This window comes from Pipistrellus kuhlii, unplaced genomic scaffold (assembly GCF_014108245.1).
Source record: "Pipistrellus kuhlii isolate mPipKuh1 unplaced genomic scaffold, mPipKuh1.p scaffold_m20_p_22, whole genome shotgun sequence".
Classification (NCBI taxonomy): Eukaryota; Metazoa; Chordata; class Mammalia; order Chiroptera; family Vespertilionidae; genus Pipistrellus; species Pipistrellus kuhlii.
In genome coordinates this window covers 8,328,786-8,441,632 of record NW_023425521.1, presented here as the reverse complement: position 1 = coordinate 8,441,632, position 112,847 = coordinate 8,328,786, and the positions used below count along the sequence as shown (strand labels likewise).

The 112,847-nt window shown below is 55.0% G+C and overlaps 7 protein-coding genes across 7 annotated transcripts; 3 read left to right on the top strand and 4 right to left on the bottom strand.

Moving 5' to 3' along the window:
* Nucleotides 1-4,743: 4,743 nt before the first annotated feature.
* LYZL6 (lysozyme like 6) lies at nucleotides 4,744-10,294 on the top strand. The gene is made up of 4 exons (XM_036451625.2): nucleotides 4,744-5,872; nucleotides 7,001-7,159; nucleotides 8,248-8,326; nucleotides 9,888-10,294. The coding sequence occupies exons 1-4, from the start codon at nucleotides 5,629-5,631 to the stop codon at nucleotides 9,955-9,957; spliced, it is 552 nt and encodes a 183-aa protein (XP_036307518.1). The 5' UTR covers nucleotides 4,744-5,628; the 3' UTR covers nucleotides 9,958-10,294.
* A 5,192-nt stretch (nucleotides 10,295-15,486) lies between these two features.
* LOC118726468 (intercellular adhesion molecule 5) lies at nucleotides 15,487-20,166 on the top strand (the record flags this gene model as incomplete). Its single annotated transcript, XM_036451303.2, has 6 exons — nucleotides 15,487-15,760; nucleotides 16,570-16,890; nucleotides 17,143-17,421; nucleotides 18,094-18,363; nucleotides 18,994-19,236; nucleotides 19,391-20,166. Coding segments are annotated over 6 exons (1,599 nt in total), but the record flags the coding sequence as incomplete, so codon positions are not given.
* Nucleotides 20,167-23,926: 3,760 nt separating this feature from the next.
* On the bottom strand, nucleotides 23,927-25,625 carry LOC118726382 (somatotropin). Its single transcript, XM_036451098.2, has 5 exons — nucleotides 25,530-25,625; nucleotides 25,082-25,242; nucleotides 24,771-24,887; nucleotides 24,444-24,605; nucleotides 23,927-24,159 (listed from the first exon to the last, which is right to left on the bottom strand). The coding sequence occupies exons 1-5, from the start codon at nucleotides 25,537-25,539 to the stop codon at nucleotides 23,959-23,961; spliced, it is 651 nt and encodes a 216-aa protein (XP_036306991.1). The 5' UTR covers nucleotides 25,540-25,625; the 3' UTR covers nucleotides 23,927-23,958.
* Nucleotides 25,626-33,341: 7,716 nt separating this feature from the next.
* CD79B (CD79b molecule) lies at nucleotides 33,342-36,945 on the bottom strand. The gene is made up of 6 exons (XM_036451045.2): nucleotides 36,771-36,945; nucleotides 36,091-36,138; nucleotides 34,613-34,918; nucleotides 34,301-34,419; nucleotides 34,018-34,059; nucleotides 33,342-33,934 (listed from the first exon to the last, which is right to left on the bottom strand). Exons 1-6 carry the CDS (start codon nucleotides 36,835-36,837, stop codon nucleotides 33,836-33,838), a joined length of 681 nt encoding a protein of 226 aa, XP_036306938.1. The 5' UTR covers nucleotides 36,838-36,945; the 3' UTR covers nucleotides 33,342-33,835.
* A 3,871-nt stretch (nucleotides 36,946-40,816) lies between these two features.
* On the bottom strand, nucleotides 40,817-86,459 carry SCN4A (sodium voltage-gated channel alpha subunit 4). The gene is made up of 25 exons (XM_036451067.2): nucleotides 86,386-86,459; nucleotides 71,089-71,718; nucleotides 70,880-70,998; nucleotides 70,636-70,725; nucleotides 70,216-70,344; nucleotides 69,661-69,752; nucleotides 67,002-67,316; nucleotides 66,155-66,218; nucleotides 65,783-65,924; nucleotides 64,544-64,753; nucleotides 63,832-63,985; nucleotides 61,754-61,992; nucleotides 59,895-60,068; nucleotides 58,614-58,970; nucleotides 52,186-52,689; nucleotides 50,178-50,310; nucleotides 49,290-49,444; nucleotides 48,844-49,017; nucleotides 48,162-48,284; nucleotides 46,544-46,822; nucleotides 46,226-46,279; nucleotides 45,876-46,013; nucleotides 45,287-45,391; nucleotides 44,398-44,668; nucleotides 40,817-43,893 (listed from the first exon to the last, which is right to left on the bottom strand). The coding sequence occupies exons 2-25, from the start codon at nucleotides 71,359-71,361 to the stop codon at nucleotides 42,668-42,670; spliced, it is 5,520 nt and encodes a 1,839-aa protein (XP_036306960.1). The 5' UTR covers nucleotides 71,362-71,718; nucleotides 86,386-86,459; the 3' UTR covers nucleotides 40,817-42,667.
* A 6,177-nt stretch (nucleotides 86,460-92,636) lies between these two features.
* PRR29 (proline rich 29) lies at nucleotides 92,637-95,108 on the top strand. Its single transcript, XM_045586315.1, has 5 exons — nucleotides 92,637-92,938; nucleotides 93,310-93,416; nucleotides 94,226-94,434; nucleotides 94,579-94,649; nucleotides 94,833-95,108. The coding sequence occupies exons 1-5, from the start codon at nucleotides 92,794-92,796 to the stop codon at nucleotides 94,859-94,861; spliced, it is 561 nt and encodes a 186-aa protein (XP_045442271.1). The 5' UTR covers nucleotides 92,637-92,793; the 3' UTR covers nucleotides 94,862-95,108.
* Nucleotides 95,109-95,250: 142 nt separating this feature from the next.
* On the bottom strand, nucleotides 95,251-106,583 carry ICAM2 (intercellular adhesion molecule 2). The gene is made up of 5 exons (XM_036451084.2): nucleotides 106,395-106,583; nucleotides 101,516-101,612; nucleotides 99,009-99,275; nucleotides 97,118-97,438; nucleotides 95,251-95,987 (listed from the first exon to the last, which is right to left on the bottom strand). The coding sequence occupies exons 2-5, from the start codon at nucleotides 101,574-101,576 to the stop codon at nucleotides 95,809-95,811; spliced, it is 828 nt and encodes a 275-aa protein (XP_036306977.1). The 5' UTR covers nucleotides 101,577-101,612; nucleotides 106,395-106,583; the 3' UTR covers nucleotides 95,251-95,808.
* Between the last annotated feature and the right edge of the window lie 6,264 nt (nucleotides 106,584-112,847).

Here is a 112,847-nt window from a genome sequence, read left to right as displayed (position 1 = left end):
AGATAGTTTTGTCAAGGCTCTACGTTTTCAGCAATAGAGATTAAACTTAGAGCTGTGCTCAGGGGCAGAACTGCCACCAATTTAGCTTTCTTTAAAAGTCCACATTGGGCCGAAACCGGTTAGGGTCGGTGGTAGAGCGTCGGCCTGCGGACTGAAAGGTCCCAGGTTCGATTCCGGTCAGGGGCATGTACCTTGGTTGCGGGCACATCCCCAGTAGCGGGTGTGCAAGAGGCAGCTGATCGATGATTCTCTCTCATCGATGTTTCTAACTCTCTATCCCTCTCTCTTCCTCTCTGTAGTAAAAAAAAAAAAAAATTAAATAAAAATTAAATTCCACATTGGAGAAAAATATAATAAAAAAATAAATAAGAAAATAAATAAAAGTCCACATTGGTTCCGACCTGCCAAGGGACCTGAGCTACCTCGAATCCAATCCAGCTGTGTTAAGGGTTGACCTGGCCAGGCGCCGAGTTCTTGCCGCATTTTTTAACGTGGCTCCGCTTCAGTTTAAGGAAGACTGGTACTTACTCCACAGGAAATGTTTCTAGGCGAAGGAATTTTATTATGACAAAACTCCCTGCAGTTAAGTGAGGTCTTTCTCTAGGATTTATAGCACCTAATTTTCAAAAGTTAAATACCTTTTCAGAAACCACAGCCCTGCCTCAGAAGGTATTCAAAATAAAAGTGCGTCAGCTATGGCGGAGAGCCCACCCTCTTGGCTGGTGATAGGGGTTTTTCTTCCCATGATACAGGCCAGTGCTTCTAAAGCTTAATGAATATAAGAAACAGCTGGGACTCTTGTCAGAATACAGATTATGACTCAGTGGTGTCTGGAGTAGGGCTCAAGTTTCTGCGTTTCTAACAAGCTCCCATTGCTCTCAGGTTGAAAGTCCCAGTCCCGCCCATGAAGAAGGTCCTGAAGGGACTGGCTCCTGCTTACCTCCTCGGGCTCATTTTAAATCTCTGCCTTTGGCTCTCTGAGAGTCAGTCTAGAGGTTCTTGTGACAATTTCCCAAACTGCTAACCCCCTTCCCACCACCAAAACCTTTCTGCCTGCAGCTCTTCCTTTTCTCCTCTCCCTTTATTACTTCTTCCAAGTGATTATCCCAATATATAATTTCTTGTTTAAATATTTTTTTATTGATTTCAGAGAGAAAGGGAGAGAGAGAGAGGGATAGAAACAGCAACAATGAGAGAGAATCATTGATTGGCTGCCTCTTGCATGCCCCCTACTTGGGATCAAGCCCTGAAACACAGGCATGTGCCCTTGACCGGAATTGAACCTGGGACCTTCCAGTCCACAGGCCGGTGCTCTATTTACTGAGCAAAACAGGCTAGGGTAAGAACTATCTATTTTATTTTTTTGAAGTGAGATATACAATACCTAATATTAACCCTTTTAAAGTAAACGATTCAATAGCATTTAGTACATTCAGTGTTGTGCAACCACCACCTATATCTAGTTTCAAACCATTTTCATCACCCTGAGAAAATTCCATACCCATTAAATAGCTGCTTATAAAGCCACATACTTTCATTTTGGTAAAATGTATATAAATTAGCACCTAATAAAACAAGAGGTCGCCAGGCCATGACTACACACCACAGCCTAACAGGTGCTATCACTATTGTCCAGCAATGAGGCAGGCCTGAACCTCATGGAGATATCAGGGCTCTGTGACATAGGCAGGTCCTGGTGGCCCTTAAATCTCAAGCTCCACAAGTGTTAAATGGGATGAGTGTGCCCACCTCATAGGATCACAGGCATGAGTGAATGCTCAGTGTCTGCCCCAATTGGGGCCAGCCCGGCTGGACCCCACCAGTACATAAATTTGTGCACAGAGCCTCTTGTCTTTAATAAAAATGATAGTATACATCAAACCTATATCAAAATATATCAACCCTACTTGTGCCTGGGCTTACACCATCTATCTCTCTGCCTCATCTCTGCAGGGTGAGGCTCAGAGAGGTGGAGGAACTCAGTCAAAGTCACAGGGCCAATAAGTGGCAGCCTATCTGGCTCCCAAGTTTCTCTACTGTACTACACTTCCTGAGCTGTCTCCATTCCATCTTCTGCCCTAAAGGTGGAGGTTCCACAGTTGGTTCTCACCTTTGAATGTGGCATCCAAATTTGATAAGCATTGTTATAAAACAGTGATTGACCTTTGACTCCCCTGGAATGAATTTTTAAATGCCAAAGTTGTGGGTTTGATCCCTGATCAGGGCACATACAAGAATCAACCAATTACCGTATTTTTCGGACCATAAGACGCTCCGGACCAAAAGACGCACCAGTTTTTAGAGAAGGGAAATGAAGAAAAAAAGATTCTGAAACAAATAGTGTCCTAAAATATTTTATGTGCATTAAAACCCAACATCACAGTCATAAACACATGTAATCAACCCTGTAAAGTAAACAGCAGCATTTAGAACCATTTTAGAGCCGGGCAAGCACACAGAAACCACACAGAGACCACACAGAGCCGGGCAAGTAAAAAAACTTCTTTTTTAAAGTATATGTGTAGGCTATATTTGGACCATAAGACGCAGGGACTTTTCCCCCCCACTTCTGGGGGGGAAAAAGTGCGTCTTATGGTCCGAAAAATACGGTAATGCAAAAATAAGTGAAACAACAAATAGCTCTCTCTCATTCCTCTCACTCTAAAAACAAAATCAATAAATAAAAAAATTTAGGTATATGGTAGCACAGGTAAGTCTCTTGGTGTTGAGGGACCAACAAGGTGGAATAAGAAACTAAAGAGACCTCATTCCAAATCTCAGCTCTACTACTGTATAAAATGGAGATATTGTCCCTCTCCTTACCCTACCCCCATACACTACCTGGGCATGGGCCACTGCTGGCCTCTAGTGGCCACTGGATAAATTGCAGAGAGTTGGCCTGAAAATGGGGATGTGTGAGAAGCTTTTTTACCTGATGCTGGAGTTCTCAAGCTTGACAGATCCATAACTCCCTCTTCCATAAACTGTTATCAACACTCTGATTTAATAAACTTGATATGTTAATGTAATTTTCATGGTTTTAGAAACGTGTTATTCCAAATTTTAATTTGCCTTTGACCCAATAAACAGGAGGGATAAAAAGCACGTGTGTGTGTGTGTGTGTGTGTGTGTGTGTGTGTGTCTTTGTTTTGTTTTAGTTGTAGCCAGAGTATGGAGCTTATATAATTCCTCCTTTGGAAGGGGAAGCTGAGTATTGTTTGTAGTCTATTTTATAAATGATTTGTAAAGTATTTGAAAAGGGATCTATTCTGTGGGGTGAAGTTTAAAACTGAGCATAAAGACACTCAGAGTCTTATATGATTTCAGTATGCCTAAGTGATGACATAAGCTACCCGTAGATCTGCACCCGCACCTTTTTCTACGCTGGTGTCTTTGGCCCAGCATAAGTCCCTATTCTTCGTCATCCATATCCATCCTCTTTGACTCATTGTTCCCCCGTGTCTTTCTGCTCTGTATTTGGTTAACTTCTCAAATGTGCGACTTCACCTTGGTTGAGTTTTCTGCAGTGTGGATCCACTCCTCTGCCTTCAGTGCAGATTCCATCTCTGCCACTGATTTTGGTTCTTTGTGTTCTACATTTCAGCAGGCTGTATCATTTGAGGTTTTTCTTGTATCTTTTTAAAAAATATATTGTTTATTGATTTCAGAGAGAAAGGGAGAGGGAGAGAGATAGAAACATCAACAGTGAGAGAGAATCATGGACTGGCTGCCTCCTGCATGCCCACACCGGCATGTGCCCTTGACTGGAATCAAACCTGGGAGCCCTCAGTCCGCAGGTTGATGCTCTATTCACTGAACCAAACCAGCTAGGGCTTTTCTTATATCTTATTGAAAACTTAAAACAGACATTTCCTCATATTTTCCATAGCAATTGATTTCACTATTACCTTTAGAACTGGCAAGAGGAGCTCCTACCTGGGCCCTGTACTTTCCAGTCCCCGTCATACAAAATAATTAACTGTATCAAGGACCTCAGACACCTCTGTCACTCAGGATCTGGCCTGCTGCCCGGCACAGCATGACCCACTACACACCCACTCTCTTGGCTGGGCGGTGCTTCTTCACATCTTACCTAGGTCTATGGGAGCAAAAAAACAACTGCCTCTGCAGGTTTAAGGAAAGCTTAATGGGGCCCATGCTAGGTACTATTTGAAAGTGCAGAGAGGCTTTGAGTAGAAAAGTACTTAAGTAAGAGAAAAGACAAATTAATGAGCTTGTCAGAGCTTTCCTCTCAAATAAACAACAGAAATGAGGGCAATGAAATAGCATTTTCTAGTAATGCTGAGTGTATAATTTCTTCTTGTTCTTGTGTTTTTGTTAGTGGTTCTGGGAGTACCTGTGAATTAGTACAGTATTTGCCTCAGTTGTAAGTGGAAGCTGAGGACATTTTTGCAATATTACATAAATCACTTTATGCACCACTCTTAAATTTGTCTGTATGTCTGCACTTTAGACATAACATGATACTAATTATTTACAGTGGTAACTAGATGGACATTGAATGCTAGAATTATACATTTTAATATTTTTGCATAAAAAATTACTTATAAGTTAATATTTTAATTAAAATTATAATTTACATTTAAAATTTAGAGTTACTTAAAATTGAATTAAGCTTTCAAAGACACAGTCAGTTTGCATGGTTAAGACCACAGTATTTCCAAGAGAGTGATGATGTCACAGAACTGGGGTTCCAGGAGGCAGGGGGTGGGGGATGGGGGTTGCCCAGCATTCCCACCTTGTTTAGAACAGGCAGAGCTGTGAGCTGGGTGGGGCTAGAGTATATAGTTCATGAGGAAGAGGAGGCTTCTACCCAAACAGCTTTGTTCTACAGATTCTCTCAGAGTTTCCTGGGCCAGCTGGGGCTGGAGTGAGAGAGGGGGAGGAGAGAGGTCAGCTTCAGAAGGGGAGGTAAGAATGCAACTGCCAGAACCAATGTGTTCCCCAAGGGGACCTCAAGAGCGGACTTCACTGCTTTCCACGGCTTAGTGACACGTGACTCTGAAGGAACCTGCTCAGTCAGGACAGGGTAGGGTTGCATGAGACATACTTATACTAAAAAACTATTCGTAGTTTTGTCTGAAATTCTAGTATAACTGGACATCCTGTGATTTTATTTGCTAAGTCTGGCACCTCTAGGGTGGGAGACAGAAACAAAAGAATGGTTGCAAGCTCAGGATGGCATGGAGTGAGTCTTAGAAGACAGAACAAAAGGCCTGTGAGGAGACAGGCCATCCGGGTAGCCACCTTGTTCAAGCAGAAAATGCTTTATGTCTGGTGGTGGAGAGAGAAACTAAGGCCTTAGCTCTCAGGAACATATACCTAGTGTAAAGGGAAAGATACACACACACACACACACGCACGCATGCACGCACGCACACGCACACACACAAACACCACATGTGTAAAAATAGCCCGTTCTTTGTCTTCATGGCATTGACTGTTTTGAAGAATATAAGCCAGTTATTTTCTAGACGTTCCCTCTGTTTGGCTTGTCTGATGTTTCCTTGGGATTAGATACAGGTTATGCATCCCCCGTCAGTCAGAATAGTACATAATGATTAAGAAGAGACTGGAAACAGCCAGGAGGGGGGGCCGTGAGTGAGGATGTTTGGCTTCTCTTTGCAGATTTCTCAGACTCTCAGAGAAAACCAGCAGGAAGTCTGTGAGACCAAAAGAACTGCAGGCCCCCAGCTGACCTCCCCTCTGAGGATGACAAGGGCGTTATTCATCTCCTTGTTCAGCTGCCTCGCTGCCATAAACCAGGCCAGCCTCATCAACCGCTGCGACCTGGCCAAGGTGCTGCACCAGGAGGATTTGGATGGGTTTGAGGGCTACTCCGTGAGTGACTGTGAGTGCCCTCGGCCTCCCACCCCCCTCATCTCTCTTGTCTTGGTCATCTCCTACTTGGCCATCTTTCTTTCTCGCTCTTGTCTTTGAAAGCCAAGTTCAAAACGCAGCCCTCTCCAAGACACCTTTCCCAACATCCCATATTCATTCAGCAATTATTGACCGAGTATTTATTATGTACAGGAACTATTTTAGGTGCTAGGGGTATACTGTAAAGAAAGCTACTTCTCTCAGAGTGTTCACATTCTGGGGAAGAGACAAGCAATGAACAAACACAAAACATATAAAGTACTTCCTGGTGTTGACAAGTGCTATACAGAAGAATAAAGCAGGGGGACAGGTGATAGGTAACACTGTGCTGGAAAGGAAGTCAAGGAAGGGGGCAGTTTCTAATTATTTACAGTGGTATCTAGATGGATGTTGAATGCTAGAATTATATATTTTAATATTTTTGCATAAAAAGTTACTTGTTTTAACATTTTAATTAAAATTATAATTTACATTTAAAATTTAAAGTTACTTAAAATTGAATTAAGCTTTCAAAGACACAGTCAATTTGCATGGTTAAGACCAGAGTATTTCCAAGAGTATTTCCTGAGGAGGTGACATTGAATGGTGCTGAATAAAGTAAAGGGCATGTCACCCAAATGTCTAGGGGAAGAGCATTCCAGCCAGAGGGAACAGTCAATGCAAAGGCTTCATACTATCGCATGCTGGCGATATCTCCACTTTGCCCAGAATTTGTGCACACCTGTCCTACAACACGTTCATCTTTTATTTGTGGTATTTGTAGGTCCATATCTTCATTCTTGTCGTATAGGCCATTTGAAGGTAGCATCTGTATTTGGCCCAGCTAAACGTCCCTCGCTGGGCTTTGCACAGTTCCTGGCACACAACAGGTGATTGTTAAGTGCCGGAAGCATGGACGGAAAGATGAATCGTTAAACTGATGGGTGGGTTGATGGACCAAAGGATGGGAGGAGGAGCTAAGAGGTGTTTCTAGCCCACCAGTCCCATCTAGTCTCTTAGGCCTTTTTCCTTTCTTTTGAGTCCTCATATCCCTTTCTCCTTCATCTCCCTTCTCTCTCAGCTTGGCCTCCTCTAGCACCCTTTTCTCTTTTTTCCCAAGGGCTGTGCCTAGCTTTTGTGGAAAGCCATTTCAATATATCAAAGGTAAATGAATATGCAGATGGCAGCTCTGACTATGGCATCTTCCAGATCAACAGCCACTACTGGTGCAACGATTACCAGAGTCACTCGGAAAACACTTGCCACGTGGCATGTAAAGGTCTGGCCAGGGCCCCAGGGGGGTCGGGGGAGCGCGGGGGGAGGGCAGTGATGACCAAGTTTTACTCACAACACTTCTCTTTCCACTCGCAGTCTGAAAGTGTCCCCAGAGGGATGGCTCAAGGAATCGGGGGCTTTCTTTACTGAGTAGGTTTGACTGGTGACCCTAATGCTCATCAGTTAGAGGAGATTCTTCTGTGCCCTCGAGCAGGGTCCAGAAAGGCTCTGCACAGCCTGCAGCAGCCAACAGTGCTTATGTACTAAGCACTTTACATGCATAGCTGATGTCATCCAACTTTCATTCTGTGAAAACTAGTATTCCCACTTTACAGAAGAGCAAACTGAGGCTTATCGGATTAGTGGTGGCCAGACTGATGAACCTGTCTGGAGGCTAATCAATAAGTTGTCCTTCTATTTTTTTATTATTTTATTAATGATGTTTTACAGAGAGGAAGGGAGAGGAATAGAGAGTTAGAGACATCGATGAGAGAAATATTGATCAGCTGCCTCCTACACACCTCCTACTGGGGATGTACCTGCAACCAAGGTACATGCCTTTGACTGGAACTGAACCTGGGACCCTTCAGTCCGCAGGCTGATGCTCTATCCAGAGCCAAACTGGTCACGGCAAAAGTGTCCTTCTAAAGCAATAAGTGTCTCTGGCTAACGATCTGACCAAAAGCAAAGGGCAAACTCCCCATTTCAGAGCTGATCCAATAGACTCCACAGTTGCATGACTGCCCCTCACCTCATCTTTTGTATTCTGATTAACATCCCTGGATATTTACCTAAAGATTTACCTAGGATTTCACTGTGCTCTCTGTGCTGCCTATTTTGGCATTTTCTTTCCCTAAAAACTTCCAAAGTTTGGGTGAACCACCATCTACTCTGGCTAAAAACTACCATCGTAAACAGACCCACCCTGACCTCCAGCAGGCGCTGTAGGGATGTCTAAAGGGGCCTGTAGGAGGGAGGCCTTGCAGCTCTGGAAGTACTCAGCCCCCAGGAAAAAGGCGGGGAGAGCAGGAGTCTGCCTCAGCCTTCGGGACTGTCCTGTGCTCTCACAGGTATTCTCTCTCTCCTTTTCAGAACTGCTGAGCCCCAATCTTCTCTCAACCATCAAGTGTGCAAAAAAGATTGTGTCCAAAGCAGGGGGGATGAAGAACTGGTGAGGAGGATGCTGTAGGACTAAGTTAGCGGGCAGAGCCCCAAGAAGGGGAGAAAGGGACAGTAGGCAGGGCCCAGACCTTTTCTGCAGTCTAGACAAGTGTAGGGTAGTGACAGGGCTTGGAACTCTGATGTGAAGGCCTGGGATCTAGCTCTTTCTCTGATATTAAAGAAAAGTCTTTTGGCTGCAGTGACAAAACAATTTGACTAGCTGAGAGAGAGTTGATCTGAGAAGACTCGGTGACTTGCTGAGCCCACCCCTTCTGTGGGCCTCAGGAACACAGTGGAAGTTGGGCTGGAAATTGGCAGGTCTCTGCTTCTCTTGGTGCATTTGCTTTACTACTCCCTCTGCAGACCAGCTTTCCCTGCTCCCGGTCTATAAGATAGACTATGCCGCCTAAATTTATGATCTAATATCCCAAGCAACCACTGAGACTGGCTAAGTCCAGTCCCAGTCTAAGTGCCTGGGTTAGAGAATCCAATTGGCTCAGCTTCAACCCCATGTGCCCACTTGGTTCAATCAGCTGTAGAGATGGGAACAATTAAAGTAACGCAATCATGGCCGCCACAGGGTTTCTCTCTCCAAAACTGGCAGCAACATCTATATATATATATATATATAAGTGACCATTGCATCCAAAACAAACAGGCTGTGTGGGGAGACCAGGTCAGCAGGGGGGTTAGAGAGGGGTGACCAAATGACTGAGCAGCAGGCTGCATGGGGCAACCAGGCCAAAAAGGGGGGGGGGGGACATTTGGGGCAACTAGACTGGCAGAGGGAAGCAGTGAGGGGCAACTGGGCCAGCAGAGGGGGGCAGTGAGCAGTGGCCAGGCTGGTGGGAGGGGGGCAGTTGGGGGCAACCACACTGGCAGGGGGTGCAGTAAGAGGTGACCAGGCTGAGAGGGGTGACAGGCCAGTGGGGAGGTAGTTAGGGGTGACTATGCCAGCAGGGGGTCGGTTAGGGGCAATCAGGCAGGCAGGCAGGCAGGCAGGCAGGCAGGTGAGCAGTTAGGAGCCAGGGGTCCCGGATTGTAAGGGGGATGTCTGACTGCCGGTTTAGGACAGTCATACGGATCGGTCCTAAACCGGCAGTCGGACATCCCCAGAGGGGCCCTGGATTGGGGAGGGTGCAGGCTAGGCTGAGGTGACAGCCTCTCTCCCCCCATGCACGAATTTCATGCACTGGTTCTCTAGTTTTCTATAAAAATGTGTTTTCTATAAAACTATAATGACCGTTAGGGCTGAGCCTTTCTGGAGGGAGAGCCAATGGTTGAACCTGGAATATTTATATATTAGTAAATCTCAGCTGTACAACAGTATTCTCCCCCTTCAGGAGGAGATAAGGATTTTAAAATGTCAAAGCATACTGACCGGGGGGTGGGGGTGAGGTGGGGGTGGGGAGAGGACAAATACCATGGACAAGGGAAACTTAAAGGGAAAATTAGAAGGACTGCAGAAAGATAGATGAGAGAGCGAGGAATGAAGTTGCTCTGTGTGGAAGACTGACTAAGAGCTGGGCCACGTGTGTGGGAAGCAAGAACCACTCTTTTTCTCTCCACAGGGCAGCATGGTCAATACACTGTGCCGGCCGGCCACTCTCCTACTGGGTAACAGGATGTCACATGGGATGAGGCAGGGTGCAGGCCTGCTGTGGAGTCATTCTAAAACTCCTCTCCTCCCATGGGGATTCTTCTTCTTGCCTCCACTTCATGTTATTTTCTTCCCTTCCCATTTACAAATAAAACTGACCAGAGCCCCAGGAATAAATGGTTTTCTAGGGCTTACTCCTTGTTCCCATCCAGGCCCAGGCCCCTGGTTCCTGATTGTCATTTGTAAACTAAGAGGACTGCAATGAAGATGTTTCTGAATTTTGGGAATTATTAAAAGTCTTTGTGCAAAGAATGTGTTCATTATTCATTATTAATTCCATGTATCTGAGAGTACCTAATGTATAGTAGGAGTATTGTTAGGTACTAGAAGAAGGAGGGCGACACTTAACCATTGTTCTTTTTTTTTTAAAATGTGGATTCTTTTTTTTTTTCTTTTTTTTTAAAAATATATTTTACTTATTTTCACAGAGAAAAAGGGAGAGGGATAGAGAGCTAGAAACGTCGATGAGAGAGAAACATTGACCAGCTGCCTCCTGCACACCCCCCACCAGGGATGTGCCCGCAACCAATGTACATGCCCTTGACCGGAATTGAACCTGGGACCCTTCAGTCCACAGACTGACGTTCTATTCACTGAGCCAAACTGGTTTTGGCATAACCATTGTTCTTGAGGTGTTCATAATGTAGGTGGAGAAGCAGACACACATGGGAATGGTGGGTGCACAAATGAATGGATACACACCTTCCAGCCCCTTCCCCCAAAGCACCCCCACATCAATGGCACCGAGCACCACTGCACTACTTTCTTCACCTTAGTATAGCTGACTCTTAACCCTACCCATTACCTACTTCTGAGCCTTCTTTCAAAAATACTTGGCTGTAGAGGAAATACTGTGGTCCTGATAATGTTTCAAACCAGTAATTATAGATTTTATTACCCATTTCGTTATCCAGTGTATCCTCCATTCTCTCCTACTGATAAGAGGACGACAGAGGTGAGATGATGAATCAAGCTTGTTGGTTGGGCAGATCCAAATTCTCATCACCACCTTTGGGACAAGGGGTGGTAACCAGATAAATAGATATATACAGTGGTATTCTAACAAATGTTCAACGACCAGTACTCAAAAAGAACTCACAAACACAAATCCTAATTTGTAGCCTTTGACAATCTTAGTGATGTAAAAACACCATAAATGTTTTCAAGCTACCAAACTGATATCACTAAATACAAAGTTTATGGTATCAACATGCCATAAAGAAAAGAAAGCCCAATACTTTTTAGTCAGGAAACGCCCTTCTGAGGTAAAAGACTACCATTTATTGCACACCTGTAGGTGGAAGCTACACTCACTTCCTCCTAGCGCCAAAGGGATTTACATCTTATATAGATCAACCAACCTGAACAGCCAACTGAAGCCTAGCTGAACAGAAATATTATTACCAATGATTTACAGAAGAAGCTACATAGGAACTGAATAATATGGAATGTAAACTGTAATTGAAAAAAATAAGTATATATATATATATATATATATATATATATATATATATATATATATATTATGTCATTCTTTTTTTGACAGATTAGAGACTAGGAAAAATGTTCTGAGAACCAACCTGGGAAGACATTTGACATGGAGACTTAGGAGAGGGGTAGGGTGGAGAGACGAAACAGGTGGATTTACTCTCTCCCACTCTCATTGCTCCCTCCTGGTTGTGGAAGCAAGAACACAGGCACGTTTGGTAGGAAATGAGAAAAGTCTAGTTTGCTCAAGCCTGTGACTTGTATGTGAAGGTGGCACACTAAAGTGACTTTTCGGATCCTGGCACAGAGTCTTGCCAAATCCATCTCTCGGCTCACCCAGAACGGCCCGGAGAGGTCCGGGTAGGATCCTGAGCCGGCGAGGAATCAGGTCCAACGCCGAACACGCCCCTCGGCCCCAGGCGGGAAGGCGGCTGCGCGCGCAGCCCACTCCCGCGCCAAACGGCTCGCGTCTTCAGGCCGTACCACGAGATGAAAAAGCACGGGGGAAGACAACCCCATGTTTTACTGATGGAGCCATTATTTTCTGCAATAAACCCTTTCCCTTTGTTTTAATTTCTATTTATCACCGATTAATAAATGGGCTTTCTCTGCCTAGCAGGACACAGCAGGACCCTAACTTACCTACCTTGATCTTCCTCGCGCACCCCTCCTCTCATTTAGCTTCCTGCTCCCCTCACTTGCTTCAGCCAATTCTTGCTAAGATTCCGCGTTACGTCACGAGTTTCTAGGCAGATCAGGAGCGTCCTCGCGCGCCCCCGCCTGGTGGTGCCTCCTCGAGCGGCCAAACGGTCTGAGCGCGTGGCGGTAGCAGAGCGCTGCCGGCGAGGCGTGCGAGGCCGGTGAGCTGACCGAGTTGACGGAACGACCCGACGAGCGGCGGGAGCGACGAGGAGCGGCCCTCAGTGAGGATTTAGGCTTGGTTTTGTCTGCTCGGGGTTATGCCGGTGTCTCCTCGTGGATCTATAGCGATCTCGCCTCATGGCCAGCTTCGCCTCCTCACACTTGAGTGAGCTGTAAACCCCAAGGAGCACTTGTCTTTTTTCCCACGTTTTTTTTTTTTTTTTTTTTTTTTTGTTTTTGTTTTTTTTTTTTTTTGTTTATGTTTTAAATACCATTCCCTTTAAAAGCCTTAACGGTCTGCGGGGCTAAGAGCGTGAGAGCCACCCCTGCGAGGAAACTCCTTTGGAGCAAGAGCTGGAAATGGTGGGCGCAGGCCCTCCCACAAGTATTTGTAAATATCCTGACTGGCTGGCTGGTTCATTGATAGTTGTTTAATTAGATCCATCACACACACACACACACACACACACACACACAGGGCCCTGCCCTCCTAGGCCTGCAGTCAGGGAGCTCTTAGATGAGCCTCTATTCAAAATTGTTCATAGAACATAGAGAAACAGTGAAGCACTCAGAACATTGCCTGGGTTTGAATTCTGGCTTAACCTCTTAAGTAGTTGTGTGATTTGGAATAAGTTATTTTACTTCTCTTAGCCTCCATCTCACCTGTAAAAGTGGGGGTGATTAAAGTAAAGCAGGCCAGTGTCTGGAGCACAGTATGTGTTTTCTAAATGTCAGCAATTACTGGATAAGCTGTGACTGAGAACGTGTCTGTTAGGTCAGCAGTGAATGCCTAGCTTGGAGTATGTGTTATGAGGGGAGCACTTTATGTCAAGGAATTAAAAAGTTCATCAGGATTCTAATAGTGCCACAAAAAAACACACAACACATTAATTGGCATTCTGCAATGTACGAGTTAATGTGACTGACATTAAAAGAATTATACAGCTAACTAATGTGATGTGTGCCCTTGAAACAGTGGGAAGGCCATTTTCCTGTGTCCTTCAATATGAACAATTGATATTTTCTAAATCTTATGTAAGATGTGAAAAATACTTAAAACACTGCTATTTTGATTGATCTGTAACATACACTTTTAAATAAAACCAATATGCAAGCATAACCTCTAACCCCCACTTCCAGTGAAAACCATACTCCCTAAACATCTTCTATCTGGAATGTTAAATATCCATAGCTTTAAGGACTCATGCTTTGCATAAAGTGAGGCACAGATAATACGAATAAGTGAGGGATTGTGAAGTTCGACAGGGTCAGTCAAGAAACCTTTCTCAGAAGAAAAGAGCTTGAATGAGGTTTTGAAAGGAAAGCTTAGTATGGTTTGGTGGAGAAAAGAGAAGTGGACACTTTACATTTAACTTAGCCCAAGTAGTAACCCATTGGTGAACATGGAAGCAGATCAGGGAAAGACGGATTATCTTGAGGGATGTTTCAGAGAGATCATGAAGAGGCCTGAGGAAACATTTCTTCCTTACATCAGAGGATGGGGCTCCGGGGACCACTTTCCAGCTTCAGGGTCACTGTCTGCAGGACAGTGCTAGATAGACACCATCAAGTTTTGTCCCTCTAAGCCTTGTTTTTCATGTTTCCATGCTAATAGCCTCCTGTTGATTCAAATAAAAGCACACGTGTAAACAGACAAGTTCAATACAAGCTTATACAGGACTTGCACTTAATCTAATAGTCCCTATTATTTTCCTGCGTCTTTTGGCTATATGTAAATATCAATATGTATAAAGCAACCCAAAATACAGCAAGATGTTCTTTCAATATCACCCACACCACTGATACTCTTGCTGCAGTTTCTCCAAACTATGTAAGGTTTCAGGAAAGGAGCTGGCTTTCAAAAATACCAAAGAATCATTTTCGGGTTTTTTTTTTTTTTTTTTTTTGTACTTGCTCCAGCATTGCTCTTCTCATTCTCTCCAGCTGTTGGCCTTCCTCATAAGGATGGAAATGCTACTGTTTGGTGTCTGGACCCTGCTGGCTTTGACAGGTGAGGCTCTGTGGGAAAGTTTCTTTAGCCAGAAAAGGATAGGAAGTCCTGAGCAGGGCAGCACTCATGCCCCCTGGACTCAGGAGAAATTCCTACTCCTTGGTGCCTTTGGCTATATTGGGATAAGCCAGCGCTGTCCTACTTTTCTGCTCTTGAAAATATTTTTACTTCTTTGTTGTCACCCTTTGTGTCATGAAGAGCCACAATAGGACTTGGATAGGATAGGGCCCATAGCTCAGTTATGAGGAGTGAGTTCTCTGAATGTTTAGAAAGGAACTGAGCCTTAGTGGGTAACATTGCCACAAGAGTGCCAATTCCCAGAGGGGACTGGTGCCTGGGAGATGAAGTAGGTGGGCTTGGAGTAGCTAAAGGGGACTGTGGGAAAGCTTTCATCAGACATTTAAAATTTACCTGAGCGAGACCTTTCTCATTGTACCTGAGATTTCTCTAGCAGATAACCTCTTACGCATTCAAAAATACCTGTTGCTTTAGCACCAGAGCAAAATGGAACAGCCTTTTTTGAGGTGAAAAGTTCCATGGAAAATGAGTGCCCCTGGGAGTCACATTTAGAAACTGGTGGTTCTCATAATCCACTGTGCATAAGGGTCACCAGGAGTGCTTGTTTTGTTCACCTGCATTTTTCCAGGTCCCACCTTCACACGTTTTTAACCATTCAGTCTGAGGTGGAGCTAGAATTTGTAGTTTTACAAGCATTCCAGGTGATTCTGGTGATGGTCATTTTTAGGCCATATGATTTGAGAGAAACACTTCTGTGAGATATAACAAAGCTCTTTTTTAGGGGTCTAATAATCCCAGCAGCCAATTGGGTCTTCAGCAGCCAAACCTGAGAGCTTCAAAGATTTCTGAAAATTTAGGAAGAGAATGGCTCCTTGGGCATAGTTTTTTTTTTTTTTTAGCAATCCCATAGTTTTCACAGTGACACTAATGGGGAAATCACATCCCAAGAAAGATGGTGAGTGGAGAGAATGATGGTGGAATCAGAGTCCTAACTTGTTTATTAGGGTCTTTTTGTCCAGTCCCCGTTTCCATTCAGGTTAGGTTTCCTATTCTCTGCTACTAGATAACTAGGCTCTGTAGTTTGTGAGGGTCTTGTGGTCTTCACCAAAGTCCTTGGCATATATGATTGATCGTTTCAGGGGCCACAGAGGGGCCATTTGAGGTCTCTGTTTGGCCAGATCAGGCCCTGGTAAAGTGTGGAGAATCCCTAGTGGTCAACTGCAGCACTAACTGTCCGGACCCAGGACCCAGTGGAATTGAGACCTTCTTAAAGAAAACCCAGGTGGGCAGAGGGCCTCAGTGGAAGGAGTTTCTCCTGGAGGATGTCACCAAGAATTCCATTCTGCAGTGCTTCTTCTCTTGCGCAGGGATCCAAAAGGACAGAAGCCTGGGCATCACCGTGTATCGTGAGTGGGGCTGAAGGCTGGGCAGGAAGAGAATGGGGGAATGTGACTGCCTTCTTTAGGGAAATATTAGACAGAAATTTCTTTTAGGGGAGAGAGTTAGGGTTCTTTAAAGATTTCCATCATACTCTAGGGATTGTAAGAGCCAATTACTTCTCTTTACCTTTGGTGTAGGCTTTTAAATTAGAAGCATACCATAGAGTGCATCCAGACCTCTGTGCTGGAGAATACATTCAAATACAGGGGGAATATGCTAATAATGCTCACTTATAAATGATCAAAAAGTATAAATGAGTGCTGAATTATTTGCCACAAATCCTCCCAGTAAATTGGGGCTGGAGAAGTGTTCACGGGAGAGGAGACTCGAGCGTCACTCCTGCGGACTGGTTAGGACTGGGAGTGATGGAGGTGGTGAGAAGGGTCTCTCAGGTGGGCAGATCGTATTGGCAAAGATGCGGCTTTAAGAATAAGTGTGATCACTGTGGGGTAAGAGCATGGTTACCTCAGGTGTAGACTTTGTGTGATGTTAAGGAGCTCCTCATTAGCTGCTCACACTTCTGAAGTAAGAGATAAAAGCTCTCCAAATGGCAGCATCCAGCAAAGCAAGGCGCCCCTCTGTATCCAGTTCTTGGTTATAGCTGTAGCCCCCTTTCATGGGCAAGAGAGCCAAAGGCTGACGTGTCCCGTCTGACGCTTTGATCAGATGGTCTAATGGCAGCAGTCACCTTCTATCGAGGCTCCCTGTCCTATACCATTTCTTTCTGGAGAGGTGAGTACCCTTCTCTCAGCAAGCCTGCATTTCTGTCTTCAAGAGCCCCCAGAGCAGGTGATCCTGGAGTTGCTGCCTGCATGGGTGGCCTTGGACGAAGTCTTTACAGTGAAGTGCCATGTGCCCAGGGTAGCACCCCTGGAGAACCTCACCCTCACCCTTCTCCAGGGTAACCACGAACTACATAGAAAGACCTTTATGAGTTTGGCTGTGGCCTCCCAGAGAGCGGAGGTCACCATCATTGCCAAAGCCCAAAGGGAGGACCACAGGTGCAATTTCTCCTGCCACGCGGAACTGGACCTCAGGTCGCATGGCGGTGGGCTCTTTCACTCCAGCTCCGCCAGCAAGCTGCTCCAGACTTTTGGTGAGTTGGGAGCTCAGGGGTGGAAGGAATCCTGAGGCTCATTGTCCTTATCTTACTTTGGCCTTTGGGACTGAGTTCCCACAGGTTTAGGATGAGGGTGTGAGGGTGTGAGCTTCACCTCATCTTGGGCTTTAAACTCACCGTGGGGGACAGAGAGCTTGTTGCTCTCCTCCCTTCCCACATCGTGGGTCCTATGTGACGTGATTTACCACGGCTTTCCTCCTTTCTTTCCTTGTCCTCATTTGTTGGCAGAATTTTCTCAGCATCCCAAAATCTGGGTCTCCCCAGTTATGGAGGCTGAGACAGCAGAGACTGTGAGCTGTGGGATGGCTAGAGTGTTCCCGGCCAGAGAGTTAATGTTCCAGATATTCTTGGGAGACCAGGAGCTGAGCCCCTTCCTCTCCTGGGAGGGAGACACTGCATGGGCCAATGCCACTGTTCGGGCCATGGAGACTGGTGACCACGAGCTGTCCTGCCGCGTATCTCTGGGTCCGATGGAACAGAAGACCAGAGAGCTAGTGCACGTCTATAGTAAGTTACCGGCTTCTTCCCTTCCCTTCTCAGCCCTTAAAAACGCCTGCAGTAAAGCCTTGAGGATTTCCTGATCAGTGCAGGCAGATTGGAAATATGAATAGAGGCAGGAGCTCTTTCCAGCCTTTATCCTGTTTGCTTAGGCCCGTGGTCAGCAAACTGCGGCTCTCGAGCCACATACAGCTCTTTGGCCTCTTGAATGTGGCTCTTCCACAAAATACCATGCCCTGGGTGAGTCTATTTTGAAGAAGTGGCATTAGAATAAGTTAAAGTTTAAAATTTTTTGGCTCTCAAAAGAAATTTCAGTCATTGTACTGTTGATATTGCGCTCTGTTAACTAATGAGTTTGCCGACCACTGGCTTAGGCCATTCTACTCAAATGCTTGCACTCTTCTAGGAACAATCATTTGAGGGGAGGAGGAAATCTGTAGGATGAAAAGACATCTTGCTAGCCTTGCCAAGGGGCGTGGCCAAATGCGGGCACGCCACATTTGTTGTAGGAAAAGCTCTCGAATTCCCAAAGCGCCTTGCTGCTCCTGTCATTCAGCCCAGAGCAGTAACAGTCTCCACAGTCTTCCCTTGTCTGTCTACCCGGGGGACGCCTGCAGCAGCAAGAGTGCCCACGTGGCTGCCAGTCTGGAGACAGATGTGTGGTGGTCTTTTTCCTCGTAGGCTTCCCTCCACCCGTCCTGGAGATAGAAGAATTACACCCACTGGCAGGGACAGATATCAACGTGACCTGTGCAGGGCATGTGCTAACGTCACCCAGCCCTACTCTCCGACTGCAGGGAGCCCCGGACCTCCCTGCCCCGGGGGAGCCTGTCTGGCTTTCCCTCACCACCAGGGAGGAAGATGACGGCCGGAATTTCTCCTGTGAGGCCTCTTTGGAGGTTCAGGGTCAACGGCTGATCAAAACCACCACAGCCCAGCTCCATGTCCTATGTGAGTACCGGCCCTAGCTTCCTTTTCAAAGAAAGGGATATTACTGTCCCATTTCCGGAGATCTTGGCCAGCAGCTTCATTATTAGAGTTCCCACATTTTTTTTTCTAATTAAAAAACCAAAAGAATAAATTAAGTCAGAGCTCTCCATGCGGACCTTACATCCGGCAAAGTGGTGGGGAGATTGTGAGGGAACTGGGACAGAAGAGAGAGTGCAGTGATAGTAATCAGGTGGGGCCGATCACTGAGAACCAGGAAGTAATAGTTAAGAATTTATGCTGAGAAAGGAAATTTCCACCTGAAAAATCTGTGCTTTGAAAAATAGAACATGCTCACCTCTGGTTCACCACTACCCACGTTCTCACTCACCGAGAAGCAGGGCCCCCAGAGCCACCACTAATGAAGCAGTCAGATCGTTTAGTCATAGTCCGTGAAAATGCCTGGTGCTGCACCTCGGACTCCTTGCCGGTAGGCACGGAAGGAAAGGAGAGAGGCTCAAAGCAGGGAGCTGACAGTCCTCCCCTTGGGGGGAGGGGACACAGCATTTGGATTAGAGGGAGAGGTGAGCATGGCCAGTGAGGAGGGAAGGGACACACTGAACTCTCTTCCTTCCGGGACTCTTTTCCCCCCAGACAAGCCAAGGTTGGAGGAATCTGGTTGCCCTGGCAACCAAACATGGATGGAAGGCATGGAACAGAAGCTTGCCTGTGTCCCAAAAGGAAACCCGACTCCATCGTTGGTATGTACCTGGAATGGAGTGATCTTCGACCTTCAAATGCCACAGAAGGCAACCCAGAACCACACTGGAACCTACTCCTGCACGGCCACTAACCAGCTGGGCTCCGCCAGCAAAGACATTGCTCTCACTGTTGAAGGTGACTGTGGCTCCCCTGCTGCTAGGCCCAGGATGGGAGTCCCCCAGGGGGGTGAGCTGGGGAGGAAGAGACTGGGAACTGGGCTTGGTGGGCTGGGGCAGGTGATCCTCCTTGCCCTTGACCCTTCCCAATTCAGTCTTCTGTGTTTGGACAGAACTGAATGAAGACATCCTCTCCATCGTCGTCATTCTCATCGCCGCCCTCGGAATAGGCATATTCACCCTTGCTCTGTATTTTAACTATCTGCCCTGCAAGATAGAGAGGAGGAAATCGCCCTACCGGCAGACGGAGGAGAACCAAGAAGAGGGAAGCCAGTTTGCTGTCCAAGCAGAGACATGCAACACACATGACATGACTGTTATATAGAACATGTTTGGGTGAAGTGACTTTATCACTGAGTTTTCTAAGGGAGGACAGTAGGGAGGAGAAAGGACGAGACCTGTGTCAGGCTGTCCCATAAAGCCTCTATGGGCCCATGCCTTGTTTCCGATCCAGCGTCACTGTGTCACTAGGATTGTCAGTCTGTGTTCACAGAGAGGACCCTCGATCCTTGCTGTGCGCCTCACCAGCCCCCGGATTAAATAAAGATGATGATGCTGTCTGTGTCTCACCTTTCCATTACCACTGCCCTTTGCTCCCAAATATCAGACTGAAGAGAGAAATGTCTCAGAAATGCACCTCATTTATCATGTTTCCTCCTAACTAAGTGGAGACCAACATGCCATCACCCAGCCTCCCGGCTCTCAACAAGCCAGCAAGTTCCAAACCACCTCTGTCCCCTCCGGCCTCCGCGGGAACGTTCTTCCTGGAGCCCCGCAGGAAGCGCCCTGACCCGGCTTGCCCGGCAGAGGGAGCCCGGGAACCGGCGGCGAGGACGGACCTGGACCGGAGGCCCCCCGCCCCCTCGCAGCCAGTGCCGGGGGGAACCCATGGTCCCTGCGGGGAGACGAAGGCCCTGGGCTTACCGGGCAGGGCGCGGCCGAGGCGGACCACGGGACCCAGAAATGCGCCGGGAGCCCCGGGAGGAAGCAGCGGCGGGCGCTTCGGTTTCCGCGCCCCCAACGGCGCCCGCCGTCCGCGTCCCCGCGCCCAGCACCGCACCCAGCACCGCGTTTAAAGGGGCCGCGCGCCTGGGCTGCAGGGCGGGTCCTAGGCTGCAGGGTGGGCTCCACGGTCTCCGCTCCGGCCTTTGCCAGGCCAGGCTGCCTACGGACTGCGCCGCCCAAGGCCTCTGTCCACCGTCGCTAATCCTCTGAGAATTTTCAAAAGTTACCATTTTATTTATATTAAAAAATATGTCTTTATTGATTTCAGAGAGGAAGGGAGAGGGAGAGAGATAAAAACAGCAATGGTGTCCTAGCTAGTTTGGCTCAGTAGATAGAGCGTTGGCTTGCGGACTGAAGGGTCCCGGGTTCGATTCGGAGGTCAAAGGCACTTACCTGGGCAGTGGGGGGTGCATGAAGGAGGCAGCCAGTCAATCTGTCTCTCTCACATCAAGCCCCCCTCCTTCCCCTTCACTCTCTTGGAAAAGCAATAGGGAAAAAACCCTCCACATGGCTGAGCATCGACCTACGAACCAGGAGGTCACGATTGGATTCCCCGCCAGGGCACAGGCCTGCATCCCAGGTGTGGGGCTTGCAGTAGGCAGCTGGTCAATGATTCTCGATCATCATTGATGTTTCTATCTCTCTCCCTCTCCCTCTCTAAATCAATAAAAATATATTTAGAAAAAAAAAAAAAACTTAAAAAAAAAAAAAAACCTCCACACATCCACAGGGGAGGATTAACGAAACAAACAAAAATCAACCAAAACAACAGACTCTTGCCTGGATCCCTCACCAGACCAATCAAATCAGAATCGCAGGGAGTGGAGGCTTCCACCAAAGTTGTTTAGGAAACATCCCAGGCGTTTATAACTCGCAGTGGAGGTTGCCATTCACTGCCCCATTGAAGAGCTGAATGGAAGAAGAACATTGGTTTTTTTATTTTATTTTATTTTTTATCAGAGTCTAGAATAGAGATGGCCTATAAGGTCTTTTTAAATTCTAAATTTTTTACAAAATCAGTTAGCATCTTTAAAATTCTCAGCCGTCAGGGGTAGAGTTGGTTCAGCTATACCCGGAAGGAACTGAGCAGATAGATGCTCCTCGCAGTGTGGGGCCCCTGCAGCTGATTGCTATCATGACATTTTAGAATCGTCTTACTCGTAGTGTCCTCTCCTGCCACAGTCACTCTTTAACACCGTGAAACCTCAATATCACGGACTAATTCGGGGCAGGGGGTGTCTGTTAAAGCCAAAAGTCGTTATATAATAAAGAAGGTTGTCTGAATGCGTACGTAAAAAAACTGACAAATTAGTTTACCCACTTTTACTTATTCAGACACCTTTATGTAATTAAAATGAAAAATTTAAATTAGCAGAAAAGTCTATACTTATTACTATAATTTTAAATTTATGCTAAATAGGTCTAGTGCAGTGTGCAGGAGATAGCCAATCAATGATTCTCTCTCATCCTTGATGTTTCTCTCTCTCTCTCTCTTCTTCTTCTTCTCTGAAATCAATAAAAGTATATTTTTAAATGCTTACATTCTGCTTTAAAAAATAAATAAGTCTAGTACAGTGGTTGGCAAACCGCTGCTCTCGAGTTTGAGTTTGCCGACCTCTGGTCTAGTAAATGCATGCATGTTCACCAGTCACCTTGAGTGAACAAATGCACACAGCTGAGGCGGGGCCTCATGCTTCTCAGAACACCTGCCAGCACGTCCAGGTGACAACAGAATCAAGTTCGGCAGGAGACGCAGCGTGATCACGTGCTAATCGTTGGTCAAACATTGCTTATGAGTGACTTGGGTTTCAATATGTAGACTAGTTGTAGTTCTGTAAAACATTTACTTCTGTTGGCGAAATTACTACAGTGTTTTTTCCCAACATAGGGCCTATTCGCTAAAATTGGTTAAAGATAAGTGACTTCATGCTGGGACCGGTTTGGCTCAATGGATAGAGCGTCGGCTTGGGGACTGAAGGGCCCCGGGTTCAATTCCGGTCAAGGGCATGTACCTTGGTTGCGGGCATATCCCCAGTAGGGGGTGTGCAAGAGGCAGCTGATCGATGACTCTCTCTCATCGATGTTTCTAACTCTCTATCTCTCTCCTTTCCTCTCTGTACAAAAATCAATAAAATATATTAAAAAAAAAAAGATAAGTGACTTCATAACAAAAAGATAACCTGTTAACTAAAGTTTTAGCAAATCTTGGTTAAAAGCATTTTATAATGAAAAGGGTGTTAATCTTCACGTAAGACATACAGACTGGAAATTTTGTCCATTAAATTCGAAGTCTGTTAAATCAAGACCCACAAAATTGAGGCTTTACTGTACTTCTTAAGATGGCTCACATTTTCTTTCTTTTTAAAAAAAAAATATATATATATTTTATTGATTTTTTACAGAGAGGAAGGGAGAGGGATAGAGAGCTAGAAACATCAATGAGAGAGAAACATCGATCAGCTGCCTCCTGCACACTCCCCACTGGGGATGTGCTTGCAACCAAGGTACATGCCCTTGACTGGAATTGGACCCCTCAGTCCGCAGACCGACGCTCTATCCACTGAGCCAGATCGGTTTCGGTCCAAAGCCATTTTTGCCTGGTTCCCATTTCCTAAGGGTAGTGGAGCCTAATGTGTATTTCCCTTCAGATTTCTGCTCAAATGTAATTCTATGATTTCTCTCATTGTTTTCTCACATGCCAGGGTGTTTTGCTTCTGTGCTTAACAGCTGTCACGCTTTTTTTTTTTTTAATAAATCTTTATTGTTCACATTATTACAAATGTTCCTCGTTTCCCCCCCCCCCCTCCATTGCTCCCTTCCACCAGGTTCCCACCACACCCTCTGCCCTTTCCCCACCCCTCATTGTCCTCATCCATAGGTGCACAGTTTATGCTCAGTCTCTTCCTATATCTCTCTCTCCCCTTTCCCCGGAGAATCATCAGTTCACTCCCCTTCCATACCTCTGATTCTATTATATTCACCAGTTAATATTGTTCATCAGATTTTTTAAAGATTCACTTGTTTTTGGTTTTTAGATTCACTTGTTGATAGTTACTGCTGTCATGCTTTTGTTTCTTCCCACTCTTGGGGGCTAGGTTTTGGGTTGGGGTGCTGGGTGGGTGGTACTTTCTAAGGGTGGCTTTGACCTATGACTGCTCAGTAAGCAGGGACCACGGACCTGGGGAGTGGACTGGCGTCCAACAGAGAGGGGTGAAGGGTCAGCTTCTAACTCAGGAAGAACCTGGTCAGGTATGCAGCGGCCCATTTTGTGTGTGTGTGTGTGTGTGTCTGTGTTTTGTAAATATGTTTTTATTGATTTCAGAGACAGGAATGGAGAGAGCATTAGGAACATCAACAAGAGAGAAACATTTATCCGCTCTCTCCTTCACGCCCTCTACCGGGAATCGAGCTTGCAACCAGGGCATGTGCCCTGACCAGGATTAGAACCAGCAACCTCCGGGTGCAATGGATGACAGCTGGGTGTGGCCTGGTTCTCAACAGACCCCACAGGATTCCCGCAGGTTGTCCTCCCAACCTGCCCCTTGCCCTGTTCGGATCCCCCACCCCTTTCACCACAGAACGACTCCTCCTCAGACAGTCTGATGCAGATGTGTTTTATTGGGAAAGGGTGGCGGGCGCGGGAGGGACCCTCTCCGGGGTCGGGGGGGCCCTGGGGCTAGAAGGCACAGCCGCTCTCCATGAAGCGGCGGCACTTGGTGAACCGCAGGTACGTCTCCACCTTGTGCAGGTCCTTCTTGAAGCAGGAGAGCAGCCCGTAGTTCTTGAGCACGGTGTCGCCACCCCGCAAGCTGGTGTCAAACCGGTCGTAGGTCTGCGTGAGGATCAGCCCCGAGTACGAGCTGCCATCTTCCAGCTCCTGCGAAAGGGAAGGAGAGCAGGAACTCAGCCCTGGCCAGCTGCGCCTCCCTCTCCCTCCATATCCCTCCCCCCGCCCCAGGGCTCAGAGGAGGCTGGGGAGGGCCCCCAGGGGAAACGAGGAGGAGGGTTTCTCCTGGGCCAAGGCTGGGCTGCTGCACAGAGCAGCAGCGTCTCTCTTCTCCAGCCTGTTCGTCCCCGTGCCCTCAGCTGAGCCAGCCGGGGCTCCGGGCCCAGGGACAGGAGAGCAGGCCCCGGCGTGGGGACCCACAACGCCGTCCCCACCCGCATCAGGGCTTGGATGCCCTCCTCCAGGTCCTTCAGCTTCTCGTAGATGCCGCTGGAGATGCCCAGCAGCAGGCCGCTGGCGAAGGCCCTGCTGAGGGACTGCATGGGCCCGAGCCAGGACTGGATGAGCAGCAGCGAGAAGCGGAGCAGCTCCGAGTCCTGCGGGGAGAGGGCGGACGGTGGGCACCGGGCAGCCCCGCCAACGGCCGGCCTCAGCAGGCCTCCCCCCATCCCTGCGCCCTCCGCCACCCCCGCCACCGAGGAGAAGGCGCCCGGCCCGGTGGGGGCGGCCCTGCTCCTGGGCGGGGCGTCGGGGCCGCTCACGGATCTCTGCCGGGCCTCCTCCTTGCCCGTGGGGGCCGGGATGGTCTCGGAGAAGCAGAAGGCAGCCTGGGCGTTCTGGATGGAGTATCTCTGTCCCTCCGGGATGTAGGAGCGCTCCTGCGAGAGGGAATGATCGCCCCGGCTGAGCCGGGCACGTGCTCCCCATCGCTTCATTCGGAACCCCCCTCAGGCCATGGCGAAACCGCCCTGAACTCACCCACTTTCTCCGCTTATGTTGGGCGGGGTGGGGGGAGCGGGGAGTTCAGCCCTTCCTGCCACCACCCCCCCACCCGGCCTCCCGGGTTGCTTACAAAGTCTTTGTAGGTGTCTGCAGCCAGCTGGTGCAGGTGCTGGGCCCGGAGCACGGCGTTGGCAAACATGCTTGACAGGGACATGCTGGGGAAGGCACCCACCTCCTGCGGCCAGGGCAGGCAGAGGAGGGCAAAAGCCAGGAGCAGGGAGGTCCGGGGGCCTAGAGAGACAAGGAGGCCGAGGGTGAGGCCCAGGGAGCAGGGAGCCTAAGTCTCCAGCCAGGCCTCTCCCTGCCCGGGGCCCTTCCTTTCTCCTCAACCGCCCCCCTCCCACCCCCCAGGGGCTGAGGACATTTTAAACTTGGCCTAATGTCTGGGCATGGATGTCTCATGCTCTCTTTTAGAAACCCCCAAGCCCAGGGTTAGGGCCCCATCCACCTACAGGGCTCCCTTATTGCCCCCTAGTACCCAGCAAGCCCCGGGGAGAGAGGGGGCTGGAAGTGCCTACCTGCAGCCATTACAGCTGGGAGAGTTGTCCACGGGTCCCTGAGCTGGGTCCTAGGATCCTGGAATGGGTCCCTCGGGGACCCTTTTTATACCCTGGCCCCATCTCTCTCCCCCTCTGCCCCCCCCCCCCCTGTGTTTTCTATGCATTTATGTACAGGCCCACTGACGGGCTCTGCTGATGGATAATTTAGAGCCTCCGCCCACGCAGGCTGTTCCCGCTCCTCTCCTGGGGTCATGTCCCCGGCTTCCCCCCTCTCCACCGTCACCAGCCGCGTGAGGGTTGCTCACACCGGGTCTCACCTCGGGAGATTACCCAACCTGTCCTCTCTTTGGGGGGGCGTGGCAGAAGGGAGCAATCCGAGTCCACGGAGGGTTTTGCTGTGAAGCTGCCCACCAGGTGTCCAGAGGGGGTCTATGTCATGATGGCTGTGCCTGCAGAGCTGTGTCAGCTCTTCCTCGCTGTAGTCCTGTTCTCTTCCTCCCACAGTTCCCTCCAACACGCCGCGGAGAATGTATGTGTTGGAAAATGGATCAAGACAGCAATAGATTCTGGGGTTTGGGGGCGCAGTTCATCCCAGATTCTATCTTGGCCTCTATCACCATCCTCAAGACCATCTCACCTCCTGGTCTTGCTGGTAGCAAGATGCAGTGCTAGTATTGACCACTAGAGGGCATTGGCCCCACACACTGCCTTCCCTTGTCCCTGGGTGTTGGGGCTCCCCCAGGTGGCTGGGCAAAGGACGGAAACTTTAGGTATGGGTGCTGCTTCGAACCTACACGGAGATACAAACTAAGAAGCGGAAACCCAGGGAGGAGACCGGTACCACAAGTACTTCCTCCCGCAGCCCTGTCACCCTCAGAGAATCTCAAAGTTGGAAGAGAACTTGAGAGTTTGAGGCTTGGCCCCCATGCTGGAACTCGGGGTACAGCACCCTGAAAGATGCTCTCTCCACTCATGGCAGTCTCCTCCCATTCTCTCTTCGTTTGATATTGGTATAAACCTCATCAGATTGTGAAGAGCATGTCTATGGCTTCTCACATTTGACCCTCACGACTGACTTGTGAAAGAAGCATTACTATCAGCCCATTTCACAGAGGAAGAGACCGAGGTTCAGAGAGCACCCATGCCTACAGTTTGACTTGCACGAGCTACCTTGGCCAAGGCAGCAGGTATCCAATATGGCATCATCCCAAGCCCCTTCTCCCAAGCAGACTGGGTGGGCACCACTGTTATTTTAACTTCACATCCCTCTGAACACGGGGATCCTGCCCCGAATGACTAGGGTCCCTTAGCCTCATTCTGCTCTCTCCCAAAGGGCAGATTGCTGTCCCTTATTTCCCGGCTGAGGATGGCCCAGAGACACAGGGCGCATGTTGGAGACCACACAGCAGGCTAGGCTAGGGCCGGGCAGGCGAGGGCTGCTGCCTTCAGCCTCCTGCTGCCCAGGGTCCTGGCTCTCTTAGCATCTGGAGGTGACCAGCATTAAATCTCCCGCCAGGAATAAGAGCAGGAGAGAACGCCTTCTCCTTCCTTTAAACCTTTTGCCCCTGAGCCTGAGGACATTTAGCCCTTGAGTGTGGGAAAGCAAGCAAGCAAACCCTTCTAGAGGTGGCTGGTTATAATGTTGACAAACAACCTCAAAAAGTCACAGCCACCAGGTGAATGCTTGCACTTTTCCACCTCCCTTTCTCAGGACCAGAAAGTAGAGCTCCCTTTTCTCCCGTCCTTCCTGAACTGGGCCCTGGGTTTATTATCCGCTAGGGAGGACTGGGGGGGGGGGGGGGGGAGGAGGGGGGGGCTGGGGGGCTGTGGGAGCTGTCCCCACACAGGATCAGCCTGAGTGGGCAGCAAAGCCAGAGGCTCTGAGGAAGGGGGAGGAGCCAGGTGGGAAGTGGAGGAGGGTCTCTGAGCTCTTCACGGCCTTCTGCCTCCGCTGCTCCTTCCTCCGTTACCTGGGGGAGGGGCACTGATGTGGAACCCCTCACCACAGGCTTCTGGCTCATGCTGGGGAAGTTGTATGTGAGCTGAGCACCATGGGAGAAAAGCCCCAGCCCCTCCAGGTGTGAGGCTGGGGAGTGCGCGGAGCCGCACGCGCAGGGCACAACAGGGAGCGGCTGGGGCTCCGCCAGGCAGGTCACTGCCAGGCACAGAGGGGACTGGCCAGGACACAGAGCGTCTCCTCTCGCCAAACCCGCTCCTGTTGACCCCAGGACTAGGCTGGCCCAGGGGACTCTGCGGACCTCCAGGGATACACTTTACAGAAAGGCTACCGTGGAAGAACGGAAGGGTGTGGGGTGGACGCTGGCGATCCTCTCCTCTGCTTAGCGATGGGGCCCACAGGCGTGATTCATCGCCAGTGGAAGATAAACCCTGAATTAGACAGGATTTTCCCTTCAGTGGGGGAGTCACCTACCCTTTCTTGGGGCACCACCTGGGGCCAGAGCCCTAGCTGCCCCGGGTTCGAAGACTGCCCAGCAACGGCCCCCGCATGGTGGCCAGTGGGGACCTGGGCCCAGCACCTCCGAGGTCTACGGTGAACGGCTCAGAGCAACCCCTCCCTTATCTTGGAAACCGTGAATTTCAGGATGTTTTCCTTCGTGTTTCCAGATTTGACCATCTCTGGGGATCTCTGTACCTACTGTGGAAGCTCTCGTCTCTGTTCTTTCTTTCTTTCTTTTTTTCTTTCTTTCTTTCTTTCTTTCTTTCTTTCTAAAATATATTTTATTGATTTTTTACAGAGAGGAGGGAGAGAGATAGAGACTTAGAAACATCGATGAGAGAGAAACTTCGATCAGCTGCCTCCTGCTGGGGATGTGCCTGCAACCAAGGTACATGTCCTTGACCAGAATCGAACTGGGACCCTTGAGTCCACAGGCCGACGCTCTATCCACTGAGCCAAACCAGTCAGGGCTCTCCTGTCTGTCCTTGATCTAAAAGTGGCCTCTTTCAGGCTGCAGGAGCCACTCCGAGGTTCAAGTCTGTGGGGCTTACAGCCATCTCCTTGTTCACAGTCACACTCATCCCGGGCTTAGGCACAGTCTCGGAGGGGCTGGTGGCAGCTCTCTCTGCTCCCCCTCCGTCACTGGAGACCCACACTCGCCCCTGGCACTCTCTCCTGCCTTCCTCGAGGCCAGAGTCTGGGATGATGCCCGGGACCACTTGATCCTCCCTGCTTCGAGCCTGGTGCTGAACGCTTGCTCAGGGCACTGAGCCAGAGTCCTTAGAGAATATCATGCGGGGACTCCCGGGGGCTCGTCCAGGAGATGAGGAAGGAGATCAACCTTTCTGAGCGCCCACCATGTGCCTGGCGCTGTGCTGGCTGGAGGAGGGGGGAGGCGCGTTTCACAGCGGACACTCGGGTGCAGAGAGAGACAGCGGTGTGCCCGGAGCCTCCGCTCCCGGGTGACGGCTGCCCAGGGCCCGGGGTTCCCTCTGCGCCAGCTCCTCAGAAGCTCATCTGGGAAAGATGGTGGCGCTGCCAGGCCCAGGCAGAGCTAGCAGGGCGGCGTCTCGTCTCCGCGCAGATGGTCAAGGCAGGTGGGGGCAAAGGAACCACAGGACCTGCAGCCCAGCACGAGGTCCAGAGGCGACAAGAAAAGTGGCAGAAAAACAACCCGCCGGAGCGGGATTTAACGAGCCGCGCCACCTCATCCCTCACATGTGCGTTGCACGTTTCAGTGTGCATCGGGCTTTCACTTCCCTTATCTCAGCGGGCCTGTGGCCCGCCAGAGGCCTCGGGCGCGGAGGTCGGGCCGTGGAGGGTGTTGTTTACAACTGGCCCAGGATCTCGGGACAACCTGGACACGCACAGCAAGCTGCGGGCCTGGGCTTCTGAGTCGTGTCCCCTGGATGGATTGTTCCCGGGGAGACAGGCTGGTAGAAGAAGAAGGGATGAGAGCCAAGGTGTGTCCAGCAGCTGTGGGAAGCCCGGGTGCTTTCCTGATCGGCCATCTCAGCTGGAAATAACTCTGCTCCTTTCCCCTTATTTGTGGCTATGTGTGGATGTCGTATTCCCCTTAGGGGACTGTAGGTGCTTTGAGGTGGATTCATGCCTTCCATTCACTCACTCATTCATTCATTCTCTTATTCATGTACAAACTGATTCAACAAGCAGTTGTTGCTCCTTCCATATGCCAGACACTGTACCAGGCAGATGGACATGCAGGCATGCCTAGAGAACAGCAGGCATGATCCTTTTTCCGCTGGAATGCACTGTCTAACCAGGGGTCCTCAAACTTTTTAAAGTGGGGGCCAGATCACGGTCCCTCAGAGAGCTGGAGGGCCGGACTATATGAACTACTAATTCCTACTGTAACACCTCGGCTGCGCTCACTGCCCAAAAAACCTGGCGGGCCGGATCAGACTCCTCTGCAGGCCGCATGTGGCCCGCGGGCCGTAGTTTGAAGACGCCTGGTACGCTATGGGAAGAGAGACAATAGCAAATGAATACATACAGAACGGTAAAACCCATATAGACATTTCCCATAGGGAAAACTGCCATGAAGGAAATGGCTAAGATAGAGGGGTGAGAGAACAGTCTGGGGGAGTGGGGGCGGGGGGGGGGAGGGAGGACTGCAGCTGGCATGGTCCCAGGCTCAGGAACTCGGCCAGCACCCACTGCGTGGACTGAATGGTTAGAAGGAAAGAGCTCAGCTACCCACCCGGCCAGGAAGGACAAGGCAGGCCACGCTGTGTCTCGATGTCCTTCACATAGTGCAGTGATTTAAAATGACAAGTAAAAACAAACAAACAAAAGAAAAACCAAGAGCAGGATCTTGCAATGTACGGCAATCCTCATGCGAAACGTTTAAATGGAAAAACCAGACACCAGGCGGGCGTGCGGATGCTGATCCCAGTGCACGCACAGTCCACCCGGACCCACAACGCTCAGGATGAGAGCCCTAAGCAGGACCTCGCGAGGGGCCAGCCCTCCCACTCGGGCCACGTGAGAAAGGGGTGTTAGTGTCTCTCTTTCTCTTCCTTTGAAATTTGCATTAGGATCCACTGAAACGTGTTTTCCCAGACTACTCTGACCCTGGGGTTTGATGTTTGTTGCGTTTCCCGGTGGGAGGTCTGTGGTGCTGGTGGTGGTGGTTGTGTGTGTTTACAGCCGAGTCCCCGGCGGGTCCCTGAGGGCCATCGCCAGGTGCGGCGCGGGCAGCAGGGGCCCAGGCGGGCAGGTCATCGCCGTGAGCCTGGATCTGAGGTTGCCCGAGGAGAGCCGGGCACGCGGGGCAGGATCCTGCGCCCGCGCCCCGGGTGCGGAGACGGCGTGGAGGCCCTTCACAGAGGACCCCGCGGGCCCCACACCTGCCCGGGACCCACCCTCCCTGCCAGTGACACCCTGATAGGGGCGGCTCTTCGCGTCTTGTTTTGTTTTTCTCTCACCTCCAATCTGCTGGAAAAACACCCAAACCCCCGGTCCGAGGGGCCCAGGCCTCGCAGCACCTGCAGCGAGAGGGCCGGAAGCCGAGTGCGCGAAGGAGGAAGCAGCCTGCGCTTGCCCCAGGGCCCCAGGGCCCCAGGGACCCTGCTGGATTCCCCCAGCGGGCAGTGGGGCAGGTGCCCACCCTCAGGGCTGCATTCTGGGAGGGCGAGGGCCAAGCAGCGGCCCGGCCAACACTGGGCTCCTGGAGGACACCAGCTGGGCCCTCGGCCCGCCAGGGGGGAGCGGGGCCTGGGAGCTCTGGGGCCTGTGAGCGAAGGCAAACTGACGCCGAGGACAGCCCTCCCAGGGAACACTGAGCAAGATCATGTAAAGGGCCGAAACCGGTTTGGCTCAGTGGATAGAGCGTCGGCCTGCGGACTACAAGGTCCTGGGTTCGATTCCGGTCAAGGGCATGTACCTGGGTGTGCAAGAGGCAGCTGACGGATGATTCTCTCTCATTGATGCTTCTAACTCTCTATCCCGCTCCCTTCCTCTCTGTAAAAAATCAATAAAATATATTTTAAAAAGAAAAGAAAAAGAAAAAGCCCCCCCCCTTTTTTTTTAAAGACCATGTTAAGGGGCTTGGAGGTGCTCAATGAAATCGAATTGGCGTTAAGCGGTGCTCAATTTGTCAATATTGGGGGAGGGGGGCGGGCAGTAAAAGACTTTGGTTCACGCTCTGAATCTTGGTGGTGGTGGTGGTGGTGGTGAGACAAACCTGCCTGCGTGCTACAAACCGCACACCCACGGAAAGGAGAAAAACAAAGCCACTTTTGCTGTCGGATAGTTTGAAAACACAAACAGCACCTGCTCAATTCCCTGCCCTCAGCCAAGATTCCTTCCCACCTTTGTTTCCGCCGCCCAAGTCAGACGTGACGGCACCTCAAAACAGAAAAACAGACCAGGGATGGCTGCTCATCGCCACCGGAAGGCAGAAGCCCTGGAGGGGGGCGTGTCTGGCGGAGCCGGCAGGCCTCGCTGCTCAAGTGACTCTCCGCCAACAACACTTCAAAGCGCTAGGGAAGCTCAGTGACTCAAAGAAAGCTATGAAGCTGCTTTTCGGCAAAGCCAAGGCCCGGTTCACTCAGGTCGCCCCTGCCCCGAGCAGGGGGAGACCCCGCGGCGGGGAGAAGTGAAGGCTGCCCCCGCCCCCAGCCCGGCTGGGCTGCCCGGGGTCCCTGGTGGAGGCAGGAGGACAGAATTAGTGCCACTATGCAAAGCAGCTGCAGAGGAAGGGCTCCAGCTCAGTGGAGGCAGATGCCAAAACAAGCCAGTTCCCTGTGGCAGCCCAGAGAGCGGGAGGGAGCAGGCCCGGCCCGGCACGGCCCGCACGGCGCAGGCTGGCTCCACGCGGCATCGCTGAGCCATGGAGAGCTGCACCTGGAGCCCCAGGGCGGGGCCTTCGCCACAGGGGGAAGCTGCTCTCCCGGGCCCCACACGCTGGCCTTGGCTCTCCGGCTCCCTGAGGGCAGGGCTGGCTCCCGCCTGAATCCAGAGCGTGAATGGCAAAGCCGTGTGTGAGGGGCTCCCCAAGGGCAGCCGGAAGTGGCGCGGCCCGGCTGTGCACGCTGCCATGGCCTGGTTAATTGCACTTTGCGAGCTGCTCCCACGCACCCCGGCAGCTGGCGGCTCTAATTGGCAGGACCCTGGGGACCGTGTTGTGGGGACCTTGCAGGCCTCAGGGGCTTCGGAGGTGATGATTGGAAAATGAAGGGGTCACCTGACTAAGGCACCCCCAGAATGTGCCACCACAAAGCCTCCCTCTCTGGGAGCCTCTCTCACGTGGCTCTGGGTCAAACAACAAAAAATAAATAAAGTAAATGTGCAGGCTTAGTGGGGGCCAGCGGGGTGGGGGTGGGGGTAGAGGCAGGGGAATCCCTGCCCTCAGGCAGCTTCCAGCCTAACTGGAAAACAAAGCTGGTGTGGGCAGCAGGGGGGCTGTAGCTCAGCCACAGCTGCAGAGGCTGGGGCCTGGCCAGGGAGGGGCAGGGACTGGGCACACTGGGAGGGCTTCCGGTAGGTGGAGGACTTGAAGGACAGTACGATTGGGATGGGGAGGGGAGGGAATGCTCCTTCAGGGCTGAGATCCCTGCCCCCCAGAGCAGGACTCAAGCACTGCTGGTTGGCTGCCGGGAATCTCAGGAGAAGGGCCAGCCCAGTCCATCTTTCTCCAGCTTCGCTGGGCCCTGCTGGGGTCAGAGCTGGGGGCTGAAGGAGGACATGTCCCAGCTGACCTTCCGAGAGAAGTAGCCAGTGAGCCCAGGAGAGGTCCCTCAGCCCCATGGGAACTGTCCCCGCCCACCCACAGGTGCAAGTGCCAGACATTTGTGATCCACCAGACACTCTCATCCACCCCGCACTCAGAGATGTCACAGGCCGGGGTGTGGTTTCGTAAGACACGCTGTTTATTCCGTGGGAGAACAGGCTCGAGGCTGGGAGCCCCGGGGTGGGAGGGGCGGCAGAGAGCAGGAGAGGGATGAAGCCTCGGTGGCCCATCCGTGGCCAAGTCGGGGTGGGCCAGGGCCCTTCCCAGGCTTCCTAGGAAGCTCTCTGCTCTGAGTCCATGTGCAGGGTCCGGACCAGTCCACGCCTTCCCTGTCCTCAGCGCAGGTGGGTCCCCGCATAGCACCCCGAGGAAGCTGGGCCCAGTCTGTCACCAGAGAACTCCCTGCTGCAAGTCACTGACCTGTGGCCCTTCCACTCCAGTCCCTTTGGCGAGAGCCGGGGGCCGGGGGCCGGAGGGGCAGGCAGATCTGGTGGGCCGGCTCGGGAGGCCAACAGGGGGTCCAAGGGAAAGGGGATGGACTGGGAGCCGGGCGGCTCTGAGGCAGTCAGTGAGGCCAAGGGGCTGTGCCCAGGGGCCTGGGGAGGGCTGGCCTCACTCCTGGCCTGGGTGCTCACCCACCGACCACTTCACCTCCCCCGTCCGCAGAGTCACTATGTCCTCGTAGGTGGCCGTCTGGTCAATGTTCAGGCCCTGGAGACAGGGAAGGGAGCTTAGGCCTTGGCCACTCCCCAGCCACGCCAACAGAGGGTGCTGCGGCCCACCCTGCTCCTTACCTCGTAGGTGTGGTCTTCCTCCATCCCGGCCTTACTGTCATCCTGGAGGGGGAGGGAGGGGCGAGAGATGGAGAGCAGAGTGTTGGCTCTGGCTGGGCCAGGATGGGGAGGGCCAGGGAGATTGGCCTGGGGTCAGGGGTCAGGGGTCAGGGGACAGGAGGTGAGGAACTCTCTGCACGAACAACTGAAGGCGGGAAGGAATGATGGCAGACTCTGGGGCTGGGAGGGGGAGACCCTGTCCTTGTCTGGCCTGCCCGCGGTGGCCTTCCCGCCCCTGGGTCACCTTGTCCAGCAGCAGGAAGATGGGCACGGTGATGAAGAGGATGATGAGCAGGGTCTGGATCATGATGATGCCGTCTTTCAGTGTGTTCCGCCGCTTCAGCTGGTTCAAGGAGCTGAACCCTGGGGGGCGAAGGGGGGCGGGGACAGTGAAGCTGGAGCCACACGGGGGCCTGCACCCCTCGCGGCTGTCCTGGGCGCTCCAGAGCCACAGCCTCCTCCTCAGTGTGGCCCCTCCCTGTGGATGGCTCCTGAGCACCCGCGGCCCCGTCCGCTCCCACTCCCCTCCCTGCTGGCGGGCGGGCCCCGCACCCACCCATGACTCGGAGCTCGCTGCCGCCGCCATCCTCCTGGACCCCGTCCGCACGTGTGTGCCGACAGAAGTAGATGCCGTTGAACTCGGACCCGATGTTTTTAATGGTGAGGGTGGCGTTGGACGGGCCCTGGGTCTGATTGAAGTGTTCCGGCTTCGCGGGCAGATTCTTAGGCTCCGAGTCCATATCCTGTTTCCAGAGCCAGCTCACGTTGCCCGTGACCTCCAGGAAGCAGACGATGTTCACGTTGCTGTTCCGTTTCCTGGCCATGAAACGGGGGGACTGCCAGATCGAGGAGCAAATGCCTCCTGTGGGCGACAAGGCCAGGATCAAAATCCACCTTTCCCAGCCTCTGGCTGGCGGTCAGCCCTACTATGGACGCCCCCTCCCCCTGCCCCCGTGGGTAGCACCTGCCCCTGGTCCAGCCCCCTGGTCTGCCCTTGCTTCCCAGAGTGCGGGACCATCAGGAGGCATTGGCGTCGGGGAGCGGAGCCACGTGAGAGGCCACAGGCCAAACCACCAGGCCCACCCCTTCCCGACATCGGATGCTCCTTTATTATTCATTTATCCTCACCTGAGACTATGTTATATTTTCCCATTAATCTTTAGAGAGAGTGGAAGGGAGGGGGAGAGACACAGAGAGAAACATTGATGGGAGAGAGACACATCGACTGGTTGCCTCCCACGTGTGTGGTGCCCTGACTGGGGCCAGGGATGGAGCCTGCAACCGAGGTACATGTCCTCGACTAGAATCAAACCCGAGGCCCTTCAGTCCTTGGACCGACGCTCTATCCTCTGCACCAAACCCGCTAGGGCTTGATGTTCCTTTAGAAGCGCCCTGGAACCTTCGGTTCCTTCCCATGCCCATTCCAGCAGCCTGAACCAGGCCTCACCCCCAACCCCCACCCCCAGCCTCCCACCTGGCCCGTACACCCACCGCCCCCTGGCCTGGGCTGCCCCACTCCGTCTGAAACCCTCAGGGACGTCCCACGGCAATGAGGGCCCCACATTGATCCCAGGACCCCCTTTCGTCCGTTACCTCCCTCTGTCCCGCTGCGTGGACCTGCTCTGCTTTTTATTCCCAAACCTTCTTTCTCCGCTTGGCATGCTCTCCCCACCCACCCGCCTCCCTGGTCCCAGCGAGAGGCCCCCCTCGGAATCCGAGAGCCCCTAAGGTTAGGGGTTCCGTCTGGGGCTGAATCTGACCCCCCGGCTTGACCAGCCCAGTCCCTCAGGCGCGGGCCTGGGACACTGAGTCTCGCGGAGATGACAGCTGGCAGGGAGGGGGGTGGGGGGCCTTGGAGCCAGGCTTTGGAGGGGAGAAGAGCAGGCTAGGGCTGGGCGTTCCGGGTAGCGAGGCCCAGGGGACAAGGGCACAGGGTCAGGCAGAGGACAGTGAGTGGCACAGGGTCAGGCAGAGGACAGTGAGGAGCCCTGGACAGGCATCCTGCCCTCGGAAGGGCCGGGGGAGGTTGCTGACCTTGGGAATTCCGAGGCGCGTCCTTAGGTCCTGCGAACACAGGCTCACCTGCGGGTGGGGAGGAAGTGGGCGGGCCAGGTCAGGACCTCTCCCCGGAGCTGGCCACCCTCCACCCTCAGCATTCTCAGAGGCACTTCCTCCTCCCCACACAGCGGCTGTAAGACCCCTCAGCCCTCCCCGGCCCCCGCTCTGAAGACCGGAGTGGGGTGGGGTCCCCAGAAGGCCTGCCTCCCAGCCCAGGCACCTGGATGAGGCCGGAGAGAGGTCAAAATCACAGAGCTCTCCGGCCCTCCGGGGAGGTCATCTCTGGGACAGGTACGGCCCAGGGTCTGGCCAGGGCAGCCTCTCCCCGCCTCCCCCCACAGTGTCCTCAGGGGTGAACCACACTCCTCTCCTCTCTTCCTCCCGGGCCTGGCTCTTGTGTGGTTAGAACCACCAACCCTGCAGGCCTGGCTCAGCCGGGCAATGCAGACCGGAGCGGGGCGGGGTGGGGCGCAGATCCCTGCGTTCGCCGCAGACCCCGGAGCCCGTCCCCACGCACTCAGGCCCCCGGGCAGCAGAGGGAGACCGACCGAGGCGAGGCAGAGAGTGTGAGGAGGAGGGCGGCGAGAGCAGAGACAGCCCCGGTGGAAGGAGAGTGACGGAGAGTGAAAGCGGCAGGCCCGGTGGAGGGGCTGTACCTGACAGAAGCACCAGCAGCATCAGCAGCCCGTTGCTGGGCACAGGACGCAGCGCCAGCCTGGCCATGGCCGCCCCTCGGTCTCGGATCCCAAGCCCGCGATGAGGACAGAGGCTCCTGGAGGGAAAGCGTGTAACTGCCTGGGCTGCAGCCTGTCCCCTCCCCGCCTCTTCCCCACCCGGCCCCTTCCTGCCATGCAAATCGGGACCCTGGGGAGGCACCCACTCCCTCTGGGGACCCTGCGGAAGGGCGGGCTCTCTCGTCAGCTGTGCTGCTAAGGCTCAAGACTCACCCCAGCTTGGCAGCACAGCTCAAGTCTGCAGTGGGCACCCTGGGGGGCCGGGACCTCCGAGTCTCCCGAGAGCGGCTGTCCTCGGTGCCTCCACCCTGCTGGTGCCCGGGGACCTGCAGCCTGGTTCCCGGGCTCTGAGCTGAGTACACATGGGACCCGTAGATGAATGTGAGCGTGACCCCCCCCCCCCCCCCCGGCCCTGGACCAGCCTGCACCCTTACGGAACAGGAGCACCAAGAAAGGACGGTGTGGGCCCCAGCTGGTTTGGCTCAGTGGGTAGAGCCTCGGCCTTTGGACGGAAGGTCCTGGGTTCGATTCTGACCAAGGGCACATGCCCGGGTTGCGGGCTTGATCCCCAGTTGTGCAGGAGGCAGCCAATCAGTGATTCTCTCTCATCATTGATGTTTCTATCTCTCTCTCCCTCTCCCTTCCTCTCTGAAATGAATAAAAATATATTAAAAAGAAAGAAAGGGAGGAGGGAGGGAGGGAGGGAGGGAAAGAAGGAAGGAAGGAAGGAAGGAAGGAAGGAAGGAAGGAAGGAAGGAAGGAAAGATGATGTGAGTGATGGGGAACAGCCACGGGCCCAGGCCAGGCACTGGGAGGGCCCAGAACACAGCGGCTGGGCTGGCGTGAGGCAGCCATGTCAGAGGTGACCCTGTGGAGACGTGACCCTGTGGAGTAAGGGAGCCACAGCGGCTCTAGGGCGAGAGCAGGCCGAGTGCGGCAGCCCCTGGGGAGGAGCTTTGGTCCAGGCCGGGTGTGAGGCCTCTTCCCTCACTCACTTGGTGGGGGTTTGCGGGGAGCTGCTGAAGGGGTGGACTTAGGCGCAGGCGGCTTAGAGAACACCCACCACGCAGCCTTCGGGGACCCCCGGGCAGGAGTGTGTTCGTCGTTCCGGGTGTCCTTGGGAGGGGGACAGACAGGGGGTGACCGCTGGGAAGCCTCAGGATCGGAAACAACAAGGCTCTCCGGCTTTATGTCACCAGCCAGCAGAGGGGTGGATGGGCGACCGTGGTCAGGAACATGTCTGACTTGGTAAGCGTGGTGCCCGAGGGCCCGCACAGCCTGCGCCCCTGAGCGGCGGAGGCAGGGGGCACACTGTGTGGCAGGCTTGCACCCCCGCCTGCAGCCCAGCCCATCCGGGCTTTGTGTTTCCCGGCAGCCTCTTCTCTCTCCCGTCCCCTCTCTCTATCCTCCTGACCTCCAGGAGGGAAGACAGGTGCCTCGCACCCTCTGCCTGCGTCTCATTCTCCCCCCCACCCTCCATCCCCCAGCAGCCTGTTTGGGCTCCGGGAGCTGTGGCCCCGCCTCTCACGCCAGGCTTGGCAGTGAGGAAGGCAGGGGTCTGCGGGCTGCCCGCTCAGCCCCAGGCCCGGCCTCGCCTGGTGCAGCAGGGGGCTGCCCCCGAGGAGCCGGGGCCAGCACCCACGCCACGGAAAGTGGGGACAGGAGGGTTTAGGTTTCATCCCAGGGGCGGCTTGTTCCCGGCAGCCCCAGATGTTCTCGCCGTTTCCAGATGTTGCAAGTGAAAAACATTTCCCTGAAAAGGTGCCAGATGTTCCGTCCACAGAACAAACAGCCCAGGATTATAAATATCAGCTGAGGTCAGCGTGGGGGCCACCGTCCTCGGGTGCTGGTGGGGGTGTTTGGAGACCCCCCTGGCGGAAAGGGGGGTAATCCAGGGGTCTTTTCCTTTAGCAAAGCACCTCCTGGTGATTTAGGCCTTGGTTAGCGTTGGGGCTTGTGTCCCCCAAAGTTGGGAGGATAATTGGGGAAGGCTTGGTGTGTGTCTGTGTGTGTGTACATGGGGGTGTTGCCCAGGCTGTGTGGCTGTGGGTCTGCCCAGGAGCTGGTCCTGGGGCTCAGGGTGACTACAGGGGCACAAAGACTACACCAGAGGCAGCTGGCATCCTCCACACACACCCATATCCCCTGGAGGGGCACAGATGCAGATGTGTCCTTTGGACTCATTCCTATTCATGCCAGGCAGGGATCGGCTTTCGGGGGGTGGGGGGGCGCGCGGGGCCGCTGCCGGCAGGTTATTTGTCACAGTTGGGACCGTGCTGTTCCCTCCTGGGTGACAACAGCACCCAGCTCTGTCCGGTTCGTGATGCCTTTTCTTTCCTGGAACTTGGGGCCTGGGCATCCCGACATCTGGCGGCCTCCACCCCGCTTTTCCAGGAAGGCAGCTTCGAAACAGGAGATGGGCCCCCGGCTGGGTGGCTCAGTGGGTTGGAGGGTCCGATTCCCAGTCAGGGCACATACCTAGGTTGCAGGCTCGATTCTGCATCCGGATGCATACAGGAGGCAACTGATGGATGTTTCTCTCTCTCACTCCCTTCTTCTCTAAAATCAATAAGAACATATCCTCAGGTGAGGTTTGTATTCCTGGGCTGTTTGTTTGGTTCCTGGGAGGAGGCTGCTGGCTAACAAGGATGCAAGTCTGAATCCTGGCCCTGCTGTGTACCAACCAGAAAAGCTCTTCAGATTACTGAGTGGTTCTCAAAGAGGGTGGTCCCCGTCACCCACGGAGCATTTCAGTGGTCGCCAGGGCCAGGGGGCACTACTGGCCCCTTGGGCCAAGGGCACCAGAGGCCAGTGGGCGGGTCAGTGTCTCACAAAGCAGAATTCCTCTGCCTCACAGGCCCAGGTAAGCGTCACCTACTCTTAACCTTTCAGAAACCCACTTTCCTCACTTGCGTAAAACAGAAATCACTGTAATAATAGTTCTTCATGGGGAAGTGGGGAGCTTGGAGGGAAACCCTGTATCTGCTCAGGGAGGTACCCTCCAGGCGGTGACAAGTAGCATCGCTCCCTGGGGGTGGGGCCGATTTGGAAACATGAGCCTGCGATATCTGTGTCCTCAGAATCTGCCTCTTTTTCTGTCATTCAAAGCTCAGGGGAAAGGTGCGATGGGGCGCCCTGCAAGTTCTCCTGTCCTTCCTGATAAAGTGAGGAACCAGGACCCCAGGGAGGCCAGCACCCTGAGGGGCTCAGCGAGCCCTGAGGGATGCTGGGCCCCTCCCCCACGAGAGGAGAGCTGAGGTGTGGACACCTGGGGGACATGGCTGCGGGACGCGGTTGAGGGACATCAGGGTGGTCTGTGTGTGCCGCTCCCCAGCCCCCATGGGGGGGTCATGTAACCTCTGGGCCCAGGAAAAGGGGTGCAGATTCCTGAGAAAGACTCCATGTTCACTAGTTTGGAGGAATAGAGCCCCGGGAGCCAGGCATCAAGTTGTAGAAAACAAATTATATACAAAAGTCTATTCTACCCACTGGGATTATAGACTGAGCTCCCTACACATTTCTGTCACAGGCCCGTGGGACTCTGGGATTGCTGGGGTCGGGGGTCAGAGGCAGGGTCCTGGGAGGGATGGCACCTCTGAGGAGAGGGAGGGGCACCTTGGAGCCCCTGAGGGGGGAGGGGGGACAAGTGAAGGGGTTTCCTGAGTGGAGCCACTGGGGATGCTGGATCAGACATCTCTTTGCTCGGTGCTGTAATGGGTGGGAGGGGAGGGATGTGACTCCGGACCTTGTCCGGCCTCCAAGCCTTCTTTTAGGCAGAGGAGAGAACCTGACGGGACCAGAGGAGGAAGTTGGGAGCATCCTGCTCTCCCTGCCCCATGCCCCATGCCCCAGGCTCCACAGGTCTCCCTTACTCGGCTGCAGTCCCACCAGGCCCTCTTGCCACTTGCTGCCCTCAGCCCCCGGTCTGCACTCGGAGCTGCTGAAGGAAGAAGCCCACACGTTAGGGGCTCGAGGGGGAGGTTTATTGTAAGAACTGTACAAAGGGGCCCGTCAGCTGGCCTGGCTTGGGCCTGTGCGTATCCGGGCAGGGCACGGACAGCTGTGGGTCAGCCGGTGCGGAGCGGAGGGGGCACAGGCAGGGGGAGGCTCTGCGGTCTGTACACAGTCTGTATGCAGTCTATTCAGTCCAGCAGGCGCGGAGGTTCTTGGGGCCACGCCAGTCCGGGCCTGAGGAGGGACAGGCAGTGGGCAGGGTGCTGGCCAGGGAGCAGGCTGCCCCCGGAGGATGAACCTTCTGAAGGAAGAGCCGGGCGGAGTGGCGCCCCTTCCACAGAGGACTCAGGCAGGAGGCGGAGCAGGGCCGGGCAATGGTGAGACGAAGACAATCAACAGAAGGGAAGATCATGGAGTCCCAGGGAGCGAGACAGGGACGCCCCGGCTGGGCGATGAGGAGGCAGAGGGCGGGACAGACAGAACAGAGGGCTCTGGCCTGTGGGCCACATACACACACACACACACACACACACACACACACACTTTGTTTTGGAGGTTTGGCTGCTTCCTGAGTTTTAATCAAACTGTTCACAAGAAACAAGAAAAAGAAGAGGAACTAAGGCCATCAGGGACTTGAACTTAGCACACATGTTCACACTCTACACACCCTCACGGCACAGGCACACTCACATGGCCAGGCCTCTACAGAAGAGACAGACACCACAGGGGCATACTGACACACATTTACACAAACATACCCAGACACACATGCACATGGAGGCATTGTGGGACACAGTGGTGTACACATTTGAACACACACACAAGTGGATCAATCCAGTGACCCCTCCTCCAAGCTCAGCCTCTAGCTGCTCTCCGGGAGCCAGTGGAGGCCTGGCACTGCCGTGCCCAGATCAGCTGTGCCAGCCAAAGGGCCCCCGGCATTCCAGGCAGCAGGAGGGTGGAAGGTTGGTCCTGAGCCGGGTGGGCTGGGCATGGCCCAGTGTGAAGTCTCTAACATGGGCTCATCTGTAACATTCTTAGGACCACTTTTGGGGGTGGGGAGGGAAGGCGGAGGAGTGAGGAGGGGAGGGAGGGAACAGGATGTTTGCTCCTGAGCGCCGGGGTTCCCACCCCGCCCCAGGTCTGGGAGCTCCGGGGCCAGGAGACTCTGGTGGACACGACCTAGAAAAGGCAGGTCCCGGGGGGTCCTGCTGTGCTCCTCACCCAGGGGCCAGCCAGGGGCTGGAGGTCTGGACAACAGACACACCAGGAAACGGTTTCAGGGGCCACAACCCCAGCCCGATGCACCAGGATCCAGTGGCCAATGAGGCTGGTGGAGCAATTGCAGACCAGTGACGTGTCCCTATTCCAGGGAATTCCTGGGCCGCCCGGGGACACGGTATCCCAGTGATGGGGCTGCAGGCAGGCCCTGGGGCCAGGTGTCTGCTCCGGCGTCTTTAGAGAGGCCAGCAGCCCATACGTCTCTGGTGGCAAGAGGGCAGCCAATCCCTCCATCGTAGGCCAGCTCCTCCCCCAGCGGGGGACAGAGATTCTCATGTTCTAACCGCCCTCCAGGCCAAGCAGAGAGGCAGCAGGGTCCCTGAGGAGGTGAGAGCAATAGGAAGGCGAAATCATAGAGGCAGGGGTCCCGGGCCTGGCGTGGAGCCTCGGATTGCAATTCCCATTTTCCATGGCCGGGAGCCAGGGGCTCTGGCCTGGGAGTTAGCCCCATGGTGGCCATGTCCTGTCCCCAACGGGGAGCTGGATCAGTCTTCGACTCAACGTCCCGCTCCCTCAGCCTGCGGGCAGCGTTGGGGAAGCTTCGGGACTCCACCAGCCTCAGCTGGCCACCTCACTGGCACCTGCTAGACCAGGGACTCTTTGACCCCTGGGCGTACTGTGTGCCCTGGGGGCGGGGAGGGAGGGAGGGCAGCGTCGGAGGGGCTGATGGGCGTGAGCCCCATGGCAGGTCCAGGGTCCCCCGTGGAGCCCGTCTCCTCACCCCTGCCCTGCTCATTGCTGTCCCCGTCCTCGCGGCCGTACAACTTGCTCATGGCGCTGACGATCAGTCCCTCCTTCTCGGGGGCCCCGTCCCCGCTACCGTCCTGGCTGTGGCGATACATGTAGGACGCCTGCTTCACGGAGCGCTGAAGCAGGTGCCGGCGGTAGGCCCTCTGGATCTTGATGGCACATACCTCCTCGTGCTTCCTCCTGAGGGTGGTGGTGATGGGCTCGTAGGAGACCTTGGAGGGGTTGGCCGCCATGAACTTCTCCTCCATGGTCTCCTTGAGGGCGTCCATCTCCCCCGAGTCTCCCAGGACCTCTTTGGTGAGGGCGAAGAGGATGTCCAGGCAGTGGATTTTGTCGCCTGGCACCATGGGCAGGTCCAGCGTGATGAGCTTGATCTTGTTGGGCTTGGCGATCCTCAGCGGCTCCTGCAAGGTGTCCACGAAGTCGGAGAGGCGGCTATACTCGATGAACTGCGTGGCGTCGGGGTCGAACTTCTCCCAGGTCTCGTAGAACATCTCAAAGTCGTCCTCGCAGAGGGGCTCGCTGCTCTCCTCGGTGGCCACGTTGAAGTTCTCCAGGATGATGGCGATGTACATGTTGACCACGATGAGGAAGGAGATGATGATGTAGCTGCAGAAGAAGCAGATGCCGACGGAGGGGTTGCCGCAGTCACCCTTGACGCTGCTGCCCGGGTTCTCCAGGTTGGGGTCACAGTCGGGGGGCCCGCTGTTGAGGATAGGGTTGAGGAGCCCGTCCCAGCCAGCCGACGTGGTGATCTCAAAGAGGCAGATGATGCTGTTGCCAAAGGTCTCGAAGTTGAACATGTCATCGATGCCCGACTCCTTCTTGACGTAGGCGAAGTTGGACATGCCGAAGATGGAGTAGATAAACATGACCAGGAAGAGGAGGAGGCCGATGTTGAAGAGGGCAGGCAGCGACATCATGAGGGCAAAGAGCAGCGTCCGGATGCCCTTGGCCCCACGGATCAGTCGTAGGACACGCCCAATCCGGGCCAGGCGGATCACACGGAACAGTGTGGGGGACACGAAGTATTTCTGGATCAGCTCAGAGAGTGCGAGACCTGCAGGGAGGAGGCGGTGAGCCCTGCCGTCCGAAGGCGGGGGGCTGGGTTAGGGGGTGAGGGGGCATGTGGGGCTCAAGGGGGCCTGGCCTGATACACTCAACTTCTGGAGCACAGCCCAGCTGGTCTCACCCGTTAGGCCAGGCCCTCCCAGGGTCTTTGGGCAACGGGTTACATCTTTGCCCCAACACAGCTGGATGGAGGTGAGGTATGCTAAAGTTGATGGGGCGAGGGTAAGGCCCATTCCCAAGGCTGTCTGCAGATGCCATAGATGAGCTACTATCATAAGCGCATAACATGTCCATCCACTTCTCCAGTGTGTATGGATATTGGAACCCGAGTGTGCAACTGCTTGTCAGGTAAATGCTCCTTGAGGTGTCTACAATGTGCCTTTGGGCATGAGGTGTGAATGGCAGGAGCACACGCATGTGTGCAGGTGTGATGATTTGTGTAGCAGGCCGGGTGCCTGTGTCCATGAGGACAGCCTGGCCTGGCCCTGCTCACCTGCAATGGACAGGATGACAACCACAAAGTCGAAGATGTTCCAGCCGACGGTGAAGTAGTAATGGCGCAACGCGAACATCTTGAGCACGCACTCCCCCGTGAAGATGATGATGAAGATCATGTTGATGTTGTACAGGATGTCTATCTTCAGCTGGCTCTGGTCGTCCGTCTCCACCATCATGGTGACCATGTTGAGGCAGATGAGGATCATGATTGCGATGTCGAAGACCTGCTTCGTCACAAAGTCGTACACCATGCCCTGGATCTTGTTCTGCAGCACAGACGGGAGTGCAGGGACGCACATGGGTGCACAGTCGTGGGGAGTGGCCAGGGCCCACAGAGGCAGGAGACACAGGAGGACACAAACATGAAAGAGAGAGGTGTGTCAGGGCTTATGGTGGTGTTGGTCAGGAAATGGAGGGCAGACCCATCAGGCCAGGCCATTCTGTGGGGTCCCTGGGCATCCTTCCTTGCTCTGAAACCCTTCTCCCTGTTAAGGTCCTCAAGCAGCCCCCCACTGTTCCTCCAAGCCATCGCTCACTGGGAAGGGTGTCTGGCCATCATCTTCCTCCCCTTTCTAGGGACCCCTGCCCCAGAATCTACCAACTGAGGATGTGAATGGACATTGAGGGGCTGTGTAGGGCCGGGTAAGGGGTGAATCAGGGACTGGAGTTTAGCAGGCAAATGCTGCTTGTACATATTGCGCCTCAATACAGTTACAAAGAGGCACCCCTCCTGGCCAGTGGACCCAGCCTCTCTGCAGGTGGACTCGGCCTCACGCCAGGGACACAGCCTACAGGGCAGAGCGTAGGCTCCATTTTGGCCCTGTGAGCCCCTCAGGCGGGAACCTCACACAAGCTGTGCGGAGAGAGGCCCAGTGGGCAGGTACCTGGGGCCTTGGAATTGGCTTCTGAGGTTTCTTGGAGCCAAGCTTCTTCATGGCATTATAGTATTTCTTCTGTTCCTCCGTCATGAAGATGTCTTTCCCTCCAAAGTATAGAGGAATGGAGCCCGTAAGGTTGGGAGGTCCCCCTTCTCTGCCTCCAGGACCTCCCTACCTCAGGCACCACCCTTAAAGCAACCCTCATCCCAGCAGGTGCCCCTGGTGGAAAGAGGGAGAGGAACATGGAGGGGCCAGAGATGGGGGTTGAGGAGGAGGAGGGGATGGCAGAGGGAAGGGAACCTGGGCTGCCTCACAGTCTGTTTTGGGCCACTTTCCACCAATATCTCATTGGGTCCCCAGAATCACCCAGAGAGGCAGGTAGCATCCCCTCATTTGATGGATAAGAACACTGAGGTTTGGGGAGGCCAAGGCCCTGGTTCCAGGTTGCCTGGTGGGATCTGAACCCAGATTCGCTGCCTCAGCTGTGTTCCCAGCGACAGCACAGGGGTGCTGGGCAGCGTTGGTGAACTCTAAGGGCTGAATGGACCAAGGGCGGGAGGAGGGAGGCCCAGGGAAGGCGGGGCTGGATACTCATCTTCTTCTTCTGCTGGTTGAAGTTGTCAATGATGACGCCGATGAAGAGGTTGAGGGTGAAGAAGGATCCGAAGATGATGAAGATGACGAAATAGAGGTACATGTAGAGGTTCACCTCGTACTGCGGCTGCTCCCCTTGCTGCAGGGGCCATAGGATGGTCCAGGGCGTGCCGGGTGGGCTTGGGGCCACACGTGCTCCCTGTCCCACAGTGGGCAGGAGAGGCCTGGGGCCCAGAGGTGGACCCAGGGTCTCCCGAGGAGGCAGCATGGGGGTGGGGATGCCACTATGTCTTTGGTCGAGTCCTCCCCTGTGGCTCACTCATGAGCCATATCTCGGTGACCCCCACTCACCTCCCGGGAGTCCACGGCTGCATACATGATGTCCATCCAGCCTTTGAAGGTGGCCTGAGAGAGTGCGGTTGGATGTGAGGGGCGGGGCTGCTTGTTGCCTCTATCATCCAGCCTGGTCCTCCCCCTGGGCCACCTGCCCACAGCCCCACTGGGCAGGGATCAGATAGAGACCAGAGAGGCCTGGGCACCACCTCAGGGTCCGATAGCCCTGGAAGCAGGGTGGGCAGTCCCCGAACAAGGAGTGGCAGTGGTCTTAGGTACAACAAAAGACGGGGGCACCTTGATCCACGTCCCTGCAGGGCCAGGGCTCACACTCACCACCTGCAGGAGGGAGAGGTAGCCCAGACCCACGTTGTCGTAGTTGACCTTGACGTTGAGCCAGCGGACCTGTCCCGTGTACATCAGGCTCTCGCACTCAGACTTGTTGTTGACCTCGGAGATGTCGAACCTCTCGGAGGTGGTGGTGTTCATGCAGTAGTAGAACTTGCCGGCAAACAGGTTGACGCCCATGATGCTGAAGATGAGCCAGAAGATGAGGCAGACGAGCAGCACGTTCATGATGGAGGGGATGGCTCCCAGGAGGGCGTTCACCACCACCTGGGGTGAGGAGGGGAGGGAATCACTGTCAGGTCTTCTCCCAGGCAGGGGATCCCGTCTCCTCTGGCAGACAGCTCCCCACCTACACTAACCAGGAGACCAGGAAGGGATGGGCGGGGCTACTCAGGAAGACACTCTGAGGCAGGCCTGCGGAGAAGTCTGCTGGGCTGTGTGGTTGGGTCCAGGAGGGCAAAAAGTAGGGTTGGGGACTCCCAGGGTGGTGGCTGGAGAGGACTCTCTGCTTGGCTGCAGCTCTCAGCCCAGAGCTGGGGCCCTGGGCTTCTCTGGAAGCAGCCTGGCCATGGGTCACCAGGCAAGAGACAAACACTCTTTCCTCGGCCCCCATAGGAAACTCAGCCCCCGTGACCAGCCGCTGCTCACCTGTTCACAGTATTAGAGACACAGGCGCCGAAAAGAAGCCCCCGGGCTCGTTAAAGCAGCTGACCCTGGGGCCAGAGTCCTGCACCCCACCAGCCCTGGCCACACAGGCCACTCACTGCTGCAGGCTGAGCCCAATCTGAGAACTGTTCCTTTTCAAGCAGAAGCCATGGCATGACTCCAGACAGAGTGGGTGGCACAGGCCTGTGATGACCAGGGCTCCCTTCCTGGCTGGGGTACTAAGCAGCTGTGTGGCTCTGGGCAGGTCATGTCCCCTCAGAGGGGAGGGGTCTGTCACTTGAGCTGGGAGGGTCCAGCACTGGCTGGCCTCTTGTATGAACAGGAGGGAGCCACTCAGGCTGAGCACACTGACAGGCTGCAACCAGCCAATTCACAGAGGTTTGTCCCTCGGGGGCCGGTCTTGTTCCCAACAGACCTCCCTTCACTGGGGGAGTCCCATTTGTCATGCCTAAACCCTGTGTTTACCAGTTACTTCTACCCTCAAAGGCCCGAGGGGATCTTTCCAAACTTGCATGACCCTGAGCTCAAGGGCCAGTAGGCTCAGAGCCCTGGGCACAAGTACCTTCCTGTTTGCCTGAGTCTCAGAGCCATGGGGAACCCCAGTCTGAGCTGGGGAGGGACACCCAAAAATATAATACACAGATCTGCTTTCGGTCCACCCTTCTCCCTGCCCTGGTGCCCCCACGCCCTCCTGGGAGCTGCCGCAGCCTCTGCTGCCCCCCAGTGGTGGCAGGGAAGAGCTAAGGAGCAGGACTGAGGGCAGGAATGGGCACTTGGGCTGGTTCAGGAGGGTGTCTCAGGCCCCCAAACCTGGCCTACAGCAGGACCCTTTGCTCCCCCTGGTAGTGGCTGGAGTACAGACATGTGATCTCTTCACCTTTCCCTGTGCTGGCTGCTCCCCCAACCCCCAGTGGTACACAGAGCCCTCCCCAGCACCCACCCTCATGCCCTCGAATCGGGACAGTGCCCTCAGGGGGCGCAGGGCCCGCAGCGTCCGCAGGGATTTGATGGGTCCCAGCTCCGAGTAGCCCATCCAGTTGGCCACCAGACTGATGATGGAGACCTGCAAAGGGAAAGGGGGGGGGGGGGTGTGTATCAGGGAGGGCAGGGCCCCTGGCTCTCCCTGAGCCCTGGAACTCAGTCCTTGAGGACAGGTCTGCCACAGGGGCCTCCTGGACTCACAGCTCTAAGGGGTCGCTCCCAGCCCCATTCCCTAGTCGGCGGTTCTATCTGTGGGAATTGTCCCAGCGCCTATAGGAGCCTGGGCTCTATCTCAGTGATGTCATCCATTACACGGAGGCCGTGTGCCCGTCAGAGAGGATACAACATCTCCCACAGATATTAGCAAGGACAGTCAGGAACCTCCTACTCGCCCTCTTGCCCCCAAGGCTCCCCTTTCTCTCAGGAGAGCGGAGGTCCCCCAGCCTGTTAGTCCCCTTCCTGGGCAGCTGTGTCCTGGGAGCCTGAGGCCAGTCTCTGCAAGGGCAGGAGGGCTAGCCAGGGGTCTGACACGCTAAGTGACCTCCAGCAGCTGCTGCCCCTCGGGCTGGGGCTTCCTGAGGTCCTTGGCCACAAGGACGGCCTCTGGGTCTGGCTGCGGGGCGGGGCGGGGCCGGACTCACGCCCACGATGAGGAAGTCCAGCCAGCACCAGGCGTTGGTGAAGTACACCTTGAAGCCGTAGGCCACCCACTTGAGCAGCATCTCCAGGATGAAGATGTAGGTGAAGACCTTGTCGGCGTACTCCAGGATGGTGCGGATGGTGGGCCGCTGCTCGATGTAGATGTCCTCGAAGGCCTGCGGGCACCAGCATGGGGTGGCCAGGGCCCAGGAGGCCGGGCCACCATGTCCCCAGCCCTGCCCGACGCTGCTGGCTCTCAGGGGACTGGCACGGGGCCAGGCCAGTGGCTTCTCCCAGACTCCCCAGGCCCATCACGGGGGTGAGCGAGTTTCCCGAGGGGAGAAGCTCCCCGGGGGAGTTCCTCCGGGGCTCTGGGTTGGAGCCTGCCCAGGCTGTGTCCCTCCCACACCGTGGGAAGGAAGGAGCCCATCCCCAGGGCAGTGCCTACCAGGGCGCCGCTGCTGAGCAGGATCATGAAGACGATGAAGGTCTCAAACCAGTTGTGCTCGACGATCTTGAAGCAGGCCCTGCGGAGGGTCCACCACATCTTCCCACGGCCTTGGGAGATGTCCACATAAAGGCAGGGACAGCGCTGCACACAGGCTGGGGAGCAAAGGGGACCACGTCATGGGCCTGGTGGCTGCCTCCCAATGCATGTCAACGTGTTCCCGTCACATCCCAGGATACCCGCCCCCCCCAGACCTGCACCTCACTGCACCCCAGACCTGGCATCCTTACTTCCTCCCAATCCCCGGCCTCCTGTCCTCCACTGCTGGATGGAAATGGGTCCAGCCCCTCCCCTAGAATGGGGGTCTCAGGCTCTCCCTCCACAGCCCACTGCGCCCATGTGCCAACTGCTGCCAGGGGTGCATGTGCGGGGGGAAAAGATAAGCAGGGGTGAGAGCCCCAGCTCAGGGACTGTCCCGCCCTCCCCGCTCCGCCAGGCGGCCTTCACTCCGCACAGCTGGGCTCTGTTCTCCAGCTGTGCCCTGAGGCCCAGCAGGCCTTTCTCCCTGAAGATGCTTCAAGGAAGACGGACTCAGAGCTGCCTTCCCTGAGCACCGCTTTGTGTCGGGCTCGATGGGGACTCTGCAAGGCACCCCTTGGGGTGCTGCCAGCACCCGCTGCACACACGGAAGGCTCAGGTCAGGGCTGGGAGGCACCCCAGCTCTGACACTCCTGCCTGGTGCTGCAGGGCAGGGTAGCATCAGGGGAGAAGGTCCCACATGCTTTTGGCTATATCCATGCCCCTGAGAGGTCCCCAAGGAGGCACTGGGCTGGGGTCTGCTGGGCCAGGGGCGCACCAGGAGAGGTGGGTGCACGCATGCAGGCTCACCCTCAGTGAAGCACTCCTCAGGCTGCTCCCCCTCGGGGTTCTCCTCCACCTGCTCCTCAGCATTCTCCTCGGGGGGCTTGTAGTCCACGGTGCTGCAGACGGAGGAGTTCCTGTCCAGGGACTGTGGCAGCTTCTGCAGGGGCCACAGGTCAGGTGACCCCTGGGTCCTCCCACCAGGTGGGGCAGAGGAAGTCGGGGTGGGAGACCAGAGGGAGAAGAGAAAGAGGGTTGGACAGACCTACTCACTCACTCACTCACTCACTCACTCAGCCATGCTTATGGAGCGGGCACCGTGGCCCATGCAGAAGAACCAGTGACCAAGGCAGCCGCGGTCGGCTCTTGTGGCACTTAGATTTGGAGCAGGGTAGGGCTCAGGCCTGGGCAGAGGCAGTGAGGACGTGAGTGGACATGGGAGGCCTCAGGTGAGGGAAGAGGCTGGGAAAAAAGCAGGCTGGGGTGAGGGGGTTGGTTTGGGCAGCTGGGCATTCTGGGAGGCGTGGGAAGGCCTGAGGAGGGCAGCAGAGGAACAGATGCCTAAGGTCCTTCAGACAGGCCCGAATGGGGGTCAGTACAGAGGGGGGCTGCCACAACCCCAGACAACAGCATGTGGTGTCCCAGGCCTGTTTCTAGGGGCTGTCTGCATGAGGGACCTAGAAAAAGACGGACAATCTTCCCAGCGGGAGCTCCAGCCTGGGGCCAAGAGACCTGATGGGAGTGGAGCAGGTGGGGAGGCTGGTTCTCTGACCTGGCCAGGCCTTCCCCACCTCCTCCTGGTGCTGCTCTCCGCCAGCTCCCCGGGCCCAGACTCCCCTCCTAAAGGGGAGCCCTTCATGGCTGAGGGTGAGGGCCCTGAAGAGGAAGATGGAGAGGGCAACTGGATGTCAGCTCTGGATCCAGAATGGTGGCCAGAAAACTAAGAGAGTCTTATGCTCAGTTGACAGAAAGGGAGACTGAGGCTCGGGGCAATAGGTCAGCCAGGACATCCACTGAGTTAACTGTCCCGCCCATGTGCCCCCACTCCCGCAATCCCCCTTGGAATCCTGTTTTCCTCTCTCTACAGCGTGCTCAGAGCCTGGGCCTGGGTGTCTCCAGCCCTCCCCCACCCCCGCTCCTCATACCGAGGTCCGTGTCCCAGTCCCCGGGTATTTATAGCTTGGCAGGCACTCGGTCCCCTGGAAAGTCAGCGTGCCACATATTTGGGGGGAATAAGAAGTCAAGAACTTTCAGGACAAAGTTCATTTGGGCCCAGGTGCCCAATCCGGCCCAGGGCCCATAGGGTGGCGGTGGGCAGGGGGCTTCTGCTCAGTCCTTCCCCAGCCAGGCCAGAGGGGGGTGAGGGGCTCAGAGTCAGCTTCCCGAGAAGGCCCCTGAGCTTCCGGGAGTGACACCAGCCCCTCACCATCCTGGAAGGGAAGGAGCAGGACGAGCAGACATTTCAGCCCAGCAGCACAGGCACGGCTGGGTGGGTGGTCAGCACTCTTGTTGTGCTCCCTGCTTTCTTCCTACCCAAACTCATTGACCTCTGCATCTCTCCTTAGTCTCCATTCCAACCTGGCACTTGGGTGGACCCTGGGGGGAAAGGGACCAGCCCCAGGTGGGCTCTAAACAGAAAGAGGTAACAATGGCAAGAACCCAGAGTGGGCTCAAGAGAGCCCAGGAGTAGAGGTTTCACAGGCAAGAACATCCTGCCCAAGATCGCCATCTGCTGGTGAAACAGGGCCCCGACGGAGTTGTTGGGGTGAGTGAAGGGCGTTAGGGCAGGCAGGACAGCTTATACTAGTCGTGCCAATAACAGCAGTAACAGTCACCATTTACAGAGAGCTCACTATGTGCTTTACACACATCCTCTTATCTAAGGTCACCACAATGACCTCAGGCAGGCACCATGACCCCATTTTTCAGAGGGAGAAATGGAGGCTTGAATAAAATCACACAAAAATGTGAAGTTGTGTCTACCTGACCGCTGACCATCCCCCCACCCCCATGCCAGGCGCTGCGATGGGCTCACCTTGACATCCTCAGCCTCCGAGAAGGTGTCAGTCTCCTCCTCGGTCGGCATCTCCAGGTCGGACTCCTCGGAGGCGATGGGCACGTGGATGGTCAGGTAGGGGTTGTTGATGAAGTTGAGGTGGTCCAGCTCAATGCTGGGGGTCGGCCCGTCAGCCAGGCCCACGTGGTTCAGGATGTGATTGTCCTTCAGGTCCTTGTCACCCTCCTTGGGTGGCGGTTCCTTCTTCTCGTCCTCGGGGGCACCCTCCGCGGCCTCCGCGGCCTCCCCGGCCTCCGCGGCCTTCCCGGCCTCCCCAGGCCTCCCGATGCGGAGCATGATCTCCTTGGGGCTCAGGACCTTGCCGCGCAGCAGCCCCAGCAGGAAGGCTTTGGCGAAGCTGACGCCCCAGTTGATGCGCCCGATGGCGATCTGCAGGTTGTTCATCTCGCCGTCCTCCTCCGGGGCCGCCAGGCTGTCGGCGCTAAAGGAGCTCAGCAGCAGGGCCAGGAAGAGGTTCAGGACCTGGGAGCGGGGGTTGGGGAGCCTCAGCTCAGCCTCCGGGCCCTGCGGGTCCTCGGGCCTCCAGACCAGATCTACCCCATACTGAACATTCAACACCACCCAATGGAATCCTTGCGACTGCTCATGGAGCTGAGGAGTGCCACTCTCATGCCCACTTGGCAGGTCAGGAAGCTGAGGCTTGGGCACAGACTAGGCCGCTGCTGACCAAGGCTGAGGCCGGGCTTGGGAGGCCCCCTGAGTGACAGGGATTCTTTCCATGATGCTGCCCTCCGCCTCCACTGCCAGGGGACGCAGAGCAAAGGCCAGGGTGCATGTCTCCCAGCTCCCAGGATGTACTGGGACCTACTTCTTGGAGCCATCTTTCCTTTTCTGATAAGAGAGATTTTGATAGACCCTGTGCTCCCAGTGCTCAGAGGCATGTCCCCTATTGCCCTGGAAGGGGCATTGACCCCTTTTCTCCCAGGGGGGTCCCTGCTCCACCTGCTTCTCTTCCCGTAGCCCTGCGGGAAGGGACTTAAGAGGCTACTGGTCTACCCGCTGCCTCCTGTCAACTTTATCTTCCAGTGGCCAGACGCTGACTGAGCCCCTCCAGTGAGCACAGGAGCCAGCGGCCTGAGGGAGCTCCCACCTGCTGGAGACAGACATCTGAGCAGAAAAATCATATCCAGTGAGTTGGCAAGACTGTGGAGATGGGCACGGAGGCTTTGAGACCAAGCTGCTTGGTTTCGAATCCTAGTTTACGAGCTGCGTGTCCTGAGGCGAGTGAGATCTCTGCTTGGTGCCTCGGCTTCCTCATCTGTATATGGAGATGTTTCCAGTCCCTGCTCCGCACACGGTTGTGAGCACACAGTAGGCGCTCACACCGGTTGGCTGTTATGTGTGCAATATTGGGAGGCGGGGCCAGGCTCTTCCTCTGGGGGCCTTGGGGGACCCTGTCCATGTGAACCTCCCTCCCTTGCCCATCCTCTCCACCTGCCTCTCACTGTCTGCCTTTCACCAGTGTCTTCCAAGGTCCTTTTGTCATTGTCTTAACCATCATGGTAACACAATATCTTTAAAATATACTGGGTGTCCCCACCAAAAAGTATACACACTAACAGCGGATCACTCAATATTGAAAAGAAAATGTATGAATAAATACTGCCTTGATAATTATTCAAAGTGTGTATATACTAGTACATTTTGGGGACACCCTATATATATGCGGTGTCTTGTATATAGTCTTTCTTTGGGGGGGCATACTGGGGGATTCCGCCCTACCTCTGAAACCAACAGCTACGTTGCTGTCTTTGCCCCCCACCAGAATTTATTGGTCTTTTTCTCTCTCTCTTGGGGGGAGGCATCCAGTTGCCAGAAACACATCTGAGATGGGAATTAGCTGCTCTCTGGGTCAGCAGGGTTTGCACACGGCTCCTGCCTGGGACAGAAATAGCCTCCTCCGGCAAGGCGGGGGGCGGGGGCCTGGCGGGGAGGGGAATGGACATCGTGCCCCCTGGGGGCTCTGAGGGGTGGGTTCTCTATGACTTAGTCATTTCCCCTCCTTCACAGGAGCCCAAGGAAGTGCCCAAGTGCCATGGACGCAGGAGACATGGGTACCCACACTCCCTGGCAGGGTGCCCTCATGCACTCTGCAAACACCTGCCTTCATGAGCCTGTTGGGGGCGGGGGGGGGGGCGGGGACAGTGCCCAAGGAGCTGACATTGCCACCTCCCTCGGCTGCTCCACTCCCTCTGAGCAAAGTGGGAGAACCACAGAGCTGGGCCGGAAAAGGGCATCTGTGGTGGGTGAGGGAGTGTGTGTGACACGCACACAGGCTCAGTGCAGGGGTTCCAGCCTTGAGCCAGACTGCTTCGGCTCACAGGTGACTGGTTTACTTCCCTGGGCCTCTGCTTCCTCATCTACAGAGCAGATCGAGCACATGAAGGTAAACGGAGGTCAGCCATCCCCGTCCTTGCTGGGGGGGATGTCCTCATTGTCAGCACTGCGGTTATTATTGATGCTATTGTCACTGGAGTTCAGAGACACAGGTTCTAGTCCAGGCTGTTTCTCACTGGCTGTGTGGTCTGGGCAATGCCTCCTTGGAGCACAGAGCCAACATTGCGGGCCTCACAGGGCTGTGGAGAACCTCAGGATGATGCAAATGAAGGCCCTCACGCAGGCCCCGGCCCCTGGCAGGAGTGTGAGGCCCCCGATGGGTAGCTATACCACACGCGCCTGTGACATTTGAACTCTCCAGGCCTTGAGGGCCAAGTGCTTTGCTAGGCACTTAGATGTGTGTCCTGTAATCCTCAGGGCCACCCGGTGAAGGGCATCATCCCCATCTTCCAGATGAGACACACTGAGGCCAGAGAGGTTAAGAACTTGCTCAGGGTTTCCCAGTTAGTGGTGGCAAAGTAGGGGCTTGACGTGTTTTTGAGTTTGCACACATACAGTCAGAAGCCCCTGCAGAGCCTTTCTGTCACCCCCAGGTCCTTAAACTACACGACAAACTGCTACTCAGAGACTGCTACCCACCCCGAATCCTGCCCCTGTGGTCTCCTAGACATTCTCCCTCTCTCCACTCCCCAAGACCACCCCCCAGGGAAAAGCAGCCTGGGGCCTCCAGTCTAGCTGTCCCTGTCGAGGAGGTGGAGGGGGCATGGAGGGGCTTGAGACCCAGGGTCTCCTCCTCAGTTGAGGTGACAATCTGCTCCTGCCCCAGTCAGAGCTCAGCGATATCTGAGAAGCGCTGACCCAGCAGCCCAAGGATTCCACAGGCCTTTGCAGAACATGTTGGGGGGGCAGAGGAGATGGGACATGCGTCTTCCCGCCCCTGTTGCCCAGGGCAGTGCCTGCCAGCCACCGCAGGGGGCAGCTGAGCACAGCACTCTGGGGAGGACTGACCCCCACCCCACCCTGAGAAGGGGAGGAGTCGGGGTCGGCAGGGTGAGGATAGATGCTTGCCAGGCCCGACCACAGAAATGCTGATCAGCTGGACCACAGCCCCGCAGCCTGTTTCTCATCAGCCCCTGCACCAGCCCCCCACATGCCAAACCCAAACTGGCAGGATGGGTGCTGTTTGTGCCATCTCCGAGTTCTCCTAACACCCGGGGCCTGATTCCCAGGAACAGAGGGTGAGAGAGGAGGGGGAAGGCCAAGAGGCACAGCAACCTTGATGCCAACTCCAGCCTGTGCCTTCTTGCACACGATCACGTCACTCCTCCCAGCTACCCTATAAGGTACCTACTACTTTCCTTTCGTGTAAAGTTAGAGAATCCAGCCAACCAGAGAGCAGTATTTGGTTCAAGGTCATGCAGATGGAAAAGGAGCTGGGACTGGCACTTAGACCTGTATGATTCCAATTATTATGTTATTTTACCCAGAACACTAGATTTCAACAGCACTAACCACAGTGCTGGCCCTGGGCCAACAGCAGGAGTACCCCCAGAGCTCGTTAGAAACACAGATTCCCAGGCCCTGGCCCAGAGCTGCTAGATCAGATTGGGGTGGGTGGGGGGAAGGTGGCAGGTTCTAAGAAACTCCCAAGCGACTCTTAAGCAGGTTAAAATTTGAGAATCATTGGATTAAACCATAAAAAATTTCCCATTTTGCGGGAAACAAAAGAGAAAATAAACAAATGGGACTACATTAAATTAAAAAGATTTTACACAGCAAAGGAAACCATTAACAAAACAAAAAGACAACCTACTGAATGGAAGGAGATATGTGCCAATGGTATGTCTTCTGAAAGGCTAATATAAAAAATTTATAAAGAAGTCATACAACCTAACACCAAAAAAATCACACCAAACAAATCCAATTAAAAAAATGGGCAAAGGACCCGAAAAGACACTTCTCTAAAGAGGACACACAAATGGCCAACAGATATATGAAAAAGATGCTCACCATCACTAATCATCAGAGAAATGCAAGTTACAAACATACAGAGATATCACCTCACACCTGTCAGAATGGCTATCGTCAATAATCCACAAACAAGTGTTGGAGAGGATGTGGAGAAAAGGGAACTCTTGTGCACTGGCAGTGGGACTGCAGATTGGTGTAGCTACTATAGAAAACAATAGAGAGCATCCAAAAAAATTATGCCCTAGTGATTCCACTTCTGAAGAAACCTAAAACACTAATGGAAAAGAATATATGCACTCCTAGGTTCACTGCCGCATTTACAACTAGAGGCTCGGTGCACGAAATTTGTCCACGGGGGTGTCTGTCCCTCAGCCCAACCTATACCCTCTCCAATCTGGGACCCCTCAGGGATGTCCAACTGCCTGTTTAGGCCCAATCCAGTAATTTCGGACCTTAAAGGGCAGTTGAACATCCCTCTCACAATCCAGTTGGTTCCCAACTGCTCGCCTGCCTGCCTTCCTGATTGTCCCTAACCACTTCTGCCTGCCAGCCTGATCACTCCAACCACTCCCTGCCAGCCTGATCGATGCCTAACTGCTCACCTGATGGCTTGATTGCCCCTAACTGCCCTCCCCTGCCAGTCTGGTCACCCCTAACTGCCCTCTTCTGCCAGCCTCATCAACCATAACTGCTCTCCCCTGCTGGTCTGGTCCCCCTGCCAACTGCCCTCCCCTGCAGGCCTGGTCACCCCTAACTGCCCTTCCCTGCAGGCCTGGTCCCCCCCAACTGCCCTCCCCTGGAGGCCAGGTTCCACCCAACTGCTCTCCTTTGCAGGCCTGGGTCCCCTGCAACTTGCCCTTCCCCGAAGGCCTGGTCGCCCCCAACTTCCCTCCTCTATCGGCCAGGTCACCCCTAACTGTTCTCCCCTGCAGGCTTGATTGCCCCCAACTGCCCTCCTTGCAGGCCTGGTCCCTCTCAACTGCCCTCCCCTGCTGGCCATCTTGTGGCAGCCATCTTATATCCACATGGGGACAGCCATCTTTGACCACATGGGGGCAGCCATCTTGTGTGTTGGAGTGATGGTCAATTTGCATATCACTCTTTTATTATAGATAGCATAGCCAAGAAATGGAAGCAACCCAAGTGCCCATCACCAGAGGAGTGGATATAAAAGTGGTGGTGCCTATATACAATGGAACATTACTCAGCCATAAAAAAATAAAATAAAATCTTACCATTTGCCACAGCAGGGATGGGCCTAGAAGTATTATGCTAAGTGAAATAAGTCAGAGTAAAACAAATACCATATGATTTCACTTATATGTGGACTCTAAAGAACAAAATAAACAAAATTGAAACAAACTCATAGATACACAGGGAACAGACTGATGGTTGCTAGAGGGGAGAGGGATGGGGGGACTGCATAAAAATGGTAAAGGGATTAAGAAATATAAATTGTGGCTCAGTTGGTTGGGCATCATCCCATGCACTAAAAGGTTTCTGGTTCCATTTCCAGTCAGGGCACATGCCTGGATTGTGGGCTTGGTCCCCAGCAGGGGGTGTGCAGGAGGCAGCCAACCCATGTTTCTCTCTCTCCCTCTCCCTTCCTCTCTCTCTAAATATCAATAAAAAATATATTAACAACAACAACAAGACAACAAAAAGAAGTACAAATGGATCGTTACAAAACAGTCACGGGGATGAAAAGTCCGGCAGAGGGAATATAGTCAATGCTGTTGAAATAACTAGCTATAGTACTAGGTGGGGAATGGAAACACCAGGGGGAACACTTTGTAAAGTATGTGAGTATCTAACCACTACGCTGCACACCGGAAACCAATACAAAATAATACTGAATATAAACTGTAATTGAAAAATAAAATTAAAGAAAAATTTTTCCATTTTGGGGGGTTGCGGGAAGAGAAGAGCCATGTAACATCCAGTTCAACTCATAGGAAAAGGGCCCTTGCACTACAGCCCCCTTCAGAGGAAGTAAAGGAGATAAAAGAACGGTCCTGTCTTGGGACACCTGGGTTTCCTGGGTAAGGGTGGGGGAGCCACCAGCCAGCCTCACTCACCACTAGGTTGCCGATGACCATGACCATGAGGAAGACGGTGAGGCACATGGCCTGGCCGGCCACCTCCATGCAGTCCCACATGGTCTCGATCCACTCGCCGCACAGGATGCGGAAGATGATGAGGAAGGAGTGGAAGAAGTCGTGCATGTGCCAGCGGGGCAGGCTGCAGTCCGCAGCGATCTTGCACACGCACTCCTTGTAGCTCTTGCCGAACAGCTGCATGCCCACCACGGCGAAGATGAACACGATGATGGCCAGCACCAGCGTCAGGTTGCCCAGCGCCCCCACCGAGTTGCCGATGATCTTGATGAGCATGTTCAGCGTGGGCCACGACTTGGCCAGCTTGAAGACCCGCAGCTGCCGGTGGGAGGAGGGCAGGGGCGAATGAGGCCCGGGGACCCCTGGCCAACCCAGGGGAGCCCCACCTTAGGGGAAAGAATCATCTTGAACAGCTCGATTCCCTTCTCCCTGAGAGACTGGAAGGCCTCAGTTTGCCTATTAGATCAGAACATGCATATCCTACTACCTCATGGTCTTCATACATTCCAAAGGGGGAAAAAAGTCCTTATTTGTCAAAGATACAGATAGAGCTTCCAGCCCGTGTGAGTCGGTGGTTGCTAGTCAACCTATGAACCAGGAGGTCAGATTCATTTCCCAGTCAGTGCACATGCCTGGGTGGGCCCCGTAGGGGGCATGCAGGAGGAGCCAATCAATGATTCTCTCTCACCATTGATGTTTCTATCCCTTTCTCCCTCTCCCTTTCTCTGAAATCAATTTTTTTTTAATGTCACATATTTAGAGATACAGATAAAGTGTTTACAAGTGAAATTATATTTTGGGATTTGCTTTAACATACTCCCTTCCATAAAAAAGGGGGGGGGGGCAGATGAAATGAGCAGCAGACTTGATAGCTGATGAGGCTGGGTGATAGGTACAGAGGTTTCTTATATTTTATACTTTATACCTTTCATGTATGTGGCTGCATGAAAGGTCCCAGAATGGAGTTTAAAAAAATAATAGAAGTGCTCTGGGGGGAAAGAGGGGTGGAAAGGGCACTAATTCAGAGCTCCGGTTCTACTACTAAAGGTCCTCCCAAGCCTTAGCTTTCAGGTCTACAGTCCCGGCCAAAGTTCCCGTTCAAGGTCACAGGGGTCAAACTCCTGGGCTGTCATTTTGGCCCCCAGCCACCCTGTGTGATAGGGGAGGGGGCTCCCTTTCTCCCTATTTTCAGTAAGAAGATCCCCACCCTGCCCCTCCTCCGCCCCGGCCCGGCTCACGCACCAGACGGAAGGAGCGAAGCACCGACAGCCCCTGCACGCTGGCCAGGCCCAGCTCCACCAGGCTGAGCGTGACGATGATGCTGTCGAAGACGTTCCAGCCCTGCTGGAAGTACTCGTAGGGGTCCAAGGCGATGAGCTTCAGCACCATCTCTGCCGTGAAGATGCCCGTGAAGACCTGTGGGGCGGGGGGCGGTCACAGGTCGCAGAGCTTCCGGGGGCACTCAGCTTTGAGCGTCTCCTACCCGACTCCCACCTCCTGGCAGAGTCTGTGGGGCCCAGAACCCTGAGGGGGCAGGGAGTGGTGCCCAAGGCACCCGAGTGTGTGTGTGAGTGAAGAGTGGGTGGCCATTCCACAGGGGAGATGGGGACCACCCAGAGACCTGGGCCCTTCCGGTTTGGGCCATGTGACCGAGGGCCAGCCCTTAACGTCTTATTTAACACTCACAGAGGGCTTTGTGGTTGCCATGATAACCTCAATGGTATGCCGGTTTCTGTGTCATTGGAAGGGATTATCACACCCATCTCAGGAAAAGGGAAACTGAGGCTCAGAGAGGCTAACGGGAAGTGCTTGGCCATGCTGCCCACATGGGAACGAGTCAAGTCTCAAACCTGCTTGATTCAGTGTCCCGTTCCTGCACCCTACAGCCTCTCTACCCTCACTGGCATGGGTCTCAGGACTCAGCCTCTTGGTGGACTTGGAAGTCTAGGGCGGGGCCAAAATGGGGAAAGTTGGGAACAATGAGAAGGCCAGAGCTTCCCCACCCCCAAACACAACCCTCTATATGGAGCCTGAGTCCCTGAAAACTCCCCGGGCACGGCCTCCCTCCTGCCAGGCGCCAGCTGCCCTGGGGCCACAGCTTGCCCTGGCACATGCCGAGCCCCGCCCAGGAGCGGTCCCTGGCCACAGCAGGTGCCCAGTCGGTGGCAGAATGTGGGCAGGGGGTGAGCAGGCTGCGGGCCGGCCCCATCACGCACACCCCAGCAGCTGCACCAAGTCCAGAGCACGCCCTGGCCCCTCCAGCCCAGCCCGGCCACGGCTACTCGGGCATCTCCACGGAGCAGACTTGCCTGCCTCCCAGGCTGGGGACTCCAAGGTCCGATTCCCCTGCTATCCACCCAGGCCTGTCCTTCCTCAAGCCTCAGATCTCTTAGGCCCCCCTGACCCTCAGGGTGGGGGAGCATGTTGCCCATTTGCCATCCTGAAAACATTTGAGGGAAACTGAGAAGGGCGGGGCAGGGCTGGAGGAGGAGGCGGCTTTTTCCCTTTGTCAGGCTCCACGGTGGCTGGCAACGAGGTGATAATGCTCCTAATGGGTAGGGATAAGCAGGCGGATCAGTGTGTGTCAACAATAGTGGAACAGGCAGGGCTGGGAGGGCAGTAAGCCTGGCCACACTGGAGAAAGGGGAGCGGGCAGGGGGCTGAGGGTTGAGGGACTATGCCCTGGGGCCTCCAGGATGAGCTGTGGCCTCTTGGGCCAGGGTGCCCACAGCTATATGCCCTACTTCCAGGTCCTGTAGTCCCTCTTAGGCCCACAGCAACCTCTAAAGGTGGGGAGACTTGTTACTCAGTCCCCCCACCTCCATTCCCTCAATTCTCCCATATCTGCATCCAGAACCTCATCCCCACTCTCTCTGCTCCCAGCTATCCTGAAACCCAAATACATCTCGTGGATCACCCCCATATACCTTCCTTGTATATCAACTTATGTCCCCCCCATGCTGGAAAACTAACCCCAGCCTGTCCACATCTGCCCCCATTAGTGCCCCATATTTCCATGCAGCTGAGAGGGCCCCATCAAGCCCTGTGTCCTCTCCCCTGTCCTGCTTGGAATGACCACCTCTCTCTTGTCCCCTCCCTACCAGGTTGCCCACGTTGAGCACGTGGTCAAATTCATCTGTCATGGGGTAATGCTCCATGGCCATGAAGAGGGTGTTGAGCACAATGCAGATGGTGATGCCCAGGTCCACGAAGGGGTCCATGACGATCAGGTGGATGATGTTCTTGAACTTCACCCATGGGGCGCAGCAGTTCCATATGAGCACTTTGTGGGCACACTTGTACCACCATGGTGGACACTTCTGGTGGGCCTCTTCCAGCTCTGGGGTAGGCGGGAAATCAGACACGTGGTGGGGAGCCCTTCTCAGTGGCTACCTTCCTCCACATGGTCTTTGGGGCTCCCCTTCCAAGCCCTGTCCCTTAGATCACATCTCAAACCCCACCCTTCAGGGCCCCCTACTCTAAGCCACACCTCTCAGTGCATCACCCTCAAAACCCAACCCTTTGGACCCTGTCCCCCAAAGACCTGCCCCTTAGAGGCCTTTGCCCCTGGCCCCTTCTCTCAATGGGCCATTTCAAGCTTCGGCCTTCATGACACAACTCAGTGACTCTCAGTGACTCTCACCCCTGCCAGTGGCCCAGGGCAATGATCCTGCACCCTGCTCTCACCGTGCCTGAGGGTCCCTGGTGGGAGGTTACTGCTAGGAGTTGGTTTCCAGTCCTCCGGCTGCTGGTGAGTGCCACTGGGGAGCAGACTGTGATCCCCCTGTGGGCTCTTAATCGCTTTGGCAGTAATGCTGGCTCCTCCAGACTGTTCCTAGCCAATCAGTCACTTCCCACCAGCATGGATTTCTGGAAATGCCCCCTGTTCTTGCCACCCTAGCTCAAAAGCCCGTAAGGCCCACCATGAAGCTGCTCCTCCACCTGGACTTCCAGGCCTGTGTGGCTGTGGGCATCCTCAGCCCGGGCATGATCTCATTTCATTCCCACTGGAACTTCTAAGTGCTATTAGTGCCTCCCATCTCATAGAGGAGGAAAGGGGGCTGGAGTGGCGGCAGTCCCACGAACCCTTGGATTCGCAAGCATGATTGGGACACCCCAGGGTGGCGGTGGCTGACTCTCACCTCCACCCAGGAGCTAGCAATCTGGACCTCTCACAAAGGCTGAACATTCTAGTCTGACCTTAACAACGCCACCCTACCCCTAACCTGAATGCTACTGCAGGTGCTACTGCCAGAAATTCTCACAACCATCCAGCAAGCGCAGTGTTGAGTGATCACCTAGGCCAGCTCTGCCCAGCATTCCCTGGGGCATTCTCTGGCATGGCACACATACCTGGATGCCTATCATACAAGGTCAGGTGAAATGATGCCCTCTAGAGGTTTGCCAAGTCCCCTAGGACAGCGGTCGCCAACCTTTCGGGTCTCACGGACCACCAGAGGCCTGAGGACCATCGGTTGGCAATCGCTGCTCTAGAACCTCTAAGTCCTTCCTGACACAAGTGGCCTGGGAAGGGAACCAGATCTCTTCTGTGACAGATTTCCTTCCTTCCCTCGCTCCCTTCTCTCTCTTTTCTTCCCTCCCTCCTTCTCATTCATCCACATACCCATGTGTTTCTTCCCATTCATTAATCTTTCAGCCCACCTACCTATCCATCATCCATCCATCCATCCATCCATCCATCCATCCATCTAACAATTTGTATAAATCTATCTACCTTCTCTTTATTACCTCATCCTTGTCCTCCTCCTGAGACTTGGGGAGCAGCATGGGCATTTGAGGGAGTCTGTGACTCTACCTCACAGAGTCTGGCCTTTGGCCTTTAACTTTTACCCAGAGACATTTGAGGAGCAGGATCTCCAGTTTCCGGAACTTTGGGCCTTCCTGGTTAGTATTATTATCCTGTCCTCCATTGCCTTGGCAGCCCCCAAGGCCCTCCCGGAAGCCCCCATTTCCCGTAGCAGCCTGGCCTTGCAGCCAGAACTGGGGTAGGGCAAGCCAGGACTATATTTATCGTGGCCATTTCTTCGATGCCAATATTAAGTTACTGTCCTCCTGAAGCTGGGCCCAGGCAGCCCCACCCTCACTTCCCCAGGAGCTCAAGTGGCCTGATGGGCAGCACATGCAGCATAGGATGGGTATGGGGGAGCCAGGCACTCACCTTCCATGGTATCTGAGATGGCACTGTCTGCGCTGCAGCTCGGCCTTGGGGGCCCCTTCTCCCCTGGAGATGTGTCCAGGCTGCCATTGCAGTCTTTGCCGTGGGCTGGGTCACCATCTGCCTCCGCATCTTCCAGAGCCTGGGCAGCCTTGGCCTGTGGACCAGCAGGGTGATGGGCATGAAGTCCATTTCTGAGCCAGGAGGATGGCCTGATTGACTTTCAGAGCTTCCTCACTAGTCCTTTAGGATGGGGCCCCTCTTCTTGGCCTGCCCTGAGCCTAGTGGTGGTCCAAAGTGACTGAGGACCCTCATCCTTGAAGACCCTCTGCTTGATGCTGTGACTGAGCCTGCACTTCATGAGATGATGAGAGAGTGGGCACTGCTCCCTGGGGCCTCATCAGGACCCGCCCCTCTCTTGACAGGAACCCATATTCTGCCCAGAAAGAATCACAAAATCATGGATATTTAAGCTGGAAGGCTATGTCTGATCCCTTCTCACATATGGGGAAACTGAGGCACAGAGCTGCAAAATATTATTTCTACTGCCTGGATTATCTCTCATCCGACCAAAGCCCCCAGCCCAGGGCCTCTGTTCCCCCTGCCTCCAAGCCCCTGCCCCTTCCTCTCCCTCACCCTCAGCCTGCCCAGGAGAACCCAGGCCGAGGGGCAGGGAGATCCCTGGGTCCTCGGCCTCCTCTCTCTGAGTCCAGACCTTCTCCATTTCCTCCTGATGCTTTTTGTATTTCTCCAGCAACTGCTGAAACTCCTCTTCTCTCTCCAGATCCTCAGCCATATTGGCCTCGTTCTGCTCAGCGTAGGCCATGGCCACCACCGCCAGGATCAGGTTGATGAGGTAAAAGGAGCCCAGGAAGATGATGACCACGAAGAAGAGCATGTAGGTCTTGCCAGCTGCTCGGAGGGTCTGGGGGTGGGGGCAGGACAGGATGTATCACATGGTGCCCGCCTGCTTCGCTCACCACCCCTCTCCACACACCTACTGCCCCGAGAGGTAAACAGAGAGGGTCCTTCACAGAGCCTGGTGATTTGAGGCAGGGTCTGGTCATCCTTGACAGGCTAAACCACACTCTGGGGAAACTTCCAAATGTACACCCAGGACCCAGACTTTCCTGATCTCCTGCTCAGAGAGCCCTGAGGAACAGCCAGACATCGTGAGGTCAGAAAGCCAGGATAAAAAATGGTGAACATGGGTTATAGGGGCTTAAGTCCTAGCTTTGTACGGTGCTTGGTATCTAGTAAGAGCTCAACAGATAGTAATTATTATTATTGTTGCTATTTTCATTAATATCATCAGCGTTAGAAGTATCACCAGGGACCAGAAAGCATTGTTGCTCCAGACTCAGCCTGCCTGTTCTGCAGACAGTAGAAGCTAAATAATTTTGTCTGGGGCCCTGGCTGGTTTGGCTCAGTGGATAGAGCGTTGGTCGGCAAACTGAAGGGTTGCAGGTTCAATTCTGGTCAAGGGCATGTACCTTGGTTGCAGGCCTGATCCCTGGCCTCAGTCAGAGTGCATGCAAGAGGCAGCCAATCAATATGTCTCTCTCTCACATCCATGTTTCTCTGTCTGTCTCTCCCCTTCCCTTCCACTCTTTCTAAAGATCAATGGGAAAATGTCCTCATGTGATGATTAGACAAGTTAAAAATAAAATAAATTGTATCTGGGTAGAGTTGAATTTCTAAGCTGCCCTATGGTACTGCGAGGACTGGGGATCTATGCCAGGCCTAGATCTCAGCAGAGGTGGAGAAGGATGAAGAGGCTGTGGCTCAGATCTCAGGTACCCAATGTTGGGGGGCTCTAAGAAGCTGTCTGTATGTAGGAGCACCGAGGGGGCTCCACAGGTGAGACAGCCCTGCTGGGGGTCCTGCCAGGCGACAAGAGGCTGTGGGGATGAGGGAGGTTCCGGGGCTGAAGAGCAGGGCGGGGCAGCTGTACCAGCTGGAAGAGGTTCTCCCAATAGTCCTGTGTCATGAGGCGGAAGAGAGACAGGAAGGCCCAGCTGAAGGTGTCATAGCTGGTGTAGCCATAGTTGGGGTTCCGCCCGGTCTTTATGCACATGTAACCCTCGGGGCAGCGCCTGGGGATAGAATGGGGGCTGGTTTTAGGGAAGAAGGAGAGCCCCAACTGGGGGCCAAGAAAGGGGGGCTCATAGGGGGGCAATGCTTCAGTCCTGTGTCCCAGAAAATATTTCATTCCTGCCCATAGGTTTCCCTTATATTCCCATCCTCCCCAGGTCCTTGGCCCTGAGCAGCCCCCCGTTTTCTGACACCTCTGGGGCACCTTTTCCCGTCGCCCTGCATCACTCACCCAGCGTCACTGCTGTTCCCACAGAGCAGGGCGTCGAGGGCACCCTCCAGGAAATAGAAGTTCCCTTGGGAGTCAGAGGCCACAGAGGACACATGTCACCACATGCACACTGTGGGCACATGTACCGCTGCACACCTGGAAACACATCTGTGTGGACCAAATAGCCGCTTCCTGGCCCCCCCCCCCCCCCCCCGGCCTCCTTTAGGTCTCTGGGTACACACACAGCAGGGAGCTCAGCTCCAAGTGGTGTGAGCTCAGTGTCTGGTGTGGATGCATAGCCAGAATAAGCAGGGACACAGAGAGACGGGAGGAACATGTATGTGTGTGCATGGGGCTACCATGTGTCTGCGCAGGGTCCCTGACTGAGGGCTGAGGTTGGGGGACGAGGAGGCCAGGCCCCAGAGTACCAGGCTGAAGAAGGGGTACCCGTCTCCAATTTGCCAGAAGACACTGTGTAGACTGATGGTGGCCGTTTGAGAATGGGTGCCTGTGTGTGTGTGTGTGAAGTATGAGTATGTAAGCAGGATGTGGGTGTGTGGTTGCCTGGTGGGGGCCCTCCCAGGGAGTGCACAGGTTAAGGACAAGGGACCACGGACTGCTGCTGTCTATAGTGGAAGCTTCAGGATTGTCAAAGCAATTGGGCATTTGTTGTCCTATTAGCCCTTTGAAAAAGGTGTTGTCATCTCAGTTTTCCAGGTGAGGACTCAGCCTCAGGGAGACCAAGGGACTTGTCAGAGGCAAGTGGGAAGTGATGGATTTCAGCTCAGGTCCTCTTCTGCTGTTTATCTCACAGGGGCTGCCCCCGGGACTGGGACCGGCCCCACTGGCCTCGGTCCTCTGTCCGTACCTTCGTCATTGACGTAGGTGTCCCAGTCGAAGGTGTAGTTGCTGGCCCTGCTCCCCGGGCTGTCCCAGGTGTCGTTGCCGAACCAGGTGTCGTTGCCGTCCCAGGTGTCGTTGCCGTCCCACAGCTCACTGTCGTACCACGTGCTGTTGGTGTCATTGAAGGGAGGGGGCCACCGCACACACTTCTGCCGCAGGTTCCCCATGAAGAGCTGCAGTCCCACCAGGGCGAAGACGCTCAGGCAGAAGACGGTGAGGATCATCACGTCCGAGAGCTTTTTCACCGACTGGATCAGCGCCCCCACAATCGTCTTCAGACCTGACCACAGGGTGGGTAAGCGTATGGACGAGGGAGCAGGCGGGGCAGGGGTAACTTACTCCCTTATCCTCCAAGCCTCCGCCGACTCCATCTCCTCACGACTTGACTTACCAGGGGCACCAGTCCCCGGAGAGCTTCTCAAATGAACCCCACTCCTCTCTGATCACGTCCTTAACCAGGAGCCTTCGAATGGCCACAGACTCTCAGCCACTAGGAGACTGGGCTCTAGTCTCCACGTGGCTCAGACTAGAGCCCAGTTTCCACAGGCTGCTGCCTGACTCCTAGAGCAACACACAGGCACACAGTGGAGCTTAATAAATGTCACCTGGCTGTTTTTGCTCAGTGGTTAGAGCATCGGTCTGAGGGCCAAAGGGTTGAAGGTTTATTCCTGGTCTAGGGCATGTACCTTGGTTGCAGGCTTGATCCCTGGCCCTGGATGGGACACGTGCGGGAGGTAACAAATGATATGTCTCTCTCACATCTCTCTCTCTCTCTCTCTCTCTCTCTCTCTCTCTCTTCTCAACTCGAAAAAAATCAATGGAAAAAATATCCTCAGGTGAGGATTAAAAAAAAAAAAGTTAAAAGAGAAATATACATTTAAAAAATATAAATAGAAAAAAAGGAAAAAATAAATGTCAGTAGGTCAGCATTCCCAAAGTGTGTTCCACAAAACACCAATCTCCCAAACTGTGCCCTTACAGGGGAGCGGGTGTTCAATAATGTTTGGGGAAGGCCGAGCTGTGTATTTCTCGTGGAGAGTCACTGTGTAGATCATCCAATCAAAGGCTCTGACAAGTCCTCCAGAAACAAAAACTTTTAATACCATGTTTATTAACTTACTTGGCCACAGCACTTCTCTTTTGATAATGCCCATCAATCCCCAAGGAATGGTAGGGTTCACACCGAGAAGCTCTAGTCTGACTTTGTATGATCATTGCATTCAGCCATTTGGATGGACAGAGGCATAAACAAAACTTACGGAAAGCCAGGGTCCGATTCCCATCATTCATGGAAGAGCCCTTCCCTTGGGCCTAATCCTAGTGTCTCTCACTTCAATATTAGTTTATTTCCTTTTCTTATCCTGGCATAAACAAAAATACTCAGCAGCCTCCTTATAAAAACCCTCCAGAGCTCCAGGATGCTGGGAGTGTGGCATCGAGGAAAGGTGTGGCCTTGGCTCCGTGGCCAATGTTTGCCCCTATTGGGGTGGCCTGGGGCCTCCTTCCTGCACCGCAGTGTGAGGCCTTTGGTCTAGAGGAGAACTTTCTAGCATTACCTGAGTCATTTCCCCTCCTCCCAGCACCTGCTTGCCATCCCTTATCCCCTTTCTCTCCTTTAATGAACCTTCTCCAGTTTCTACGTATGCTTTTTGAGGGGCTGGATGATCTGGATTCTATTTATTTCCTGCTTCTTGATGCATTACTTTGGAATTGCCCAGCCCCATGGCTCAGTGGGCAAGCGGCGTGCTCCCTACGGAGCCTCAGGGCTGGGACTTTCCACACTGACCCCTGTGGGTCTCAGCTGGAGGTCGCTGCTCTGCACACAGGCCATGCACTAGTGTTCTACGTACCTAATCGATATTAAAGCATCTAATCCTCACCACGGCCCCAGGCAGGGCACTATTACTACCCTGTTTCCCCGAAAATAAGACAGTGTCTTATATTTTTTCTCCCAAAGTTGCGCTAGGTCTTATTTTCAGGGGATGTCTTATCTTTCCATGCGCTAGGTCTTATTTTCGAGGAAACACGGTATCAACATTCTACAGATATTGCCGAAGCCGGTTTGGCTCAGTGGTAGAGCATCGGTCTGCAGACTGAAAGGTCACAGGTTCGATTCCGGTCAAGGGCATGTACCTTGGTTGCAGGCACATCCCCAGTACGGGGTGTGCAAGAGACAGCTGGTCGATGTTTCTCTCTCGTCGACGTTTCTAACTCTCTATCTCTCTCCCTTTCTCTCTGTTAAAAATCAATAAAATAGATTAAAAAAAAACACAAAACATTCTACAGATACTGAGGCACAGACAGGTTAAGCCACTTGCCCAAGGTCAAAGTGAAGAAATGGTGGAAGTGAGAACTGAACACAGGCAGTCTGGCTCCCGAGTCTGTGCTCTTATGCCCTTGCTATGCAGCCACTCAAATGCACATCCTCCAGCCTGGGGCCTTTCCTCCTCGCTGGCCATGGGACACCCTCTGTGTCCACACTTTGGTGTGTGTCTTACACACTCAGCCTGGGAGTCTTGTGACCCTGGGTCAGGCTCCTGGACCCTGAGTGTCAGGTTCCAGGCGTGGGCATGAGGGTGGGGGGCTGTTGACCCTAGCGGAGGGTCCCTGCACCTCCCCAGTACCTGGGATGACGGTGATGGTTTTCAGGGCCCGCAGCACCCGGAAGGTTCTCAGGGCAGAGATGTTGCCCAAGTCCACAAACTCCGTCACGTACCTGGGTGGGGGTGGGGGCGGGGTGAGGGCTGTGTCAGAGCCAGGGGTAGGTAAAAGGAGAGAATTCAGGAATCCTTGTAGTTGGGGTTCCCACAGGGGGGCTGGGGAGCAGGTCACTCCAAGGTTCCTATGGGAGCCTGAGAGTTGGGAGAGAGTGCAGGAGCTTGGCTGGGGAGTGGGTGTGGCCTCCCAGTGGGCGAGGCCTTGAGCTTAGGGCTGTTGTAGACTCAGGGCTACTGCGTGTGGTTGTACATGGTGTGTGTCGGGGGCAGCAGGAGAGCCTACAAGCCAGACCCTGGGATGGTGGCTCCTAGTTGTACAGATAGCTTACTGTCAGCACCCCTGACCCAACGCCCCTGCAGTCCACCCTCTGAGAGGGTGAGCCCACTCAACTGCTCCCTTTGAGGCCTGGCCCTCTCCGCTCCCCCCGCCACAGCCTCGGGACCCCCTGGGCCCCTGCTCACGCCATCATGATGACACTGAAGTCCAGCCAGTTCCAGGGGTCCCGGAGGAATGTGAAGTCGTCGATGCAGAAGCCTCGGGACAGCATCTTGATGAAGGATTCAAAGGTGTAGATCCCCGTGAAGGTGTACCTGGTAGGGAGAGGGCCGGCCGGGGCCAGGCGTGTCATGCCTAGGGAGGGGTGGGTGGCAATGATGGGCCTCCCGGGACGGAGGGGCACAGAAATGAAATGTGCCAGCCCAGGGCTGAGGACCTTGGTGAGAAGGACAGTGTGTGCCACCTGGAGGCTTAGAGTGTTGATGGGGTGACAGTGACAGTATGTGTCTCCCTGGAACACAATCCTCAGAGTGTGGACACCTGGGATGAGCGGTACCCCAGGGTGGGGAGGGGTGGGGGGAGAGGGGAGGGGAGGAGAGACTTACTCCACGTTCTTGGACCAGGGAGGCGGATCACTCATGGTCATGAACACGCAATTGGTCAAGATGGTGATCATGATGAACATGCTGAACAGCGTTGGGGGGAGGGTCAAGGAAAGTGAGGGAGCAGGTGGGGAAGGGAGGTGGACAGAGGCCCTCCTCGCCCAGAGCACCCCATTTTGCTTATCCCCCCCCCCCCCCAGCCTCTGCCTCTCCCGGGCCCCGGCGCTCGCCCCTCTCAGCAGGATATGAGTGGATGAGCACCTTGATGGCGCCGCGTCTGATGACGTTGAAGGGGCTCAGCAGGTAGAGGGCGGGGGTGGCGGAGAAGCGGAAGATGGACTTGCCCTTGTTGAGCACGATGAAGGTCTGAGGCAGGGAGAGAGCTGTGAGGCCTAGGGACAGGCAGACAGACGGACGATGCACAGACAGGTAAGGCAAACCCTCCCAGGCCCCCACCTTCTTGTCACTGTAGTAAGGGTCCAGGTCCTCCAAGGGGATGCCGATGACCTCTGGCGGGGGGTCCCCATAGATAAGGGGCAGGTTCTTGCCGGCCTCCAGGTCGCCTCGTGGCTTCCGCTCAGGCTCCTCGATCTCCATCTCCTTGTTCCGCTGCTGCCGGGCCGCCTCCTCCACCATCCGCTGCTCTATGGCTGCCAGGGACTCCGGGGTGAAGGGGCGCAGGCTGTGGGGGCCCACGGGCACCACGGTGGACAGAGACAGGCGGGCCATCCTTGCATCCTGGGTTCAGGAGCCAGGAGGGCAGTGGGCAACAGGGGCAGCTGTAGCGTGCGGGCCCCCAAATGCTGGGTGGCCACCTGCCCAGGGGCCAGGCTCGGGGGGTGGGTGTGCAGGTGCTGTGGGGATTGCAAGGGGTGCCCGCAAGGCCCGAGCGCTGCTGCTGTACAGGTATGGGACACAGGAGCATCACCCCCGAGCCCCACGCCACATTCTCCCCAGCAGGGGTTGGCTGCCCTCAGGACTGATGACAAACCAACCAAATCCTCTTCAGCCTTGGGGACTTGGGGTCAATGCCCCTGTGCCCTCAAATGCCTCCTGGGTCTGAGCTCTGGACAGTGTGGCTTCAGCCTACAAAGAGAGAAAGAGAGGGAGAGGGAGAGGGAGAGGGAGAGGGAGAGGGAGAGGGAGAGGAAGAGGGAGAGAGAATCACAACAAGTTATTATACCACATGGCCTCCATGCCAGCATGAGGCAAAGAGGAGTCAGATGTGAAATGTGCCAGTGGCCTTAACGTGGGATCAGCCTTAAGCATGAATGGCAGATGGATTTCACCTTGAGGGTCAACTTGGGTTGGCTGCTGTTGGCTGCCAGGAGATGTGAACAGAGACCATTGAGGTTGCAGCCAGACTCAGTGCAAAAAAGACTGCTGTGATTGATTAGTGATGTCTGCCAGGGGCATGGGAAGGAGAATGTAGTGCATCTGCCTGTGTTTGCCATCCCTGGCCAGGAGGGAAGGGAAAGGTGTGGGGTGTGGAGTGTCCTGTCCTGAGCTTCGGGGAAGTGTGATATTGGGCTGGAAGGGAGAAGGAAAGGCCCTAGGTCCTGCGGAGGGTCCCCCAGCTCCCTCCCACAGGACCTGAGGAATCTAATCCACAGGCAGGCAGGGTAGATGGAGCAGGAAGATGCAGGGTACGTATGTGGTGGGGGGATGGGCTGCAGATGCTAACGTGGAAAAGGCGGACACACACGAAAGGTCCTGGGCACAAGGAGATGGACAGTTTCAATGCTGGGGACAGGGCTGGAGCTCCCAGCAACTGCTTTTGGCTGATGGTCCCTGTATGAACTGGGTGGGTAAAGGGCACCCACCCGGAGCTTTAGAGGCCTGTGAGCACTGTGTGGACTGTGTGTCCGGGGCCAGTCCCTTGGCCTCTGCTGGCCCCTGCCCAGCCATCCTGAGCTTGTTCCCTGTGGAAGGGAGGTGATGGGTCACTTATCTCAAAGGCCCTGAGGAATGACTCGCATCAGCAGGGAGACCCCTGCAGCTTGGTCACATGTAGCCGTCACAGGGCCCACACAGTCAGCCCCCACAGAGCCACCCAGAGCTACACCGGGGATGGCAGCCTTCTCACAGTGGGCCCACACGCCCCAGCAGGATCCCTGTCCCTGCCAGGGCCGGCTCTTCCTCAGGCTTGGTCAACAGGTGGGAGGGCGGCCCGGGGAGCGGGGAGCGGCCAGAGCCATTGGGCAGAGCTGGCCACGCCCCCGCCTGGCTGCCCAGCTGCTCCCTCCCATCATCACCCGGGGAGTCGTGTTTCCACAGGATGACTCTGCTCATTCCTGCTGACCCTGTCCCCTAGCTGCTCATTGGCCCCATCATGTGCGTGGGAGTGTATGCGTGAGCCCATATTCACACACATACATACATGCACACACATCCAGCCTGAAACCACCCCTCGCACGGTGGTCCACACAGTTTGTACCCTGCCCCTTAGCACACATCTCCAACACCAATCCCACACACTGCCCACACAGAAGACACTGTCCTGCCAGGTGACCAGGGAGGGACCCCACAGCAGCTCCCAGTTCCCGGGCCCCAGTTGGCAACAACCCTTTGGGCCAGTGGTCGGCAAACTCATTCGTCAACAGAGCCAAACATCAACAGTACAACGATTGAAATCTCTTTTGAGAGGCAAATTTTTTAAACTTAAGCTTTTTCTAACGCCACTTCTTCAAAATAGATTTGCCCAGGCCGTGATATTTTGTGGAAGAGCCACACTTAATGGGCCAAAGAGTCGCGCAGTTTGCCGACCACGGCTCTGGGCGATGCTGCCCACTCTCACCTTTGCAGCCCCCAAGAGGGACTGCAGACGCCAGTCAGGCTGGCTCCCGCCCCAGCACTCAAAACTAGTCAACTACGCTCACCTGAGGCCCCCGTGGACAGCCCCACCGGGTTCCACTCGCTGGCCCTCCCTCCAGCACTCACACCACCACCGAGAGGAGAACCAAATTGCCCTTCCGGCCTCTCCCTCTGCTCTAAGCTCCTCCTTTCTGCTCCTGGGAGATGCTGCCTCCCGGGGCCCTGTCTGCCGTCTACAGCCTTGGTCACAGCCGCACCTCCCCCTCGTCACGGTCATATCCACCACCCGCCTCCTCTCCGTGGCCTCTACAGCTTTAACACGTGTTCCCACGGCCCCTGGCCTCAGGCGTGTCATGTCACGGCTCCCTTCCTGCGCAGCCACAGCCCGCACAGCTCTTAGCCAGTGGTCGGCAAACTCATTAGTCCAGAGCCAAATTTCAACAGGACAACGACTGAAATTTCTTCTGAGAGCCACATTTTTTAAACTTAAACTTCTTCTAACGTCACTTCTTCAAAATAGACTCGCCCAGGCCGTGGTATTTTGAGGAAGAGCCACACTCAAGGGGCCAAAGAGCTGCATGTGGCTCTCGAGCCGGTTTGCCGACCCCGATCTTAGGTCAATGGTAATTTGTGCCCCACTTGTGTGGTTGCCTAGTGGTATCTGTCTCCTCCATCAGACTCCTTTCGGGCCGGGTTTGGGGTCACCACTGAATTTGGTGCCTGTGGTGCGACCCACAAAAGGCACAGGCAGCCCAGCACCTCCTCCTGTTGTTCCCCAGCTGGCCCCACTCCACCTGAATCCTCTCCTCCCACCTGAAAGCCACTTGGCACCTGGATGTCTTGTCCTGTGAGAGGGAAAATGTCTGCGTTGGCCAGGCCAGTGGAGGCACGGTTTTGGTTGATGGCTGCTGAACGCATCCTGGTGGTACACCTGGTCAGTCCCCACGCCCTGCTGATGCTCCCTGCTACTGCTGCCTCATCACCCCTTACCTGCTCTGTTCAAATAACCTCCCATCCGCCTCTCTACCTGCCGCTGGGCTCCCCTCCAACCCACCATCCACATTTCTTTTCATTTCTTTTTTATTTTATTGATTTTACACAGAGAGGAATTGAGGGGGATAGAGAGTTAGAAACGTCGATGAGAGAGAAACATCGACCAGCTGCCTCTTGCACACACACACACACCCCCACTGGGGATGTGCCCGCAACCAAGGTTTATGCCCTTGACCGGAATCGAACCCGGGACCCTTCAGTTCGCAGGCCGACGTTCTATCCACTGACCCCCTCCCACCCTCTGGCTATGCTACCTCCATTTCTACAAATGGCCCAAGCTAGTTCTCACTGCCCATGCCCTTGCTATGGTCTGTTTGCCTCCTGGAGCACTCCTCTTTTTTGTCTCCCTGGAGAGCTTTAATTTGTCCTTCCAAACTTCACCTACCCACAGACACTGCCTCCAGGAAGTCTCCCTGGTTACCCTGGCTGAGAAGCTCAGTCCTTTGTGCTAGCAGTGTGCCTAATGCTCAGTGTTGAATGAGTGAGTCCCAGGAACACGCCGCCTTCACCTCTTTCTCCTTTAAGCGCACCCTGAAGCATAACCAGAAGCTGTGTGCCTGCCCCCTCCTTCCTCCACCCAAAGGCCAGGCCTTCCACTTGGGCTCCGGCCCCTACTGTCTGCGCTTCCCAGGGACCTTATTCTCTAGCTGTCTTCTCTCCACCACCATCAGCGCCTCCCCCCTTCAAAACAATGGCAGCCTCCCGGCCTCACATCTCCTTTCATCTGTTGTCCTATTTTTCTGGTCCTTTTCACAAACCAGCTTCTTGGAAAGTATCTACACCAGCTGTCTGTACTTCCTTACCTTTCATTCACTCTCCAACCCCTTCCAGCCTGGCTTCCATTTCCCCAACTCAACTGAAGCGGCTTTTGACAAGTCACTAGCACCCTCCCTGTTGCCAAGTCTGCTGAACACACTTCTGTCTTCACCTTCCTCAGCCTCTCAGAAGCATTCAGCCCAGTTGGCCACAGCCCCCTTCTGGAATGCTCTGTTGTCTCGACCTCCCTGAGAGCACGCCCCTGGTTTCCCTTCCCCCCCCCCCCCGCCCCCCCCCCCCCCCCCCCCCCCCCCCCCCCCCCCCCCCCCCCCCCCCCGCCTGGCTGCTCCTTCTCAATTTCCTTTGCTGGTCCCTCTTTCTCTCCCTAATCCCTCAAGGTTCTCAAGACTCGGTCTGGTCTGGATGGCTTCATTCCTATGACTGTAAATAGTGTGGCGGCAATATGATAAACTTCTCTTGTGAACTCCAGACAGATACATTAATTGGCTACTAGACCACTCCCTGTGTGTAGCCAATGGTGTCAGAAATGACACACTTGTGATCTTCCCACAGTCTGTTCCACCCACAGTCTGTTCCACCCACGGTCTGTTCCACCCACAGTCTGTTCCACCCACAGTCTGTTCCACCCACGGTCTGTTCCACCCGGTCTTCCTCAACCCAGGACACGGCACCGCCATCCGCCTGGCTGCTCAGGTCAAAATACAAGGCATCTCTGAATTCTCCTTTTCCCCCTTCATCTTCTACTTTCAATTGTCCAAGGTTCTTTTAATACGTCTCCAAAATATCCCTAACCTCACTGTTTCCCCCCTGGTTCATATCGTAATAAATTTTTGCAACAGACTATTTCCTGCTAACTGTTTTTGTCCTGCCCCTCCAAACCAATCTCATAAAGCAGCTGATGATCTTTTAAGAGAAAGAAACGAATTCTGTTTCTCCTGCTTAAATTTCTCCAGTAACTTCCTGTCCCACTTAGAATAAAACCTACATATCTTACTAGGTGTATTGGTTAATAATGAGGATTTTTTCAATAGTTGGAGTTACACATACGTTGATATAGTATATGCAATTTGCTGTGTATGCTATTTTGTTGTATTGCTCCTTAAGATTACCACTTGTTCTGATTGATGGCACACACACTTTCAATTATCATGGATTACAAAATCTGCATTATTAACCAGTTAATAGTTAATCTGCATTATTAACTGGTTAATACTAACTATAATAATGCCGACCCTGTAATCAAAAGAAAACACGATAATTTCAAGAGAAACATCAAAAGTGCTTTATTCAAAGTAATGTCCATCGCTAGCTACACATTTCCCCCATCTTTCAGGTAATTTGTGGATACTGTCCCAATAGAACTTTTCTTGTTTTGAGGCAGACCATCCAGAGACCCAATTTTCCACTTCTTCGTACGTTTTGAAGTGCTGCTCAGAAAGTGCGTGTGCCATCGATCGGAACAAGTGGTAATCTGAAGGAGCAATTCAACAACATAGCATACATAGCAAATTGCATATACTATATCAACATATGTGTAACTCCATCTATTGAAAAAAATCCGCATTATTAACCGGTACACCTAGGATGATCCAGCCCCTGCCTCTCCACCTTCGTCTCCTGATCTCTCCTCCCTGCTCACTCTGCACAGTGCCCTGGCCTCCTTCCAGATCCTTCACCATAGGGACCTTGCGTGCCTTTGGCTGTGGCTCTCCCTGGAGCTCTCATTCCCGCCCTCTTCACATGTTGTTCCTTCTTATCCCCTCCCCCCCCCCCCCCCCCCGGCCCAGACTCAAATGTCTCTTCTCCAAGAAGTATTCTCCTCCTCTAGTCTCTATCACAGTCCCCGGTGTTTTTCTTTGACATCATTCATCATAATTGGTAATGTCTTATTCATTTGACCAATTTACTTGTCTGTCTCCTCCTCTAGGCTGAAATGCTAAGAGGCAGGAACTGTGTTGGTCTAAGTCAGTGGTCAGCAAACTCATTAGTCAACAGAGCCAAATCTCAACAGTACAATGATTAAAATTTCTTTTGAGAGCCAAATTTTTTAAAACTTAAACTTCTTCTTATACCATTCTTCAAAATAGACTCGCACAGGCCGTGGTATTTTGTGGAAGAGCCATACTCAAGGGGCCAAAGTGGCTTACGAGCGGCAGTTTGCCGACCACAGGTCTAAGTCAGCATAGCCAGTCCCAGCCCTGGGTACAATAAATGTTTGCTGAAAGAATGAGTGGATGTGGCCTTGGCTATAGACCTTTCCAGGGATAAAATGGATTCTGATATATTCCATCCATCCATCCATCCACCCACCCACCCACCCATAAGCCAGAAGCTAAGCTAGTTCTGAGGAGGACACAAATATGTCCCAGTTGAGGATCCTGCTTCAGAGAGCTGATAGCTGGGGAGAAGGTGGACATGGGCACACATAACTATGGTATGAGGAGGAAGCGATGTCTGCCCATAAGCGGGGAGGCGATCCTGCTCCGGGAATTCAGGGGGAGGTGGGTGGAAAGTGGGGCCAGGCCTTGAATGACAGGCCTGGGAGTCTGGATGTGGTCCTGCGGCCTTGGAGGGCCCCTCACAGGGGTGGTGGGTGGAGGTGGGCCAGCACGGACCTGTCCCTGCCCACCCTCTCAATGTATCTATCGATAGAATAGAGGGGATGCGCTGTGTTGGGTGCCAAGGAGAAATGAAAGGACACCTGGGACATGTGTACAGTGAGTGACTCCCTGGCTGAGACAAGCATAGCAATGCCCCCTAACGGTCTGGGTGTCTCACTGGCAGGTCTCCATGTGGTTCCTCCAGCCACAACCTAGAGTCAAAGGGCCAACAGGACAGTTCAAACCCTCCTTCTGCCAGCCCACAATCAGACTCTGGCCTCGGCCCTGTTCCTCAGACATGGCCGCTTCAGGCAGCCTCTTCCCACTGAGTTTAAGAATGTTGGAGCTGCAAGGACTCAAGAGATCAACGAGTCCAACTCCCTCATTTTACAGATGGGGAAACTGAGGCCTAGCAAGGAACAAACTCTCCCGAGATCATATATTTATTCATTCAGCAAACATTTCCTGAGCATCTGCTCTGTGCCGGGCTCTGTTCTGGGAGCCAGGGATATGGCAGCGGCGAAGTCCCTGTCCTCACCGAGCTTGCATTACCGAGGGAAGAGGCAGAAAATAAATAGGGAAGCAAATAAGATAATTTTAGAGAGTGATAAATGAGAGGCCAAGCCAAAATTAAAATCCAGCTCCTTGGGTGGCAGGGCCAGAGGCCATTTAGTAAGTGAGAAGCCCGTTGGAACCTCTGTCGAAACGGAAGTTTGGGCAGAAGTGGTGGGTAAAGTCAGGCCATCTTGGGGGCCTGGACGTGGTGAGCAGACGGGGACGGGTGGGGGAGGAAGGGTCGGGAGTTAGGGAGCCAGGTGGGGCCAGCTGTCCACAGGCAGGGAGCCCAGAGTGAGGACACTGGAGGGTGAGGCGGCTCTCTGCTGGAGCTGGTCCAGCCCGGCATTGTCTCTCTCTCTCTGTGGGGCTGCCAGATCGGAACACCCAATCCAGATATAGTCTGACCACAGACAGAGGCCTGGACATCCTTCCTATTCATTCATCCCAATATGGCACTTGCTTCTTCAGCAGCCATATTGGTGGAGTTTGCAATCACCCCTGTAATTTTGCCCCATGAACTATGGTCAAATTAGATCTTTCCTATCCTATCAATAGGGCAATTGATTTTTTTTCTTTTCTTTTTATTTATTTATTTATTCTTTTAAATCCTGGTAGACCTCAACAAAATATTTTCAAATTGAACCCAAGAGCACATGAAAAGAATTGCACACTAGGACCAAACAGGATTTATCCCAGGTATAGAAGAGAGGTTCAACATTAGAAAATCAATTGATATGGGGGGTGGGGGTCAATTGGGGAAAAAGAAGACATATGTAAAACTAGACAATAATAATAAAAAAATAATAAAATAAAAACAAAACTGCAAAAAAAGGAAAATCAATTAATATAATTCATCACATCAATAGTTTTAAAAAATCACATGATTATATTAATAGATGCAGAAGGGGAAAGCATTTGACAAAATCCAACACCCATTCATGATAAAAATTCTCAAAAAACTAGGAGTAGAGGGGAACTTCCTCAACATGATAAAGAACATTTACAGAAAGCCTACAGCTAACACAGTACCTAATGGTAAGAAACCAGAAACTCTGCTACTATATCAGGAACACGGCGAGGATGCCACCTCTTACCATTCCTTTTCAAAATCTTATTGGAAGTCCTAGCTAATGCAATAAGTCAAGAAAAGGAAATAAAAGATATACTGATTGGGAAGGAAGAAATAAAACTGTCTGTTTGCAGAGAACGTGACTATCTACGTACAAAATCCAAAAAAATTAAAAACAAACAAACCACACACACACACAAAAAAAACTCCTGGAAAAAAAAATACACCCCAAAACCTCCAAGAACTAACAATGATTATAGCAAGGTCTCTAGGATGCAAGGTTAATATAAATCCAGGTGTAGGCTTTTACATCTACCTCTACTTAAGTTCCTCTTGTTCGTTGTATTACTTCACCTCCAGGCTTTTGTGAAAGCCTGTTGGAGCTTGGTTTTTCTCTCTTAGTTCGAGGCCATCCTTCACAGCTGGGTGTCTGTGATCCTGATTATCTCAAATTATTGGCCAGGCAAGGCTCAGGACAGACACCACCATGCTCCTCCCTCCTGCTGACATACGCTTCTAGAATCTTCTCTCTTAGAACACAAATGCTTCCAAGGTGGGCCCTTCGAGCATCCAGAAGCCCACCTAGCTGCACTGCATCAGCCTGAAATCCCCCAAGAGGCCTCAGCCAGGCCCTGCAGCCTAGGATGCACAGGCCGCTGTGAGAAACCCTCGTGAAAATGGTTGTGAGCTGCCTCTCCCCGGCTGTCCTCCAGGGCACATCCCCGAGGATGCAGAGGCCCCAGTCACCAAACTTCCTGCCAACAAGCACGCTCTTCATCTCCAGCAAAGCTTCTGGTCACAGAAGCCCTCCCCCAGGGCCTGGCTGTTGATTTCTCTGTGGATTTGGAGCAACATTACCCGGAGCTGTGCGCGGCCAGAAAAGACCTCTCAAGCTGCACCTGCAGAAGGGGCTCAGACTCAGGACTTTCTGGGAGACAAACAGGTCCAACCTTTTTCTGTCCTGGCCAAAGACAGCATCCGGCATCCGGGTGGCCTACTTCCCAAATTCCTACGTCCCACTGTGGCCTAACTCCAAGATACAAAGTGGATCTCCATGACCCCCTGGGAGTGAATCTCAGGGCACAGCTTTTTCTCAGCGTGGGCAGGGTGGGCAGGGGTGGGGTGGGAGGGCGGCTGTGTTCAGTGCCAGCTCTTAGTGCCTGGGCTGGACAGGCCAGGGGCCTGGAGGAAGTCCTGGGGTGGCCCCCCTCCTGGTCCAGCACTCTCTGCAGGGGAAGTTGGCTCCAAGAGGTGTTGGAGGACGGCCTGGAGCCCGGAGCCTGGTGCAGAAACCTCCGGGCTGTCAGGAGCCCTGGGAGCTCTGGAAATAATCAGGGTCACCTGGGGTGCTCCTGGGTGAGGGGTGGGCTGATGCTGATTGCATTTTCCCTGTGAGGTTCACTGGGTCAAAACAAGCCCCCTTTTCCGGCACCTGACTCAACCAGCCTGATGATGTGTCCTTCCTGGGGGGTAAGAATGACAGTGGTGGCCACTTTTATTTTGCCCGTACTGCATGCCAAGGCTGGCTCCCTGTTCAGGATATACTGGCAACCCTTCCCCCCCACCCCCCCAATCAGCTCTACTCTGCCGAGTCCCAAAGGCTCTCTAAGAACATTTGGTTAGTTTCCCCCCCCGACTTGCTTTCTCCTCGAAAACCTGACCTTTCCCTCCACCCAGAGTGCTTCTGGCTGGTGAGGGGCCGATGAAATAAAAACCCACAAGTGGGCTGTTGTCTGGGTTTTGTGAGCTGTGCCCACTTCCCGCTAACCCTTCCCTGCTCATCTGTGGGTCCTGGAGTCTTTTCTTCCCAGAAGCAGAGGCCTGAGAGGGAGTTTTTGCTTCCAAGGCTGAGCCTTAAATCACACCTTAAAACACAGAATTAACTCCAAGCCTCAGTCAGCTTGGGAAAGAGTCTGTTTAAGGTGGAGGGGTTCTTTGGGCCCCCAGATCTCAGCACCACTGCGCCGATGTGCCCAGGCCCACAAAGTGGAGGCTTAGAAACACTCCTTTATGAAAAGCAGTCATGCCCTAACCGGTTTGGCTCAGTGGATAGAGCGTCTGCCTGTGGACTGAAAGGTCCCAGGTTCGGTTCCGGTCAAGGGCAGGTTCGGTTCCGGTCAAAAGCATGTATGTTGGTTGCAGGCACATCCCCAGTGGGTGGTGTGCAGGAGGCAGCTGATCGATGTTTCTCTCTCATTGATGTTTCTAGCTCTCTATCCTTTCTGTAAAAAAGAAAAAATCAATAAAATACATTTTAAAAAAAGAAAGCAAGCAAGCCCGGAGGAGGTGGGTAAGCAGTCATGGGGGGGAAAAAAAGCAGTCATGGATTCGTTCATTTGGTGCTTGCCGTGTGCCAGGCATGGCTCCAAGTGCTTCCAATTAGTCCTAGCTAACATGAGCAGAGCAAGGGTTCGAATGCAGCTCTTTGATGCCAAACCCACGTGCCTGTGCCTACAAATGTCACTTCCTCTGGCCCCTGCCCTCCCCAGCACAGGGCACACCAGGTTGAGGTCCCATCCAGGCTGTCCCCCCTGGGTTGGTCTGACCCTCATCTGTCTGTCCTCTGCAAAGGACAGACCAGAGTCCTTGTGCCAAGGCCCTGAAGGACGTGGGTTGGGGTGGGAGTCTGGCAGGACCAGCATCAGGCTTCCTAGAGCCTCGTGGTGGGAGCTGTGGGTGATGGGGCCAACAGGTTTGATAAAGAGATTTCTTTAAGATTTGGCTTTTATTTGCACTAATTGATCCTCATATACCCCTAACTCCTTCTGCAGCCCACTTGTGTTTGTGTGCATGTACACACGGGCCTTGCTTCCTTGAGTCATTGCTCAACTGCTCCAAAGGTTGGGGAGGCTGATTAGTTCAGGCCTGGGCTTTTAACCCTCTGCTGGCTCAGCAATTTCCAAGGAGCAGGCAAGCACCTTGACCCAGGCTCCCTGCATGATCCCCCTACCGCCCCCCTCAAACCTGTGTGTGCGCCCATCGCCTTCACACATGTCTAAGGCCACTGCACAGGCCCTGGACAGAGGCACACAGGACACAGGCACCCAGGCTGCCTCCCTCCACCTGTGTTGGCCTCCAGATGTTGGCCTCTGCCCTCTCCTGTCTCTGCCCTGCACCATTACCCCTCCCAGACCACAGCTGACAGGCCTATTTCCTGCCTCGAGTCCACCAAGAGGACTTTGCAACACTAAGTCTGAGCCTGGAGAATTCCGGGGCCCACCTGCCTCCCTCCCTCCTCCATCAACCCTTCACCATGTGGGCAGGGTGGGCGTTGAGCTCGGGCCCCAGATGCCAGCCAGGCCCTGGGCACTGGGGTCATGGTCACCAGCACTAGGACGAGTGGTCCTCTAGCTGCCCGAGGACCCCAGGCCTAGGACCTGAAACCCCTGAGAAAGGCTGAGGGACTGTGTCTTGCCCTTCAGCCAGCCACTCACGGGCTCAGACAACTTTGCTCAACCCCCCAAACTGCGCCAGAGATGTTTTCTCACCCGCTACCCTGGTCCAAGGTCCTGCTCCACAATGAGGCTGAGAGAGGACTTAGAAGCTCGGGAAAGAGGAGAGTCTGGCAGAGGCTGTGAGCCGGAGGGACGCCGCCTCACCCGCAGGGCTTCACAGCTCTCAGCTCTCCCTGCACCATTGGCAAACGTCAAACTTCAGGCTCCGCAGGTCTTTATAAAGGCTCCCCCTCCCCTGAAAAAATACACCCACCCTCCACCCCCAGTGAAGGGGGTAAGGTGGCCCTGCTTTCTGCCCAACAGCCTGCAGACCCAGCTGTGTGCAGCCCCTTCCAGGTCTGTTACTCCCCCTCCAAAACCCCCAGCAGCGAGACGTTGGTTGCAGAATCACAGCCTGGTAACGGCCGCAACAGTTAACTCCTGGGCAACACTCTGCAGAGCTGACCACTGTCCTGGCCCCTCCCGTGTCCTGAGCCCGTTTACTTCTCACCACGATCCCGCTGTTACCACTGCATTCACAGAGGAGTAAACTGAGGTGCAGAGAAGGCCAGGAAACCCCCAGAGGTTATTCGCACAGTGAACGGGCTGGAAGCCGGGCCCTCCGGCTCTGAGAGACCTTGGCTCCTAACCACCAAGCTGCATTGCCATGACCTTCCCCGGCCTATCTGGTGGGAGGTTCAGTTCCAAAACAGAGTGGGGCCGGGTGGCTATGGCACTTTCCCTCTCTGCTAAAGGCGGGGGGGGGGGGGGGGGGCAACCTGCTCCTGGAGGGGTACAGCCTGAGCCCCTCCTGCTGACCTATATCCCCAAGGAGGGCTGTTGACTGAAAACTGCAGGGAATAAAAATAGCTGCTGCTGACGAGGCAGATCGGGGGCCAGAGCACATGAAAGGCCTGCGGCAGGGGAAGTGGAGGTGAGGGAACCTGGGATTCCCCAGCACCTTCTGACCGAGTCCCGGGGGGACCTGGCCTGTCCCTGCCACTGCCAAGCTGGGAACACACAACCCTAGGGCTACCCATTGGGACCCACTGCCCCCGGGCCTCAGTAAGGAGCTCTGCCCCCACCCAGCCTGTACCAGGGTCAGCTCTCCCCTCCCCCCCAGGGAGCAGTCACCCTGGCCGCTGGGGACAGAGCCCTGCTGATCACTAGGCGTGCCCCCTTGGGTGACAGGACCTTCTGGCCTGAGGAGTCAAGGGACCCAAGGTTTGTATAACCCACGCTGTGCTTGTTGACATCTCCCCACCACTCCCCTCCCCACCCCTCCCGTCTCCCCACCTGCTCTCCACCACGGCCCCCAGCCTCAGGGATTTTATTTCTCTCCTGTCACCTGGAGAGCCCTTCACCCTGCTCTGTGAGGTCCACCTCCCCTCTCCTCTCTGACTCCTCCCCCTCCAAGCTTCTCCTAACCTCACTGAAGCTGTGCCCCTGCCCCTCCCTGCCACTGTCTACACTTTTCTCTGTTCTGGTGGCAGGAGCTGCCCCTAAAGGCAGGGACCTTGTCAGGACCACCCCCAACCTTGGCCAAGAGCATCTGAATTCAGCATCCGACTCAGGGCTTCCCCTGGGCCTGGGCATAGGGCACAGGACCCTGGAGATGGAAGCTGCTGGGCAGCCCTGACATTCAGGCCAGCCTAGAGCTGGGAAGGTGACCTCGAGTCCTGAGCCCCTACCCCCCACAGGTTCCCAACCAGAAATGACCAGCAGGGCCAGGCTGGGATAGGGTCACCCAGAAAGGATCCTCATTACCTCCCCAAAACCTTGCTCAAGTCCCAGCTAAGCCCTTGGGAGATGCCTGCGAGGCAGGTGAGGGTGGACCTTCAGCTATGTCTGGGCCCCCCTCTGCTGTCCCCAAGGTGATGTGACTTCAAATACTAGTGTGCTGACCACAGTGCCCACACCCCTGCCGCACAGATGAGGCTGCTGCCACGGGCAGGGCACTGGGGATGAGATGAGCGCATAAGACTGGGGAGGGTCCTGGGAGAACCAGCCCTCTCTGTCTTCAACCCCAGCCCTGCACGCCCGGGACAGGGCTCCGTTCAGGCCCCAGGGGCAGTCACAGCCCTTGTCACCGATGCTAGACAACAATGCCCACCCTGCTCCACCCTTCCTCTCTGCCGCCCCTCCCCTCTCCAGACTGGCTGGAGCTTGTCTCCAGCTCCTCTCCCCCAGCTGGCTCTTCAAATGGCCTTCAAGGCTCCTTTGGGCTCTCACCTTCCTGGGCCTGGGGGGGCGGGGGGGCAGGATTTATTTCTGTCAGACCTCTGCTGGTTGGGAGGGCGACAAGTCTAGTCCCACCTGGAGGGCCACCTCCCACCTGGGGCTCTGTGACCCCTCATCCTGACCTGGCCCCTGCCCTGACCCAGCACCCAGGCGATGCGCAGCCACACACAGTCCTTAACCCGGTGGACCCAGAAGGGGCTCAGGCCCTCTCCCACCCCAGTGCATTCAAGCAGCCCCATCCTCTGGGCTCTCTAAGGGAGGACTTCCCATCACCCCTCACACCCACCGCCCCTTCAGCTCCGCAGGCCTCTGAACGCCACCTGGCTCGGCCCCTCGCTCCTTCTCTGCTAGCCACTGCCCACCTCTCTCCCAGGGTCCGGGGCACCCAGCTCTGCCAGCAGGAGGGGGCTGCGCTCTGCCCTGGCACAGCACCCCTGCCCCCAGCTCCTGCCTCCACCCTGGCCCCAGTCTCCTCCTGAGAACCCCCTGCCCCCCAGCCTTCTCAAGCTCCCCATCTTTCCCCCTCACCGCCGGCTTTCTGGCGGCTAAGTGGGGCCGCTCCTCTGGCCCCCTCCCCTTCCTGGCTTCTCCAGGAAAAGGGCCCAACTGTGCCCAGGCAGGCGGGCTGGGCGGAGGGGCAGGCGGCAGGCGGCGGGCAGAGCCTGGAGGGCGGCGCAGCAGCCCGCAGCCCAGACGTGTCCTCTGCTGGCATCTCCCAGATTCCTGCTTCAGAGCAAAGGAGCCGCCGCCGCCGCCACCCCCACCGCCGCCTGCCGCTCCCTCACCCCTGCCCCGCGCAGGCCGGCCGGCCGGGCACCGTGGCGCCTCCACTCCCCCCTGAAGACGCGCAGCCCAGCCCTGTGCCCCGGGTCACCCCTGCCTGCCCCGCGGAGCCAAGCCCCGGCCCCGGGCCCCGGCCCTGTGTGGGCAGGGTGAGGACCCTCCTGAGGCCAGGACAGCCGGCCGGGCAGGGCGCACGGGGCGGAAGGCAGGCAGGGCGAGGCGCGTTTGGGGCCAGAGGGTCAAGGCACCAGGACCTTGGGCACGGGCAGCCGGAGAGGAGGGCCGGTGCGGGCAGGACAGCCGTGCCCAGAGCGAAGTGGCGGCCTCCCCGGGGCCAGGCTGGGCGTGGGGCCAGCGGCCTGCCCCTCGGGGTGGCTGCCCTCGGGGTGCCGGCCCCGCGGGGCGCGGAGGGCGCGGTACTCACCGCGGGCCGGAGTCGTGCTCGCTGTCATGCCCACCTCGGGCCGAGGCTGGGACTCCGGGGGACTTGGCCGGGGGGCCGGGCCAGCGGGACAGCTGCTGCGGCTGATGTCACGGGGTCAGGAGTGAAACCTGAGGCCGGGCCGGTCTTCAGGTGGGAGCCTCGGCGCTGGCCTCCCGGTGAGCCGGGCGCAGCCTGGCCGCCTGGGCGGGCGCCCACCACCCGGAGCCACACACACTCGCCCACCCACACGCACACGCACACGCACACGCACACCCCGGGGCACACGTGCGAGCCACACACGCAGCTGCTCTCCCTCCCGTGACAAACGTACATACACAGGCCCATTCTGGGAGCAAAGGTCCTCCCTGCTCATTCTCACAAGCACCCCTGTGGGCACGCCCCTGTGTTCACACACACACACACTCTGACGCACACTCGTGCACGCGCATCCCAAGTGACAGTAGATCCTCGGTGACGTCGGAGATCCGTTCCTACGGCGCTTGAGGCGTGACGTAAGGCGATTTCCGCCGGAAGTCGGAAGCCCCTACGTGAGCACCTACGTCCCTCACACGGAGCACGTACGCAGCCGCAAAGACGTGACACAATAAAAAAAAAATTAAAAGAAAGACAGCAATTCCCCACCTTTACTGGTGGTAAATGAACAATAAAAAACACAAAGCACATATGTACATACGTCGAAATGATGGAACTTTTTATTATAAATAAATGGGAGATGGCGACGTAACCATGAAATGACGTATGTCGAGTTTGACGTAACCCGAGGGTAACCCGAGGACCGCCTGTACATACACACACACACACACACACACACACACACACCACACACACGTGTTCAGCCTTACACGGAAATCACCCTTCACACAGTCACACAAACGCTTCTGCTCGTGGCCCACGCACGCACACACGTGTCCGGCTCACACCTCAGACACACTCCACACTCAAGTCAGGCTCGAGCACACATGTGCATTGTTGCGTTATGCAGCCCCAGGCACTCTCCCGCCAGGTGAACACGAATGCCACGCCACGGACACTGGTCTTGTATTGGGTGTGCATCTGTGCACACACTCCCACTCCCAGGCAAGCTCATGCACTCACGCATTTCCACGCACGTTACTTATATCCATGCAGTTGTCTGCCCACATACATCCTCCTGTTCACGTGTACAAAGGGACACCTATGTGTACTGCGGTCACTAGATTTTTATCAAATGTATCCCATCTGTATACTCACACCTACACATCACACCCACCCAAACACAAAAATACCATATCACACCCAAACACACACACACACACACACACACACACACATCACACCACACCAAAACACACACACACACACACACACCAGTCTCAAGGGTCATTTCTCCACCTCCCCTCCCTCCCCCCCACTGGCTAGCCATCTGTCCCTCGGAGCTTGGGGAGGGGCTGTGGTGGGGGAGGGAGGCGGCTGCTTTAGCCCACCTCCCTGCACTCTGGGGCTGTGGTGACCCCTAGTGGAGCAGCTGTGAAAAGCCCCATCTCACAGCTCTCCCACCAGCGCCTGCCCAGGAGATACAGAACCCCATCTTTCCCCAAGTCTCCCCTGCTCATCCCTGAGTCTGTCTTTTCTGGCAGCCAGAGCCTCAGCAGAGCTGAGTCCAGTCAGAGTGGGCTTTGAGGGGGGTCCTGGGAGACCTGGGGAGGGGTGACCCTCCATCCTGGGGGTGGGCCTAATAGCACCCCCACCCAGGGATTCTGTGTGGACACAGCCTCGCAGGTGGACCTCCTTGGGGGCCGTGGTTTGAGCTGTGGTTTGAGCATCACCTCACACACTCAGGGGGGTGTCTTCTGGGCCAAGGCGGGAGCTTGGCATCGTCTAAGCCGTTCTCTATCCTGCTGGGCTCACTGGCCTGACGCTTCCCTGGAGCTTGGCTGCTAATCCATCCAGGGTCTGCTGCTTCTAACACTCGGCGGAAAAGCAAACATTTTGTCTCAGATCCCTCCCAAGGGGTCTCCCCAAAGCTGCCCCTCTCTCCTGGCCCTGCTGCGGCTTGTTGGCTCTGCTGATGGCCCCTGTCTGGCACGCCTGGCCGCTGTCCCCCTGCTAGCACTCTGCTCCTTCCTCTTCTGAGGAGAGGTGGCGGGAGGCAGCTGGCATTCCCAGGTACGGCTCTGGCCTCTGCCTCGCCTCTGCCCGGCGCCCTGCGGGGTAAGACTCTCTAGTGAGGGATGGAAGGAGCTGAAGGACCTTGCAGCATGTGGGGGCAGGGCTGCTGCCTCTGGTTGTCCGGTGTCCACTGCACAATTCTAGGCACCAATCACGTTTGTCGCCCTTCTAGCTTCGTGCATGTAAAATGACAATTTTCTAGCAGATGGTAGCGAAAGGTCTAGAAGGAGGGGCTCATTTTTCTAATCTGCACAAGGTGTCCTTTGGTTTAGGAAAGGGGCTGATTGGAGAACAAAGCTGTATGTTAAATATGACTTTTTCTCACAACCACAGAGGGATGAACACTCCTTCTTGTGAGAATTCTCCTCTTTCCTTTGGGGAAGGGTCCCTGCTTCAAATGTGCGATTCTGGTGGGGTCGCCGCTGCAGGATTGCCACCCTGGCCCAGCCACAGACAGGGCCATGTTGCCTGGGCTTAGCCAATCTTCTTGGCCACAGTGGTTGGTCCAAAAGCTGAAGGAGGGCCCATCTTAGTCCTCTCGGGACGTATATGTATTAATACAAAAGAAAGCAATCTCGCCTGGCCGGTGTGGCTCAGTGGTTGGGTGTCGACCTGTGAACCTGGAGATCAAGGTTCGATTCCCCGTCAGGGCACATGCCTGGGTTGCAGGTTCAATCCTCAGTGTGGGGCATGTGGGAGGCAGCCAATCAATGGTTCTGTCTCATCACTGATGTTTCTTTCTCTCGCTTCCTCTTCCTTCCTCTCTGAAATCAATTAAAAAACATTTTTAAAAAGTAACATCTCTCTGCTCAGGATCCTCTACACTGATGGCCAGAATGCATAATAATCTGGCCACTCAGTGTGTGTGTGTGTGTGTGTGTGTGTGTGTATATATATATATATATATATATATATATATATATATATATATATATATTAGAGGCCTGGTGCATGAATTCGTGCATGGATGTTTGTTCAGCCTGCCTGCTGGTCGAACACCTGGTCGAGGGGACAATTTGCATATTAGCCTTTTATTATATAGGATATACACCAGTCTCCACTGGTGTGCTTTCATGGCTCCTTCACCATGCCCAGGCATTCAACTCCTTTCCTCCAACCCTCAGAGTCTGGCTCCGTGGTCAGCAAACTGCGGCTCGAGAGCCACATGCAGCTCTTTGGCCCCTTGAGTGTGGCTCTTCCACAAAATACCACGGCCTGGGCGAGTCTATTTCAAAGAAGGGGCATTAGAAGAAGTTTAAGTTTTAAAAATTTGGCTCTCAAAAGAAATTTCAATCGTCGTACTGTTGACATTGGCTCTGTTTGATTAATGAGTTTGCCGACCACTGGTCTAATGCCTTCCAGTTTGTGCCTCTTGAGGGACTGAGCCCAAGAAAAGGGCCCACGGCTGGGCCATCTCTGCTGGGTGCAGGATCCTCACCGGTACCGAGAGAAGCAGGGAAGTTTCCAGGGGGATTCTTAGGCGCGGCCCTTTTCTCTCCTTTTCTGGGGGAGTAAGGCGGGAGCTCATTTTCCCAGTCCTGTCAACTCCCTGGATTTTACATACACATTCCTCTATTAATAGGCCTGGGGTAACGTTCGATGTTCACCTCTTAAAGAAAACTGTGATGACCACATTTGATGAGAGACCTTTTTCCATGTTTCGCTTCCTCCCAGGAATAGATCTTACCAAGGCAAGATCTACCCAAGGACTTTGGGTACATGTTATCTCGGGAGACTAAAAACAATCCGCCACAACAAAAAAACAAACAGAAAACCTGAAAAGGAAATAGGTGGAGTGGCCCACGGCTCAAAGGAAAGAATAGTGGGCGGGGCGAGTAGCTCCACGGTTGGGCTGAGGCTGGATCTTCCACAAGTAAAATAGCTCTGGCAGAGAAGTGGGTAGCTTTTCCTTTCTTCAAATAGCAAATGCTTCCGCTTCCTCTGACCAAGAACTCGGACTGAATAGAAGCAGGATCGTTTTCGTTCAGCCCTGTCTTCTGAAGCACAAGATTCGTGTAGGGTTCACGGGCAATCTTCTACCCGAGGTATTGAACCGTCAGCCCTTCCTGCCAGCTTCCCTCAGTCACCTCCAGCCTGCTCTGGGCTCCCTTCAGAGGGAGGAGGGAGAGGGCCTCCTTGCTGGCCTCCCTGCCTCTAGGTTGCCTCGGCTTACTTCAGTGACCACTATATTCCTAGGTCAATTTTCTTTAGTGTTGATTGCAGGGTTTCACTTCACCAAACACACCTTTATCCTAAGAGTGCTTTGGCCTGGCGTTCTCAGCAGCCTGGGGGCGGACAGGGAGAGAGCCCCTTATTTCTCCCGTGCTCACATCCCACCCAGAGCTCTCCATTACCCACACGGTGAACCCTAAGTCCCGTCACCAGGCCTCGGAGCCTGGCCTGTCTCTGCCTGGGCTGCTGGGACCTCCTGTTGCTCAGCTCCTCCGGCTCAGCCAGGCAGTTGGACTCACTGGGTCATCACAGGCCCTGCCCACTCCTGCACCTGCACCTTTGCTGGCCGTGTCCCCAGCCTGGGTGCCCGCTCCACCCACACTACTTGGCCCCCTCCCCCTCCCTCAGAACTCATCCCTCAGTGATGAGTCCTCCCCCTTCAGGATCCACGGGTGACTGTGCACAGTCTTGTATCTTGGCTCTCTTTTCATGGCGGGTCTCCACTCCCAACACCGCTGGACCCAGGAGGCCACACTGCCGTGTCCTGTGTTCAGAAGGCGCCTGGCACACACGGGCCCCTCCTGGGTCGAGGCAGCTGATGGTCAGCTCAAGGACTGGCGTGTCTTTCTCCCTGGAAGAGGCTGGAGAGGGAAAGGTGTCCTCCCACTCACCGGGCCTGTGACCACCGGGCCCCATCCTGTTTGTTGGCGGCCGTTGAAGCCATTAGACCCACAAGGGCAGCGAATGTGCTGCCACAGACACCCCCTCCCCCCTCCCCTGGAGACAGGGACAGAGGCACGAAGGAGGAGGTGGAACCGGTCATTCTGATTTTAGACGCCGGGGCCAGGACTGCCGGGAAGGGCTGCTGAACAGACGCGGGGGTGGGGGCAGGGCAAACCACCGGGTGCTAATCCCAGCTTCCTGTCCTGATTTTCCTTGACTGCTGCTCAGGGCCTATCTTACGAAGTTCACAGCTACCGAAATAGATCTCCCCGCTCACCTGTTCTTGAGCAAAGAAGACTTTGGTAACTTCCTGTCAAAGAATGCACGCTTTGGTAAGTTTTCCAGGATGGGGGACAATAATGGGCCCTGCTGCTCAACTCCCAGCTTCTCCGCCCTGGCCAAGGAGCAGGGAGCAGACAAAGGGGAAGGGGGTGGGGGTGGGGGTGGGTAAGAGGCCAACCCTTCCGTGAACTCGGTTGGTGCTTCCTTCCATGGTCTGCTCCAGAAACCACCCTTGGCCCAAGGATGCCCCTCTGACTCAGAGCGACAGACAGCAGATCCTCTGCCCACCTCCCTGCCCCGCCCCTCCTCCCGCCTGATCCTACAGAACTCTATTCCTGATTCATCAAGATTCTAAGTCAGTGGGGCTTTGGGACCGGAAAACAGTGTCTTGAGTTGGGGCCAGCCTCTCCAGCCGCTCATTCACTCACCAAACAGGAGCCCCCAGGTCAGAGGCTGGGGGCTGGGGGCGGGGGGTGCGTAAGGGTCTGGAGTTGCGGGAGGAATAAGACACGAGACCCAGCCCCGCCCGGAGCTGGGGGTTTGGGGGCGGACATCGGGCCTCTGGTGGGGGTGGGTCCTGGGGACCCCAGGCCCTTGGAGGTGGAGGACGGAGAGCTGAAGGTGACGACTTAGCCAACGCCCCAGGCCCCGGAGCGGGCGGGGCGGGGCGGGACCGCTCTGGCGGGAGGAGGCTTGGCGTCCCGTCGCCAAGGTAACCCTGACAAGGTAACCCTGACAAGGTAACCCTGACAAGGTAACCCTGACTAAGGCCGTGGCCATGGCCTCTGGGACCGGAGGGCGCGGGGGTGACCCCCCGCTGCCAAGCGCGGCCCCCGTGGTGAGGCTGAGCCGGGCAGAGGCTGCCTAGGCCGGGAGCCCGGGGAGGGTCTGGGGTGGGCGGGAGGGGTCCGAACCGTGGAGGGGGTGAGGGGGGGATGAGAGGAGGAGAGCGACCCCAGCTGGAGGGGGAGAGACTTGGCAGGAGCGGGGAGGCCAAGGGGGCGCCGAGGGGGATTAGAGCCCCTGCGGGGTTAGGGAGGCAGCGAAGGGGGGGGGGTGTGCATGAGGGGGCGAGGGGCTGGACCCCTAATCCGTCCTCCGCTTGGCCTGGCTGAGTCCCCCGTTCCCCAGCCCTGGGTGACGGTCCTGCAGCCCCTCCCGTGGGCCGTCCCACCGCCACCCCCGCAGCCAGGACGCGTGAAGGAGGGTGAGACTCCCGGCTCCCTGTACCTCCCTCCCCCGCACCGGCCTGGGCACTGGGGCTGCATCACCACCCTCTCCTGCGCCCCAGAGCTGGGTGTAGAGGGGGGAAGGCCCTGGGGGGGGGGGCAGAGGCTGGGGGGGGCAGAGGGCTGAGGGGGGGCAGAGGCTGGGGTGGGGGCAGAGGCTGGGGGGGGCAGAGGGCTGGGGTGGGGCAGAGGCTGGGGTGGGAGCAGAGGGCTGGGGTGGGGGCAGAGGCTGGGGGGGGCAGAGGGCTGGGGTGGGGCAGAGGCTGGGGTGGGGGCAGAGGCTGGGGTGGGGGCAGAGGCTGGGGGGGCAGAGGCTGGGGGCTGAGCCCGCTGAACCTCGGCCCCCTAGACCTGATGGAGCTGCTGCTGCTGCAGAACGCGCAGATGCACCAGCTGATCCTGGGTCGCCTGGTGGCAGCAGCGCTCAACCCCTGGCCCGCCTTCCCTGGCCCCCAGGTGCGAGGCTGGGGGGGGGGGAATGGGGGGGAGCTCTCCCCCACCCCCGGGGTGCCCACCTGCAGGTCCGGGGGTGGGATCCACCTGGGGGATCCCCTGAGAGAGAGGACCAGGTGAAAGGGGCAGGAAGTCAGCCCGCCCCTCTCCGGCTGGGTCTGTGCCAGTCTCCGTGGGGTGGGGGTGGGGCTCCCTCATCCAGACCCCTCAGGCCTTGCTTTCAAGGAGGCGTCCCTGCTGTGTGTCCCCCCCTGGGCTGCAGGCGCCTGGCACTTAGGGGCTGATGTTCGCTGAGAAGCCAGTGAATAAATGAATGACCACAAACACCAGGCCACCGTGGCTGTGCTGGCGCAGGAGGGTGCCCTGCCTGCGTGCCCGCCGGGTTTGGGCGTGAGGAGAGGCTCGGGGAGGGGCAGGAGGCCTTAGAACCAGCCGTGGGCAGCCACATGGGGCTTGATGGCTGGAGGCGAGGGTGTGGCCACCACCCAGGCGGGCAGAGCCCTCAGCGGCCCAGGGAGGAGCGGCTCCAGGGCCTGGGCCCTCACCCCCGCTCCGGAGCCGAACCTGGATTCTCCCGGTCCCCGCTCCCCTCTTATTAGCTGGGTGACCTTAGCCCAGCGGCTCAAGCTCTTCGAGCCTCAGGCTTCCCGCCTGCAAAATGTCCCCCGAGTGCCTGCTTGCAGGGAGCCAACATCAACCACCATTTGACGATGCGATGCGTGTCTGGAAAGATAATTTAGAGGCAGAGGAGTGGGGCTGGGGAGAGCCCGACCCTGTGTCACCATCTCCCCTCCCCTCTCGCACAACCCCAGGTCCTCGTGGAGGAGAGTGAGGAGGACGAGGAGCCGGAGGCCCAGGAGGAAGGGCCTGTGGTGTTCCACCACCACTACCTGCCCGGCCCGCCGCCCGCGCTGGGCCTCCTGCCGCTCTGGCCAGGGCCTTTCCTGCCCCCTGCCCCACAGCGCCCCCTGCAGGAGGCTCCCAGGACCCCGCCGCGCCCTCCGGCCAGGAGAAGGGGGGTGTAAGTGAGGCGGAGGGCTGGGCTGGAAAAGCTGTCTTGGGGCTGGGGGTGGGGTTGGAGGGGAGGGGAGGTGATCATTGTGGGTCTAACCGCAGAGGATACTTCTGATTGATAGGGGCATTTCTTTTCTCACCCCCATCCCAGGAGAGCCGTGCCCCCACCTCCACCCCCCAGCGCCACGGGGACTGTGGGTGTGGATGTACCCCCGGCTTCAGGTAGGGGCAGGGTGTGTGGGCAGGAGGGTCCAGGCCTAGGGATGGATCGGGAGGGTCCTGTTCCCCTGAGGGCGGGGGTACTGTCACTGCTGCAGGCCACTGGCCTGTCCCCTTCCCTCTCCCTCCTTGGGGTCCCCTGAGGCAGGAGAGAGTCAAGATGAGGTGCTCCCCCCCGCCCCCCAGATTACTATGATGCTGAGAGCTTACTGTGAAGACAGACGCTGGCCAGGGGCCCACACCAGCTGCACTGCGAGGCTGGATACGGCCCCCCGAGGGCCCCGCTGGTGCTCAGGCCACACCCGACAGCCCTTCTCTGCCTCAACCCCGAGCAGACCCTCCCACCAGGGTGAATCAGTCCCCTCTCCTTCCCATTAAGACCCGGAACCAGCCGACCTCTTGTCTGGAGTAATTGCATTAGGTTATTCACTGTTTAAGGCGCGGGACCCACACGAACACCTAACTCTGCCCCACTGTTTGCTTCCCGGACAAGGGGGAGGCTGGGAACCAGAGCCCCCCCAGGCCTCCGTCCCGCACCCCTCTCCCTGGGAAGGCCAGGGCTGTGGAGTCTCAGCGTGGACTAATAATGGAGCAGGAGGCGAGAGAAGACGATTCTGTTGTCCACAGCTCTGTCAAGGCCAAGAGGCGGAAGAGTCCTGCTTGGGAGGGTCCTGGAGCCGGGCCAGATCCCTTGGGGTCCCCACCCTCCACCGCACCCCAGGAAGCTGGCTCTGCTGGCCATGTCCTGCTCCGACAGGGAGTGGCCCGCGTTCCCGAGGGCGTGAGGGAACAGAGTCTCAGTCCTGCCAGGCCAGGGCACACATGTCACTGCGCCCCGGGAGTGCCTAGGCTGGTCAGCACTGGCTGGCCCGAGACCGCTGTGAGCAGAGGGTGGAGGGACCCTGAGGAGGCGTCTGGGGAGAGAAGTGTAGGCCCAGTGAGTCAGTCACCTTCCCGGCCGTTAGTTAAGTCCTCTCCCAGGAGGGGACCCGAGGCACAGGGTTAAGTCCAGGTGTTTGTATTCAGCCCTGAAAAGGAAAGGTGCCCACGGTCCTCGGCTGCTGGTCACTGTCCCTCCGCCGTGGCCGGGCCACGGGCCACGTCCCTGAGAGCCACGCTGAGTCCGGTGGCTGCCGTGGCAGGGCCACGCCCCGCAGGCAGGCTACGCCCGGAAGGAGCGCCTCAGTCTCCGCCAGGCTGCCTGCACCCCGTAATTGCCTCTCCGCCGCTGGTGCCACTGCTGGCCGAAGACAAAGCACAGCAGGACGGACACCACAAACAGGAGCAGCAGCACCGACACCACCGCGATGATGACGACCATCTGGTTGTCCGGCATCGGCTCTGGGGGGGGAGGGGCAGCGGTCTGAGAAGGCCTCAGGCCTTGTGCGCACATATGCATAACCCACGGCCGCAGAAGGGGCTGAGGAGGGTCCATGGGGGGAAAGGAGACACAGGTAATACTTTCAACAATAAAGATTAAAAAAAAAAAAAAGTGCTGTGGTCCTAGGTGCCAGGGCCCAAGGGGGAGTGAGATCCACCCCCCTCCATCCTGCAGCCACCGCGTGTCACCGGGATGAGTGACAAATGGGGCACTGACTAGGGGAAAGGTGAGCTGGGGTCCAGGCGGCCAGCCAGGCCCCGGGGAGGCTGTGAGGACAGCATGTGGCCTCTGGACACCATGGTCTGGGCAGTGCACGCCGACCCCTCCCTGGGCAGAGCCGAGCGAGTTTCTGTGTTTCCCCGAAAAGAAGACATCCTCCGAAAATAAGACCTAGCACATGGAAAGATAAGACATCGCCTGAAAATAAGACCTAGCGCAACTTTGGGAGAAAAAAAATATAAGACACTGTCTTATTTTCGGGGAAACAGGGTATCAAACGCTCTGAAGACAGGGAACACCTGCCACCCAGAGTCACAGAACCGCCGGCTGGTGTAGATGAGCATGAGGGTTGTGGGTTTGATTCCCAGTCGGGTCGGGGGGTGTGCGTGCGGGAGGCAATCAATAAATGTGTGTCTCTCGTGTCAATGTCTCTCTCTCTCTCTCTCTCTCTCTCTCTCTCTCTCTCTCTCTCTCTCTCCCCTCCCCCCCTCTTCTGCTCTTTCTAAAATCATTGGAAAGTATTCTCAGGTGAGGACTAATCACAACAAAAAGAACCAAAGAACAGTGGTGTTCTAGAAGACCAGAGGGGTCAGTTAGGTCAACCTTTTCATTGTAGAGAGGAAGTTGACTTGGCCAAGGTCACACAGCTCACTGATGGCCAGGCACCTGGTCCAGGTGCACGCTGGGGGCTTGGCGAGAGCGTCAGGGAGGAGGGAGCATAAGAGGAAGCCCTCGGGATCGGGGGTGGGGCCCCTGGTGCCTACCCTGGGAGCTGGCGGAGAGTGGGCTGAGGTTCTGACTTCCCTAAGGGCCTACAGCGAGTGCACTGCCCTTCCCCCCGCCCTCCGGGCAGGCGGGGCCTCCTCCTCACCGTGGATCTCCAGCGCCTGGGGCTCCGAGGTTCTCCGGATGACGGCCCCACCGCGAGGCCGCAGGTCCAGCTCCGCCCGGCAGGAGAAGTTGTGGCGACCGTCGTCCTTGTGAGCCGTGCTGTTGTGGGTGACGCTGGCTTCCTGTGGGGCGGCCGTGGCCCCCTCAAAGGTCTTCGTGTGCAGGGGCTCCTGGCCACGGAGCAGGGTGAGGGTGAGGTCCTCAAGGGGGGCCACCGCCGGCACCCGGCACTCCATGGTGAAGGCTCTGCCCACCGTCACCCACGTGGGCTGCAGCTTCAGCAGCACTTGCTCCGGGGGGTCTGTGGGGGAGGAATGGGGAGGTGGGGGCACAGTCCCAGCAGGCCCACCCAGCCAAGAGCACCCCCTATGGGCACCGTGTGCTCAGGTCCCCGGCTGGGCTTGTCGTCCAGCGGGTAAGAGAGGAAGAAGGAGGCAGTTGAGGGTGAAGGGGCGCTGGGTGGCAGTTCTAGGAACATGATGGTGTCTGCGGTGGACAGGCATGGAGGTGGTTAACTGTCTCCAAAGAGAGGATCAGAAGCTGTGCAGCTAGCCGAAACCGGTTTGGCTCAGTGGATAGAGTGTCAGCCTGAGGACTGAAAGATCCCAGGTTTGATTCCGGTCAAGGGCATGTACCTTGGTTGCGGGCACATCCCCAGTAGGGGGTGTGCAAGAGGCAGCTGATCAATGATTATCTCTCATTGATGTTTCTAACTCTCTATCCCTCTCTCTTCCTCTCTGTAAAAAATCAATAAAACATATTAAAGAGAGAGAGAGAGAGAGAAAGAGAGAGAGAGAGAGAAAAAAACTGTGCAGCCAATGAGAAAGATATAAGTGTTTGCATCTGTCCCCTTCCTCTCCAGAACTTTAAAAATTAAACAGTTGACCCGAAACCGGTTTGGCTCAGTGGTAGAGCATCGGTCTGCGGACTGAAAGGTCCCAGGTTCGATTCCGGTCAAGGGCATGTACATTGGTTGCAGGCACATCCCCAGTAGGGGGTGAGCAGGAGGCAGCTGGTTGATGTTTCTCTCTCATGAACATTTCTTGCTCTCTCATCAACATTTCTTGCTCTCTATCTCTCTCCCTTCTCTGTAAAAAAATCAATAAAATATATTTTTTTAAAAATTGAACAGTTGAGTGATTGCGTTCAGAGAGACGCAGAAGGGAGTGCTCGCTGGGACCGGGCATGGACTGTGAGCTCTCACTTAAGAGGCGGGGCCAACGCCAGACCTGCCTTCGTTCTCCAGGGTCAGTTCACAGCCTCCTCCAACCCCTCTCAAACCCGCATTTCCCTCCGAGCCAGACCTCCATCACCCCGGGACAGTGTGCTGGATCTAGGGCGCCCTTTCTTTGGTCCAGGGGGAGGATCCAAGCAATAGCCTTAGGGCCGCGATGGTGGGAGAACCAGCCCCTCCTGGCCTCCATGGCCGTGGGCAGGCGTGTGCGTGTGTGTGTGTGTGTGTGTGTGAGGGGCCCACGTTCGCCGAGGGGAGGAGCAAAGCACGTGGGGACTCCTCACCCGCCCCTGGAGAGCGTGCAGCCCTCCCGCTGGTGCCCCCACCGCTTGTCAGGGGGCTTGGGGTGTTCCACGGTCAGACAGACAGACAGACGGACAGACAGACGGGGCTGCTGCTGCGCTGGGAGGAGGCTGAGCACTGTGACCGCCCTCTTCTAGCAGGCCTCGAGGCGGGGCTGCCAGCGGCCCAGGGAGGCCAGAGGGTGGGAGCAGACCCTGTGCCCACGGCTCGGCACTGCTCCTTGTCAGCCCAGGAGCCGGGTGGGGGGAGGGGGGCTGGGGGGACAGAGCACTCAGGACAGGCTCTGGCCGGGGGGGGGGGGGGGGGGGAGGAGGGCCCTGCGAGAGGCACTCACGGAACACGGTGACGCTGATGTTCCTAAGCATCTGCTTCCCGGAGCAGGTGAAGTGGCAGTAGACGATGGTGTCTGTGGAGAAGTTGGAGACCCTGTAGCGCTCCCACTGAGGCTGCTTGTCCAGCAGGACCTTGCTCATGGTGGTCTCCAAGCCGCTGACGGTCGGCTGCAGGCAGCTGGTGCTGCAGTTGATCTCCGAGGACGCCCCGTGCTTCACCACCAGCTGCTCTGGCGACGCGTACACGTCGAACGCCGCCACCCCGGCCCCTGGAAGACCGGAGACTCTGGGCAGCAGACGTCCCCGCCGTCCCGCCCAGTGAGCGGCCCAGTCTGACCGAGGGGGCGGGCCCAGAGCAGGAAGGCCAGGGATGGCCCTCTGCTCCGAGACCCCTGACCCTTGTTCAGGCCTCAAGGGCTGTCTCCCTGCCTCTGGCTGCCCCTCCTCCAGCCTGTCACCGCCGGACAGATACGTCTTCCTCATGCCCCTCTGCCCCCATGGAGGGGGAACCCAGCCAACCTTCAGGGCCCAGCCCTAAGGTGCCCTCCCTCCTGCACGCCTCTGCCCGCCTCTCTGAGAGGGAGGTGGGCCGTGGCCCAGGTTCAGCCCATCCCTCCTCCTCTCCTTTCTCCCTCAAATACTCTTTGAACACCCGCTGTGTGCCAAGTACTGTCCTAGGCTCTGCGCGAGTGCACAACGCACACCAAACCCTGCCTCTGCAGAGCTCCCATCCCAGTGAAGAGAACAGATAACAATAGCCGAGACCGGTTTGGCTCAGTGGATAGAGCGTCGGCCTGTGGACTGAAAGGTCCCAGGTTCGATTCCAGTCAAGGGCATGTACCGTGGTTGTGCAATAGGGAGTGTGCAAGAGGCAGCTGATTGATGACTCTCTCTCATTGATGTTTCTAACTCTCTATCCCTCTCTCTTCCTCTCTGTAAAAAATCAATAAAATATATTTTAAAAAAAGAAAAGAAAACAGATAACAATGAACAGACATCCAGCCCATTGGACGGTGGTAAGTGCCTGGGAAAGGAAACGGGGGTGTATGTGTACTGGGAGGGGGAGGGGGGCACTTTAGCACAGGCCTCACTGAAATAACATTTGAGCAAAGACACGAGGGGGGTGGGGGTGAGCCCTGCAGACATCTGGGGGCGTATCCCAGGGAGGCCCTGGGCGGGGGGTGGGGGTGCTGTGTCTGCGGAAGGAACCGCCAGGTGCCAGGATGCTGTGGCTCAGCGCGGAAGAATGCGGGGAAGCGGAGGTCAGAACGGAAGCGGGCCCCTCGCCCATGGCCCCGGGATGTCCCAGTGATTCACGTTCGTCCGGACTCTCCCTCGGCCATGTCGGAGCATCTAGAAGGCAGGGCCCGTTCCCCACTGTCCTGTGTGTGACGGACTCAGGAAGCATGTGATGCTTGGAGACTGAGCCCTCCGCACTCCCCTCTCTCTCAGCAATGACCAGGAAGGTCCTCGATCCCAACCAGCGGGGCCCAGCCTGTGCCAGCGCCGTGCCCTCACGCAGCCCCCAGATGGCAGAATACAATGAAGTGGCAAGAGACAGGCTTTGCAGGTACACAGAGCTGGGCTTGGATCCTGAGTTCACCACATGCCAGCTACGTGACCTTCAGGCAAGGTGCTTGTTCTCTCTGAGCCTCAGTTTCTTCATCTGTGAAATTGGCCAGTCATTCCTTTCCCAAAGTGGATGTGACGGTCCAGTGAGACAGCCCTTTAAAAGCATCTGGCATGCCAAAACCGGTTTGGCTCAGTGGATAGAGAGCGTTGGTCCCGGGTTCGATTCCGGTCAAGGTCAAGGGCATGTACCTTGGTTGCGGGCACATTCCCAGTAGGGAGTGTGCAGGAGGCAGTTGATGGATGATACTCTCTCATCGGTGTTTCTAACTCTCTATCCCTCTCTCTTCCTCTCTGTAAAAAAATCAATAAAATATATTTTTAAAAAAGAATGGAAAAGAGAATAAAGATATAATAAAAAAAATAGATTGAAGTTTAAAAAATAAATAAATAAAATAAAAGCACCTGGCAGGTTGTCCAAAACAGGGTGGGTGGCACCCGGTGGTAGGTTCCCCTCACCGTCCTCTGGACCCGCTGGGAGCGGTTTCACTTTCGCTCTGAGCAGAGCCAGAGGGTGAGGCCCGCTGCCCCCTCTCCTGTGCCCAGGGCCGCATCTGAAGACCGGCGAGGGCATGCCTTCACCTTCTCTTGAACCCCAGCTGCTTCCCCTCCTGAGGCCCGCACTCCGCCCACCATGTCGTCTCCACGACCTGCCCCGCCCACACGCCGAGAGGCTGCGGGGCCACGCAGCCTGGTGTCCGCCGGCCGGGAGCCTCGCCTGCGCCCAGAATAATGAACAGAAATCAATGAACCAGACAACAGGGAAGCCGGGTTTCCACCGCACCCTGCGGCGGGGCCCCGTGCCAACGCCTCGGAGACGCCGGGCTCGCCCGCCCCGCGGCCAGGGCGCAGGCGGCCGCCCTCGGACCCGGCCGCTCACCTGGGCCGAGGAGCAGAGCCAGGAGCGCGGCGGGCAGGCCCCAGCGGCGGAGAGGGGCCATCTCAGACGGCGTCCGCGGGCCGGCGGCCGAGGGGGCCTGCGGAGACAGAGCGAGGGGTCAGGGAGCGGTGGCGGGGCCTTCGGGAGCCGGTGACCGCATTTCCTCTCATTCTCTGAGCAGTTCTCGGAAGCCACGTGGACGCTGCCCGAGTCCGGCGAGGAGGGCGGAGCTGCCGCCAGCGCCACCGCTTGACCCTTGGGCGTGCTCCGGCAGAGGTACACGCGTGTGAGTGACGTGCCTGCACACACGTGTGTGGGTGCTGTGCGTGCACACAGGATTCCGGGGCGCTGTGTGGGCACAGAACACAGTGACGACCACACGCCCCAGATGAGGGAGCCCCAGATCTCACAGGACACACTGTTGGGGTCCTCAGTCAGGGCCTGTCCAGAACAGGGTCACCCTCGCAATGCAGACAGAGCGGCGCTTTTCTAGGGAAAGTGGGTGGGACGTGGATAAGGTGACCAGACGTCACCGCTTTTGGCGGGGACAGTCCAATTTTTACCAATTTGTCCCGCGTCCCTCGGGATTCTTTCCAAAAATCGGGACTTTTTTTTTATTTTTTATTAAATATATTTCATTGATTTTTTATAGAGAAAAAGGGAGAGAGATAGAGAGCCAGAAACATCGATAAGAGAGAAACATCGACCAGCCGCCTCTTGCACGCCCCTTACCGGGGATGTGCCCACAACCAACGTACATGCCCCTGACCGGAATCGAACCCGGGACCTTTCAGTCTGCAGACTGATGCTCTACCACTGAGCCAAACTGGTTTCGGCTAATCGAGACTCTTTTAAAACGCCATGGGACGTGGGACAAATTGTTAAAAATCGGGACTGTCCCGCCAAAAGCAGGACGTCTGGTCACCTTAGACTTGGAGGCACTCCAGCTAACAGCCCCGCACAGATCCACATAAACCTTCAGACACGCATGGCTCTCAGCCCCGACCTGTCCCTGCTCAGCCCATACGGGAAGGTCTGAGGCGACAACCTCAGGAAATCTCCCAACCCCCTCGGCCCAGGCACAGACAGAGGTTATGGGATCAGTCTGACCGTAGCCCAAACCCTCAGCCTCCATTTCCGGACCTGACTTTGGGGTCTCCCCTCCCCGTCCAGGTGGGGAGCAGAGGTCTGGGGTTAGGGTCTGACAAGCTGCGTGTGTTTCCTGGAGCTTTGTCACCTGTTGCGGGACCCTCGGACGCAGTGAGCAGTGAGGGGGGTTCCGATGGTGGGAGGGTCTTGCCAGGAGGCTTCTATGGCTCCCGTTGTGGCCAGGAGGCCCGGGGGACAAGCAGCAGGCTTCCTTGCTTTCTCAGCCGTGCCCCCCTATTCCCCCATCTCCCCCCGCAGATGGGGCCTTGCCAAAGGGATGGCCCAGCATTTTCAGGGCTCAGGCCACACCTTGCTCCTGGGTTGGGAGGGCGGGGAGAGGCCATGCCTTTCTCTTTGGCTGCTGCTACTACAGTGTGTGGCTGTGGAGGGCAGCGCTTGTCAGCAAGGACCCAGGGAAGCCAGAGGCAGGCCGCTCGCCGGGCCTCGGAATGACTCAGAGAAGATGGAGAAGAGAGTGGGACTGAACTCCAGCCCACGGTGCGGCTGCGGGAAACACTCGTCCCCCCCAAGCTAGAGGCTGAGGGGCCGCCCCAGCCGATCAGACAGTGGGCCCTGCTGTGGGGCTCTGTGGCCTCCACTGGGTCGGAATAATAATAACAATCACTACAAAAGCAATCACACCAGTAACACAATAAAATGAACAGTTACTGACTACTGGTCACAAGCACTCTGCAAATATTAACTAATGAATCCCCCAACTCTACCAGGCAGGTCCTGTTACTGTCCCCATCTTACAGAAGGGGAAACTGAGTCACAGCTGGGGCCAACCAGGCCTGTGCGCATGGCTTTGTTAAACAGGCGTACTGCCTCCTGAGAGCTCACAGGTCAGTCTCCCCTCCCTCCCCACTGGCCTTTCCATCTATGAGGGCAGGAGCTATAGCCGCCAGGAAGTGACACTGCCTGGCACACAGTAGGTCTTAATAACCGTTCAGTCAGTAGCTGCATGGATGGTGGATTAGCAAACGAATGAAAGACAGTCTTAATAAACAGCCCAAACCACCTTCTTGAGGGCCCACTTAGCACATCTTTCTCCTGCTGCTGTCCCCCAGGCTACAGCTGGGCTATAAACTGGGACAACCAGGGTTCCATGATCTTTATAAATCCTCAGATTTTTTTTTAATTATCTTTCTTTTAATATATTTTATTTTATTTATTTATTTATTTATTTATTTATTTATTTATTTATTTACAGAGAGAGAGGTGAGAGAGAGTTAGAAACATTAATCAGCTGCCTCCTGCACACCTCTCACTGGGGATGTGTCCTCAACCAAGGTACATGCCCTTCACCGGAATAGAACCTGGGACTCTTCAGTCTGCAGGCTGATGCTCTATCCACTGAGTCAAACCTGTCAGGGTCAAATCCTCAGGTTTTTAATGTGATTCAGGCTGGTTCCCTTAGAAACCACAATTTTCGATGTGACTAGCAAATGGGCGTGACCCGGATCTTGACACAGGAGTATGGAATGGTGGAAAGTCAAAGGAAGGAAAAAGACAAACAGTAACCAGGCAAACAGTAACCAGGAGAAAGCCAGGAAAGCTCCGCTGACATCAGACAGAGAGGACTCTAACGATAAAAATACTTACTAGGAACAAGCTAAGTGAACAAAGAGATAAAACCCCCATCAAAGCAAGAGACTTTAATACACTTCTTTCAACTATGAATAATGAAGCAGATAAAAAATCAGTAAATGAATAGAAGAGCTGAAACACAATTTGAAAGCTTGCTAGGTACCAATAAATCAGAGAATTCAAATTTTTTAAAAGGTTGGTTTTAAAATTCCATATATTTGGTAATGTAAAAACATGCCCTAAATAACCCATGGGTCAAAGGAAAAAAAAAAGGGGGGGGGGTAATAACACATTTTAAAAGATTTAGCATTGAATAGTAATGAAAAAAACATATAAAAAATTTATGGGATGCATCAAACATGGTACTTAGAGGAAAATTTATACCTCGCTTGTATAAATTTTATTTATTTATTTATTTATTTATTTATCCTTATTTAGCTTGTATGAATTTTAATGCTTGTACTAGAAAATAGTCTAAAATAAGCATCCAATGTAAGTAGTCAAAAAGTTAGAAAAATAAAAATAAAAAACAAAGTAAACCCAAAAGTAAACTCAAAGAGAATAATGAACAGAAATCAATAAACTAGACAATAAAGTAGACAGGATGGATAATGCCAAACAGTTCTTGAGAAAATAAACAGAATGGGCATATCTGTTTAGAAACAAAAGAAGGCACAAGTAAACATTCGTAGGAATGAAAACAGGAACAAGATTAAAAAGATGTTCCAGCCCAGCGGCATGGCTCAGTGGTTGAGCGTCAACCTATAAATCAGGAGGTCATGGTCTGATTCCTGGTCAGGGCACATGCCTGGGGTGGGGGTTCTCTCCCTCATGTGGGATATGCAGAAGGCACCCAATCGATGATTCTCTCTCGTCATTGATGTTCCTATCTTTCTCTCCCTCTCCCTTCCTCTCTCAAATCAACAAAAATATATTTTTTGAAAAGAAGACGTTACAAATTCACAGAAAAAGAAAGTAGAATGGTGGTTGCCGGTGCCTGATGAGTTGTTTGATGGATCACGTTTCCATTTCGTATGAGAAAACTCGAGATTAGTTGCAAAAAAACATGAATGTACTCAACACAACCAACTATTGCTATCAGACAAAGAGGACTTTTAGGATAAAGATATTGATTGGAGATAAAATGGCTGCCTAAATTAAAGGATCAATTCACCAGAAAGTCCTAATAGTTCTAAATGTGTCAGCATCTATCTTGAAAAAACTACCAAGAGATCAAACCACCAGCATAGTGAGATATTTTACTATACATGTCTCAACTATGGATAAAGAAGCACACCAAAAAAAAAAAAAAAAAAAAAGGTTAAGATAGTACACATTTTGTGTTATGTGAATTTTACCACAATTAAAAATGACTATAAATAATTTATGCCAAGAAGTATGAAACAAAGTAGAATAGGCATGCATATGTGATAAAGCACTAAGAAAATCCGGAAGGTGGCTACCTCTGGGTGGGAGGCGAGGAACGCACAGGTAGAGATGCAAGATTTAGGAACATGTCATCCCTGTGTTGAGTGTTGGGTTCAGGCCTGTCCATACTACCCTGCTGAACATAAATGTGTGCTACCTATGTTACGTTATGTGCCACACATTACATGTTACGAAAAGGATGCCAGGAGAAAAGACAAATTCCCACGTGCCTAGACAAAAGAGGAGGCTCTGGGAATGGGAGGAAGTCCCCTCTCACGGAGGAGGGGGGATGTCGCTGGGATTCGTCATCAACCCCAGATGCAAGCCCCAGAAGTTGGGGACTGTCCCTTCCCACGCCCCAGCCCGGCTCACGTGGCCCAGGCACACCCGCGTGGGCCCCCGGACCAGAAGGCAGCCCCGAGGCTCTTAATCTGTCGCCGGTACAGAGCAGGAGAGGAAACAAAAGGACAAAAACAGGAAACAACCACAAAGCACGGCTCCTGAACTCAGAGAGCACACGGGAGCTCCGTGGAGCTGGGGACCTGTGAGTTCTCCAGCCTCCTCCCCCCACAACCCTGCACTTGGGGGGTGTGTAGGGGAGAGAGAAGGGAACAGGAAGGTTCAGGGCGGGGGAGGGATTGAAACTCAGGCTTTGATGCTCCATCCCAAACCCCTTCCACTCTGCCAAGGGAGGTGAGAAGCGTGGCCTTACCTGTCATCTGCTGGACGGAGTGAGTGACGGGGAAGGCGGGGCGGCCGGGGGTCCAGGGCGCCCCGAGAGGTGGGAGCTGCATGAGATGCTGCCGCTGGGCGTCTTGGGTTCTGATGTGTGAATTCAGGTTTCTCCCTTCCACCCAGAAGTCACGTGCTTCCTGTGCCTGGTTCTCCTCTCTCGTCCGCTAATCACTTTCCGTCCACTCCCCCCTTAAAAAAAAAAAAAAAAAAGTGATTAAAATATACACAGCCAACAAAGTCACACGTTAGTCTTTTTTGGTGTGCAGTCTGAGGCATCCGGTACTGTCACACTGCTGTGCACCACCTTCCATCTCCCAACTTCTCCATCCTCCCAGGCTGAAACTTCCCGGAGAAGCACTACAGTCCCCTGTCACCCCTCCCCCAGCCCCTGGCAGCCACTGTTTTACTCTTTGTTCCTAGGAATTGGACGACTCTAGGGACCTCATCTAAGTGGGATCTTGGTCCTTTTCTGACTGTTTGTTGCACTGAGCACAATGTCCTCGAGGTTCATCCATCCCGTAGCACATGTCAAAATTTCCTTCCTCTTTTTAAATTTTTAATTACATTAAAATAAAAACTTTTGATTAGAGAGAGAGACATTGATTTGTTGCTCCACATACATCCACCCACCCATTCATGTCTGCACCCTGACTGGGGATTAAACCCACAACCTTGGCATCGAGGGACGATGCTCTAACCAACCGAGCTGCCCGGCCAGGGCAGAATCGCCTTCCTTTTTAAAGCTGCGTACTATCCCCCGGTACGGATAGACCACGTTTGTGTATCTACTCCTCCGTCGATGGACACTTGGGTTGCTCCCACCTTCTGGCTGTTGTGAAGAATGCTACCGTGACTGTGGGTGAACAAGTATCTCTTCATCTCCCTGCTTTGGACTCGGGGGCCCGGACCCAGGAGAGAGGTTGCTGTGTCACACGGTAGTTCTGTTTAATTTTTTGAGGAACTGCCATGCCATTTTCTTCTCTCTTGGGGCCTAGGATGAAGGCTATAGCTCCAGGGTGAGCCACCGGCTGCCCCTGCAGGAAGCTAGTCCACATCCCTGAGCTGGGTCTCCGTGTTCCACAGGCTCCACCACGGAAACCTGTCTGTGACCAAGAACCATCGAGTTCTCCGATCACTTCCTATCTGCCACCTCGCCTAGCGATAAAAAACCACAGAAACAAAGAAAGAAAGAAACTGCCCTAGCACAGGGACTGTCTCAATAGGCAGAGAGTATCAAAGCTGGGTGCAGAGGTGGGTGCTGGGTGGCCACGAGGCTCCCCCCTCGAGCAGGGATCTCGCTCCCAGAGGCCAGCCCCGTTTTAAACTCCGGGCTTAGCCACGTCACAGAGTAGACAACGTCAGGGACCAACAGGGCGGTCAAGGCCGTGCCCACGCAGGGCCTTCTAGGCTCGAAGCCATCTCTCCTGGTGCTTTTGTGTTTTGGTTTCTTCACAGAAGTTTGTTTTGGAAACTTCCTGTCACACTGCTGTCAAAACTTAAGCAAGGGAGGTCGAGGTGGGGGCCTCAGGCCCAAAGGCTTTGCGGAGCCCACGTGACTTCAGAGCTTTGATGGTATCTGTGGTAGGTACAGATTAGGGCCCAGCAGTATGGCTGAGTGGCTGAGCATCAACCTATGAACCAGGGGGTCAGGTTTGATTTCCCCATCGGGACACATGCCTGGTTGCAGGCTTGGTCCCCAGGAGGGGTGTGGGGGTGCAGGAGGCGGCCTATAAATGATTCTCTCTCATCATTGATGTCTCTCTTTCTCTCTCTCCTCTCCTCTCCTCTTCTCTCCTCTCCTCTCTCTTCTCTCCCTTCCTCTCTGAAATCTATCTCTATCTATCTATCTATCTATCTATCTATCTATCTATCTACCTATCTATCTATCTACTAGAGGCCTGGTGCACAAAACTCGTGCATGGGTAGGGTCCCTAGGCCAGCGATCAGGGCTGATCAGGGCCTTCCTTCATTCCATGACACCCACTGGTGGTCAGTGTAAGTCATAGCAAGTAATCGAACTCCCGCTCTCCTGCTAGAACTCCTGGGGGGGTCACTTTGCATATTAGCCACACACACACACACACACACACACACACACACAGAGGCTTGGTGCACAAAATTTGTGCACTGAGAGGGGTGTCCCTCAGCCCAGCCTGCACCCTTTCGCAGTCCAGAAGCCCTCAGGGAATGTCCAACTGCTGGCTTAGACTTGGTCGCCATGGGGAGCAGGCCTGTCAGCAGTCAGACATCCTTAGTGCTGCCCTGGAGGCAGAAGAGGCTCCTGCCACCGCCACTATTCTCACCAGCTGTGAGCCTGGCCTCTGGCTGAGCTGCACGCCCCCTGTGGGAGCGCACTGACCAGCAGGGGGCAGCTCCTGCCTTGAGCGTCTGCCCCCTGGTGATCAGGGCATGTCATAGTGACCAGTCATTCCGCCATTCAGTCTATTTGCATATTAGCCTTTTATTAATAGGATATATAAAAACTTGTTTAAAAAATTAGGGCACATGTCTCATTCACATTTCCCACAGGAGGGATGGCTGGACTTGCCTCTTCTGGAGAAGAACCCCTCCTTTCTCGACCACAAACAGGTTTTCTGTGGAGCTCCTGTCCTCCTACGCCAGCCCACCTTCCTGGCGAAATGATTGCACCAAGGTTGGCATTGCAGTATTTCAGGTATTTACGTAAGTGTGTGTGTGTGTGTCTGTGCGCGCGCACGCGTGCGTGTGTTTTAAACAAGTTGGGGAAAGAGTCTTTTCCTGCAAAATTGCAGAGATCAGAGGAAGTCAAGACTCCCATTCACAGGGCAGTGAGTCTGTAAAAGGTGAGAAGGTCGAATGCTCAGAGAAGAGGTGAAAGTGCTCTGACGGTTCCAGCCATGCCTGAGGCCTTTCCCGCAGGTCAGCGTCCACCAGCCAGGCCTTCTGGCCTTTTTGCTGGAGCCAGTTTCAGTCCAGAGCCAGAGACCACACATCCCCAGAGGACTCGTCAGTCAGCAGGCAGGTTGCAGAGTGAACTGCGTGTGGCCTGCACTGGCCGGCTCCAGGCCTTCCTTTGGTGCTGGGTCTCCACGAAAGGAGAGGCTGGGGATGTCTTCCTGGAAAGAGAAAAAGAAAATAAGATTAGATGGAAACATAACATTACTGCTGCCATTCCAAACAGCCCCCCCCCCCCCTTTTCTTTTAATTGCTTTCAGAGCGGAAGGGAGAGGGAGAGAGAGACAGAAACATTAATGATAAGAGGGAATCATTGATCGGCTGCCTCCTGCATGCCCCCTTACTGGGGATGGAGCCCGCCATCCAGGCATGTGCCCTTGACTGGAATTGAACCCAGGACCCTTCAGTCCATAGGCTGATGCTCTGTCCACGGAACCAAACCGACTAGGGCCCTCCCTTTTTAAAAAAATAAATGAAAGGCAATCTTTGGGGGTAAGTGTATATCCCATCTTAGAGAACAAGCTGTTAGCACATGAAGGGCCTCTGAACAGCAATGCCATCAAAATCTGTTTGTATCCCAACGTCCCCCAAATTCATTTGGTCATTGAGCCTTTTAACCTAAATGTATGAAATCTCCTTTGTACTCTGAGGTGCAAACTCAATTGTCCTAAGTGAGTCAGCCGTGGGCCTTGTTCTCTCACCTGCTCCTAACCACCCCTGAGGGCATGTGTCTGGAACATGAGACACCCCACCCTACCGAATGCTCAGCTCTCCTGGTCCCTCCTCTCCACTCCCTTCCCCACTTCCTGTGATTCATACCCGCTCAGGAAGCCTCCTCCAGGAACTCACCACAGGGAAGGACAGGCCTAAGTCATCTGCGCTTATCTGGAAGGAATCCGAGTCCAACCTCCGACCCAAAAAACAATTTCTGCCTCGTCTGTTCTTCTCCATTGGAATCTCCCCCCAACCCCCGTCATGCAAACACACACACACACACACACACACACACACACACACACCAAACCCTCAAAACCAGAAGCAAACAGACTCCTCACTCACTCATTCTCAGCACCTCCTTTGGCCCCTGGGCAGCTCGGGCTGATGGGCAGCCCCCTCCTGGTGCTGGGTCTGCCCTCCTGGGCCCTGCTCCGGCTCAAACCTGGAACGAGACAGCAAAGCCAGTTCCGTCCATGACAGATGTCTGAGGGCCCAACGGCGGTTTCTCTAGGCCCCTCACAGCCCTGGCCTTCACCCCCAGCCCCATCCTTACGATCAAGGCAGGACTTCCTGTCACTTTCTTAGGGTTGAGACTCAGCATTCCAGTTTCTCGGCATCTCCCGAAATCTTGATTGGGTCACGAACCACGTTGGTGCTAGTCACTCTTTCCAGCTTTGTGTCACCTCCAGGCACACTCCACAGGCACTCCCGTGGCTTCCTCCAAGTCACGGCACGGGCCTGGGAAGGGACTCGGAGCGGCAGGAAGAGGAGACAGCAGGGAAGAGCACTTACTGGGCTCACCTGCCCATCTGCTCTGGGGGTCAAGTTGACTCAGGTACTATCCAGCTGGGCTGCCCCTCCTGTTTCTGGGACAGGGCCCCCTCCAACCGTCACTATGGTTTCCCGGGGGCTGCCGAGCTCTTCCCAGCCCTGCTCCTCTGCCCACAGCGGGTGGGCTCAGACCCGTTTTTGGCCCAGCCGAAGAGTCTGGTCAGTCTCTCACTGAAGTGGACCATGTGAAGGCCAAGGACCGATCAGGGCACCGATGCTCCAGCACAGTGTCTGGCCCAGTATTGGCTGTTGTCATCTCTTGAAGCTAACACATGACCCCACTGAGACAAATATAATAGAGTCCGATAAATGCATTTGCTGATGGAATGCAGTTGTGTATGTGTGTGCATATCTTACCTAATAAGAGAGAATCATGCAAATTAACCATCACTCCGCTACACCCACAGCCAATCAGAGTGAGTATGCAACTTAACCTAACAAATATGGAGGTTAATTTGCATATACAGGGACAGAGTGGTGTGAAACCTGCTATGAGGGGAAGGGGGGCGGCAGAGGGAGCTATGAGGGAGCTACTGGAGTGGTGCTCCAGATAGAAGCGAGGACTTGCCAGCTCCAGGCAGCTGGGGAGCAGGGACTTGCTGGCTCCTGGGCGGCTGGGAGTGAAACCAGGGACCTATTCCTACACAAATATCATGCAACGGGCCTCTAGTCTATATATAAAAAAGGCTAATATTCAAAGTGTCCCCTCGGGAGTTCGGCTGGGAGACCAGGAGTTTGATGGCTCACTATGATGTGCACTGATCACCAGGGGATGGTATGGAATGAAGGCCCTGGCCGGCAGCCAGAAGCCAGCTAAGGAAGGCCATGGCCGGCAGCCGGAAGGCCCTAATCAACCCTGGTCGCTGGCCAGGCTTAGGGACCCTGCTCATGCATGAATTTTGTGCACCAGGCCTCGAGTGTTTAATAACGTGCACCAGACACTAAGAAAACACATTGTCTTTGCAGCCCAAAGCCGACTGACTCAGCACGAAAGCGGCAAACCCCACCTCCATGCCGGAGCCCCGTCCCTGCAGTGCCAGCGGCTCCACCACCTGCTGGCCTCCTCTCTCTGTTCTCAGCAGCAGCTAAGGGTGCTACCAGCTGCCTTCCTCCCTAGCCTGGTAGACGCAGTCCTGGCGTAATAGCTGTGAGGGGAATGCAGGAGCTGTCTCTGCTGCTGCACCAGGTGACGGGAAGCGAGCAGCTCCTCGTGTGCCCTTGGCTTTGCTGTGTCCGGAGCTGCAGAGGGCAGGCGGGTGTGTCTGTGGTTCTCAGGGACATCCGGTGCCCTCTGAGGCGGGGGATGGGATGTTGGGGGCCACATGGAAGGAGACAACCTTGAAGCTGAGCCCAGGCTCCGCTGTCCGGGGGCTGGTGGGCCCTTCGGCGTCTCCCTTCGGGTGTTGCAGGAGAAAGCGGAGCCCCCTGATTCCAGAGGGATGGATGGGAGGAGAACGCGTCTCTTGGCGTGCGGGAGGACACACTCCGTGCTTTCCCAGCTCTGTGCTGGCCGATCTCCCCAGTGGGTTTCTCTCTTCCCAGATTTCTTGGTCCAGCAGCCTGTTCACTGTACGTGTGCCCCAAACTCTGCTGGAGCCCAATCCTCACCATGAGGCAAGTCTGTCCCAACTTGGCCACCTTCCTGGCATTCAGCTCAAATTGACACTTTGGGGGACTACCTGCTGTTTCAAAGGGACTTTTCCCACAGAGAGCCACCATGGAAGATGGATGTCCCAGCCCCGTTCCCTGCCACTGACACAGCAGGCAACCGCACCCCACCGTCTTCCCACCGGCTGCGCCACCCCCTCGCCCCAGGAGACAGCTGGGATCAGCCCCTTGGTCTGAGTGGTGGTTGCATCTTTAAGAAGAAACCGGCTTCCAAATCTAAAACTACCTTTATTTGTGGTTGGCTCAACGTGAGACGCCATCATCAATCAGCAGAATTATA

What these genes read in the sequence shown, in the direction of transcription:
- LYZL6 (XM_036451625.2), top strand. Translation starts at nt 5,629, where the DNA reads ATGTTTGGCTTCTCTTTGCAGATTTCTCAGACTCTCAGAGAAAACCAG. An exon ending in TTGCCACGTGGCATGTAAAG is followed by an intron (nt 7,160 to 8,247) that starts GTCTGGCCAGGG and finishes TCTCCTTTTCAG; the next exon opens with AACTGCTGAGCCCCAATCTT. An exon ending in GCAGGGGGGATGAAGAACTG is followed by an intron (nt 8,327 to 9,887) that starts GTGAGGAGGATG and finishes TTCTCTCCACAG; the next exon opens with GGCAGCATGGTCAATACACT.
- CD79B (XM_036451045.2), bottom strand. Translation starts at nt 36,837, where the DNA reads ATGGCCAGGCTGGCGCTGCGTCCTGTGCCCAGCAACGGGCTGCTGATG. An exon ending in CGCGCCTCGGAATTCCCAAG is followed by an intron (nt 34,919 to 36,090) that starts GTCAGCAACCTC and finishes TGTCGCCCACAG; the next exon opens with GAGGCATTTGCTCCTCGATC. An exon ending in CAGCGAGCTCCGAGTCATGG is followed by an intron (nt 34,420 to 34,612) that starts GTGGGTGCGGGG and finishes TTCGCCCCCCAG; the next exon opens with GGTTCAGCTCCTTGAACCAG.
- ICAM2 (XM_036451084.2), bottom strand. Translation starts at nt 101,576, where the DNA reads ATGGCCCCTCTCCGCCGCTGGGGCCTGCCCGCCGCGCTCCTGGCTCTG. An exon ending in GGCTCTGCTCCTCGGCCCAG is followed by an intron (nt 99,276 to 101,515) that starts GTGAGCGGCCGG and finishes CCGGTCTTCCAG; the next exon opens with GGGCCGGGGTGGCGGCGTTC. An exon ending in CATCAGCGTCACCGTGTTCC is followed by an intron (nt 97,439 to 99,008) that starts GTGAGTGCCTCT and finishes CCTCCCCCACAG; the next exon opens with ACCCCCCGGAGCAAGTGCTG.
- PRR29 (XM_045586315.1), top strand. Translation starts at nt 92,794, where the DNA reads ATGAGGGGGCGAGGGGCTGGACCCCTAATCCGTCCTCCGCTTGGCCTG. An exon ending in CCGCCTTCCCTGGCCCCCAG is followed by an intron (nt 93,417 to 94,225) that starts GTGCGAGGCTGG and finishes GCACAACCCCAG; the next exon opens with GTCCTCGTGGAGGAGAGTGA. An exon ending in CCGGCCAGGAGAAGGGGGGT is followed by an intron (nt 94,435 to 94,578) that starts GTAAGTGAGGCG and finishes CCCCCATCCCAG; the next exon opens with GAGAGCCGTGCCCCCACCTC.
- SCN4A (XM_036451067.2), bottom strand. Translation starts at nt 71,361, where the DNA reads ATGGCCCGCCTGTCTCTGTCCACCGTGGTGCCCGTGGGCCCCCACAGC. An exon ending in GGGAACAGCAGTGACGCTGG is followed by an intron (nt 65,925 to 66,154) that starts GTGAGTGATGCA and finishes TTCTATCCCCAG; the next exon opens with GCGCTGCCCCGAGGGTTACA. An exon ending in TGTCATCCTGTCCATTGCAG is followed by an intron (nt 43,894 to 44,397) that starts GTGAGCAGGGCC and finishes TCCTCCCTGCAG; the next exon opens with GTCTCGCACTCTCTGAGCTG.
- LOC118726382 (XM_036451098.2), bottom strand. An exon ending in CAGACACCTACAAAGACTTT is followed by an intron (nt 24,888 to 25,081) that starts GTAAGCAACCCG and finishes TCCCTCTCGCAG; the next exon opens with GAGCGCTCCTACATCCCGGA. An exon ending in AGGAGGCCCGGCAGAGATCC is followed by an intron (nt 24,606 to 24,770) that starts GTGAGCGGCCCC and finishes CTCTCCCCGCAG; the next exon opens with GACTCGGAGCTGCTCCGCTT.